Here is a 120815-nt window from a genome sequence, read left to right on the forward strand (position 1 = left end):
AACTGTCCATTTTGACACTTGTTCATTAGTTTTCTCTCAATGGAAGCATTCTCCTTCGTTCAGCTGTTGTAGCAATTTTATATTTCACAAAGTCTCCTTACAAGACCCTGCTGAACATTTTTGCTGGTTTTGGAAAACCAGATAATATGACAGCCCAAAGTATTTCACAGCTCCATTAGAGCAACTTGCCACTTGTTCCAGTGCACGTGCAAAAAAGGAAAGCTTCAACCTGACCCCTTGCAAGTTCTTTTTTTTTTTTTTAAATCAGAATCAATTACTTCTGTAGATCAAGACTTAATGGTCATGACTATTAATCCAAGTCATGCTTCCCTTTGCTAACCTGAAGCAAGCTAGTCACACCTGACCTGACCGATTTAGATGTGCCTTTCCTTTCAAGAGCTCGAGTACCTGCTTGTGCATGCATGAGTAATCAAGGACGCGTGGATGTGGTGTATCCTAACAGTCATCACAAGTCAGAGAAAATGTTGGCATCTTAAGTTAACTCTTGGCATTTTTTCTGTTATTCCAGACACGGAGCCGAGAGATTTTTGCCCAAAGACTGAAAAGAAGGAAGATGCCTTTTGTGACAAGTACCTGCTGCGCTCCTGGGGTGCTCGTCTGGAACCTTTCCAGAAAGAAGTTAGCTCTCTGCAAATGCTCCCTTAGTAATGCCCTCCATACCGAGAGCCACTGCCTACCGCGAGTTCTTTTTTGTCAAGAGGAGAGAACTGAAGGGATGGTGAAGGCAAAGCAAAGCACGAGCACTGCGTGGCCGTGATGCTGCCCAGAGTGGCTCTTGACAATCTACTGGCCATTTATTTGTTTTGGGATGACATTATAGGAGAAAGAATTTATTACTTCGACAGTATTCTTAGTTGCGGTAGGAGGTGTGCAAAGACATTTTGGGAGAAACTGCTTTCCCCACAGAGCTCCCAAATATAAATAGATAGGACACATAAATGTTAGGAAAAAAGGTTTAATACAAAAATTTTTTTTTTTTTTTCCTTTGGCTTAGGTAGTTGAGATACACAGAAATTAGAGTGATTTGTTTCAGACATGCAAAGTGTGTGAAAACTTGGACCTCAGCACGGATTTTCTGCCACAGTAGCACAGGACCATCTTTCTGTGACTGCCAGTTGGCGCTGGTAGTGATGTCAGGGATCCCCTCTGGCTTCAGAGAGAGCACACCAGTATGCAGGGGAGGAATGTTTGGCTCATTAGATTTTGTACAGAGTTAGTATAGCTGACACAATTCATCTCCATTAACCAGCAACCCGATATGTCCCCAAAACCTGCTTAGGAGTGCCAGTAAAGGATAAGAAGAATTGGAAGAGCAAAAAGAATGGGAAAATCAAGAAGTGATAAATGTATCTGCCTTCCTGAGCATTCAGTCCCATTCTTCGTGTACAGTGTATTTAGTAGGTATGTTCTTACAATAATGGCCACCCCACAGGAAGCAGGCATATTTTTGAGGAATTGCAATGATATGGCCATTATTACAGAACGTTTTTTTATCAAAGCACCCTCCTTACGGCTGTTTTATCAGGACAGCTCAGTATTTTCCTGAGACAACCTGTAACTATTCAGAAGTCAGTATTTCCAAATTCCCATTCTGAAAGAGAAAAAAAAAAAAAAAGATATAAAGGAGAGAAATGTGTCAAAATTTTAAATGCAAACCATGAAGAGGACAGCATGTCTTTGTAAGTTTAAGGCACTATTAATACCAATTAAACCAAAGGTTTTGCTTCTTAGTGTCCTAAGCAGCAAAGGTGAGTTGCTGACAATGATGACAATGCTAGCTCTGAATTTTCTTGTTTATCCTTAGCAGAGAAATGTTCAAATTAAAATCCTACGTATAAATGTCAGTCAGATTTGGGAACATTTTCCGAACTCCCCGACTGGGACGGTGCCTTGTCAGATAACTGTCCTGGTCTCAGAAGGAGGAGGATTACCTGCTAGGCAGCCAGGCTCCTCAGGTCAATTCCTTGCCCATGCCTGGAGCGCTGTATTGTGTTATCGCAGCTCACTGCAGAATTCTGTGCACAATATGCAAGCCCAGATTCACACTATGTGTGTTGTCTCTGTAATACTGACAGAGAATTAGTAGAATTCTGTAAGAAAAATAGTTAAATGGAGCTATTGTGAATCCCAGCAGAAGTCTGATAAATGAAAAGGCACAGTTCTGTAACTGTTACATGCTGGATTCTGAGAAAGGGATTACCAATATATTAATCAAATTAAAAATGGATAAATTTTATGTATCTGCAGTTATCCCCAACTGGTGAGCACATGCAGACAGCAGCCTGAGGGAGAGAGAGGGACATACAGTTTTAATTACTTTTTTGCTTATGCCTCCAATAGTGGAAGAAAATCCTCTTCTCTGTCTATACCCTGTCTGCCTGTGTTCTACACTTGTGGTGTCAAAATATTTGTTTATATATTTAAGATTAGTGAAAGGATCGACTAAGGAGAGTCCCTTGGTTCCTAGCACTGACGTGAATCACAAAGGATGTTACCAGCTGTCATAACAGGTGTTCCCTGTATTTGTGTTTTTCAGGTGAGCTAGGAATGTTTTACAGTAAACCTTTTTTAAGTGCGTTCCTGCACGGCTGCTGAGAGTGCCTTATCTTGCAGTACTCAGCTCAAAGGTTGTGTTACGTTGTCCCAAATAAGCTCCGTGTGTTCTAGGACACACTTCCTGCTCAGCAGCCTTCATGGAATGCAACTGTGAATGGTAGAGCTGTAGTTGCATATTAGGTTTCCAGTATCCAAGTATTCTTTTTATATCATTCAGAACTCCATCTCCTGCAAAATATTTCGGGAACATCCTTGTAAAACTTCCTTCAGCTCATTATTGACTGTAAAGAGTACTGGAATGGTTTATTCATGATTACAGTGGATGGCTGGGTGCAGCTGTCATCCTACAAAAAGATCACCCTGGTAACACCAATCAACAAGCAGAGTAAGATGATCCAAATATAACCGAAACCTTCTAAATGTTGTCTTTCAAGTGAAATACAGAGGCACAACTTCATCGCAAACTTTGCCTGATGATGTGGGATCTGTGAAATGTATCACAGACGTTGTTATTCAGTGCTGAAAAGCCATTGCTTTTCGGTTTTCTTTACATAGTGGAATCCGAGAAAGGGCCTACATGATAAGGGAGCTGTGAGAATAAGTAATTAAAATAAGTAATTAGTTCAGCATCATTTGGGAAAAGTCATTGGGAAAAGAGAATCACCATGCCAAATAACAAACATTGGATCCTTCTTGCTGTCTTCAGCTGACACTGAACAATGACCAGCGCCAAAATTTATATCAGAATTTATTATAGCAGTAGGGGGAACTTCTGGATAGGAAGCCAGTTTATCCCTACAATCGCATACAGTGCCTATGCTGCAAAGCCATGCAACTGATACCACAGTTCAGCTCTGAGATCAGCACAAAAGTAGGTTTGCACTTGTCTCATCCCTCGTAACCGTAGCCGAGGACAGGGCAGAAAATGTATTCTGGGCAAGAGCCAGCGCAAAAATGCAGCTGATATTCCGTGATGTCATCTGGAAATCAACTCATAGGGAAAGGGATAGAGAGGTTTGAAGCAAGACCACTACACACCTTACCTGAGAATGATGTATGCCTGTAGATCATGACTGCAGTATTTGCATTCAGCTGATCCATATTATTGTTTACAATTCCTTCTAATATAGTCACATATAGACAAGCAATACAGCATTAGATAACAGAACGAAACACGGAGAACAATATTGGGAGGACTTGTCTTTTCAACACCATACATAGAGTGGTGACACCACAGTCACGGAAAAGTGGTGAAACAGTAGATCACCCCTCAGTACATTTTCTCTGACTCATTTCCTTAAAATCAAACCTGACAGAGATAGGACCAACACTATGTGTTAATGGTTTCCACTTACAGTCTACTGCACTCAATGCTTTGCAGGTTTTGCAGCACCGAATGGGCACGTAGCTTAATTGTAAAACAAAGCTGAATTCATTGTTACCATATGTATATCCCCTAAAACAGAGAGCTAGTTGGATACTTTTCACAGTTCTTAAAACAAAAATTAATTCGGATCTGTCCGTTTTTATTGTTTCTTTATTTCCATGGATACACAATGATCTTGTGTAATGCTTAATGTACATGTAATACATACTCTGAAACAGGTACTTTTCAAGTTTTATTTTAACTTGCTGTCAAAATATTTTCAGAAAAAATAGCTTCTGCCCACAAACCTCACAGGGCTTTGTGTCCTGAATCCCTGCAAATTCATGTCCACATCTAGGAGGGTTTTTAACTTCTGTATGCAACCAGGAAAGCTCACTGTCGTGTTACCTTAGTATGAAATGTGATCGATTCATTGCTCTTTTCTGCTTTGTCTTAGTAACTGCATATGAGCATACTTTGTATTGCAGCAGTACACAGATGGTATTACACAGATTAATACATGTTGTTAATCTTTCACATAATGTTATGAAATTAAGTTACTGAATAGCTCCATGTTTACAGTAAAAGCACGTTTGAATGCACAATTATTTTTATCAACTCCTTTAACAGTATAAAAAAAGCGCTTTAAATTCAACATGAATGTGGTGTTCTGCTGTCTTTCTATTACTTTTGTAAATAGAACAGATCAGTCTTTGAAGGCACTGACAGTAGCCTTTTCTAATGATATCCAACAGAACTGGCTATAAATATATATATAAAGATTGTGTCTTCTATGTATGGAGGTATATCAGTCTCTACAGAAATTGCCTGAATAATTTAATGCAGTATGACCTAATTTCAATATTCTTCTCCAGTTTTTATTCATTCAGTTTCTAATTTTGATAGACTACACTCTTGCTATATTAGTAGTGCCAAGAATCTGTAGAAAATTGAGTGGCAGCATTAAAAATGAAAATGGTGTGCTGCTTTACATATATATATATTCTTAAAATAGCGATTGGGCAAATTCTGCTTGCCTCCAGCTCGCCAGTTCTGTCAGTAGCACCATAGGTGTCATTGCATAAGGGAAGGAGGGCTGGAAGACAAGAGACTATGTGGAAATTCTTTCTTCATGACTGAACTGAGGAGATCTGATACACAGATACTCCCCTATCCCTGTAAATCATTGGCAGGCATACAAGAAGGTCAGTGAACTACTGCTGTATTTATACCGAAAACCAGTTCTTGGAGAGAATTGCTTGGAGTTACTTCTTTCCCTGACCATGTATCTTATGAGTTGTGGCCAGTTTATGCTGAATATTGGCTTTTACCCTAAAGACAATACAAAATGTGTCAAGGTAGCATGTATCAGATTGCTGACATTAAATTGTACAATAAACTACTTGAATTACTTTTCAGTTTTTCACTTTGCCTCTACAGAAAAGAGAGTCACATTTTCTAGTATCTTACTAAGTTGTCAGACAAGCATGCTACTGAATGTAGCGTTTGACCCCCGGCAGATCCTGTAAGGAGGATGTAGGAATCTTCATCATTAAGTATTTTATAAAACAGAAAACACTTAAGCACATTTGGAACTTCTGGAGTTCACCTGTAAGTTGCGTAAGGCTTCTTAGCTTTTTCCTCCAATCGAAAGGAATGACACACACACAGATATTCCACCATTGTGGATATAAGATTATACAAGATTATGACTCTATAATGTCAATTTATCACAGTGCTGCAAGTACTGCTACCAAGGACGAATACAAATCATGAAAAACATCTGTAAGTCCCTATAAGCAATTTGTCAGAATACTTTAAAGTACATGTATAATAAATGAAGAACACATGTTTCATAGGAACCAAATGAAACTAGAGCTGTACCGAATGCTTTGCCAGAGACTTGAACAGCTGTGGACATCACCTCTCTCTCCCTCTATCCAGCTTTAAAAGGCATTGTTTTCTTTTTAGCTTGACAGGTGATGTTTACAATACCGTCACTCTTCCTGAAAGACAGATTGCCCAAAATATCTCTGTAGACATTTCCATCTCCTTAAATGCTGTCTTTTGATTTTCATTTTAGATATTTGGCACTTTCTGCTAAATTACAAAGGGTCCTCACTGCACCATCCTTGCCAGCTTCTAAAAAGATATCAAACACCTACCATCATTTACTTTGAAAAGTATCAGGTGACATGCTGTATAGCATTTTCTGTCTGGTAGCTACAGTTAAGAGATGGAAAGTTTTGTTCATTTAGTATTCTGTTCAGAGTGTGTGCACAAACACACCCCCACACATACATCTTTCAAGGTTCTAAAGAGGTTTGTCTGACTTCCCTGAGCTTGATGCCTCAACAAGGCTATGGATTTCTTCTGTCTAAAGAGAATATAAGATGTCAACTCCAGACCCTCTTCGCTATTGTGTTTTGCATCTCAGGTTAAGGTCAAAGCTTTAGTATTATTCAGAATGATACATTTCTTTACACAGAGAAAAACTTAGCAATCAATCAACCCTTCCCCCCAATAATATAATTGAATACTGTCACTTCCATGTAAAACCAGGGCACCCTGTTTAATTATCTCTCTAGTCTTCCTACCCTACCAGGTTTTGCTTTGCTTCTCAGATAAGAGCTTCCTGCTTCTCTCATTCCTGTTTCAGATCTATTTCCAGTAACGGTAATCACTGGGAGTGGAAGATGTTTTCTTTTATTAAATCTCCAAATGTTAGTTCCCATACTTTTCAGTGTCTACAGTGATTTGCCAAACCTGAGGAAGGAGCAACAACTTTTTTACGTGACAACTCTGTGTTATAGAATATATTGTTATTAAATTTTGAGTAACCTTTCAAAATACTGAACAATGTTATATTCAAGAAATGTGATTGAATTATAAACATTCTATTACTCAAGTCAATCTAACATGTGTTGTAATATATCATAAATTCATAGTTTTACTTTGTTTTATCTGCTTGAAAAAGTAGCAGGAATGTAAAATACTTTCTTCAGCACTGAACATATGCAATCACCATTGTATATTTAAAAAAACAACCCGCTGATTATAAGATGGCTTAAATAGCCCCAAGTGTCCCTGAAGAGCTACTGTGTGCTGTGTAAAAGCTGAATAATCCTCCCTATGTCAGAAGGTGACTCTTCAGCTGTTCAGGATCACGAGCTGATATGCTACCACTCGTAAAAAAAGATTCAAAACACAAGAACATACAGTTAGGTAAAGATCACTGTGATAGTATTGGAATTAATCTGCAAGAGCTGACAACATTGAAACCAATCTAGCAAGAATGATTCAAGGAACTGTAGCTTTTACTTAAAAGCAACACACAAAGAACACAGCAAATTCACACCAAAATAAGTTCAATGGGAATATGAAATTTTTACATCATATTTGGCTCATTCTTCTTCTTTTACAAAGGTAACTGGAGAAAAGGAGTATGTTCAAACACACTTTCTATTTAAATACATACTGAATGCAGTATTCATATAACACCAGAAGTGTAGTCTGTGCAAAAGTACTCCTAATCATTATTGCTCAGTGAGCTGCATAAAATACTTGAACATATTTATGAAGGCACATTGATAGAAGAGAAGATATTTCAATCATCTGTGTGTATTTTAATCATCAAAATAGGGGAATTCACTTTGGCCCCTGTGCTTAGAAAAATATGACTTTGACTTTCAAAATCTCATTATCTTTAATATTTAGTCTGAGTATTTACATGGTTGTTTCTTCCCATTCAAGCTCCACATCACCTACGAAAGAAACAGATATATTACATTAATCTACCTCGTAAACAAATAGTAACTAACAGCAGATAACTGTTTTGGCTGAACTTAAAAGGTCTCGCAGGGAAAAAAGTGGAAAGAAAGCTTGAGCAATGACTATTACTATGAAGGAGACTGAAAAGCAGCAAAATGCTAGAAATTTACACTTCTGAAGCAAAAAAACGCATGTCAAAGTATTTTTTTTTCTTAGTCAGACAAGTCAATGCACCTGCTATGAAAAAATAATTTTGAGACAATCTGCATCTCCTTACCTTCCATGGCATCCAGAGAGTCCATCTTTTGCAGTGCTGAATAATTTACAAAACATATGGGCTGACTACTTCCCTTGCTTGTCAACAGATCCAATACACATTGATGCAAAAATATATATTGTGCCTGTAAGATGTGAATTTAAAGATGTTTGATTAGAAGAAAAATGTAATTCTAAACCCAAAAAACTTTTAATTTTTTTATATAACATCTAGATGTTCTTAAAGTAACTGCAGTTTAGCTCAGCAATCACAGTACTTCGATGACCATATCATATATGCCCAATCTGATTTCATTCATTATGAGGCATAATGCATTAAAATTTGTCAAAACATGTTAATCCTTATGCCCAGTAAGATATATGAAATTAAACTAATCATAACTGAGACTAATAGGGTGTTCCACAATTTTCTGTAAAGATTTGTTCTGTGAAAAGACATTTGATTACTTTTTGCCACCAGATTCAGACTGAAGAAACTGAACCACAGAAATGTTATATTTAGATAAGGAAATTTTCCTCTTTCTAGCATAGAGAAAACCAGCAGGGTGCACTCAAATGCAAAAGTTCAAGTAAATCTAAATCTACATGTTCTAGGAGCATGCACCATTGCTAAAGGCAAAAACCCATATTATTTTTAGTGATACTTCTTGAACTGTAGCATCACTTTTAGCAGACTATAATGCAGAGAGTGGGCAACTGAAGTTAGTTTGACACTTCCAAGGACTCTGGGTAATGATTGCTGAAAAGAGAAAACCAAAATAAGGCAATGTAAGAATGAAATAAAGAATGAAAGAAAAGAATGAAAACAGATAGAAAGAAAATTAATGGATTAAGCATATCTTCACATAGGAGAAGTACTGTGCATGCAGATGCAGAAAATGAGCCAGATCACAGTATCACAATTTGTTCAGATTGGAAGAGACCTCTTGAGATCACGAAGTGCCACCCCCCACTGCTCAAGCTGGGTCAGCTAAAGCACATTACCCAGGACCTTGTCCAGATGGGTTTTTAGTATCTCCGCAGATGGAGATGACCAAAATAACTTCAACTCCCTTGACTTTTGCACAGTTAAATACATTAGTGTAATTTTTCTGCTCAGTAATTGCTATTTTGTTTCAGAACTGCCATCGATTTTCAATTCAAGTGTCTCAGATTTATAAGAGAAATTTGCTTACGTGGATATGTTTTAGGTCACAGCTCCAGAGCCATGGGTAATTAAAACAGACTTTCACAGGCCCCTGAAGTACACAGTACCATTACACTTTTCAATAGCGTGCTTACTGAAGCAATAGCATGGCATTACTTCAAACTAGCCTTTCTACTTGACTTGGCAAGATGATAAACTTTAACAGATCCACTGGACAAATATGGATGTCTAGAATGAAGGTCTTAAGTTTCAGTGGAGTTTAGATTGGTTACTCCAATTCAGAAGGCAGACTCTGAAAGCTCCATAATCTCTTGCACTCATACAGCTACTTGTGAGCATGCAGCAATGAACATCTTTCTGGGTTTGCCAGGGAGAGTGAAGCAGGATACCTGGGGAATGTATGCGTGACAAGTTATTTTCCCAGTTAGAATTAATGACATTCTTAATTATCTGAAAGCCTTTTTATGATTGGAAGTGGGAGAAAGAATAAAAAAGTTCACTAAAGAGTAGGTTATGCGCTTTACACGTAGTCGAGGGGCAGGCCTTGGTAATGTACAGGCCACCAGGCAGAGTACCAGGATTTTGAAATTATATCCACATTAGGGAATTAAACAGTGTCTGGGTACATCACCAGCTGGTGGAACCTGATCATCCAAACTACATCAAATTGTTTGGATAGTCCGTCACATAGTTTCGATCCACATGAACCAGCACTATCTCAAATAATTTCCAGGTGTGTTTCAGGAGTTACTGCAGACTATGGGTTGTTCCCTAGAGAGATCTTGTGAAGAGAGTGGTAACTGCAGAGGTGTTTAATTGCACAGATGTGGGCCATTCTGTGCCTATGGGCTAACAGTAACAGGGAGTTGGCAAAAGGAAAACTATTTTGAAGCTATAATCAAGCAAAAACCAGGTCTGAGAACAACCAGTTTTTATTTATTTTACTCATAGATCTTACAGACAGTTTGACTGAGGGACCTCTAAACTGAGTTCTGGGAAGGAATTGCTCCTCTCTTTATATCTTCTGCGCTGATCACATAAAAACTGAACCATAGACTACTAAACAGTGTTTTATAACAGAACTGTCAGAATAGCTTGACTACTGAATTCGCCATAAAAATTTACAAGATTTGGTTCCCGTGGGGTAAGTTTTGTTGCTGATCTGCCTTTTGCAGTCTTGCAAACATGAGCTAGAAACGAGCCGGACAGAGAACAACCTGTCTCAGGATTTTGCATGTAGCATATAGATCAATACTTGATCTGTTTGGAAATCAGAACTATGAGACCATCATCTTCTATTGCATTTTGGCATATCTTTTCTTAGCCTTTTCCAAAATATGCAAATGAAGATGCACATTTTAAAAACATACACTGATCTTATCAAATGTGTCACTGTTTTAAGATTTTATTTTGGGGGTGGTCCCATTAAATTGTCTTCCAGCCTCCGCCTTATTTTCAGACGATTCTCCTTCTAGCCAAAAGTGTAGAACAACAACCAAAAAAAAGGTGTTCCCAGAATTCATCATCACAGGAAAGTCCTGGCAATTGTTTAGCTGCATCAAGACTCCAAAAGGAGAAAATGAAAGCAATTGGTAATCAGACAGCACCTTACAAGAAACAGCATGACAGAGTATCACCAGAAGGTCTCAAAAAATCTACTGAAGTGCAGTTGCTGAAGAGAGGTTAACTGCTCTTAGTATATTCTAACATGATATAGAACAGCAGAATTGCATTCCTAATGGAACAAGTCTCCTTACATTAAAATCAGTTTAAATCCATCAGTCATGTGGAAGTTTGTCCTGAAACTGCTCACCCATACTGAGAAGTTGGTAAGTCATGCTGGAGGCTCAAAGGCTTCAGGCAGCAGCCTTGGGTTAGACCTCGCCTGCAGGAGGCTTATGCCAGAAGCCTTATGCAAATACAGCTGGATTTCCATTCCACCGGGCGTTCAGGATCAGCTTTAAATTCTGCTATTACTCCTTTACACATACCCAGATCTCCAGATACAGCAGAGGTCTTCCTTACCAGCAGGTCGGTCATCACTAACTTACATCCATACACAATAAGTCTGCCAGAAATGCACTTTTTTAAACCCAAACCCCACCATTGCCTTGATTTTGCAAACTCTGAAGTCTGTGCTTAATTCTATCATATGTGTTATTTTATTTGAAGCAATTTAAAAAGAATCAAGGAATCATTAATGAGGTCAAAGGTAAAGTTAAAAGTTTGGAGGACTATGCTACATATACATACACAAAAAAATAGTTAAGTAGTAAATAAAGTCAAATTAAGTAGTGAATGAGCAAATTCATTTTCTATTTAACAACTGTTCTTCACCCAAAACTTGAAATGAACTTTCTCAAAGTCTGAGAAATTATGATTCAAGTTCTAAAAACTAAATATCTCAGCACTCTTTCAGCACTTGTCAAGACTTTGCTGGCCAAATATACTGAAATAGATACAAACCATACACATTTGCACAATGCTTGAAATCCAAATAGAAGCACAATTTGGTTGAAAATGTATTTGACGGCTGATTGTTATGAGCCTTCTAGTCTTGTTTTGAAGGAGATCAGATGATTAACTTTTTAACAACAGGAGAACAAATAGATAAATATGTAAATCTTACCAGATTCTGTACCATACACATTCTTTCACTTCTTAACTCAGCTACAAGTCCATAGATATCCACAAAATCATGGTCATCTACATGTTGGGTTAAATGGTCAAGTGCAATATAAACACCTGTTCTTCCAACACCAGCACTGCAAACATAATACACAAGATAAAATAAAGTTTTTATGTTAATTTTTTAGTATAAAATATTTTCTTAGAATATTCTGGTTAAATTAAGTTTATTGTGAAAAGAAAACTTCAGAAAAAATTTAATCTTTTTCAGTAGTTACTTTTCTCTGTGTGTGTGTGTCTCCTTGCTGATTGGGATCAAGTGAAATCTGGATTTGAGCCATGTTGTGATCTTGATTTTACAAGGGGTTGCATCGGACAAATGAGATATATCTAAACCAAGCCTGTATAAGTGGAAAAATGGTCCTACAGCTCTTCTGTGAATTTTCTAGAGCTCATTAATTCAAAGAAAAAAAATCACAAGATTTTGTGAAATCATACCTGCATTCTGTGATGCTTTTGGTATTTGAGACAAAACAACATGGGATCTAGCAAAACATCTAAAAGAAAATACTTTTAAAAGGAGGATGAGTGTGCAAGACACGCTGGTAGCTAGTGTTGTTTTATTTAAAGGTTTGAAAATGAACAGGATTTTCTCAAAATCACTATCAGACTTCCCTGCCATCGGTGTAATAAATGCAGGGTATATCATTGCAGATAATCAGGAAATGTATAGCAAAACTTTCTTCAACCTGCAAGATCTAACGAGCAGAAAGTAATGAATGAGTTTTCTGGATATGAGAGCACATAATGCTGCTTTATAACCATCAGGAATTTGAGCACAGGTGGAGTATCTGGCCCATGGTGGCCCCTTTACGTATCTGTGTTGTGAAAAGGGGACAGGATTCGTTGCAGAGGGGCCCCAGAGAATATAAGTGTCCTCAAAATGTGAAGACCGTGTAGTTCTCTCCTGTAATAGTCTCTGGCCCCTGCAGCAGAGGGAAATGTCAAACTGTCAATGATAACGATATCAAATAAACCGAGGCTTTATCACCCATTGTGGTGGCACCTGTAGGACACCGAGGACAAGTAAAAAGAACTGCCATGCATGATGAACTGGACAGTTAGGGAAGAGATTTGTGGCACCAAACTCAGCTTTTCCTTCCACATATTTCCAGACTCGCACTGAGTGAGAATGAGACAAAGAATCAATTGCAGACCTCTGAGTTCAGATCGCTATTTTGGAGTGTGCCCACTCATTCAGTGGGAACACTGACCTGCATATGAAATGCAGACACACTCACCACTTTCCTGAAGACTTAGCCTTCCCCACACACTTACTCTTTGAAATAGCAGTTTAAGGGTGTTGAGTATGAAATCAATGGGAACTATGACAGCTGAACACCTCTAACCACCAGACCATTTATTTAAGAGCCTAAATATAGATTTTAGCTGCTTACAGGCATCCAGCCTTGAAATCTGGCATATGCAAACCCTTATTCCTATTTGTCATTCTCTGTGGCTCCCAAACAGTTTCCTCCTTTTGCTAAGTGACACGTACATTTTAAATACAGTTTTTAATACTTATTTCTTTAAAAAAGCTATAATTATAATAGAAGTAATTAAAACTAACATGTCATTTACTATTCCTCTTCTTATGATAAAGCGGAAAATTGAGATAAATCCAGCAGTACCTTATGGTATTTGTTGAATTAACTGTTTCACTGGCATCACCTCAATGGGATTTCCATGAATGGAAGAACAGACACCCTTTGGCATTTTGCCTCCTAGAAAGGACTAAGGAGCACTGCTAGACAAACCTTCACTGCTGTCTGTACTAGAACCATACCTGTGCACTCAGTTTTCATTGTTCTTCTGGCAACTTCCCTGAGCTTTAATATGCACCTGAAATTCTAAGATACTAAATGATGATTTGGTGAATATGCTTACCTGCAGTGAACCACCATTGGTGTATTATCATGTGCTCGACTTGCACGGATAAGTTTTACAAAATGGATAATTGGTGCAGTAGTTTCGGGGACTCCATGTTCTGGCCAAGAAGTAAAGTTACACTGCCGCACCATCATGCAGTCTCCATGCTGAAAAATATAAAATAAGGCAGTTTTCACAGAAGAAATGTGACAGAAGATCCAGTAAGCTACATGTAACCTTCTCAGCAATTTCATGTAAAGAAGAAAGTCAGAATAGCATAATAATTGTAAGATGTACTTGTATCAATGGATAATTTGTTGTGCACAGATCTTATGGCAAGTTTTTGAGAGATGACACCAAGTCCATTTTTCAGGAAGTATTAATGACTTCAGCAGTCACTCTCCATTTGACTTCAGTCACTGTATCAATGTAATTTATGTAGACTACAGGTTGAAGTTTCTTTAGCACATTTACAAGTTTAGTGAACTGGTTCAACAATTTGTTTAGGAAAAAGCAACCATTCTACGACTGATCTTACAAACACACATACATTGGTAAACACAGATATATTTTCTAAGTGTTTGATGCCCTCTCAGTCAGAGCAGCAGCAATAGTAACTCAAAGAAAAGAGCAGGTTATGATCTGATATCTAAATGAACTATGAAGGATGCAAGAATAAAAGCACAGGATCATGCCAAAGGCCTGTCTAAACCAATATCCTGTTTCCAACAGTAGTCAAGGAAAAATCTTAGGGAAAATTATAAAACATGACAACAATGTATCTATAGTTCCACAGAACATCCTTTCCATTCTTAATAGTTTGTGACTTGTGAACTGCCTCAGTGAGAGGTGGTATCTCGATATTTAATAGTACTTGTCAGAATTTTCTTCTACTAATTTATTCAGATTTTATGAAGCCCTGTAAGTTTTTAGCACTCACAATATCTTACAGTAAGGAGTACCACAGTTTAATCAACTGTGGTGTAATGAACCAGTTCTTTTTTTTTTTTTTTTAACTTTTTTTGAACCAACCACTCACTCTTTTCAGATTGCAAGAAACACTGAACAACTGTGAACAATTATGTGTGGCAACTACTTTGGGTCTGTATTCTTTAAATTGATCATCATAAAACCAAAAGAGAAGTGACTGTGGATGCAATATGGCAATAATTGTGAATGATTTGCCTCACATATGCTTTTCACCTTCACTGGAAGATCATCAAGAAGCCATCCATTTGTGAATGGAAGATGAAGTACAATCTTAAAGCCAGCAATATGGCACATTTAATGACATGCTTATAAAGGACATAGCTTCTTGTGCAGAGTAGTTCAGCTATAGTAAATGGATCACTTAGTCATTTTGGGTTATGTTGTCTTTTCAGCCTCACCCTGGTTAACACAGGTGACTTCGCATTTTACTTGCATGCATTTTTACTGTAAATAGTCTCTTTTCCAGTCTTGTTTACTCATTTGTCTTCTCTCACTCGCTTTAAAATGTTCAATTGTCCTGTACTATGCGCACAACACATCCTTATGGGGTGACCACTGAGACAATCCCCTAACTGCTATGTTCCTTTTGTCACATGCACGTGCCACGGGATGGTAACGCACGTATTTGGATAGCTGAGTTCAGGTCCTAGCATCTGGCTGCACTACATACAACACAGGTCAATGTTGGGAGTGCAAAAGAAAGCTGACTTCATCTTGGGTCATTATGCCCAGATTGCTTTCTGAGCCTACCTGCTGGTTTGACTTAATGCTGGGTGCTAATTTTTCCAAAGAGTGGAAACTATAGTTGCGGACCATGACAAAGATGAACATCTATGCTGTACCCCCCACCCCCTTCCCAGCACAAAGAGTGGGAGTAATACTGATGATTCTCATTTATATTGGGTGAATCTCCTGGGGGTGGAGGCCACTACGGCTGGTGGTACAATGCAAAACAGCTGCGCTGCACCAGAGAATCTTGCCCTTTAATCTGAGAGGGATACATTCAAAGGGATTTGTCTGATCCCAGAATGGTTAGGATTACTCCTTTCTAGAAGAGACAACTGAGGTGTCCAAATAGAAACTTCACCTCCCACAAGACCAGAGGTTCAGTAACCTTGATAGGCCCTTCATGGCATGTTGGACAAATATCTGAGCTCTTTGTGACAGAAACTGGAGAAAATCCTCAGGAAAAAAAAAAAAACCAGGAATGAAAACAAAATGCAGGAAAACCAGGCAGGGCAGTGCATTAAAAATGGTGGGATGGAGCACATCTGATGTTCTTTGAGGTGTTGGATGGGTTTTATTCAATCAGCTTCCAGTTCTGGCTTACCCTTTCAATTTTTAGGTCTCTGATGGTCCAGTCTATCTGAATATCTTCCATCAATTTAGTAATCACTATATCCCCAAACACAGTCACTGGTTTATTATCTTCTGGCCAGTACTGATGACATCTTATCTGCAGTGAGATGATTACTAATTAACAATGATCATATTATAATCTTGACAGAAACTACATATAGAATTTCCAATTATATCAAATGCTGTTAGTTGGTACACTGATAACTTACCCGTCCTTTTTCAAAACATTGTGTAAGCATCACAAGTGTTTTTGCTCTCGTCTCCCACACCATTCTCCAGAAATCACCCACTGTTCCTGGTAATGGTCCCTGAGTTGCAATAAATTCATTTGGACATAAATAACCCTAAGAAAAAGAAAATATTTAATACATAATGGTTAGAAGGGAAAAAAAGAGTTTGCATGTGACTCATAGTTGTGCCTGTAGCTACCATGCCTAAGGCTAAAACCTTGTCAGACATACTAAACGAATTGGCTAATCATTGCATGGCAGATGGCCTTGGAAACCTAAGGAAGTAATGACATTTTTTTCCACCATGTAGATCAGTTATGAACCAATGCTCTAATAAAGTTTGGGAAATGACATCCTAATAGAAATGCATTTAGCAGAGGAATTACAGGGACATCAGGTCAGTAATTCCCATGTAAAAATATCTAAGCCTTCATATTAGCCTTACTGCAGATCCAGCCAGAGCCCACCAAGAACTGTGTCAGGAGGTGGCCAACAAAGGAGAATTAAATAGTGCTAAGGAGCAGTGGAGCCAGAGAAACTAAAGAGCTGTCTGAGAGCTAGTGCAAGCTATACACCACACTGACGACCTCGTCCTTCCAGGGATCATCAGGGATCTGCTGTAACTCAGGGATGGAGCTTACTCAAACAAATCACCTCTGATAAAAGGTCTTTGAGAAACCTACTGTAGGGATTGACTTTTACTTTAGTGTTGGCTTCTCCTGTTTAGTTCATTTATAAATTGATGTAAACTTGGGGAGAAGAAAGTTTGTTGAAAAAAATCTGTGTAAATGCTGTCAGGGCATGGGTTCTCATGGATCTGTTTCCTCAAAGAAACTAAGCATACCCTACAGGAACTCCTATGTACTACAGAAAGTCTAAAATAACAATAGCAATAATAGCAATAAATTTATGCTGTAGAGCTAGCAGTCTATAATATCACAGAGTTCTGCTTATTGCTCAAAACAACTGACACAGTGGTTTATAGCACCACTGAAGCTCCTTGTTGGAATTATAGCCCTATAATTCACAGCTGCCTGTTACTTACTCCATCTATAATATACAGAACAGGTGGCAGTGAGAAACTATGTTAATCCTTCCTAGTTTAAGAGTGAGGTGAGAAACTAGAGTTCAGGGATGCAAAGCTCACAGTTCAGTTACTGACTTTTTCTTGTTTAACCAATGAAAATAAAAGTAGCAGCCAAGTTCCCATTTGTTAAAACTATATACAACACCTCTCTTTCCCTCTCTTTGCATGTATGCATATGTATATACACCTAGATAAATAGGTACATAAATACACACATGCACAGATGTTGTGTATTTACAGCTATATGCACTTATATATTTACAGATCCATGAATATGGAAAGTGAGAGGATACAAAGGGCAAAGATTTAGCCCTGAGAAATGGTAACATTACGGTTGTCTCTTCACTGATGAACGGTGACCTAAAGCGAGATGCCTGTATGCAGTAAAGACATGCAAAATCTCAGCAGGGAACACTCTCTGCAGCTGGCTTTTGCTGTAGCTTTTTGGAAGTTGCTGTTAGTGTTCCCTGCCTAAGCCTTGGCACGTCACTTAGTGACAGGCAGGGTAAAGCCTAGGCCATGCTCCAAGCTGTCTGGTCTCCTTCTCAGCGTATAGTCCCAGCGTCAAGTAACAACGTGGCATGGCTCTTCCTGTCTGCTAACTGTCAGAGTTAGGACATTCCATATAAAGGGGATAAATAGCTTTTGCTAATGAGAGAGGAAGACGCTCTCAGCTCTGTTGCTTATTCTCTGTGAATGTCTCTTAGTTACCTGGAAATAACTACTTCTACTTGCTGTTGTGTCATCTGTTTAGACTACGGTCCTCATGTCTTGCTATGTGTTTGAATAGAGCTTAGTGTAAATCAAGTCTTGACCTCATGTGAGACCACCAGCCACTGCTACAACAAATTAAATGCATAATTATAAGTCACACTTTCAGCTTCAACAGGACAAAAATGAGATACAAATATAGATGAGGAATTTACTGAGAACACAATTAGAAAATGGAAGGTCTAGGAAGAAAGCTGAGGATGAGAAATAGAATATTAGTTTCTTCTTCAAGAAGCCTATTTGCATTTTCCTCCATCATAACTTTCACAAAATAATAAAGGGCATACTAATCCCTCTCACCAAAATTATTAACCATTTCTATGAAACTTTTCAGTTACCTTTACATTGTCCTGTTCATATACAATAGCTCCAGCACCTGAACTAAGAGACCAAACAATGCCTGCCTAAAAAATTGACCTCAGTGGGAATTTCACTATTGTTTTTAATGATAATGGTATGAGACAATTTATAGAAAGTAATTTGCTGGACACAGTTTTGATTGTTACTGAAAATCATTGCTTAGCAATGGAAATGGGATAACTTATATTTTTAACCAGTCATGTTCAATGCCACAGGAGTCACTTGAACAATGCCATGGCAACAGTAGCTGTAGTGAATGAAAGAAAAATCAGAATCCTGTTCTTCTTGCAAGTTATTTTTTTACTCTCTTGTCTACCACAAAATAAATATACTAAAAATGTGAGAGACTTTCTACTTACAGACACGTAGCTGGCATTAATGTAGTCAGATCCAGGAATACCAGCATCAGGCATCAGCTTTACTCTGTTGTTATTATCTATTATGGAAATAAAGTCTAGTTAACTAAAAGATTTGTTCAAAAGCCATAGATGCATGTAACAAGTGTTTCCGGAGTGCTAAGAAGTAAAAAATACTGTTATTGTTGCTAATCTAAAAATACTTGACATAGTAGAACACTAATTACAAAGGGAATTTAACCAATTTCCATTACTGTATGGTCATCCTCTAACGTTCCAGACATATTTTAATATAATACTTTTTAATTAGGATGGTGAACATGCCAAAACCTCCAATTTGATGTATGTATGGGAGGATCCTCTGCCTGAAGGTAGCCCGTGTACTTTAAGCCATGCTGTTCTAGCACAGACAACCTCCGTGTGAATCAGACAGCAGGGTCAGGGGGCTGACAGTCTTTCCTATATACTTGCTGCCCAGGTCATAGATTTGAGCCAGATGCTGGCACTTTTACATACTTCTCTTACATAAGGTAAGTTCATTATTACAGAAAAAAAACCCAGTGATTGAGGGTTTCTGATTTGGGCCCATGGTATGTATGCAGAAATGACAAAAACCAGGAAAGATGTCATACGTGAATAAGTAAATGCTGAAACCAAACATTCCAAATTTTGATGTTTGGTCCTCAACTTAGGAAGAAAAATTAGAATACAAAGTTAAAGATTTATGAAACTTATCTGTTTATATTTCATTGCGTGTCATGAATATAAATGTTTAGTGACTGTAACTTAGAGTATGTCTTGAACAAGGCAGTAGATAGCAGGAACAGCTGCTCTGAAAAGTTAATAGCACAGAATGTAGCATTATTAACCAAGGAATGCCATGCTCCCCATCTCACATCACAGCTAATGCCTAAAATAATAATGACATTTCTTGTCTTATTAACTGAAAAATGAAGCAGTGTTGAGTACAGAGAGACAGACTGCTGTCTCCTGTGATAAAATCTAGCCTTGGCTTATAAGTTATCATACAGTCACTCTGATCTTCTGTGGAACCTTTGCAGCACATGTACACATATCCACAAGAAAGCATACCCAGGCTCCTGAGGTAGCTGAATGCACAAACATGTGGATTTTATACGTTTAAAAAAATTACTTCTCACTAAAGGGAAAAAAATGAGGAAGAATGTTAAAGAGTTTGCTACATGGCTTGAATTACAAAGCTAAGAAACTACTGAGGCTACAGTTTCTTGCACCTGCATATTAAAGCTTGTGAGAGCAAGTTGAAAGCTACTTGCAAATAAAACTGTCTTTAAAAAAACACAATGAAAAGACAGATTACTTGACAGAAAATTATTTCATAATGTGGACATGATTGTACCGCCATTTCAAAGGCAGATCAAACAAAAATACAGTTGCATTCCAAATATATGCTGCACTGTTGAAGGTAGAGAGCAAAATGGAGGAGTTGATCGGTAAACACACATACATGGCTTTATGTTTGGGAAACGATTCTTAGACCTGTTCCAAGGCAGATCAGCATCAGTTGAAGCAAGGTCTTCAAGAAACTTGGGAAGTTCCTGTAGAGGAATAAATGTTTGTTAGCAAACCTTTGCGTTTCACCTTCAGTGAATATAAAAAATGACACAATCATCCAGTAAGAGGAAGAATTCTTTAGTTCTGCAACAGAGTGCAGAACAGCTGGAAGCATTCCACCTCACTGTCAATCCCAGTTACACCAGCAACGGTAGATGCAGCACTGCAGACAAGGCTGTCAAGTTGAACAATTAAAGCTTACATGAACTTTCACCTTTACAAGTCTCGATAAAGTCAGCCTATCACCTTTTGTAGTTCTTTTCTGTCTTTTCATGAAGTCACATGCTTGGTTACCATGCCCTACTGGCTCAGCCTTACTCTTGAATAATGCCTCTTCCTGACTCCTGTAGCTTGGGAGAGTTCTTGCCACAGCATGAGAACTGATGAGAATTTAATTAAGTTGAGACAACTGGCAATTAGCTATTGTTCACAGGACTGTTTGTGAGAGGGGTGGGAAGAGTTATTTTGGGTTGTACTGCAGTTTCATAACTGGTCATTAGTGCTATTACTGAAGGGCAGAGATGGATAAATCATTCATATTGAGGAACTTATTTGATGGGGGTGTTTGTGTACATAAATAGGTATAATTTCCAAAGCTGAGTAAAAGAGTGGAGAGAAATTCATAACTTGTTAATGGAGAACATGTATTAATGTGATGATCTTGTGATGACAAGAGAATAGAAAACTCAGAAACCCCAGGATTTAGCCAGAATTTCTCAGTTAATAAATACATTAACTGTAATAGATTTTCCCTTTTTTTGACAAATGTTATATGCAAGTCTATTTCAACATCTAGCTAAGATACAAATGAAGAGATCTACCTATTGCCACTTGTGCTGAGTAATCCCTTCAAATTTGTCTTTTAACAGTCACTCTCTACATGGGCTACTTTTCAAGTGCTCTTTTGCCCCGGTATTTGAGACAGTTTGTATTCTATAAATAAAATGTAATGGGCAACTATTAGCAAATTAATAAATGAATAAATGAAAGATGTAATGAAAAATGAAAAAAATGAGTGTTTTTTTATTCCAGTGTTTTTATTTCATTGCTAATTCCAATATTTTGTTAGCCTTATTTGATGGGTTCAGATATTAAGAATAATTTAATATGAGCATTAGCAGAATGGGATAATTTAAAAACTGATGTAATAAACCAAGTCAATAATTCATCTAATCTGATATCCTATTTTGTACAATGGATAATGTCTGACATATAAAAGAGAGCGTAAACCCCTTGAACAGTATTATATGAAATATTATCCCATGAAAAATTTGTTTCTTTCACCATCTGACAAAAATCCTATGGCCTGAAGCATGAGGACTACTTCATTTCTTGAATTTCTATAATTATATCCTTGATAATATAACTGCAATTGCTTCTGAACAGGAGGGGAAAGATGCTTTCACAATGAAAGTAAAGGAGTTTCAGACAAGGGACATGACTTCTCTTCCTAGCTCTGACACATATTTCCTTGCAGAAAGAATTAGGGGAAGAATTGCAGAGAACAACTAGATGCTCATCTCCCTTTGAAAATTAACAAGGGACTAGATGCCATCCGTGCCCTTCAAAATCTCTCTAAATATCTATGTTTCCTAGGATGAAAATTCAATAATTATGCCCCTTCTAAAAAGAAAGTTTCTGACTTAAAATCACCTTTTAAAGAATGGCTGACTTTACATTTATATCTGTATGTTAAAGAATTAAAAAACATAATTAACAGACATGAGGTAAATACAAACCTAAATAGACTGTAACATGCTGTAGAAAAATATCTTTAAAGGCACACGTTATTTTAAAACCTTGTTTTTGAATCAACCTCTGCCATACTCAAGGCACGCTTCTTTTACCTGTTCGGTTTGTTCTGCCTTTTGTCTCAATCCTTTAGAGAAGTAAAGCCCCAATCCTATAACAACCTAGAAGAAGATCCCTGCTCCAGACACAGTAGATTCACTTCTGTGCATTCCTGTCAGGAGTTGACAAGAACAGTAAAACACAGCTAAGGTGGAGATGTTAAAACTCCTCTCATTCAGAAAGCTGAAACTCTCCCACAAAATTTCTGTCATTGAATTTTGCATGAAGGAAGAACATAGATGAAATGCCTACGGCATTTTGCAGGTGTTATGGTCCATAGGATCCCACATCATGTGCATGTTGTGAACTTTAACTTGCCTCATTTGCCTCACTCCTCTGAGTTTTAGCTTGCCAGTTAACTAGTATAGAAGTAGCACTGTTGTACAGTACTTTGTAGCAGAGAGGAAATAGAGAAGCAGATTATGTTATTTTTGTAACGATGTTTCCTTATCTGAGCAAGTGCTCAAAAACCTCATACCAATTCCCTGCATCAGTATGGATTTCAGTCTAAATTATTGTTTTCAGAATTGGGGAAAGTCTATTTGGATTCCCAGATTCAATAACAATTTGTCACAGAAACCATATTTCTTTGCAGACTCAAAAAACTTTGAAATAATTAATTTGCACTTTGTTTACTGTAGTACTTTTATGGTAATGTGGTGACATTCAGAGGTATATCACTTTTTTATTCATGAACAGAACTTACCGTAAAACACTTATAGAAGTATTTCTGTTTCAGTAATTTGCCAGTTACTAGAAAAACTTGATTTCCCAAAGGAATTGGGAGATTCTTGAATCATCTGGAAAGCTGGAAGTTTGAATACCAGCTAGGTGGTGCCCACCATCAGTTACTGTGGCTCCCTATGGTTTCTTTAAACTTGTCTTTTCTGACAACACATGGATCTAGATCCATTCCGAGGTCCAGATTCTCTTCTCATCATGTTTACACACAGGTCACGTTCACATGTGGACCGAGATTGAACCCTGGAGATCTCCAGGGACAGCAGCGTGGTCATTCCAGCAAATCAGATGAGACCAGGAATGTCCCTGGATTCCAAGACTAAGTGAAATGGAAAGAGCCACATTTATGCTAGAAAACTCCAAAACAGGTTTGTTGTCTACAAACTGCCGATTGTAAATGATCCTTAGACTACTTTACCTACCAAAACATATCTTGGAATTGTCCAGGAAGACTGCTAGCTGAAACAGTCCAAATTCAAGGCAGGGAATATACTAACAGTTTATTAGTGTAAATTATCATATTCTCACGTCCCGTTCCTGGTATACTTGAATTTACTGGTACAGAGACAGCCAGAGAGCCCAAGCAAGCTCAGCACCATGCTTTTAGTTATGTGCTTCAGATATAATGGTCCATGGGTTTATATCCTGAGCTCACCTCTCCTACACACATTGTAGGAGCCTTGAGTCATTTATGTGAAACTAAAATAATGAATGTGGATGAAAACAATGCAGGTCATGAGGTCTGCTTGTTTGTCGTGTGCATTGCCTGTTTCTGTGCATTGTCATTTCTGACGTCATTTCAAGCACATTGTCAATCCCATTATTCATCTGATAAAACAGATGCTACAGGTACACTCTCAGTCAGGGACTGGACCTACCCTGCAATTCTGCCTGCCCTTGGACAAGACATCTGGGAAGATATCACTACAGTCTGAAACATGGAAGCTGAAGCTCAGAGAGAAAAAATATGGAAGCCTAAATGACATATAAAACTGTTTATTATAAGTTGACTATATAGTTTACTTGAATGAGGCCTCAGCTACTTGTACTTCTCTAAATTTGAAATGGATTGCCAAGATTTTGATTTGATAAAACACTGTTGTTTAAGTTTTAAGGCATTACAGTGCTGTAAGGCTTACCCAATGTGGGTCACACCTAAAGAAAGTAATATTAGAAACTTTCCAGTGATGAACGTTAATATGTGAAAATGTTATTGCTAGTAAAACTTTTCATCTGTTCAGTCATGCGTAATATAACTATAATCACTCTTGTTCAAGTGAAATAACACTTCTGCTCTTGGAAAAAAAGTTCTCCTTACTTTATTGCTCAGAGAATTTTATGGTGCTTTTTATTATTAAATCCAGACCAATTTTACCTAAGGAGCATAACAAAAAAGCTGTAGGAAATACCATTAATCTTTTCACACTTTTGATGGTTTTCCCTCAGAGACTGAAATATTATAATCTAGCAGAAGAAAAGCCAATTGTTGAGTCTTCATTTTTGTTAATCCAACTGGTAAGCAATTCATGGTAAATCTATAAATCCAAAATAATAAAGTCACTGGAGACTGACAAATTGTTTTTGTGAGGGCAAATGACTGTATGTGTTAAAAATGATGGTGATAAAAATTCTGAAATAATGAGAAGATATTGTTGAGAAAAAAAAATATGATAGCCGTAAAAATGTTACTTAATGAAAATACTAAAAACTTTGAGATTTAAATTTGAAAGTATATATGCATTATATGTAATGTATATTTTGAAAGCTGGTCTCTTTTCAGAAAGGAAGACAGGCTTGCTGTATTCATCTACTCATATAAGGAGATGGAAGCTATTCACATGGAGGCTGTTCTCAAGAGCATGACAAGTATGACCTATTATTTGTAGAGGAAAAAAAGCAAAGTACCATGCACAAGCTTTTTACTTCCTGCACTGAAACCTATGAAAGAAAAACATTTCTGAGTTCCATGGCAGTATGACTGGGGCCTGAACATTTCACAGAATAAATGTCAGCTGTTTTTTGGGGTCATCATCACTCAGGAAAATGAACTTACTTAACGCAGTTAAATATACCTGTATATATGTTACAAAACTCTTTCTAAATAAACTGTTCTCAGGTAAACTACATATGCATCACTACATATGTAAAAACATAAATATTATGGTGTTCTTGCAAAGACTGGAGCCTAAAGAAGATCATCTTTTGCTGACACTTAGGTGAATAATTCTGATCAGGTTGCAGTGTAGACTGCAGAATCCAAATCAGTGTAATATTACTTTCTAAACAATCAACCTGGTAATTGGGTATTGATTATCAAGGCCAGAGTCCTTCACGGCCTTGCCTGCTTAAAATGGACATGAAATGTGACACATGAAACGACTGAAGGTCTTGCGATGTTGTGACAACTGCTAGCAACATACCGAAAATTCTTCCTGAAACTTTAGGTTGTTGTTTGTGCAAAGCTCTTCAACATGTTGTAGGAAGGATTTCTTGCTTATTGGCCTGAAAGTAATGACAGAAGAATTAGAAACCTATAGGGAATTTCTTTGTCATCCTTGTTATTCTTATTTAACTGCAGTTTATTAATAAACAAAGTTTTTCAGTTCAATAGAAACTGATACTTATAGGCAGAAAATTATAAATTGCTTACAGCGTGCTTATTTGTTTTGTTTTCAGTCACTTAAAATAGAAGGATTTTCTCCCTTTGTTGTTCCCTCTCACCAAATTTTTAATGTTGCTAATGTTAACAGTACTGTAGGGTAGGATTGTTTTTATAGGTAACAGCATTCCAAGGCGAGGTTTTGACATTAATGGAAATTTGTAAAGTTATCATTGCATTCTAAAGTACATAATACTTCTTTGTCGCACAGAAAACATTTTATACATTGCAAGGTTTTAGACATATAAAATATTGCAGTGACCTCATTCTCATAATGACATGGTTTTTAAACCCCGAGGAGTTTAAATATCCCTGTATTACTTCCCAAGCTAAAACACAGACATGCAGGCTTCACCCCAGAGAGAGAGAAAGCATTTCTCCAGTTACCATGCAATTAGTCATGCTTTTATGATTTATACGCAGCTTGGAGTTTTTTTTCTAATAAACATAGAGGAGGGAACCACACATTGAGACTCACCGATGACCACAATATAAAAAACTTTAATCAACTTACTTGATGGATTTTCTATAACTAAGTAACCTGCAACAGAGATTTTTGTTAAATGTAGCAAGCTGAGAGTTAACCAATATTGTGCATATTAATGGATTTTAGATTAAATACTCGAGTAACTAAAGAACCAGATTTATTTCTGTCATGGATTCAAGTACTATTATATGTCAGATATCTTGGGTGATTGTCTTGCTTAGTTTTTATCTCAGGTATTGGCAGATATGGATATGGATATGGTAGTTACACTTTCTATCATTCTCTTCAGATCATTTTACAGTGCTCTGGGCTCATATGGCCCTGGAAAATCCATACTTCCAGCACACAACTTCATATACATTGACAAGCTTCATTTTGTACTATGTACTCAATATCATTCTTTTAAGGGCCATTTCAGAGCATGAGGATAGGATTCATCTGACTGAATACAGACAGCTATTTCTGAGCTAGTCAGTCTAGATTCCTTTTATAATCAATGAAGAGAAATAGGTGTGATTTAATCTCATTTTAAGCAGATATCTAAAGTAACTGACAGATGAACCATGCTATTGGTATACCTCTACAGAAACCAAACAGCTATGTCTGTTTTTCTGAAGATTTTAAAAATGAGTGCGTGTTTTCATGCTCATTTTCACATGTTCACTGCTCTTTCTGGTGCATGGTGATTTTAAAAACTGTGCTACATATTAAATCTTTAACTTGATCCCCCAGCAGGTTTCATGAAGATGTTACATGAGCATCTATACTCAGGGGACTTTCAGATGGCCTTGAAACTTGGTCTTCATCATCGCCTCTGAACCCATTTTAAGAATGTCTCAGCATTATGGATTTAGAAGCCAAAATTTGGGCACTCAGACTCACAAAGCTTGTCTAGAAGACCAAGCCAAAAATTTTGAAGTAGTGCATTTTAAAAGATAAGTTGCCCTTTCAAAAAAGCTCTAAGTATACCTTTTATGTGTCTGTCTCTCCAAAAATCATACATTCTTATCTACAAATATTACAAAAACTATTCTATAATACAAATACAAATATCTACTGCTGCCATAATTTTAGCAGAAAAGACAACAATTTGCTTTAAAAATACTTTGGTTTATGAAGTTATTCTTAAATATTTAAATTTTAAATTAGATTAAAAAAATGAGATTAATACAATTGTTGAATCATTTATTATTAAGCATCAGAGAAGTTAATTTCAAAGCTACTAAAGATTGTGGTACATAATTTGTTATGACAGTTCTCTTCAAACAAAGCAAACTGGCTGTGAAAGCCTTGGGTTAATCTCACAGGAGTAAAAAGAAGTATAAGAATTCACAGAAAAAGGCTCAAACTCAGAGTGCTTACTAGGACAACTGAAGGAGGGCTTTAGAATGAAAAAGAAGACAATAAGACAACAAAACATGCAACTCTATTTATTCAGAATGTTTAGACATCTAGCTAGTGCTTATTGTATCACTTATGTTGTTTGCATTATGTGGCAGATGAAACTACCTTCTGGTAATATTGGCAACATTATAGAGCTAAAGTTTCCTGAAGAAAAAGCATTCTTAATAGCTGTGCCAATGTACTGCACACTAATATATTTGTCTTTGAGCAGAAAGTAAACATTTTTTAGGCCCTTTTTCAGGACAAAATTATAAGCGGTCTCTGCAAAGAAATTACTCATTTTTTCTTTGAATTCACCTGTCTTCACCATAGAACAACAGGAAAAAAGCCATCTCCCAGCTGACATCCCAGTAATTTTTTGAATACTGTTGGCTTTCCTCCTCTCGAATTGATAGCATTTAGGGGCTTACCGCACCTAATTTGCAGTAAGCAAATGCAGTTTGGTCATCAGGGAATAAAAATTACATCTATGCTGTACATAAGCAACCTGGGTATGTCATTTAGTACTTCAGTGCTGAAGGTACATGGATGCAACAGCAAAGAACATAGGAGACAAGCAGCACCGTTAACACTACCTTACTCAACAATGTTTCCTTCTTTTACTTTCACTCAAAGCAGGGAAGGAAAGCACTGAAATAGCTCAGGAAATGAACTAAACAGTGTTACATATGTTGCTTTCTAGTTCATTATTAATATTAATAACAGGTGATTTTTTTAAGGCATAATCATATATTATCTGTCACAAGCAGTAAACATTTTTAAAGTAAGACATCTACAGATTGACACTTTAAGCTACCTGTGGGCATTTAAGTGAAGAACTTGATTTTTAGAACTACTGAACTCTCACACTTGTGTTGGTAGCAAGTGCACATTGGAGTGGCTTGGCAGCTCAGAAAATAAGACGATTTAATTGAAATGCTTATATGAGAATTAATGTCTAACTTGAAGACTGTGGCAAATATGTTGGGTTTGTTGTGTAAGAATCTTCAGAAGGGATGAATTTTGTATGCTCGCTAAAGACTTACAGCTATGCTCAGTTCCAGCATCCTAAGGCTTCAAAAATTAGTATTTTTTCCAAGCCTCTTAACTTGGAATATGTAATAATAATCTTAGAGTATTTCATCAATGAACAAATACTTGTCTACCTGTTCTCCACGTTTCCCAGTCTTTTGTATTAAACATAAGAATATAGATATCGCTAGATCTTCCTGAGCACAATTTAGAATCAAACCATGAAGTTGCAAATTTCCCTATTTCAGCTGGACAATTCCAGATTCCCACTTGTCTGACTTTGAAACTAGGAAAGAAAAACATTCTCTAAGATGAAGAATGCTTTATTGCCTTAAATCTGATTTTCTTTTAAAACAGTGTATTGTTTCATGTGTGGGATTTTTTTGAAGTCTATCAAAAATCTGAATCCCACTCAGATTACTTATGATAGAGCTAGAAAGAAGCCATTTATTTGTGTTGGCAGCGGTAACTGAAGACCATATTGTCACACAGACTCGGCTTTCTCTCTGGGTCAATCATCTGAAATCCACAGGGAATTAAAACTTCGTCCAAATAGAAAAAACCAGAAATGAGTATGTAGGCAAAAGGCTTAACTCATAAGCACCATTGACACTTCCTAGGACCAACGGAGGAACTAATTTTTAGCAAGTTAATTGAAAGCAATATGGAGCTTAACCCTTCCTAAATATTAAAGGCCTAAGGAAAGAGAACACATGGCCATTTCTTCCATTGTACCAGGACATGTACATTCATAAACCCTGCACTCCTGGGATACAAAGCTCAGGAAGCCTATTTTTGATAGTTGATTACTAAAGAGAAACTTGTTGAAGGAAAAGGCAAGGCAGGAACCACGCCTATCCCCACCCAAAGGAAAAAGAAACAGGCTGGTCTAGAGAAAGTAATGGCTGTGCAGAAGTGTTACCTCAAATATAGACACCTACTGAATGCACAATATATAGCAAAGGTGAGATCAGACAATAATTTTATATACAATACTTTTCCATAAAGAGTTCTAGTTACCTGGTATTTGCAAGGGTTACGGTGTCTGTAATTCAGAACTATTTCTTCTGAATCTCTGCCCCATTTGCTTGACAAGCTGTCTCACACAGCATGAAACAAAAGCCTCAAAGCACCCACCACAAGGTGCAACTTCTCAAGGAAAGTTTTTAAGAAACGAGGACCTACATGGCTCTATCCTTGCTGCAGAAACCACTGCAAAAGTAGGGTGCCAGAGAAGTTGTCTCCTGTTAGAAGTAGGGTGTCCAGAGAGGTTGTGGCTGCCCCATCCCTGGCAGTGTTCCAGGCCAGGCTGGATGGGGCTTTGAGCAACCTGGTCTAGTGGAAGGTGTCCCTGCCCATGGCAGGGGGGTGGAACTAGATGATCTTTAAGGTTCCTTCCAACCCAAACCATTCTATCATTCTATGATTCCTAGCTGAGCACCTGAAACAGGGAAGGTTACTTGTCTCTCGCCAAACCTGGTGCACCCTGAAAATTTAGTGACAGAATCTATTCACAGGAGATGAACGTCTGCTTTGAAAAGTGACTTGCCAAACCCTATGGACATGTTACAAAAAGGAAGTGATGAGAGGACCCAGTATATGTATATTCAGTGTGCTTAATGAACCAATGAATAATCCAGTTTAGACTGATGGGCTATATATGTTTTAAACAAGGGTTGGTTTTTTCTGTTATTGCCTGTCTCATACCATCTCCACCATCACGGAGATCAACGTATGTCCCAAAACTTTCAAAGTCAGCATTTTGGCTTCATAAAGTGGATCTCATTTTCCACTGAATTCAATAGGACTTAATTCCCTGCATCCCCTCTGAAACTACATCCCATTAACTAATTGTCTAACAAAGACTTACTGAGAGATGGTATATGTACTAGCTGGTATTAGTAATTTTCAGAAACTCGAGTTTTTCAAGTAAATTTTTTTCTGGTGACCATTATGTTAAAAAATTATTACTGGGAACTGGGATTTGCCATGAATTTCCTGATTTGAAAAAAATGCTGACCCTCCCAAAAGTTTCAAAATTGGCAAAATGGGATACTTGGCACTTTTAGATTTGATGGTTTTTCTACTTAAACATCCCTCTGTAATGCAAAATAATTAATATTAAAAAGTTATAGAAATGTGTGAAATAAAATGTTTTAACTTATACTGAACATTTGCTAAGTTTTGGTTCATTAAATTTTTCAAGCTTTTCAATTTTTGGTCTGCTAAGAATGATAAAAAATATTTCCAGTCATATTCTTGCAGAACAGAAAATCCTTTTTCTATTTCTTTTTATTTCCATGTGATACCAGCTGCAAAAATTTTCTGAGAATATGAGCCAAGATCATAGGCCACGATCCACTAAGTATGAGAGACTGTTTGAAGAGACAATGTATGAGAGACAGTCAAGAAGGATCTCATGGAGTAGGCTAGAGTATCTTGATTCCGTGGATGAACCGTGTCAGCTGCAGGTCCATGCTTTTACTGATTTATAGTAGCTAACATGATAAATAATATATTGGCTGAGAAATGACAAAACACCTGGTTTCCAAAGCATCTCCTTCAAATGAGCACTGAATGGGATTAGTAGGTACAGAAAAAAATCTGTACTGCTCTTTTATCACCTAAGATTTTCACACAAACTCCCCATCACTCTTTCAGGGTAGAAAGTGTACTTAGTTGGACCAGATTTCAGCTGATTTACCAGTATCCAAGAAATAAAAACAAACCAAACTGGAAAAGGAGTCTGTCCATCTATGTTTTCCTCATAAAATTACAAGATGCCATGAACTGAAACCAGCATTCTGCAACACAGCAAGCTTTGCAAACACAACTGAGATGGCTGACTAAATGCAGCCAACGCATGGCAGTAGGTTATGCAGATGCAGTGATGCACAGTCCCATTCCAAATGCATGGTAAGTTTGTGAAGGTTACACTGTAGTCATCAACATGTAATACAATAATTTAACATGCTAACGTGTCACTGCTTTAACCACAAATCATGAGAATGATAAGGACAACACAAGAACTGGGACTGTGGTTGACTTCTACATAGCTATTCCCCAAAGGCAACAGGTACTAAAGTTCTTCCGTGGTGTAACTGTGGAAGTCTGAAAACAGGCAGCAAAAATATTTTAGACATTAGGCTCTGCAGTAAGCTGCCTTGGTGCATGCTGCCATGCTTCTGCCAGGTTCTTGATATAACTCATCATTACCAGGAAGGATGTATCTATATGAAAGACAGCATTAGAGACACCTAAAATGTCTCTTTTGGTTATTGACATTACTAGAACAGAACCTTACACATATTGAAACATTCTTTAAAGCTTAAAAAAAAAGCTGTAATAAATTAAAAAATTTTGAGCAGATAAAGGATATCCTGCCCCTCATTACTATATGTATGTTATCTAGTAGGGTCCCACAGTACATTTACTGACTTCCAGTTGAAAAGTTGGCATGAATACTGTCCTGTGGAAGTCTGAGTGCCTGCACTTCAAACTTCAACAATTTGTTGTAATGTCCAACAAAGGACCTGGGCAAGGAGCCTGCTGTAGCTTCAGTGTCACTACTGTTTGAAAAATAATAATCCAAAATTTAACAGCTGCATCATGTACCTTACAAGAATGGCAGAAGAAGAGAGTCTTTGCTTTTGGCCATTAAAGGAATGGGGAAGGAGAAAAGAGAAAAATACAGATGGAAGGACATGACAAATTGCAAACCAAAATGTGAGACTGACTCATTAAAATAAGGGTGATGTAACTAAAACTGCTGAAGCACTGTTCAGTAAAGGCCTTGCTGTGCATAAATCACGTAATGAAGAGCACATAAGTATGAAATATTATAGTTTGCAATTACCCTGTAGAGTTTGAGACTGTACAAATCTAAACTACACATGATTTAGACAGAAAAGTGGCAGAATAATACTCTGCAAACTGATAAAGGATTTGACTGCATGGATGTATTGCTGAGATTGTAGTGGCATAGTACAAAACAGCTGCAGTATAAGTGAGTAGAACAAGTAGTTGAGAAAAAAAGAGAACTTCTCTTAAGTACATACATTCTCGCTGCCGAAGGAAAGAAACAGCATGTTTCTTATGTCACATTTGCACTACATTTCTTTCAACAATAGGTTGTATATATCAGTGCTATATTGTTATAATGTGTCATAATTTCCATGTAAAAATTTCCCTCATTTATTTCAATATAGTTGTGGAACTGTTGAACCTTAACATTAGGGACTAAAAATAAACATGATTTCATAATGACAAATACCACTGTTTGTCACTAGTATAGCTGCAAAGATTGACGTTTCATTTTGATTAACTATATCATTCAATATAGTATGGTAGCACACAGGTTAAGAGAACAGAATGGAAAACACACCATGTTGCTTCAATAATACAAAAACTTACTGGATGACAAATATCTCCTTGCGTCTAAAGAAAAATGAAGAGTATCTGAAAGTAAAATCCATTAACACTTTAGTATAAAAACAAAATCAGTACCATTCTTAATCAGCTAACTCTTTGGAAACAAGGCCATTTTGAAGATCCATCAAGATCATTTATACCAGTCACAGTTATCACAGTGCATTGGCAATGGTTCTGTCTTCAGAGAATGTTTTCCGCTGTTATTAGCAGGTACTAAACGATGCTATCTGAATGACACATGCCCCACACACAACATACCACATCCATTAGGTCAATAATTTCCAGATGATTCATAGTATGTTTTCTCATCTGTTACAAGCAGCCATTCCTGTGTGCACTATTTTAAACAGGTTTGTACATGCAATCGACTTACTCTGTACCACACACAGAGACATATACACACTCAAACAAAACAGGTCAACAGCTACAACCTTTCATCTTCCAGCTATTCCTAGTCTGCAACAGTAGGATGCCTGACTGCTAGGGGAAGACTATTTTAGGCTTCTCATCTTTAAGGAGACTGCCTACCACAGTGTTTCATCTGTGACACAGCAGGGTAAATACAGGCAGGTAAAGAATGTTCACCAAATATTTCTAACTCAGTTGGATGTCATGTATTATTGAGAATCATCATTGTATTTATTCAGTGAATAATATCCATATTTCTGGCAGTCCGAAAGGGCAGCTTTCCTTCTGATAAATATCTGTGACAAGATTCTTTGTCCAATAGAAAATATGAATAGCCCAGAATTGCTGCATACACCTTAAAGGAATAGATGTCAGGATAGCCAGTGTGCTGAGCTCCATGGAAACCCAGATGTTATGCAAATCCCTTTGTGAAAAGAATGCTTTCTAAATGTCAATTAAACAATGACAGATTTGTTCTTGAATTAGTTTACCAGGACTTCTGGGAGTTTGACTCTTTCAAAATGCTTATGTAGGTTTGCAGTCTACACTAAACACTAAGCCATCAAAAAACCTCAGAAATTCTGCATGTTTAAAAATATGTAGCCCTTTTTTTGCTAACACAATTAAACAGTGATTTGCACTTAGATCTTTATCTTGTTGTAAAAAGAGCTGAAGATTAAGTGATTTTCTAAAAGCTAGTGAGAAGTGTCTTGAGGATAGAGGTCGTCCTTTGAAAGAGGATCTCAGTGACCTGTGTAAATAAGAACACCACAAACACTTCCAAACAAGCAAAGGTCAGAAAGGGGTCATGGCTACAGCCCCTTTGGACTACTGTTTTGCCTAAGGAGTACGCTTACCGTGTAAATCTCTCATCCTTCAGCTCCAAGTCTGCCACTGTGATCAACTGATCCAGTTTGAACTTAGTATCAATAATTTCAGCATCTCGTGGGGAGTATGTGCCTCCCTCTTTTTGCTTTTGCCGAATTCTAAACAGAAAATAATAGTGAAAAATAAACATGCAAAAGATTTAAGGACAGATACGTCAATACTTTGATTAGACAGGCTGAAACTGAAAAATGGGTGCTGGGAATCCTTCCTTGGCCTTTATTCTGCTCTCCCTTCCAACAGTGTAATTTAGTAAAATCCAGCAGTTACATGGTCTAAAATTCATACCGAAAGAATCTAGCCTACGTATTCTCTTAGTTTTCCTACATAAATTCTTTGGATGCCTGAATGATGCAGCTGAGGAAGAACAGAAATTCTGGTGAATGAGCAAACTAACATCACGTATGCCTTATGCAGTCTGCTTCTTTACATGGACATTTTGTTCACAATTTGAATTAGAAGTCGATTTCTCTTTCACATGTGAGACTTCAATGTATTTAACTGATAAATTTATTAGTAAGACAGAAAAGAGTATTTAGAGTATTTACTTCATATGAAGCTGTCAATAGGGTTAGCCATCATGCTAAGTTTAGCCAGGTGATACTCTGATCTGTATCATCAAGTCAATAGAGAAGTGGCTCTGAAAGGGTAAGATAGGCTACTGCTCTGATTTACCCTCTGGAGAAGTTGGTTTTTCTCCTTCATCTATGGAGGTTACCCTCACTAGACTAAAGCCTTTGTGAGTCCCTCGCTAAGTTCCTACGTAAACGAAAAAAAAAAAAAAAAGAAAATGCAATACATTTTGAAATGACAGATTGGCTCCATTTATAGGACTGTTTCAAATTTTCTTTAAAATATTTTTGAGTGCTTGCAAACATGGTATGGCAAGGATACATAAATCTCACCTTGCAAAAGCATATACTGCAGCCACCAAAAGAACAACTGAAAGTATACACAAAGTAACAGCAAGGATAACTTCTACAGATCTGCCTGACAGTCCTTCACCTGCAAAAGAAAGGGGAAATCTAATATTTCATAGATTCATTACAATTTTTACATTTCTGACAGGGTGAAATCAGGCAGTGATGAGAGACAGACACTCTTCTCTCTGTACAACTGCATCCGTTTTGTGTCAGTCGAAGAGCTGCTCAGGAAAGAAAAATATAAGAAAACCAGAAACAATTTATGTAAAGGTTCCTAAGCATTGCTGATCTATGGAATACATAATGCTAATAGTATATGTCTACAACTATACGTGCAGCCATCCCCTAGTGCTTTTCAGTTTTACCTGCTAAACAGGTTAAGGTAGGTCTACACTGCAGTTAACATCAGTCTGAACACCAGCCTGAGCTAAGCGCCTGCGTCAGTCTCTGTGCAGCCAAGAACAGACACACTGCTCTAACAGCTAGGAGTAATCAAACTCCAGAAGCGGAGAAGGAAGAGGCACAACTCTAAAGCCAAGAGGCTGCAGCTGTCATTCACAGGCACAAAAAAAAAAAAGGTGCTTTTTTGGAGACGCTTTCCTCAGGGTGCTGAAGGAACCCACCTAGTGATCGGATCTGAACTTTCTGGATTAATCTACCTCACTGACCATTAACTCATTCTCTTTATTTACGTGGGAACTGGTGATATTGTTAAGAATAACCACCAGCAAGTCAGAAGTAATCATAAAGGCCTCTATGATAAAAAGGTAAAAGTGCTGGTATTCTAATCAGTCCTTCCAGATGAGAATGAAGGCTCACACACAGACTGATAAACAGTTCAGATTAGTAGTTTCTAGACCTCTTTTTGAACAATTTGGTGCTAAATTTCTAAGACTCATTTAATTTCCCACCCTTCCTGGTAATCCTGTCCCTATCTCTAAAACCTCAGCCTCTTTTTTTCCTTAGGCACAGAGTGAAAATAAGAAAAGCAAGGGATTACTACTGCTGGTATTGTTCACCTATACTGACATTCAGCTCCACTTGCTGATCCAATGTAGAAAACCTAGCTCCTGTCCCGCCTCCAGGAAGGACAGAAAAATGTACTGCTTCCTGCCATATGAAACTGAGATTTCCCACTCAAGAGACAACGTCCTCCCAAGGACACACTGGGAAAAACTGAAATCCTGGCTTTGTTTCTCTCAAAAGACTCTGATCTTTGGATTAGAGAGTATATCGCAGATGATCTGGACTGCATGTACATTGGAGAGCATGATTAAAATTCAAAATTATCTTGATTTAGCTGAAGAAATCATCTTAAAACAGTAGGATGCAATTTTGCAAGATCAAGTGCATGGTTCTACACATAGGCAAGAATAATCAGCTACAATAATACAGCATAGTAAACAGTAGGTTAGGTAGAAATATATCAGAAGGAAGTGTGAGATTATTGTAGACCGAAACCAACATGAATAAGCAATATCATGCCTGTATAAAACTATAGACAACAGAATTAAGTATAGTTTACAAAACACCTGAAATAATTCTCCCACTGTATTAGTGAAGTCTCAGATGCAACGCTGGACACTCCAAGGTAAGAACAATTTAGGCCAGGGAAAGACAATAGAAAAGAAAAGCAAGTATATAAAAAAATGTTGCAAGGAGAAAAGGAATGAAAAAGTCCGTGCCACTCACTGATCTCTGTGATAAGGCACAAATGTTAGTAATGTGGAAGAAGAACAGAAGAATCTCCAGAGGAACCTCTACAATAGTTCTATCTATTTTGCACTAAACAGTGAAGTCAATGTTAAACCTTAGGGATAACATCAGTCCAAACGTTGCCGATGTTAAACAAAACAGTGCTGGCAGAATACCCATCAAGAATTAAAAAAAATACATTTTGTCCTACTTTGCAAGAGGGAAGGACCATGCACATCTGTAGAGCTAATCATGGGCAAGGGAAAGGAGATAAAACAGAAGACATCATGTTGTATAACTCTGAGGTGCTGCAACTCAACACTTGATAACAAGCCACAATAACAGAATATCATAAAGTAGGTTTCTATGCAAAAGGCAGTGTCAGGAAACCCCATTTTGATTATTTCCTGTCTCATCATCTTTGTATTTCACATGGAAAAAGTCTACACTTACACAGGACTACCAGCTGCCCCAGGATGATTTGCTGAACTAGCTATCAGAGTTTATGAAAAGGTTATAAGCTGCCTTGATGTATTAGAAGTTTAAACAGTATTTGTCACCACATCTTAATTATCTCATGGAAAAATCCTGACCTTTCATTGTAGTATGGATGTTACTTTTGCACAGTCAGTCATGGGTTATGAGGAAGAAACTCTACTTCTCCAGCTCAAGAGTTGTGGTACTCCAAGTATGGTTGAGTGGGAGCACCATATTAAAATGTATCCTTTACTATGATTAAAAAATCATTATTGCAGCCTTGTATTCCAATAATTTCTGCTTCAGTGTTCCTCCCTAGCAAAATTCCTACTGTTTAACGAGAACATCTGACATCTGTCACAGCGTACTCTCTCATAGGTTTTCCAAGTTTTTTTCTGCTTCAAATATATTTAACATGCAGTATTAAATTGCATAGATACAAGGTTAGCTTTCTGGTTTTCCAGTCTATAAGTAGACTTAGAAACCAAAATAATGTAGGGTTCTTTGAACTGTCATGAATACCTCTGCCAAAATTCAAATTAGTGTTTTATCTACTAAAATTGAAGTGTAATGTCAGGCAGCATAAATTTCTTCTGAAAAAATGCTGTTGTTACAAGTGGAATAGAAGCTAGGTCACGGAGATGCCTAACAGCTACTAACCTTTCTGGTGTGCATTCTGGGTTATACTTCTAGAGCAAGTCTGAAGTTCATATAACCAAAGCATGTTCTATAAGGAAACACTTGGGCAAGGTTCCTCAGTTTATGTGTCTCAAGAGAAAATGTGTCTGAAAAAATCTAACTTCCTTTATTCACTTAAGATGACATTGGTAATGGCATTGCCAGTGCTGTATCTTCAAGGCCACTCAACTGCAGCACCTGCATCACTTCTGAATATCAATTTGATGTTGATTTCACACTTGTAAGAAAGCATAGAAGGAACTTTTAATTATCTGTCCCACTTGAGTTTTGTTTCTTGTTGGATAGGCTCTGAAATTCAGAAGTTAAGGCCAGAGAAGAATTTGCTGTAGTGCCAATTTTAAAAGCAGTGCTTGATGTTAATTAAACTTTAGTACAGAAGGCACTGGATGGGCATGAGGAGCCATGGATATCTGAGGAATTTAACAGGTCTAATTTTTTTTCCTATTACATTTTAGTCAGCATACAAACAGATCTTTCTTCTTTATGAACTACACCAAAGGAGAATGTGTCACAAGTTTTCAGTAACAATATAGAAGAGAATGAATTACACTATCTGTCTGCCAATAAAACATGGTTTCTTTAACCATTGCAGACTTTTCTATTAGAAAGGAGAAAGTTGCCCAGAGGACTGGATACAGTTGGACTCACTTCCAGTAGGCTTGTTTTCCCTGATTGGACACACTGTCTTTCCCTTACTGGGCAAACTATTTGCTTCTTTGGGTTAGAACTTTTAAACCCAGAACATATAAAGACAAGTTTTGTGTTGCACTTTCCAAAACATTCAGGGCTAGAGAAATAGTGCCAGATCCATTCAGAATATTCAGGTAGTGAATTAGCATTTCAGGGTCTTCAGTATCAGATCATGTAACAAATTTCTAACATGGATTAGATGAACAAGGGAGCTCGTATCACAGAAGATGAATGCCAAATGAAAAATATGTGCCCACTAAAATTCTTCTGGGTACTCATCCAGTTGTCTTGGGATCCCTTTTCAGAAAGTCAGGGCTAATGCTTAGCTAAGTAAGTTTTGGTTTACCAATATATTAAAAGAACTTACAGATCTTATTGCGATCTGCTATGAGAGTCTTCATTCCCAATTTTGGGGGTAGATCAATACCGCCATGGAGGAATTTATGCTGGATTTGAGACCCCATAACAGCTGGCCTGGTAGCCAGCGATGTCAGAACCAGATGGATTCTATTAGACAATATTAATTTATTAATTAATATGTAGCTCTGTCTGTATCTAAAGGATGAAGGGCTGAAGGGTCATGTCCTCAGATGAGCTGCCACTAGAAGGAATAATCTGCAGCCAAGAGGTTTCCTACACTAGGCTCACTGGAATAGAGTCATAGAATCATAGAATCGTTTAGGTTGGAAAAGACCTTTAAGATCATTGAGTCCAACCGTTAATCTAACACTGCCAAGTCCACCACTAAACCATGTCCCTAAGGGCCACGTCTACATGTCTTTGAAATACCTCCAGGGATGGTGACTCAACCGCTTCCCTGGGCAGCCTGGTCCAATGCCTGACAAAACTTTTAGTGAAGAAATTTTTCCTAATATCCAATCTAAACCTCCCCTGGTGCAACTTGAGGCCATTTCCTCTTGTCCTATTGCTTGTTACTTGGGAAAAGAGACCGACCCCCACCTGGCTCCAACCCCCTTTCAGGTAGCTGTAGAGAGCGATAAGGTCTGCCCTCAGCCTCCTTTTCTCCAGGTTAAATGATCCCAGTTCCCTCAGCTGCTCCTCATCAGACTTGTGCTCTAGACCCTTCACCAGCTTCGTTGCCCTTCTTTGGACACGCTCCAGCACCTCAATGTCCTTCTTGTAGTGAGGGGCCCAAAACTGAACACATATTTGAGGTGCGGCCTCACCAATGCCGAGTACAGGGGGACGATCACTTCCCTGCTCCTGCTGGCCACACGATTTCTGATACAGGCCAGGATGCCGTTGGACTTCTTGGCCACCCGGGCACACTGCTGGCTCATATTCAGCCGGCTGTTGACCAACACCCCCAGGTCCTTTTCTGCTGGGCAGCTTTCCAGCCACTCTTCCCCAAGCCTGTAGCGCTGCGTGGGGTTGTTGTGACCCAAGTGCAGGACCCGGCACTCGGCCTTGTTGAATCTCATACAGTTGGCCTCAGCCCATCGATCCAGCCTGTCCAGATCCCTCTGTAGAGCCTCCCTACCCTCAAGCAGATCAATACTCCCACCCAACTTCGTGTCCTCTGCAAACTTTCTGAGGATGCACTCGATCCCCTCGTCCAGATCATTGATAAAGATATTGAACAGAACTGGCCCCAGTACTGAGCCCTGGGGAACACCACTTGTGACTGGCTGCCAACTGGATTTAACTCCATTCACCACAACCCTTTGGGCCCAGACATCCAGCCGTTTTTTTTTACGCAGCAAAGAGTATGCAATACTAGCTCTACATCCAACACAGAGGGAAACTGCACAAACAGTATAGCTCTGGCAGTTCACCAAGCAAGATGAGTTATCCTGGCAAAATGGTATTTTTATTGGTATAACTGAATCTCTGCTAATGAACTTTGTCAATACTGCTTCTTCATTTAATAGTTCAGGCTAAGATAAGACCTCTTGACAACCTCCAAAGGACACATTTTGGGAATGGATATGTTTCCTCAGCCATTCTTAAGCTAGGTCCAACAAAAAGAGAGATTATTTACTTCAGGGAAACCACTGTACTAAAAAGAAACATGGAATTGTCTAGATATTCTTTGGAAATAGAGAAATATTTTAGTAAATGACGATCTCCTTACCTAATGTTTTGACAGGGTCAGAATAGTCAGAATCTGTAAACTGTCCTTTAACATTAGTTGCTCTGAACTTAAATCTGTGAAATAAGACCAAGAAATCTAATGAAATACAAGTTTATGTGCATTTTCTTAAATATTATTTCACTTAGAAACTAAAACCTCTTTTTCAGTTTCAGTATAATATAAGCTGGAATCATTATTCATCTGCTAAAGTGACGCTATGACAGACATCAAGGACTCAGTGTCAATATCTTAAATGTATGATCAAACTATATGAATTACTTATCTTGAATTTGGGCTTCTTTAATTTAAGAACTCAGTAAGCATCTTTTGTTACCTGAAACATTTAAAAAAAATTTGTCTCCCATATTTATGCTCAGCCAAAAACTTTAAAATTAGAGACACATGAGGATCATTTCAATCTCCACCTTTTCATAATTGAACTACACATTTTGTGTTTTTGTATAAATGTATATTTCACTTAAATCTTTCTCTTGGACAAACATAGAGACAAATGTACTTACAGGTACTGTTTTCTTGGTTTCAGTGGGCCATTACATATTTTGTCATGACTGCCTGGTATCATACATGTAGTATCAGCACCTATGACGTATATCTCTTCTTTGCCACTCAGATCTTCTTTTCCTTCTATACATGGTGGGTTCGGAAAGCCTTCATTTGTAAAATACGGCCTCGGTCTGTTGAAGTAGGCATCATACCACTTAGTAACATTCCCATCATGCTGAGCTATTGTCAAGAAAAGAAATAGACATAATTTACATTCTAACCAGACTGTAATTAAAGAAGTTAAATAGGAAATTAAATTTTTTAAGAGCTTAGCATGCTATCAGTGCCATTTACACAACTAAGTCTATAACTGTATTTGCACTTGAACCCAAATTTCCCTATTATCCACACTATATTTTGTTAACCCAGAGTAAGTCAACTGAATCACAACTAGATAATTTCAGGGGCAGTCTTGCACATGAGCTCTGCCTGTAGAGGATATCACTTGTGCAAGCCACGTGACTTTGAAACTGAGCATGGCTAGCAAAAACAGTAAAAAGTGTTTACTCTAAAGACAGTAAAGGCTGTTTAATAAATGAAATTACTAGATTTCAATAAGTGGACAGCACCCAGCAACTCAGGAGAAAAATCATAAAAAAGTTGCTTAACATGGTATTTGTATATCTATCAGTTCAAGAGAATCTTCACAGAAATAGCTATGAAGTAATTGTAGGATTAGTGCTAAAATGCAAAATTCAGAAAAAGGTGAGAGACTTAATATGAACTCACTTAGTGTGAATGCTTTACTTCTATACTTTGAAAGCAAGCAAAACAAGGGAATTAAATACCTGGAATTTGTCCTGCTTAGGTAAAGTAAGCCTGACCATATGATGTCCTATCATGAAACTCCCACTCACATTGGTAGGCAATTACTCAGAAGAGCATCATGGCACTGTTCATATGAGTAAATATTCATCAGTCCATACAAGGGAATACACATTCTAACCCACAGTCTACAGAAGGGATTTATATAAATCCCTCTGCCCCCGTTATGAAATGGAAATATCAACTGCACATGACTGCATTCTTTTACAGGCAACACTAATAGCAACAGAATAATAACCTTGCAAAAAAAAGTTTCAGTTTTATTTACCTTTCGCAAATGCCAAATGTATTTTTTTTCAAGGAAATAGGAAATAAAGAAATATAAAGACAACAATAGGGCCAGAATAATATTGGTGACTTCAAACAGCATGGATGACTTCGTCCACATGTGTTCCCAAAATCCAATACCCAGCCCACAGGTATTGTGAAAGGTACTTTGCTCTCAGTACTGTTGCCACAGCTAAAGTGACTTTGTTAGCTGTTTTCTAACATGAAACTACTGAGACCCAAGAAAAGAAATAGAAGAGAAAAGACAAACAGCCTGAAAATAAAGAAATAAAAAAACCTGAAAACGATTTTCAAGAGAACTTATAAAATTCTACCTCCGGCTTCCACAACAAGAACTTGTATCTTCTTGATAGGGCCATGATCATCACTGTAGTAACATATCGGCATTCTGATGGTAATTGTTGTAGCTGTGACGAGTAATGCCCCATTGGTATCATAAACTGGTGCTGGTTTCTTTTTAGGCCGTGGTGGTTCTGTTTTTAAACAAAGGTATAAAACAGAGTTTTGTTTTAAAATGCTTTCACTACAAGTACTTTGTTCAGGCACATAGCTGTGTTATGCAAGACAAATCTTCAGTATATTTTTAGGGACAAGTTAATGTTGTACTTAATGCCTTAAGCCTCTAAAAGCTGTATTCTGATAAATGCCTCTGCATATCAGTTTTCAATTAAAGGAGAAAACAATAAAAAGACTGGGTCTTAGTTTTTCAATGACTTTCAGTCAATGACTCTATTTATTTCCACAACTGTGATTCTGTGTACTTAGCTATACCTCTGTGATCCAAGCTGTTCACTGATGGTAACTAAAATACTGAAGTTGGTATGATTACTTCACCGAGTCTGCACATGTTTTACAGTATCATTCAGATAGGAATAGCAAATGACCAGTGATATGCAGTGAAACTGAGCACTGCAATTCAAGGCTATCAGTTATGTGTTCCTGTTCCTACATTATGTGGCCTCTAAATAATAGACAAAGGCACACAGCTGTGTACTTACAGGTAGAAGAGCAATTTCTTCAGCATTTATAGAGATTTCAGCTAAAGGGTACTTTATGAGACATACCTTTGATATCCATGGTTATTTTCAATTGAATTTTTGGCCCTGCTCCAGCACCATTAATTGCATACACCTTAAAAAAACAAACACTTTTTTTAATGAGTATTTGTATTAGCTTCACATTGGCCAAATCTGGATATATTTGAAGCAACAATGAATGCTGAAACACTCCTTTTGTCATTCACACTTTGGTATAACTTACTTCATATTTCTTTACAATCCTAAGTACAGTAACACTTCATCACTTGTAATGTAGCTCTTACAAAAAGGAGAAAAACAAGCCCACTTAAACAGTTATGCCGCCTCCTCTTATGTGCTAGTCTCTGATTATTTGAAAGGACTTCACACACATACTTCTAGCCAGCTCCCCTTGCAGAACTGGACCTTTCATCTGTGCCAAATAAGCAATGCAAGTAGTGGAATTAAGAGAGAGATTTAGTCTCGTACCTGTGATGATGTGTCAGAGGCTGCTTTGCTAGCACATGAACCGGTGGTCCAGAGTACAAAGCCAACCACCAGTGATGTGTCCTGCTCCCACTCACTCCACCCTCTTCATTGCTCCCCTCATTCCTCAGACTTGTCTCTCTTCACACCCCAGCTAACATTCTCGGCATGAAAATCTCATTTTCAGCCAAGGTTTTTGTTCCCTATTCAGACTAATCTCTCACTCATATCAAAGAAAAAAATAAAAGAAAAAGTGTTGGTTCTTACGCTGACATTATAGGTATGTCCTCCTTTTAGCCCTTCTATCATGGCAGTAACTGACTGATCTGTTTTATCAATGACACTAAGGTTGTGGATCCGGATGGCAGCTGGGTCATCTTCATTGTAAACCATAGCTTGATACACCTGAATATTTCCATTTGGTTCAGATGGCGGCACAAATGTTACTTGGAATTTTGTTACTTCGTCTGGTATCTTCTGAAACGTTATGTTGTTAGGTGGGTCTTCAGGCACTGAAATAAATATTTCAATGATACATTTAATCAGTTTACTACTATTACTATTAGAGTAAAACCTGAAAAATTAGAAATTATATTTTTGCATATCAGTGTTATTTCATTGGTATTTTCTGTTTTTATTAAAAACACCACATATACTTATTCATATGTAAATATCATAAAGGCAATAAGAAGTTAAATATTTAGTGAAATCCTATTCTTAATGATACCATTTAACGCTACAAATATTAAAAATAACGATTCGATAACCCTCAGTAGTCTCTACTCAGAAAAGTTTCTTCTGATTTTCTACTCAGAAAGCCTGAAGGCATCATTATACCTTGAAATACATCCGGGTAAACAAATCCTTGCATGGATTGACAAGCAAGAAGCAAGTGTTAGTCTTGAGTATCCCTTTCTGAAAGCTCTCTGTCAACAGCAAGCTCCTTCCCAACATATAAACAAACCACCACGCTCCTAAGAGTCTCTGCTTATCACAGCTAACTCTTCAGGAAAAAACTTTCCACTAGCCGATGCCCAGACACAAACACAACAAGCATTTTTCCCAAAGACAGTTTTTTGTCAAATGCTCATTCCAGTAGCTTATTCTCAAGACAGCAAAGGTATAAATAATTTTCCCAATGTCCCTGTTTGAAAGAAAAGGCTGTAACATTCTTTCCAGGCAGCTAAATATTTATTGCTTTACCTGAGCAGACAAGTATGTAGCGTGACCTCTAAATAGTGAAATCAAACAACTGAAGGTAAACACATTCCCTCAGCCAAGGATTTAAATGTAGTTGTCCTACCTTCCAGGTTTTTTACACCAGCCAACAAACGCTTACTCAGGCTTCTCTGGAGTAAGTCTGTGTAAACTGGTCCTAACTCAGCCATATGCTAGACTGTACAAACCAGATGAGACAAGATGAGATAGAAAAAATAACTGTTCCTCTCTAAGATTACAGCACCTCCTGATGTATCACATTTTACATAAGAGAAAGGGCTACCAGAAAATACAGCTCACAGGACAGACCCAGCTACCACTTAATTTAATCTTCATTCATTTTTCCACAGTAAAAGACTGTATCAGCCTCCAAGGATGTAAACAGGTCATGAAATTAAAAGGCATTAGATATATATATCTATATATACACACCCCCATACCATACCATACCATACCATACCATACCATACCATACCATACCATACCATACCATTAGGGGCATTGGATTTTCATACATGAAAGGAAAGATAAATGATAAATACAATCACTGTGTAGTATGTCTAAATCTGAAATTAACCTGACTGTATAGCTAAAAGAGCTGACCTGCATCTAACCTCACTAGGGATAAGGCAATTGTAGTTTATACACAGTTGATAATTAGTTTGAATGAAACAAAACTTCAATATCTTTTCAGAAAATATTTTTTTGTTGTTTCATTTGTTTGTTTGTTCACATATCCTTAGTGAACAATTAAAAACAAACAAAGATAGTAGACCGAGCATAACAAGGAACTATGTATATAAAGCTAGGACTATATCTTCGTCATGTACATCTGTTTATATTTTCCTAAGCAAATGCTATCTACTTTTCTGTACCGTAGCCTCTCGGTGTCATGAGGCCCTTACACAGTTCCTCACTCTCATCTCTCAGTTTTATTTCTCTGAGTAACTTAATAGCATCAGCAACGTTTGTCATCTCAGTATCCACCTCATTCTCCAGATTGTTTTGAATCTGTGGAACAGCTGACTCAAGCACAGATCCCTGTGGGCCTTCACTAGCAACCTCCTTCCACTGAGAATACACAGATCATCTCCTCAAGTCAGTACAGGTACCATTTATAAATGGTAGGATTCGCTTCACTTAATTTTTATACGTTTAAATTTTGCATCAAGACCAAGGATGCTGTAGAGAGTTTTCAATAGTCTCTTAAGGGAAACAGGCACCTCCACAGAGGGCAGCCATCCCTTCCTGAAACAGGTATCTTATATATACATGCTAATATAGATAGGACTTCTCTTCATTGACGACAGAAGTAATCCAGATGGCTGTATTCCATACATCTGTATTTTACAGGAAGCAAGTTAAGATCTCTGCATTACTAAGGTAAACCTTAGTATTTATTATCACCATCACTTTTTCTGTCGACTGCCACCTTTTTAAATATTAAAGAAAAAATATTGTGAGCACAAATCTGCATTAAAAGTGCACCATGTGTTCAAAACTCTTTTTTTTTTTTTGTCAGGTGTAAGAAAAACTGCAAAGTTTGATCCATATAAAGTAGAGAAAAATACAAACCTGCTTCAAAAGTGGAGACAATTACTGGAGAACTAGCCTTGCCTTCAAGGAGTGCAGCATTAACGTCCCCCGTAAAGGCAATGATTACTACAGAATACCTTGTAAATGCTTTTAAATCACAAATTTCTAAGACTTTACCCTCATTATTTGTCTTCAGAAATTGAGCTTTATAATTGTCATTATCTACCTGTAAAATAATAATAATAAAAGAAAAATTATTATGAGACTTGAAACAGCCAAAATCAAGACATTATTATTTGAACACCTTATTTAACTTTTATCTTTCCACTTTTCTAACCATTTACATAAAAGGGTTCACAAGAAGTCTCTAGCTACCAAGACTAGAAAGCTGCACAGGGGAGTACGCTCCCTTCTCACCCATGTGTTGCCTCCTTAGCACTTCATGTAGTATGGGATTAAGGAAATGGACTGTTTGCTTCGTGCTATCTTCCACCAAGCAAACATGAACCAATTGGTAGACACTGGTCCAAGGGAGTTGTAGTGACTTGAAATGGGAATCGAACTAGGCAAAGATCCAGAAGATGAGCAGCTCTATATAGCAGAAAATTGTTTGGAATACAAAAACAAAAAGAAAATTGGGCAGCAATATATAATGTTGATATGACTGCAGAAAGTGCAGTTCCTCTTGGGATATATTAATAGAAGCACTACTTGTAAGACAGTGGGGAGGAAGTAATTCCCTCACTAAAAAAGCTGGAAAGCAGAAATAATTGGGGTTCAATCTAGAAAAGGGAGGATGATTGAAGGCAGTAATAACTTCAAAATATAAAAAAGGATGATACTGAATTGAAGATAATCCATTGTTTCTAGTTCATGAAAACACAAAGAGAAATTTTATGTGCAGCAAAAAAAGATTAGAATTAAAAATGACAAAACCTGCAATGATATACCTAAATATGTAAATAAAACTACGCCTATAAGTTTAGTTAAAAACTAGAACAATGTATTGAGGGGTGCTGAGCAACTTTCAGCACTGGACATTTTTAAGAACAGGATAATGAGTCATTTGTGAGGAGGGCTTTAGGTACGCTTGTTTCTGCGTTAGAGCAGGATATGGACTGGATTACATCTCGGGATCCCTATCATCCCTACATCTCAAATAATCTGTAGTTCTATAGAAAAATCTACAGTGTTGGGCTTTATATCCAATTAATCACTTCTAATGTTAGCTTAAAAAAGGAGAAAAAGGAAAAAATGAGAGCTTTTCTAGTGTTTGATCAAATATCATTTGCAAAATTCTTTTTATGTCTATTCCCGCTACTTCAGTTAATGATGTTTTCATTATTGTTTCTTCAGTGTGTAATTTGAAAAGAGGATTAGGTAGCTGTACAGTAGTTTTCCCACTGGATGAAATCTGTATTAAATGCAGCTGCTAAAACATTAGAATAGTTCAAGCATACCTTTTATTTGACAGATATGCATCTATCCCCACTGAGAATTAACCTGAACTAAACTTTCTGATGGACTAAACAGACATTCATTTCCTGGGATGGTCATCAAGAGCTGAAACAGTTTTTCCTATCTGGCTATCAAAAGTCTGCCATATAAATATTTATACAAGAGCTAAAATACAATCACAGCACTACATCATTAAATGTATTTCTATTCTTCCTTAAGTTTAATGGTTCAGTTCCATCTTCCTTACTTATTGTCAGTAATACTTTATTCAGGACTACTAATTATAGTAGGCAGCAAGACAAACTAAAATATGACTTGAAGGAATAATAATGAGGGAGTACTTTTCAGTTTTTTCTGATCTGTAAAACTGCAAGGAACATCCTAGCAATTTAAACAGAACCCATTCACTAATGAATACTAATTATTATCTTTTAAGAATAAAGATGTCACAGAGTAGAAATCTGAAATTATTCGGTTCTGCGAGCCTATTTTTTTCAATCCTTAAAAATACTCAGTTGAGAATTAAAATGAGTAAATTTATACATACAGGAAGTTTGTGGAATTTGGAGTCTTCATAAAAAATTTCCCACTGGGACAATAAAATATATACTCAAATTTTCACTGAAAAAGATTGTGACAGCTTTATTGGCCTTTAAGAAGGAATAGATTTGTCTACTAAGATGATTATCTATAGAACTGGCACCTGTAGTTACTGATCATTAGACAGATGACATCTAATTACAAGGAATTCCTAAATATAAAGCTAGATATCTGAAATATATTTGAAAAAAACCCACCACTTTGTAAAAACACCACCAAAGCCCTCCAAACTGAACATTTAAAACAGGTTTTTAAGTTCCTTCCGAATGCTGGCAGGCTCACATGAAACATTCCATACTTCATCTTACTTTAGGAATTTTGCTGTAACTTATATTGATAAGGTATTTATAACATTTTCATAGTGTAGAATCAGATGACATCCTGTTTATAATTTAGGACATATCAGACAGAGGAGAAATTGTTTAAATACAAATTGATTAAATATTACACACAAAAAATCAAGCTTTGAAAATTGAATTTGGAAGTTTTATCAAAAGCATGAAAGTAATTTTTTCTGTTGATGTACTATAATGCTGTTTAGTCAAAAGTGACAGGAACTTTTCACAACGAAAAAGTCTTCTCTAACTTCAGCAAAGGAGAAATAAAAATTGTTACCTAGTTTCTAGCGACCTACCCAACAGGCCAAGGAACCATTCCTTCCCTATTAGCATTCCCCTTGTTATTGTACATTCTTCATCCTGTCATGCTACTGCTGTGGTAAGTGTGTTCAGAACTGAACAGATTGCAGTCTACATATTGAACAATGAAGTTAGAAGAAAAGAAAATAGCAGGACTACACATTACTCTCTTGTAACTTTACTGAGGAGCTTAAAAATATTGGGTACTTTTTTACTGATCTCTTTAGAAATTTTGATTGCACAAATATCTCAGCATTAATGTTTTATCATACCTGTAAATCTTATGAACAACTCAGAAACATTGAAAATATACACATAATAGTCTTACTTTCTTCTCAGAAAATTGAAAGAACTTTCTATTTAAAACCTTTAAATAGTTTGAAGTGGTCTTTAATTTCTTCCCCTATTTATCTAACAGACTGATTCAGGATTTTTGAAGCTGCAAACAGCAAGTTTTCCTGGGTAAACTGCTTCCCATTTTCACTGATAGCCCTGCCTGTATAATTTCTGGAAGAACAGGGAACCTATACCCTACTTAAAACTACTCATGTGCTCAAACTTAGAAAGTTTCATATCTTGCCACAGGGCAGGAAATGAGGTTTATTAATGGTTGTTTTAAGGAGTATTGTAAGGGGAGTAGGGGATGAAAAGAGAAAGGCCACTAGAGCTTTTCTCTTATGTCAGCTTTTTTTTTTTGCTTATAAAGATCAAGGAGAAAGAAGTGTTATTACTGTGCTACCAAAATACAGCTAATCTGATGGACAGAGGACCAAGTGGAAAGTGGGAAACCTAGTTTGATTTTAAAGTTCGCCCTCTGATGCGGTGTAACTTTGTACAAGTCACTTCCTTTTGCTAGGCTTTCCACTTGGCTTTGTAAAATCATGACAATGAACTTTTCCTTCCTTTGAAGAAAAAAAAATCATTATTATTTTTACTGGTAAACAGCATCAGTATTGTTAGAAAGAGGTACACCTCCACAAAGCTCAGCTACTGTTTTCCTGTATACATTTATAGCTGCACCTTTTTTTCTCCAAGACCTCTTATTAGCACACATTTTTTAATACCACATAATTAATTTATCTCCCATTAAGAAATTTATAAATGTACAACTAATTCTTAAGTGAAGTTTATGTGGAAATAGACACAGTCATATTGGTTTTCAATCTAGTTTATGTCTGTCCTATAATTTCTGTAAGAACATCTGTATTTATATCACCAAACATCTGTATAACTACCAACAATAAAACAGAGTTGCCTTACTGAGGTAATGTCTATGAGGTAGCATGTTGGTCCGGTGATGATGACAGGTTCACTCCAGCTGATATTAATACTGTGAGGAGATGTAGCTAAAACAGTCACATTTTCTGGAGGAGAATCTGGAGCTGTAGAAAAAGATATGTATGTGAGTCAAGGCCAAAGAAGTTCACAACAAATAACCCAGTAATTTTAGTGGCCAGTAGAGATTATTTTTCAATTTGAAAATAAAACTTTTTTCACACATTTACCATTATACACTGCTTAAATAATTATAACATTTTTTCTTTCTCATATATAAAGCATACAATGTGATTTAGAAACACATCTTTCATTGCAATTACTGCAAGTTTTCTACAGTCTGAACTGGCTACAACTTCATCTTAAATTGAAATTATAGGGTTTTTTAATTACAAGTTATTTATATTTATTTTGCATGACAAGCAAAATATATACAACTATTTAGACAAATAGACAAGCATCATATATTCATTTACATCGAATGAATCATTCAAAGAACAAGAAATTGTGAAAACACAAGGTCTTCTGCATGCTAGAAAAAATTTCCAGAAATGTTGGAAAGTACTAGTATGAATAATTTTATACAGAAAAAAAATATTTTCTAGGTTTCATTTCAACTTATTCTTAACATGTTGAGAAACTCTGGAAAACACACACACAAAAGCAATAGGAATTGTAAGCGGGCAAGAATGTTCACATTAAGAAATGGGATTTTCCTAAAATTGCCTTTTGTCAAGGTGATATGTGAATTAACCTAGTTATTTCTTATTCATGAATAAGAAATTAATGAAATCATAATAACAGCACAGCAGTTCTCAGTAAGTGGTATTACTTTTTCATAATGACCGTGGTAAATTTCAGGAAAATAGAATTTGGAATAGAAGAGACAACAGATTTGTAGATAAGGCCAGAACTTGGCTCCATGGTGCCTTTTTTGGGGAGTCTACTACAAAAAAAAGACAACCGTGGTGATATGTATCAATGAACAGCCTGTTACAGAAGCAACAACAGATTTGTATGTATTTCCAGGACTTTTTTTTTGTGCCTTTTTTTTTAATCTACCAGAAAAAAAAATACAGCTATGATTAACACATATCTGTGAACAGTCTGTTATAAAAAATGATAAAAGTAATCATATTTATCCTAATGAGAAGATGCAGTCTAGTTTCTCAAACATGATTAATGCATGAATATGTATTTTTTTCACCATTAATCATTAGGTAAGAGGGCTTAATGAGGAAAATTGGAGTGTATACAAGGCTACTTAGTTTTTTAAGTAGAAAACAGGTCAGGAAAAGGAAAAATAGCATGGAAGGAAGTATATGTAGCTATTGAACTTATGTGTGAAAAATTAAGGAAGAGAAATCATAAAATTTTGCACTGTGAAGGTGAAAATTTTCCACCATGGTTGCAGAATAAAACAGGAAGATTTGGGAGTTGATAAGGTGCTATCAGGAGTTTAGGGTGTTGGATATAGGAGGTAGATTGCTGTGCTGGGATTAGCAGGAATATATTAGACTTTGTAGACAGGATCAAATTCAGCCATTGGAAGCAGTCCCCAAAAATACTGAATAGCATGGAACAACTGAATGAAGAGTGTAACTGAATGAACTATGAAAACACATGAGGGAGGGGTGGTGAAAGAGGAGACTGCTCAGAGAAGGCTGGCTGTCGAGTGGGGAGCTAGAACAGATAAAACAAAATAGAAGGGCAAGCACGTTCCCTAAAAACTACAATTAGCACAAATTAAGCTTATTTTGCAGGTAATGTGTCAGACTTGTTGCTCAAACAGTGTCTTTTAGTGTAAACAATGCTTTCAGTAACTATGGCAGTGGTATTACCTTTATCGTCAGCCGAAATTTCTGAAAAATGGTATAAAATGATATCTATAGCTTCACGAGCCTTAGTCTGCAAACCAACCAAGTTTCCAAAGACAATTTTCCATTACTTTTTTATAGCATTAATGGAGCGTTTAATCTCTCAATATTTTTTTGCAGAAGCCACTTTAGGTTTATGCATTAGACAATGATGGTGTGAAATAATTTTAAAGCATAATCTAATCAACAAATTATCCAACCTGAAGTTATTTATATGGATAATTCCCACATGCAGTTTATATTTGGTACATTTTTAGATCTTTGCAAGAAAATTATAATTGAGTATGCTGTATTTAAGATACTTATCTAAAATACATCTAAGTGTTAATACCGGGTTTATTTTCATCATGAAAAGTACAATATCGGTCATTAACTGAATGACACTGAAATATAGGAATATTTTCTGAAAAAACCTGTGTAATTAGAAAGAAAACTAGAAAATGAAATGTGTCTAATGTGTCTCATGTCTACAAAAACCATCTTTTTAAAAACTGTGTTTGCTTCAGTGGGTAACTGCCACTTTCTGATTTAGGTTTGTTTGTGAAATGAACCTACTCAATACGAGGCCATGATATCACTATACCCTTTCTCTTATAAATCACAGCAATTTACTCAGTAGAAATGACCTAGTCTTATTCTCTCATTCCCCCATAATCCAATCACTTCCTCTCATAAGCACTTTTCTCCTGGTTTTCACAATAATGCATTTTCTGTAACTAATAACCATCATTTCCTGATTATCATGCTTCTATCCTTGCACAGGAATGTGGGTCTTATGGAGGTCAGGGTCATCTTTCCCATCCATCTGTGTCCTGATGCTCAGGCAGCAGTTAAGTGAAGCTGGAAGATAAGTCTGGATAGCCCATCATTTAGCATAATCCTCAAAAAGAAGACTGAATACTCCAGTTTTCTAACAGAAATTTGTGCTTGCCAGTTTGGTTAAGACTTCTTCTGTTTCCCAACAAAAATTAAGTGTGAGGTTCAGTTATATTCATTTTATAATCACCTAGGTTACTTTTACCTATATTTAAACATTTATATCTTACATTAGGCCATATTTACTTTCCAATGTTTAGTTCTGAGACAATGAAAGGAACAAAGAAGAACAAGTTCTCTCAGGCAAAACCTGCCAGAAGAAAGGGCATACAACAAGAGATAAAAATCTCATTGCTTTTCACCACACAGAAACATTTCTTTAAGTATACCAAGCAACTGGGTATCAGCAGGGATTAAGAAAGAAGGTGCTGAAAAGAGAAGCATAAACCTCTGCCCCATGCATCTATGTCCTAGCCTTCATGGGACATTTGAACATCTGGGGTTTTCCTTTGTATCTCAGTATATCCTGGCATTAGGAGACTTGGCAGTTTACCAAAAAGCATTGCATTGTGTAACTGTACGAGATCCAAACTGAGGTCACTGATCTCACTGCCGTTCATTTTCCACCTAACACTGACCCTCCAAAATGATTTTTCTCTTAGAAAGCACAAGTTTGGCCAACGTTATTTTCCTTATAAATGTAAAAATGAAACTTGAGGTAAGTGCAGGTGTGAGGGAACAAAGTTTCCCTAGCTATGGAAAACATTTCTTGCCCTTTCCCTTACTGTGACACAACACTGTGATCTTCTGTACTGGTAACTATATAAATCTAGGTTATGTTGAAAATATTTCATCTTGCAGAGTAGATTTGGCTCTTGGGTAATCCATCAGCTAAGTAATAACAGTGCCATCAAACTACTTTATGAGACAGTAAGACAATTCCTGTGAGGATAATCTGCAAGACAGAAGGCTGAATTGTTTATCTGTGTGATGTGAGAATTGGACTGTACTGAACAACCTATAACATTTTCCATGGAGTAACACTATAACCACCTTCCGTACAAAACACAGCCATTATTTTTTTGTTTGAAACTTGCAAACAAGTTAAAGAATCTTAAAAAGATTTCCTGTAGCCTTAGATTTACCTTCATAATGAACAACTGAAATAAATAGCTAAGATCTTCACCTTAGTCACTGAATATTCAGAATTACTAGGCTTTTCTGCTTTAGCACAACAGTCAAATCCTCAGCACTTGTAGAGAGTATTTAGGGTTTCTGTTATGTAATTTTTGCTGTTACTGAAGTTTCATCTCTTTATATTCTGGGAAATGAGTCTAACAGTTTTGAGCTTAAAAGCCGTAACATCCTGAATATGAGTATAATAAATGTAGTAATTTCTTTAGGCTTGGGAGAACCACAAACTTCTGAGAACCCAATTATTGCTGAAGAAAAGTCATTTTACTATTGTTTCACAACCAAGGTAACGTTCCCTTTGGCAGAAGCAATGTCTTACAGAGGCATTTCTTGAAAATCAGAAACAGTGGCTAACTTCTGCCCTCAAATCTGCAAACACAACTCCCATTGATTTTATGGGCTAAGTACTCAGGGTATTTTACATAGCAGCTAAGCACCCTTAAGCCCTAACAGACCATGTATATTGGCTGTGTACCAGCAGGCTAATCCAGAGGATGCTTGGCCCTGTCCACGAGGGAGAGGAGAGGGGGATCGACACCTGTTCTCTGGATACACTCCGCAAGGCTGCCCAGAGCGCCGGCTCAGTTTTTTGAGCATCCTGAATTTCTCTTCCCTCCTACAGGCAGTACCCTTTGCAAGAGAAAAAAAGGAACTGATGGGTTTTAGTCTGTTTAACAATATTTCTAAAGACTAGTCTGTGGAAAGTATGAGGTCAGGTAGCCAGAGACCTGCCCTTGCTAAAGATCAACCGCTGCTCAGGGAGGCTCCTGGCGCTGCTGAAGCACACCGGAGCTGCCAGCTGGCTACCCAGCCGTGACAGGTCACCTTCCTCTTTTCTTCCTCCTCAGCTGATTGCCATTACCCCAGGAAAAACACCAGCACGCAGCCATGGTATCTGGAGTAGTGCCCATGCTTCCGTGACTCCCCAGCGGCGTGTTTTATAAGCAGCTCATCTCCTGATGTGTCACTGATGTAGCTCACAGGAAATTTGTTGCTGCCCACTTCCCTCACCACAGACACAGGCCAGCAGCCCCAGACGCTTGGGCTGGAAGAACTGGTGGAACTGTTTTAACTTCTACCCCACCACCATTTGTTAAACTAGCTAATACAGCACACAGAGGACCTGTTGCTGAGAAGAATACTGTATTGGTATGGAAAGGGTTTGTGCAGTCTAATCAGATTTTTATACTTTTAACTACCGTCTCCTCAGTGCGACTGATGGGAAACTAGTTCTCTCTTAAAGCAAATTATCACTGTCCAGAGAGGAAATCATAAAGGGGATCCTAACTTTATGTAATTACATGTGTTTTCATTATCTGCCTGTCTGCCCAGTTTAAATCTCTAACTTTCCTAAACTCAGCAACAATTTTTTGAAGAGAAGTATTTACATATGTCAGCAGCTGAGATCTATCCATCTAATAGTAAGAAATCACCCCAGAGCTGCTAGCTCAAGAGTTGCACAACTTCTGTTAGCTATTTTCTGCTCCATCTGGGGTTAAATGTTTGGGGTTTTGGTTTTTTTTTTTTTCACTTTCATTTAAAATATTCCATTGATTTACAGGCATAGCATCCCCACAAGAACGGCTGGACAAAGAAAGTAAATGCACATGAGAACGACTCTGCAGCTGATTCCAGTACTTCTCAATCCAAAGGACTGCTTCTGTGCTTTATGTGAAAAATGGGCTGTTGTGATTTCACTATCACGGTGTCCAAATCTCTTTGCCCCTTGGGGCTTAGAATTTCTCTATTGCAATTTCTCATCTGCAAATGAAGACAACAATATTTCCTTATCTAGGAGAAAAAACTGTGAGGTATTTAAGGATAGATGGATGTATTGCTGTACAGAGAGTGCACAGATACTGTGAGGAACATTATAGAAAAGCCTCCTGAATTCACATCACATGATTGCAAAAACATGAATGGAACAAAATAAGTATGTGGACCATTGAACAGTCCTTGGCACACAGCTGTTTAAGTCCTTCGTATCTCTATTACGATTACTTTGGAAGGGGAAAGGAGTGAAAGAGCTGTGATTTAGGCAGGCCACTCATGGTGGTTCTCAATTGTTTTACACAGGCCAGAGGCCGGACCTCAGATGTGCTCTGACCTAGGCTGGCTGCAGACTGGGAGGGAAGGTCATATGTCCCCATGACAACTGCCTAAATAATTTATGTTTCACGTCCCCTTCTCTCAAATATCTTGTGATGACTTATCTGTTACAACTAACTCTTCTCTCACTTGGAAACCGAAATCCTCAGCTGAGACATGACAGTTCTATGTGTCATGGCAGTCCTGCAGGTGTTACATGGCTACTCTGATTTGTAATCTCTTTAGGGGGATATGCTGTTAGAAAGAAATCTTAATTCCTCTGAAACTATTGCTTAAATTCTATTGCCAGGAACATACAACAGAATTTCAGGAAACTGTTACGATGTTAGTGAACAGACTTTTAGTCAAGGAATTAAAAAAAAGACTACTTTTCATTGACACACCCCACATATGAAAATGTATTGAAAATGGCATATGAACCCAAAATAGTCAAAATTCAGATTTATCAATTCTAGACGTGGAGTAGGGCTGAGAAATGAAATTGCTGTTGGGTAAGCAGTAACTAGAAGTAGAGCATACAAGAGGCATTAAAATCTGATGCAGTGTCAAGTATGCATACATACCACATGATTTATATCATGATATTACGTATGTGAAGAGTTGCAATAAACTCTTACTAACTTTACCAATATTGTAGGTCTATGAAGAAATAACTTCTACCAAGTGTGGCTTATTCAGGTGAACATCACACTGTTTTAGCATTATGACACATGGCAGACATCTTTACTTACAGCCAGGAAGTGTTTGTGTAGAAATCCAAGGTGAAGAACTGCCATAACCAACGTTCGTACTGGCAGCAACTGCAAATCTGTACCATCTGTATTTTTTCAGTCCATACACTGTCTCTTCTAGCCAGTCATCCACTACATTTTCATATAAATACTGATGCATCTCATATTCAATACATTCCTTAGATTCCCAGTCACTGCAGCGGATGGACTGTAGCTGTGTTGTAATCTTGTAGTTTTGAAAGTAGCCAAGGATAGATTTCGGTGATCTCCAATTCAGGGTCACACTTGTTGATTGCACATTGGAAAAACCAATATCCCTGGGAGCACTAGGAACTACAAATTAAAACACTTGTAAGATATCTTCATTTGAATGAAAAGTGATTGCAACTATAACCCTTTTATCCAGTGTTGAAAAAATATCTTAATAAGCATGTCTAAAGACCAAGATTCAATTTCATATGGTTAATAGGGAGTAATTCCACTGGTGTAAATCACAGTGTACATATATAGCTGGCATACGTTTACTGTAGCTTTTGAAAGAAAGAAAACTACTTTTAGGTGTGGCAGGGGCAGGGGCAGCTTTGAGAGGTGTGACATTGCTGTTGCTACATTTGGGGCTATGTCTCAACCGAGGGAGGGAATATCAAGCAAAGTTATTTTTGGCCTACCCATAGCATCTTTTACTGCTGTTGCTAACTGGGATTCCTCACCTCTCACTTAGAAATACTTATTTGTCTCCCTCTCTCTTGGTAACATATGAAATCCTCAAGCAACACCTCAAGGTTTTATAAATGTCCTGTTTCACCTTCTGAATGGAAAGTATCAATGCATGCAAACAACAAACTAAATTAACAGGAAAAGCTAAATAATACGGCAATACAAAGCAAAAAAAGAAACTTCCCATAAACTTTCCTCCCATGTATTTATATACATAAGTATACGTGGGTATACACAGGTTATATTCATGTGCATGGAGACAGAAGTAGTGAATGTATGTACATACATACACATACACATATGCACACACATTTATCTATATCTATATTAAGCCAACAGTGTACTCCCAGCTCTCACACACTGGATGCAACATATGGTTTTGTGCTATATCACATAGTCATACAGTAAGCTAATATTATCTCTAAGACTCTGTAAGATAATCCTAATACTCTCTGTGGCAAAAACTGTGCAGAGAAATCAGCTCGGAAATCATTTTGTGCACTTAGCTTTAAAGAGTGCTTTAGAGTCTTTGGGGTAAGAAGTATCACTGGTAAAAGAAAAACACGATACATCCTCAAAATGAAACTGAAGAAGCCCCAAGGCTTACATAAAGAATAAAAGGATCCCAAACCAACGTTTCTGTGGAAGAAAGATAAAACTCTCAATTTTTTTTCAGCCTTGTGGGAATATCCGATCTCTGCTTTCATCTGCAACAATTTGTTTATAGAAATCATCACAATATAACAAGCTGAAGCTTCACCACTGAATATGAATATTTAACAAGAAATGTAAATTCTGAGTCAAACCAAGTCGTGATGATGAAAATGCTGAGAAATTCAAATCCCTTCAAATAAGCCCAAAGCAGGTGGAGCCTGCAGGAGAGGAGCCAAGGCACAGGAACCGTGGGCACTTCCCTGTCCTTCCACTCAGCTCTCACACATGCGTACACAACATCGCAGCATGCAACAGCCCCATGTGCTCCCACCCTGCTACACACTAAACAGAAACAAAACAAGAACAAACTGCCTAAGAAAAAGATTGTTGCTGGAGACAACTTTCATCATCATACTCCATGCTGTCAAAATTGAAACTGTTTTGCTCTGTTGTTCTTAGCGTGAAGAGAAGTACAGGAAGTAGTAAATAAAAACAAAGCAGGCAGTAACATTCTTGCTTGATCACAGTTTTGGAGATGTAATATTCAGTTTGTCCACTTTCAAAAAAATAAACATTGCAATATTTTCATAATAGCTCTATAAACTGTATTTGGTACTAGTGTAAATTACAAGAAAGGGCTTAGTTTGACCATTAGTTAATGGAAAGTAAAGGCAGAGAAATGTTCAATGGTTACTATAAAAAAAAAAAATCTGTATTTTTCCTTAAAAAATCCTCTACTCTATTGTAATATAAGCTATTAATATCTAAGATACTGCAAAGAATATGAATCTTACACACTCAATTATGACAATGATAAAATGTGGGATAGAATGGATAAAACTGTTTGAGTGAAAAAAAAGTTACCACCCAGTCTCACTCTGAACTTGAATTAAAGTATTTTTAAGACTCAATACTACATATACCAGGAATTAAAAAATTAAGAGTTAGCAATTCCAAAGACATATGGACAGATAAAAATTAAAAGAATTTAAGGAAATTAAACTCTCCTCCTTCTCACTCAGAGGGAACTACTCTTTTTTTTTTATAAGGAATATGACCTCACCTTCCCAGGCACACGACTCCAGGAACTCTTGCTACGATGGCAACAGCCAGCATCGGCAGGTTTGGAATAAAAGTGTGAAAGTATGCAACGTGGAGATGGAAACAACTCGCTCTAATGCCTCTTAGTCTACCATTACTAACTTCCATCTGCTGAAAAGTGATTATTGGACTATACTCCAGTTTAAATGAAAGACTGGATCAAATACTGAAACAGGGGCTTGGAATAAAGTAGATAGTAACTGGTTGCTTGCTGGGTGCCAAGAGGAAGGTGGGAATATATACCTTCACTTGCTCAAATGTGCAGCTGGTAGAGCCATGGCTGGCACAACTGCAGCCTCTGCACCTAAAACGAGGCAGGTTAAAGAGGCTAGTCACAGGCTGGAAGAGCAGTGCCCATGTTCTAGCCAGCATGGTGGGCTTTCCTTCTCAAGGAGGCTACCCTGTTCCCCCAGTTTCAACATGGATGATGACATCAAAAAGAATTGAGAGCTAGCAATGTTGCAGTAAAGATGGAAAAGACGCTTGGCAGTTTCACAGAACTGGAAATTATATCAGGAAAAATAACAGTGGCTCTGATTTGTGGGCTCTCGCACAGACTATCAAAAGTCTAATAAAGCCAGCCTCCATGAGCTCTCCTTGTATTTTGTGGAAAGAGACAAACTCCCAGAGAGCGGGGGAAAGAATGGAAGGCAGAAAAATGACATTTCTCTTTCCATCTGTCCTTTTTCCCACTGGCTACAGAGGGAGGCCATAGACATTACCCTCACAAGGCAGAAGATATTATCTGTGATTATCCCTGTGGGTAACACTACATGAAAACCACCATTTTGAAAGGTAAACTTGCAGGTATCATGATAACAGACAGATTAGACAAGCACTTCTTTCATACAAAAGCTTTTATTGCTATTTTATGTCATCATTTTTCCAGTTTACTAAGACCCATATAAACAAAATATTTGTAACCCAGAAAAGAAAGTGTCAGTTGGCAAAAGACACAGGAAATTTTTCTGCCAGTGCCTAAACGGAACTTAAAATGGAATCAGACCCTTAAATATTAGTCAGTTTAAAATCTAGTCCATTTTATCTCATTGCCTACATAGACAAATCAAATATAAATGTAACCTCTTATTAGAGCAAATGAAACGATGTGATCTGAATCCGGAGGAAATGAAAGTGGTTTGCTCCAAGGGCCACAGTGAGGAGCAGTGACACCCAGTGGCACAGTGTCTCTTGCACTTGATGATTGTGTTCAATGAGACAATTTCAAGACAACTATGCTATTGGGTTACAGATACAAAGAGGATTACAATTACTCTAGCATGGAGAATCAGATTTCCATTCCTCAAGAATGACTAAAATTCCCCCAACTTTTTCTGTCCACAGATGGTACTGATTTGAACAAACCATTCCATGCTTCCTAGAGTAATCACGCAGCTTGTTTAAATTTTCTAAACATGACTCAACTATGATGAAGTGATCACTGTTCACACTAAAAACAATTAAAGCAAAAAATTGCATCTTTGTCAATTATTCTTTCAGATTAAATTGGAACTGTAACAAAGACTTATGTATCTGCTCTTATACACTGCTGCTTTGATATGTGCCTAACAGGAACTTTATTATTATTCCTGCAGAAAGATGCACTTAAAGAAAAGGCATGAAAAAGGCTGTGTTTGTAGTAGTGTAGGACACTAATTGTCTAGGACTGTGCTCTGATTAGCTAGCTGGCATTCTAGTGCTAATCCCATATTTAAATTTCCCTGGAATCACGGGTAGGGCCCCTTAAGTCTCATCACAACATATCTGACAGTCTTTCCCTATTGAATTATATTGCTTTTGCTATCATTCAACTAGTTTTGGGAGTAGAGAGTTTTTCAAAGTCTGAAAATTTTGGTGCAATGTACTCTATCGTTTTCCATTTAATAGCTTTTAATTCAGCTTCTGAAAGCCAGCCAGGGAGCTGGCAGAGAGGCTGGCCGTGAAATGCTGGTGAATTCAGTTTCTGGACTGGAGGATGAATGAGGTATTTTCAGGTTCATCCACCATTGTTCCCATGATGGCCAAACTCCAACAAAAAGTGCCTGAAGCCAGATCCACATGGGATTTTAAGCTCCTAAAACCTATTTACGTGCCTGAACTCCCACTGAAGTTGACAGGAAGCTAAGCACCTAAATAGAAGTTACTTTCACAGATCTTGGCCCCGGTTCCCTACGCTCGTCTGGCTGCAATGCTAATCAGCCCTTCCAAAGCTGGTGGACTGCTCTGAGATTAAGTTTTTATTTGAGAACCTAAATGAAAGGAAATGCCTGGTAGAAAAAGCATCAGGACTGTGCAAAGACTCTGATCAAGTTGAACTGGGCCAGTGGAACTGGTTTAATCCAACAGAAATACTGGGTAGAAAAAAATCTTATTCACAATGCAAAGATAACCTAAGGGCAGCAAAGGACACACACACAAAAATCTACTGAGAAAAAAGAGAAGTTACGGCTTTCTGTAAAGACTTCTGTGAAAAGCAATGACTACAGCTGCACGGGCCGGGAACAGAAGACGGTAATATGATACGGCATAGTTCCTAACGAAGTTAATAAAAAAAAGTCTGCCTACAGAACAGCTGCTTGTAGCTGGAGTTTGGATTAAAAGAACAGCGGCAGCCTAGAAGTCTGTTGGGTGGTATTAAGAGCATCAATAGGAGGAAAGTGAAGAACAAAGTAGAACAGATAGCAGTGGGCACACAACAAAAAGTCTTCAGAAGATGGAGGTATCTGAAAAGAAAAGTAATATTCTGTATTGATTATCTCTATTAATTTTTGAAAGATTACTCACCCAAAGGAGTTCCCTGGGTTAAGCTGATAACCCTGATCATACTAAATACTACTCTAGTATAGACTGCTAACTTCAGGGGGACTCATCATGATATAAAGTCCTGCTCAGTATGAATAAGGACATCACAAATAGGTCCCAAATGATTTTACAAACATAAAAATGTAAAAAACTGTAGACTATTTTTCCCATGACTTGGGACTGATACTATCAGACATGCTTTAAAGGAAATTGCACAGTTGAGAACATGTCTTAAAAAAGCCTCTCTGGACCGTGTTTCTCAGTCCTTAGGACATTAGAAAACTCAGTCTCTAACTGTGGGATCTAAGCACTGAAAAATCAAATCGTACAAATCTAGGAAGAAATGCACATCTTTAAACTAAGCTTAGAAAAGTAGTGAAAAGCTGTCAGTACGTGAGTCTTAAATTAAATTAGAATGCTCAGCTTTCCAACAAACTGGACCACTGTCTACTTCTCAGTAAACAATGTATTTGACCTGTAAATACTTTCAATGTCAGATTAGTATGTATATGTCACCACCATTTCTTATACATTAATGCAAACTTGACCTAGTCCTTAAAAAAAAAAATTCCTTCATCCTACACTATATGATTTTTCCATTTTTATCTACCTGCTTATAAAAATAACATCAATACAATTTAATTGGCAGCAACCAAGTGATCACTACATTTGTCTAGTGAAGATTTGCCTTCAACATCAAAGCCATTAACTTACATTTGGACACAGCAACTAATCAGAAAATCTAAAACATTTTCCACATTACATAAAGAAAATTAAAGTCTGGGGGAAAAAAAATCAATTTTGGTCACCTTGGAAAGAATTGTTTCAAAGGTTCTTAGTAATGCAGTTTTTGGATGCTATTACTTTAATACAGTTTGGAAATATGAACTTGCAGCACTGATTGAACATGTGAAACACGCTGCTCGTATCTGTAGTAGTGACAGGGGACACCCAAGCTCTTCCATTTCCAATGCTGTGGCTCTGCAGTAGGTTGATTCCTCTGGATAACCAGGCCAACACACTGCACTGCACATCATGCTTGGGGCCCTAAGGACCACTTTAGGGTACAGGCTTAAATATTTCTTCCAGTGCATTACAGTCATCTGTAGTTCTCTTCAGAAGTTAATGAGGAAATTCATGTAACTCCAACTCAGAGCTGCCATGTCCTAAGAAAAGGATTACTGTGAAGGAAACAGAGCATTTCCTCGGATATGAAGAAGGCTTTAAGCCCCTGCTACATTTTGTGCTCCTTGCAGGCCTGGATGAAAAACAGGGCCACAATTTCCAATGGGCACCTCCATCCTGGAGATACAAACCAGAATCTTTAAAGGTTCCCCTGTGCAGAGAGTAAAGACATTTTGTGCACAGGTAATAACAGATGATGTTAATTTGCCACCTCCACACCAAAAGACCTAAGAAACTTTCCCATTACCAATCCTTTTAGGCACTACTCTCCTTCATGCACAAGGCATACTTCTGTGTATAGCTACAAGTCATTATTGGCCAGCAAAATCGAGCACAGATTAAATTAAAAAATGCTTCTTGGACAAATTTCTAGCTATATTTCTTTTGAAATTAAGTTATGACTTAATCTCTGTTTAGTAGAAAACAAATGGTGAGGACTGTCACCACAGTACAATGGGGGCCTCAACCTGTTCCAGGACTCTGTGTTCAGTTATAATAGTCAGCAAGACTAGCAGTAAGGAGGGAAAAATTACTCTGCATGTCTTAATACTATAATCAATATGATTAATATTTTCAGAGAAGAAGTCTATCAAGAAAAATTTAAATTAAAAAAATTGAAAGCAGCAGCAGTTTTCTTTTTATTATTCACGCTTTGAACACCCCAAGTGGCTTTTTAATTGTTTTATTTTAATTCTTAACTGAATGACTATTATACTTGTCCCAGACTTGTGAGTTAACTGAATCTTCACAGCTTTAGTGTGCCTTTTGGAGATGTTTCCTACCATTTTATGGCTCTTCCTCCCTTCTAAAAACTCACTCAACCTTAATGAAATTTCATTTTAATATGTGCATTTTCTTGAAAATAATCCAAGGATAGCTATTCAGTCATAAAATCCTAACTCATTTATGCATGTGTACGTGCTATATTATCTTTCATATCCTTTACAATATATTTAGTCACAAAGTAATACTACCACTACAAAGCTGACAGTTTTTATAACATACTGCAGCCTGGCCGAGGTGGTTTACCGTGACAACGGATCTAGATTAGACATAAAACACTACTAATCTCATAAATTTAATCTTCATGATTCATGTTTAATTGTACCCAGATATGAACAAATTTACCTCAAAGAAAGGCAAATAATCTTGCTAAGAATGTAAAGGTCAAACACTATGCAGTGAGACACTGAGCCAAATTCAATTTTACTTTATGTCAGAAATAAATGCATTGTCAGTGACTCAGTGCTGGCTACATATTCTGTGACTAATCTTAGACCACCATAAATAAGAAGCTGACAACAGCTATAAAACTGTTTCCATTCCCATCCATGAATCTCCAATTCCTAGTACCCAGTCACCACAAAACAATTCATGCAAACACACAGTTAAGGAAATGTCCTAATAATAACTAGTTTGTTGTAAATATGACTAAGCAACAACATGTAAGCCAATGCTAAAACAGCAAGAAAGGGTCTGCACAGTGTATGTGGCAAAAAAATACATGTATTGTAGTATAAATCCTTTACTTCGGAAAACTCCCAGTGATAAGACACATAAGCCACGTGTTGTTACAAAATAATATCTGTTTTTTTTCCTCTTGCTCGTACAACTCTGTGTAACACAGACCACAACAGACTAGCAGTCTGTCTCTCAAGGCCAGGCTTAATACCACATCCACAGCTTCTCCAGGCTTTCCTCAAGCACTAATTAATAGCCAACCCCAAATTTCTCAGAAATCCGAACAATTAACTTTCCCAGGTGCCAGGCTTCTTTAACACTACTAGAAGCCTTTCCACCATCCTCCAAGAAGTGAGGTACCTGGGAAGCCTCCTGTTCTCCTCTATACCAGAGGGCAACATACCTCCTACAAGACCTTCAGGTTTTGGACAAGTCCAGTTTTAACTGGTCATCAGCCCACCTGTCTGCATACTCATTCCCAGTTTCTGTCTTGCTCGAGCTCTGAGTCAGGGTTGGCTGTTCAGCAGCCCCGATTTAAAAGAAAGAGTGGAGAGTTACACACCCAGTTGAGAAGTGTACTTAGGTGCACGATTGCGTGCATCCACATTCAGCACAGCAGTTAAGCTCACTACAGTATTTCTAGCCGACGTTGTAAGATATGAGTATGCTCATCTCCAATATTTAAACAATGCTTCCTTCAGAAGTGGATTTTGAAGCCTGCTGATGGACAGGAGTTTCTGAGCAAACAAGAAGGTGGATGACCCAGGCAGAAGTCTTAAATCTTCCTAAAGGAGCCAGACAGAAGTGGACCAGCAGGGATCAGAAAATGGCAGAATTTGTAGGGGAGCTGTTGTTGATGAGGAAGTCAGTTCAGAGAGAACATTTTTACCAGAAACAGGTATGAATGTGCCACCTCATTGTTCAAATAGGGGATGTGGCCAGGCTTTAGTGGGATGGACTGTATTACGAGGAGGGGCAGTCATCAAAGTACAACCCTCGCTACTTTCACATTGTTGGCCCCATTACGCCAGCAAGGGGCTGCTCTGCTTGTCCTCGTTTGGAGCTTAGCCATTTGATCTGGAACCAAAGCAGCAGTAGCTCAGCTGACGATACAGATGTGGTCTAGATTCATTCAGACATGCACATCTGCAAGTCTAATTTTAAGAAGTGTGGAAATCAATGCTCAGAGCAGGGCATTAGGGCTTTGTGAATAGGAGAGATCCAAAGGCTGAACCTAAAGAGGAGCATGCTGGTGAGGAAGCTACCATCATGAAGTCTAAGTGTCAGGATAAGTCTGTTCTCCAAGTATAGATGTCTGATTCAAGTCTGCATAGTAGATCTCCCCCCTCCACTTGTCATCCAGAACCTAAACCCTGTTGCTGACACAGACTTTTGTGTTTATCATTTGACAGAACTGAGTGAAACTCACTCTTTGAGTTGAAATATATACAAGAATGAGAGCCACAACTCATCTTTTAAGTTATTTGATAACCAAAGCTAGGTTTGGTTTCTAAGAATCAGGTGATACAGTCGTGCTCCCCCTTCCCACCCCCATTTTTCCTAACGATCCAGCTGTTCCAAATCAGAGAGCTCCTCAAGTCCACTGCATGAACTTACGTCACTGAAGAGGGAAAAAAAAAAAAAAGGAACTAAATGCAGTAATCGTTCCTGTAACTCAGTAGGAAGGTGAAGTCTTTTTCTGACTTTTGTACTAAACTATCACTGAAGAAGAAAAAACAAGAGAAATAATCCCAAGAGTAGAAATCATCCCTAACTGGGGATGAGAACTGAAACAGGCGTTTTCTTCCTGGATTGGGAGTTGGGCTCCTCTCCACTTCCAGTTTAGAAGCTAGGCACATAGCTATTTACACAGAAGCAACACTGTATTTTGCACAGAATTTCGTCTCTGAGTTTCAGATGCCAAATGAAAGCACAGCCAGGATTAGGTGAAGTGATAAGTGTGCATGGAGAGAGAAAGGAAGACAGACTTTGGGTGACAATTTTCTACTCCAATGTCAAAAAACCTGCCTACATTCTTCTTTGGATTTAGCTCACAATTTTCTTTCTTGCTAAAAAATCCTGTTCATCAAGAGTTATGACAAAGTCTGCTTGAAGAAGTTAAATTCTTCTCAGTTGCACAAATTCTCAAGAGCTTTATTGTCAATCAATTAAGTCATAGTATTGGCTGCTGGTAGAAACAAAGCAACAAAAATTTTGCTCCCCCAAATTTTTTCAGACTTACAGTATCAAATATGCTAAAGGCACTAGGAACAAAGCAGAGATTATAAGACAAAAAAAAAAAAAAGTGATCAGAAATTAATAAATTAATCATGCAAACTCAACACAGAAAAAGGCACTCTCTATGTGCTTTTTTAAGTGGCAACAAATTCTCATCACCAAGTGTATTCTAAAACAGGAGAAAGAGGAAGCCCTGTTTCTCCTCATCCACTATTAGCAAGAAATTTAAACAACAGAAGGATTTAATTGTCTGAATTGAAGCAGGTATTTCAGGCCTGCTTGTTTCATAGTCATCATTTAAATTAAACAAAAGAATTAACTTGAATAATTTGTTACCTTTTTCTGGAAGCGTACTGGCATTGCATATCTGTTCTTCACCATCACCAGCAGATGTTGCAGCTTTTATTTTAAATTGATAAGTAATATTGGAAAGCAGATTTCTAAAAGTATGCAGTGTATCATAAGATGAAAAACTTGTAGAATTTCCTTCAACTGTTATGATGTAATGAGTAATTACACCGTTGGATGAAGCAGGAGGATCCCACTGCACTAGGATTGATTGCCAACTCCTTGCAATACAATGAACATTCTGGACAGCATCTGGTACTTAAAAGATACACATGCATGAAAGATTAACATTCCCACACATTTAAAATGGTAATCACAGAACAATATAGTCAGAGAAGCAGACACAAAGTTATAGCAAGGGTCAAACATTCCAGTGGCAGACAAATTGATAAAAGAAACACATTGAGAGAACAAAAATATGTCTTCATCCTCATTAGATGGTTCATTTCCAACTACTATGAACATGACTGATGCTAGTACTTGAAACAGAAGAGGCCATTTATTTGGCTTTTTCCTAGTTGTGTGCTCCAATTTTATTTTCACATCTGCTCATATTTTCCCCATGTTTTTTTAATCGAAGTATAGTAAAACATACACAATAGAATGAAACCCATATACATACTCCACAACAGTATCAACAGCAGAAGTTCCTTATTTATCTGTTAGCTTGCTTTCTTTTAGGCACTTTATCATATCTCTCTGTCCTTTCAGAAAAGGCACGACAGAAGTCCTTGGGCAGGTTTCAGAGCTGTCATATCAATGCTATTACCTTACTGTTCCCCATCTCCTTGCTGGTTCCAGCAGGAGAAATTTTTTTAAATTCTCATTAAAAAATTAATTAAAGGTAACAAATATTATACTCATGCTGCAAATAGAGCAGTTATCTGTGAACAATTGATTAAATAGAAGAATGAATTTAAGTATCTCAGAAAAGGCTAAATTGCTGGCTGTACCAGCTAAGAGAAAATAATACATAGTGAAGGGTGCCCCAACCTACTTCCTCTATTGAAACATGTCCAGGAATCCATAAAATAGTGAAAAGACTGTCAGGGAGGTACCAGGAATAGAGGGCAACATGTTCATTATCACTGCACAGAGGTAAATGAATCTCTTTAAAATTATTAATTTTCTTTTCAGAGTTCAAAGAAAAATCTGGCTTTAAAAAGCAGCCTCTGCAGAAGAAAGAAGATTAACTAGCACTTATAATAAAGACTAGAGACAGAATCCTTAGATGAACTCAGTGAGGAACTGATCCAGCAATTGCCCAAAATATGGGTTGGAGGGAAAGGAAACAATGCTGCAAGTAGCCAAGCATAAAATCTGAGAAAAAGCTGTAAAATGACTAGACCATGTTCCCGTGGGCAATGTCTCTCCAGCAATTCTGAAGAAAGTACCATGAGTATGGAATGTCAGTGATGAAATGAGACAACTGATGGATGACCATGGCTCTCAGGCAGGACAACCTCCAGCTGCAGGGATCCAACCGCCAACCTGAACCAGTTCAGCAATGGTCTAGATTTCTCATGGTGTTGTAACTGCTGGGTACAATCAACAGCATAATTTTTCCCAGAACCCCTGTTTTATCCACTCTGGAAAGAATATTTCACTGGAAGTGTGGTCTTGAAAAACTGTAGTCACCATATGGGATCTTTTGATACTTCGTCTGCTCCCTTTGCTGTCAGTATAAAGGAACCTGGGAGTTCAGACACAGCCCCCTAACCCATGCTAGTCCCCTGGCACTGACAGCCCTTATAAAGTACAAGAGCCTGGGGATTGCTCTGACCTTGCAAAGGAACTACAGTTTTGCACAAAGGCCAGTTTCACAAACTCACAGAGATCCTGGGCTGCCTTTAGTGAATGTTGAATATTCACTTTCACGTGATAAAATTTTTCATTTTGAAACAACCTGCAACTTCAAAAGATATGTAGAAGGCACAAGACAAAACTGCACATAATTAATTCATTAAACCAGCTATATTGCTTAGTCCTCCCCAGTTGTCAGGAAGAATAAGATCTAACAAATTAGGATATTTAATTAGTGGCTAGCTTCCCTTCTTAAAATAAATTATAAAAAATGTTAAAAATTTGTATTTGTTTAATACGATTTCCAGTTCATTTGCCAATCTTTTGTCCAGCTGCTTTCGATACTGCTAAAGTTTCAGTTATTTTCACAGGGATCTGAATTATCACTTTGATCTGCAAAGACTGATATCTATCTAATTTTCCTCCCTTTATCTGTGATGCTATTAAAAGATTTATAGTAGCCATATAAGCCTCTCATTTCAGATGAGGACATTTCTAATTCTACACTTCCGACATCAAACTTCAAACCCAGCCTATCCGGTACAATAGGAATGTGAATCGGCGTTACACAGGCAGAAGACAATGAGATAGTGTTACATTACCTTTTCTTCAGAGAGAAGAGGAAGACTGTTGTTCAGCCATACAAGGAAAATATATATATAAACAGAACAGCAGCTTAGAAAAAGTCACGTCTAACCTGATTCCATCGTTGTAAACTGGACAGCATTACTGAACTGATTGCCATTCCCAAGCTTGGTAAATGCAGAGACGCTGATAAAATAGGGGCTGAATGGTTCTAATCCAACAAGCTTTGCCTCATGGTTTGAACCTGAAATGTTCTTAAGGAAGGAAAAATTATTAGTATGCAATTAATCTGTGTAAACATTGTGGGCCTCACCTTGAACCCACTGAAATGACCAGAAGATTTAGAGCCATAGTCTTGCCTCTTCTACTCTGAGTAGCTTTCAGTCAAAGTAGTCCCTGAGCTCAACAAAAAAGAATGCAGGGTCAAATTCTTCCTTTCCCTTCTCCTCTCCCTCTTTCACTGTGGCTTGTGAGGAAGATATGCCAAAGGATGGTATCATAATTACCATAGCATTGTTAGAACAGATTAACTCCACATATGCCTTTTTTTACCAATGCTGAAAACTTTTGTCACCTCCAAACTGCCACATCAACCCCCTCTCACTTTCTGCTTCCTTACTACACCTCTGCTGTGGGAGAGGTCATGGGTCATAGCTTTTCATTTCTTTTACTTTACCTGAGCCAGACACACAGACTGATGAAGAGCTTTGAAAAAAGCTAAAAAACCACAGTTCAGTTCCTGGTAAGCTGTTTTTCACACAGCATGCAAGGCCTATTTTGTGCAAATGTTGAGAGGACTATAATAGCAGCAGGGAAGAGCTGAATTGCAGCAAGAAAACCTGGTGAACATCTTGTGGGATCCAAGTTATCAGAGAATTATGGTGCCTAACTACAGTATTTCTATATAAATTGCTCTGCCTGTCTTGCTGCCACAACCTAAATCTGATTTCTTGCCCATATAACATTACAAAACGTGACGAAACGTAGGGCATGGCAGACGCATTCAAGTGCTCCAGCCAGTGCCTGTATTCTAATCGGGTTTGAGTCTGCCTCAGATGGACAGTGGAGAATAATCCTTGGTGGTCTCCATGAGAACCCAAAAAATGTGTTTCCAAAGGCAGCTGGCTGTAGAAACCACCGTTCCTCTTCTGCATGTGCACTGTGCTCCCCCTCTTGCAAGGACTATGGAAGAAACTGGGGTGATGCCAGCACTTCATCCCACAATGGGGAACACCAGCAGACTGCATAAGCGTAGCAGGCCACCTCACGGGGACTGATTTCCACAGTGCACGTGCTTAACAACAGCACAAGCAGTTTCCTTGCGTGCCAAGTCTCTGCAATAAGAACTGTATTGCTGAGGGAGTTGGAGTAATGAAGCTCCGCACACTGCCACGCATACCTTACACTGCATGTCTTAAACGCATGTCTCACTGCAGCAATGTCTTTTCCCCGCAGCTTTTACAAGTGTCTCGGGTGAACAGAACTCACTATGTAGTTTCTAAGCCTGAGATGCAATCCTGGCCTCAGCTTGCTGCCTTTACAATTCATGGCACATTTCTTGATGCCATCCAAGCAACCAGATTTAAGCAGATATAAATGCCTTGATCAATTTTTGTATATAATTTTATAGCATCTATTTCACTTAAGATTTATTCAGTTATTCTTATTTTGCGAAAATAAAAAGATGCAAACCTCTAAACAGTTTTTAACCATTTTTCAAGATGACTAGGAGTTTCTGTCATTCTTTCTGAATCTTGAAAGCGTGCAGATACTAAATAGCTAAACAAAGGTAGCCACAAGGTAAAACAAGTAACTTCTGGCATTTACTAACATCAAACTTACACGGAAATATGAACTAAAGATTAATAAAACTCATCATTAATGAAATATTAGAAGCTCAAAGCAAATTAAAATCTAACAATTTTTTTCTATCTAATTTTAAAAATTGAATTACAGGCGTGGTGGAAGGTTAAGTAAACTGTCTTAATAGGAATTTAGAGGAGCTTCATAATTCTAGGAGCATAACAGATGTTTGAAGTATTTGTCACATATTTTGTTCCTAAAGCATGAAAAAAGTATTTAAAAAAATTAAACACTGTTATATCATTTATATACTTTATTATAACATTTTAATTACAATGATACTTGATATTTTATAATTTATAATTATAAACATACCTGATAAAATAGTTTTTCGGTGTTGTTTTGGTAAATCTTAAAATTATACCTCATAATAACACCATTTGGCTGGGGACTTGGGTCCCATTTTAGCCACACAGAATCTGCAGTGTAGTTGGTAATGGTCAAATTCTGGGGTGGAGCTAGTGGCACTGCAAAAGAGAAATGCTATTGAGTTTCAAATTACAAATAATCCAGGCAAAACCAAACCAAACACTTTGGAGAAGAAGGAGAACTTATGTACTTTTGCTACCATTTGTATCTGAACTCAACAAAACAGTACTTCATTGCTATTTTAATCTTTTTCTTTCTCTTTGGCATGAAACAAATTCCATTAATCTGAAATACATGTTTAGTCAGCAAGGGATCTTGTTAGAGATCTAACAAATCTACTCATCACTTAAACATCCCCCTTGTCAGAACTAAGGCATTTAACAAAAGTCCTATTACATATATTACTGGAATGTGATATACTTCACTTCCCACAACATATATTGAGCGCAACTCAACATATATTTACAAGATATGCCATTTACCATGCAGGTGAGAGGAGGTCCCTGTAAAGAAGACCTGTGTGAATGTGTCAGAAACATTTCCATATTTTATCATTTTTCAATTACGTGGGGAGACGAAGAGAAAGGTATTGTTGTTTGCTTCAAAATCCCTGACACTTGGCAAACTGTAACACATTCCAAAGGCAAAAGACATTTCTCCTTAGATTATTTCTCTAATCCTATGCAGAATGCGACCTCCTCTTGCACGCAGTGGCGTGAGGAGAACGCAGAAAAGACTTCCCTTGTAGTGTTTCCTTCTTCTGAAAGCTCTTCACACACAGACCAATGGAAAATGAATCCTTCATCTCAACTCTCTCCGGGTCTGATGTTCAGATGGATGCAGTAACATAGGACCAATATTTCAAAGTTGGTTACGATTGGATTTGCTTACCTGACTCATCTGTGTAGAACTGAAGCACGGCAGATGGACCAGGTCCTTTTATTGTTCTTGCAGCTGCATAAATGCTGTATAATGTGAATGGTAGAAGGTCTTCCAAGATGATAAAATTATTGGTAGTAGAGAATGAGTTATTCCTTTCTGGCCCAAGTAAATTTAAATCATAACTTATTATAATACCACTTGGCTTAACAGGAGGGTCCCATGAAAGCATAACTGAGGTAGTTGAGAGATTTGAAAATGTTTTGATTATAGGTGCTGATTCTGGAACTAAATGAAGAAATAAGAAAGAGAAAAACAAGGATAACCTCAGAAAAATATGAGTTACAATGAAAAATGTCTTTTAGCTATCAGTTAAAGTTGTGCTCTGAGGGGAAAATTCTATTTCATAGTCTCAACACAGAAATGTGTAGCAGTTCTTTGTGTCATTGTATAACAAAAAAGCTTTAAATAACATGGGAAAAATAAACAATAATCTTTTTTTCTTTTAAAAAGCTATTTGGTTTTTTCCTACATTTCCTTAGGAATGAATAAAATATACTTATCTTACCATCTTCATCAGTTCTTATATGCAGACTTAGAGTATGCAGTTCAGAAGATCCTTTATCAGTGGCTGGTGTGATTTTCAGAATGTAATCAGTATATTTCTCCAGATTGTCAAAAACTATGCTTGTGTTGTAAGTAAGGAAAGACAGTATCTTATGGGTTCCCAGTTGCAATAAACTTAGAGAAACATGAAAGAAGACTAAGCCATTTGGCTGGGATGGTGGAAGCCAGCTTACATTTACAGAAGATGAGGAAATGTTTTGATAGACCAGATTTTCAACAAAACCATCTGGGACTACGAAAGACAATAAGCAAAAAACAAATGCACGGATTACAGTAATAAAGCATCCAAAACCAAAACAGACATAAATGCTCAAAGTATGATTAGTCTGTAAATCTCACTTGTAATATTTGGTACAACTTTTACAAATTATTTATGTTTCACTATTGAAAGCAAAATGTTTTGAAGGCATATATGAATAATCATCTATATTAAATTTGTTTAACAAAAGAGTCTTAATGGTGGTTTAAGACAATATTTTTATTGCTCATATCCAAAGCAGCAGCTTGTGAACTATGTTCTTAGTATTATAAAGCAAAGACTCAGATCAAAATGTCTTCCTTGCAAAGAAAAATACTGCAGTATTGAAAACAGTACTTACTGGATTTTTTTTTAACTTTGCCATCATAATTTTAAAGTTAGAGAATATATAATAAATGGAAGCACTGATATACACTGAGCATTAAAAAAGTTATTAACTTACTATCCTGATCTGTATATACGTCTATTATTTCACTGGTTTTGTTTCCATCTCCAAAAGCTGTGCTTGCAGTTAACCATAGAGTATAATGGCTGTATTTTGCCAAGTCATCCAGAACTGCAGACTGGGACATACTGACATCACTGTCGTTACCATAACTTGTGAAATTCTAAAGGACAAAAAAAAAGTGTTGCCATTAAAAATGTTTTTAATTCATTGATTCCTCTTTCTAGTTTCCCATGTAGCCATTACCACCACCACCAGCTGTGATTCACCATAATGTTCAGGAGACATAAACCTACACTTTGACTCCTAACGAGTCCTGATTTTTACTGAAATACTCAAGTAATTTATTATTTGATGTCTATTGTTGCTCCTGGTATATATATACAGAGTATATAATTGACAACTCTTGTTGTCTGTAGTTGTTCGATGCCAGATCACCTTTTTTTAAAACACATTGTCTGTAACATTGTAATGTGTTCATCCATATTGCATCAAGAAAACAACAAAAAAAGTATCATCTGCTAATTGCTCATAGATTACATGATCACACATGTGACTGTCTTGCTTGATCTGCATGAAGCAAATCAAAGGACTTCTCTCACTTTATTCTATTATTATGGGAGTAGATCTTACAGAATATTGACTGATTTTGAATTTAAAACTTCCAGTGGCAGAGATCTCACCGCAACACTTGATAAACTGTTCCTTTTGTTAGTTGTCCTTTCCACTAAAAATATGCCATTATTTCTAATGCGATTGTCTATACTCAGTGGATTGCATTAAATGGAAGGAACAGACAGAATTTCTTTTCTTTGTGCAGTTACTTGCTAACAAAAGGACTCCACCAGAACCCACTTTCTTTTGAACCATATAAAAAAATCCACTAAAACTGTGACTGTAGCAATAGGTTAGTGCTCTAGATAAGCCACTCTGAGGAGGCTGTTCCTGTTTGGAATAAACCATTTTGGAAACTGAAAAGAAAAAAATATAAATCAGATTATTTATGTAAGGTCAGCTCTACTACATAACTGAATGTGTCAAATCACCCACTGCTTTACAGGAACTTGACTTAGATGATCCAAAGCAGTTTGGTTCACTATTTAAAAACTGTTGAGAGGTTATGTACCCCATAAGCATATTCAGCTCCAGCACTGGGTAGGAAGTCAAAGCTTTGCTCCTGATTCGAAGAGTCGGTATCATTCCTCTCTGGCAGCCACGTTTGCCCCATTGAGCAGACTTCTCAAAACCAAAGAAGTCCTCCTAATTTTTCTGCATAGCAACGTTTTCATGGTGAGGTAGATTTTGCCCAACCCCCTCATGCATTGCCTAGTACACATTCCAGTTATTTGGCTTACCCACTATTTTCAGTGTTACATCTTATTCACACCCTCCACCTCCTTAAAATCAAAGCTAGCTTTAAATTAAATGCTTTCCTAAAAAAGAGAGGCTGTGATAGCAGACTTACTAAAACAGGAGGAAGGTGGCTGTAATTGTTGCATATTTATATTCAGAAATACCACTTATCAACACAGACATACTAAAACCACATACTAAAAAATGGGTTATATTTCTCTTGAGGAAAATTCCTACTGAAGAAGTCACTGTGATACACTCTACCAAACAGTTGAGTCAGTACTGTGCAAACTGATAGTTCAGTATGCAATCTTGATGTCTGTCACCAATACATATCAATTTATATATCTAATATAACACTTCACCAATATTTTTGTACAGGCAAAATTATTCTGTTTCTGCAGAAGACAATAGGTGACACTCTCATTCATTTCCCTGAGATTTTTATACCAATATCTGAAGACCTAGTATTGCCTATAGTCACTACTGCTCACGTAACATAAATAAACAGTTTGTTTGGCAATGAAAATGTAAGCCTTTGTTTTGAATGCAGAACAGAAGCTGTACAAATTGGTAGTATAAATTTCTATATGCACTCCTATTAACAGACTTAAAGCACACTGTTAGGTTTGTCTGAAAGATTAGGTTAAGTCAACATCAGTTAAAATACTAAGAAATTCCACCTTAATATATGACTTTCTTCTAAATGTAGATGGAAGCTCACACTATCTTCACCTAACTGAAAAAGGCTCGGAAGACCTTTGGTTTACACTTGGGTAGGGTAAAATACAGGAAAGAGAGGATCGAATTCTAAGGTGTTTAATTAAACTTTCTGATGCTCAAGCACAGTATCACAGAAAATACCTTCTGACCCAGAAGCATAATTTTACTACCCTCCCATTGTTATTATTATTAGTTATTGTAATTATTAATAATTAGTAATTGATAAGAATATCTAATAATAAGATTAAAAAAACACCTTAAATAATTCTCTGAGTTTTCAAGGTAAAAATGTCAAAGGTACCACACCAAGTTTTGACTCTAGATTTAATGGGAGTTTACTGGTATGAACAGCTGAAAACCCAACTCTTAGTTTAAAAAGCATACCTTTACAATTTAGTCAGCTGTCTGGCAGTTAAGGACTCAGTGAACCAATGTGAACACTATAACAACAGGCTTTTTGGTGGTTCAACAAAACCTGTTTTAAGAGGTAGTCCCCTTACTATGAGGAGTCCAAGGACTGGGGATTACCTTAAACTTCTGATATGACAAAATATTAGAAAAGAATGAACACATAATTAAGAGTAAGGGTGAGCAGGAAGAACTGTGTGGGTACAAAATGAGAAAAGATGAAACTTGTACTAATTGTACCCTGGGGATAAAACACTATAGGAAGTTTTACAATTAACTGTGGCTGCAGATGAAAGCAAACAGCTTAGGATCTTTGGCTACAGCTGAAGAAATTCTTCCTTCTGTCCCTTTCTTCATCCACACATGAAAGAAGTTTTGACATAGCAAAGTATCAGATTATTAAAAGCAGCTAAGTGTAAGCAATACACACAGGCCATGAAAGCATCAGCAGAAAGTAGTATCTTCTACACCTCAGGAAGCGGCAGAAATTTCCAGTTGCATAAAGCTGTAATTAGTTGTATACAGACAACACAGTGCTGCAGTTCTTCACTGTTAACCTTTTCCCCCTGTTCAGTTTCCTTCTTTAGGTTCATTGTATTGCAATGTTGTTTTGAGTTAGAGTATCCCATACATGACTCTGGCAATCAGGTGAGAGCGGTGACCCTGTGAGGGCTAATCCAAGCCATTCCTCAAGGAGCGTAATGTTCCAGTACCAACCCAAGTGAAGATATTTCCTTTTTGTGTGCTGTACCAATCTGAGGTTATCTTTTAAAAAATTTGCATTGTATTTTAGGGAAGTTCCCCTTTTATCCCTATTTTGGTCATACTGGTGAAAGAAAATGTTTGGTTGTTAAATTAATATAGCACATTGCTTGCATCCCTTGGCTGCATCCTGAGGGCAGACCAAGTCGAATTCCACTCTGAACTGTGTCCAGTCATGTGCACTTAGGTTGGCTTTGAAGCACAGGGGTTGGATGATTTGGGGCCTAATGTTCAGTCTCTAGAAGGGTGGTGGGCTTTTTTTCTCTACTTAGCTCCTGGTTCGCCTGTCTGGTTTGGCAGAGCAGGACAGTTGTCACCTGTACTGAAATTGCTACGCTGGAGAACTTTCTCCAAACATAAATTTGTATTTGTAATTAGCACCTTTTCCACTTTCTTGCTAATCAAAACACAAGTATAGAGAGATTGAATGAAAGAGTTTATTCAAGTAAATGATACCTCTTATAGATCAGTATTTAGCAATGAGACAATTACTTCTATAAATTCTTTGTCTTCTTTCCTTGATAAGAATGAGAACGTGGACAGTATGATTGCTTCAAGCACCATGCAAGGCACCGTGGAGCAAAACTTGCAAAGCTGCTATTGCAAACAGTGAAAGCTTGAACTGTAGGAATCCACCAGTGTCACAGAGAAGTGACGTGAACAAGAGGTACACTGCCATGACATCTGTGTAGGAAGTGCCCTTTGCCAGAATATGTGCCATATCTTTATGGCACTGGGGCAGAGTAGTGAATGTAAACCAAAAAGCAGCATTTTCCCTAGACCTATGGCAGCAGAAGTTGAAAGATGAAGCTGAACTTGAACCTAGCCTAGTGCAAGTGATAGTTTCTTCTATTTGGCTACCAGTCATTCCTCCCTCTCTGACACTCTCTTTTACAACCTGTCAGCATCCCCATAGAAACAGCCCACTCATCTACCAAAATCCTCAAATCTAATCTCCATCACTAAATTTTTCCTTCTGCTGCTCTGGTTCTGAATCCTAGGTCTGAGCATCCCGGGCCTTCTGACTGGACAGCCGCAGTGTGATTTTTCATGTAGACCTGTAAAGCAAAGAAATTATACATTATTTTTCTGCCCTATGAAGGTATGTAACTTTTTTTTCTTTTTTAAAGGAAAATGTTTTTCCTGCAAGTTTCTGCATCATGTCAAGGAGCAAACTGCATCCTTTATCTCAGGTCTTTTGTTTTTTTTCCCCCTAAACAAAATGCTTTTCTCTGCAGCTACTAATTCCCTGTTTTTAACATATTCATAATCAGTGCTTTATACTAATTAGGTTTTAATATGCCTGAGGACTTTGAGAATGTGTGAGAAGTGAAAACTTGAGACAACAGAATAACACTAGTTTTAGTATGACTTTTGTTTCTATTTCAGATTATGACAGCATTGGAAGATGTTAATTTGCTTGATATTCTTCAGCCAGGATGTTTTTTCAGGCATCTAGAAGACATGCTTTAAGACTTGGACCTCTGTTATTATGTCCTGACAACGAAACAGATGAAAGACTGGCAGAGAATGACTGCCTATAGCAGTGTGTCTGAGAAGATGAGGTTCCTAGAAATGTGAAAAGATCATCTACTTTTTTAATTCTCCTGTATCATTTCCCAAACTGAAGATATGGTTCAGATAAACATAAGCAGAATGGTGACCTAGATGCAGAGTATTCCAACTAAGGATTATTTCTTTCCAAATGTGTGCAATACAAAACTTACCAACAGACCCTGCAACTACATGGTTATACTTCTAAGTTACAGACAGTTGTAAGCTGTATGTGTGCACACACTCATACAGTTTACAACTGTCTGTATATGTCATGTATATACACTATATATATATATATGTATCAGGCTGGCTTTCACACATGCATTTCTCTGTTGTAAAAAGAGTAATATAAAATATCTGACAGAAACGAGCAAGGGAGAGTTGTTTTTTTCTCCTGTTTGAAATCTGTCCTGCACCCACAGGAATGTCAAGGTACAGAAAAGGAGTGCAATGTAGATACGGTAGTTGCCATGCCAAATAGCGAACAGAAAGGCATGTGAAGAGCAGAGGGAGTTAAGGGGAGCAGACAGCTTAGGACTGGATCATGATTTGAGAGATTAATGGTGATCTCCCATGGCCAGTAAGAGACAGATGCAACAGCAGCTGAAGCCTATCTTCTGATGGCAGAGGGATGGGTTAAAAACCAGAGCTGAAAGGGCAAAAATGGTAGTTTCCACACCTAGAAGTGGAGCTACCGTCAGCGCTTTTCTGTCATCCACCACATAATATGCCAAAGCCACGGTAACTTCCACCCATGCCACCATCCTTTCCTTGCCCAACTACATCACATGATAATGAAACTGGACCCTCACCTTGCTGGGCCAATGTTACTGTGCTCCATCTTCCCTATCTTGCTCCTTCATTTCCAGAATCCTGGGCACATCCAGAGGGATTTTAGCTCTCAGTGTATCAGTTTCACCTTACTCATTCACCTCAAAGTTCCACCTCCCCAAAGGCAGGAATAGCTCAAGTCCATAGTCCTCCTCTAAAATCGCTTGAGCTGTCCAAGATCAGATAAATGTAGACACTCTTCATAGGATGGGCTAGTTCAGGTAATGCACTGGTGTAAAGGTTTCTCCAGGGATTTGTCAGGCTAAGAAAAATGCTGTTGGTATAGCGGCATGTGCAAGCAAGGTCTGAAGCTCTGAAATGTAGCCCTGATTTTAATCTCATCAGAATGTGAATTCATGGCACGGTCCTGCTTGCACCTGAAACTATGCAGACAGAGCCTGGCAACCACACAGCTTCACAGAAGTCAGAGAAGTGTATACACTGAAGTATGTCAGCAACTATTCAGTCACAGGCATTTGTAAAATTTGTGAATATTTTTTTCTAGTTATCATCAAACACATGCATACCTCACACTAGACATATCTTGAGCCTAAAGTTATGCAGTAGAGGTAATTTTTCATGCATAAGTTTCTTCATGAATTTATATTTCTTTCTTTTCTTCCACACGTGTAAAGCTTGTGACCAAAAACCTGTCAAGAAAGCTTATTTCTTCTTATTATATTTCTGTATTGTAATATAGTCTTAGAAAGGACAACAGAAAAACTATATATACAATTAATAAATATGGTGCATAATTAAGGATGAATGTAGCAACAAAAAAACCTACATGGAAATGTGCAGATCACCAAAAAATTATAAATAACAGTTTATTTATCTTTTATGCTTTAACTTAGGAATCTCAATATCTTTGTTTCAATATACTAAACAGTAATTTCCTTTTGAGAGTAACAAAAATATGAAATAATAATGTATTCACTACTTTGACATTATCTTCTTATTTTCAGGACTGTACAAACATGCATTAAAAAGTAAAACTGAAACTGTTACAGAAATTTATTCAAATTGATAGATTAGACTAAAATAAAGAGATTAAGGGTGTGCAATGAACGTAATTGGTCATGTGTCTATCTATACATGTTGTGCATATGTATGTATTAGATGTATGTGTGTATATATACGTACATACATATAAACTTTGTAATATGGAATATTACGCAAAACCTATTTGCTTTAAATGCTTAATGATATGAATATCCAATGAGATGCACAACGCAACACATATGATTACAAGATGTGCGTCTGTCTTTATAAGTTAAAAAACTGCCTTGTGATAAAGGAAATATAAAAAAAATATTGATCACTATAAATTTGATTTAATCTTTAATGAATTATTAGAACACTTTATTGAATTCTACAAAAGAAGAACAGAAAAATAAGCTTACCTGTATGAATATTCCTGAATTATTTTTGAAATAAACTGAGTAGTACAGTATATTTCCATTAGGCTTTTGAGGAGGAGACCAGAATAGCAATATTGATGTGGAAGTAAGGTTTCTGTACACAACATCTTTCGGTGGATCACTTGGTGCTGGAAAAATGTTAAGTTTTAGCATACCTAACGCAAGGTTTTGTACATTTTGGTGCCCAAGAAACATGCACTATAGATTTAACAACATCCTATGTCAAATTAAATGTATTTCTGATTATGGTATAAAAACTGCTTCAGGAAATGATGAAATAAAATAGTAGATGTAAACAATTTTTTAAAATGCTATTTTTTCAGACAAGTTTGTATTTAGCTGCATCTGTAAACAGATACTTTTTGCTTATAGAATTTGTCCTGTACTTAGTGCTTTGAGCACATGGAAAGTCTAATTTGCAGACATGGAAGTTGACTGAATTAGGCCTCTACGCTCCATATACAGTTAATAGTAAAAAAAAGGATTTGTTTCAGAAAACCTAAATTAAAAGCCATGTTCTCTCTTTGCTGATTATAATGAGAATTTAGGCTCCCAACTCAGGCAGGTAAACCAGATACTTAAGCTTGGGCAGTACGATCATCTCTGTGTTTTCATCTTTCCTCAGCCTATTAGACGTGCAGGAAAGACTCTGTAAGTCTTCTTCAATTAGCCTCTCCTCCTATCCGGTAAAGAATAGCAGCAGTGATGTAGGAGACTCAAATTTGGTTCCTTAAGTCAGCTTAAGAGAATTTAAATCTGTATTTCTCGCCATCCAAGTGCTATACACAACATGCAGTAGAGTACTGAACACTATAAGTTATCTTATCTCTGTTGCTTTGGGCTGTTCTAGTTTGTATAAAATACTAAAATATTAATTGAAGGGGGAACTCCAGGATCAGTTCCTAAAAATCCTGCCCTAAAAAGTCAGTTCATGTTTCCATAACAGCTTCAGTAGCAAAGACTGGGAATACCTACAACCTGATGATTTAGACAGTCTTTTGAGGGATGGCTTGGACAGATGCTAATCCTGCCAGTGATTGTGTGTTAGGAAGTCAGTTTATCTATGCAGGATGATTCTGGAATATGCCTGCATACTATACATTTTGGAACAGATCGTAGCAATATAATTCATTGGAAAACCAGAAACGATAATTCAACTGAATGACTTTCAAAGCACAGTATATAGTATGATCATTTATAAAAGTCATCTATCATGTTGGAAGTATAAAATCATTAAAATAGAATAAACAAATCAGTGTACACTTACAGATTTTATTTTCATATTAAAACCATTTCAGACTTGCGAGAGAGACTCTAAAGAGTATTTTCCCTAGCGGAAGTTGTGTCACAGCAAGATAAAGCAAAGAGCTATTAAAGTATATTCTAAAATTAATCTGATTTTTTTCAAAATTTAAAATTAAATTATTTTAATCTTACCTGTCTTGAAGGGAAATGCAAAGTTTTGTTCCGTAAATTAACAGAAATACCCATCATAATTTTACAGAGCCATAGATACACGTACACACACAGACAGACACACATACAAATAGACAGGTAGAATGTCTCTTCTTGACCAGTCAAATGCCACTTGTACTTCAGTAGCTTTATTAACTTCAAAAAGGCTGACAGAAATTTAAGGCTGAATGAAATTAAAAATTCACACTATATATAAGCTTACCTCCTTCTGAAGTTCTGAATGTTATAGTATCACTTTTTATGTTGCCATCTCCAAATCTTGTACTTGCTGTTAGGTAAGCACTATACTCATAGTTTTTTTCCAGGTCTGTGAACTGCAGTGATGTTTCTGTTACATTAACACTCCTTTTTGACATTTTATTCCTAAAGAAAAAGTATTTTATTAATTATATATACACACCATTTCTGTATGTATACAACTGTGACATACAATATAAAATTGAAAAATGCAGTATTGTGGTAAATACAAATACTTTAGGCTTTAAAAAAAGACTGGGATAACTTTTGTCTTTTCTGTTGAAAAGCTCACTTTTGTACTGCTGCATCAAAATAGGGCTCTTAATTTTGCTTTTTTTAAAAAAAAAAAAACACCACAGAAATATATTTGTAAATTACATCAGCAAAGACAACAATTATATGGAATATCAAAGAGGAGCATGTCCATCTAGTAACTGCTATCAAATGGTTATGTGGTACCCTTGGGAAGGACACAGTAGGGCATAACTAAACTGTCTCCCTGGACAGGAATAGCGAAATATAAAAAGATTATAGCAGGGAGCATGCCCTACTGTGACTCTGTGAAATTGGTCAGAAGGCTGAAGTTATAAATGGAATAATAGAAGATGATATGGAACAGGAATTAGCTGGTGCTGAGTTAATTCTGGTGGAATGTAGCAGGGGATCAGAATGGAACTCTAGTCAGGTCAAAACCCGCCTAGAAAGATTGTAAGATGTAACATTAATAAAACGCTGGTATTAGCATAGGTATGAAATGATTATCAGAAAGTAAAATAAGATACAGAAATAACTAACTTGAATTCAAAAAGTCTGTTATTCCTCATTAAATTAATTTAATCTTTGATGAAGAAAACCAGCAGTGAAAAAAGCTAGCTAAAGTTCCATTCCTGCAAAGATTTCTGTATATGTGGGTGCCCTGTGTCTTTAATGGGATTTCATAGAGGGATGATAATTTGACAAGTAAAACTGAGTATCTTGCTCCAGGAGTCACTGTGGACCTCTTAACAAACAAGACAATGACTTCTAATTCTAAAAAAAAAAAAAAAAAAAAGGGAAAGGATGATTCAAAATTATTAGATGGACTGATTTTCATCCTTTGATAAATGAATGAATGTCCCATTAGCAAATATCACTATCTGATACTCCTGAAATAAAGTTACATTAACAAACAATTAGAAGAGGAAAATGTATGAGAATGAAAAAACTAAATTCTCCCTATCCCTTTCAGATTTTGAGTGGAATGTCTCTTGACATGGGAAATGCTCTTGGTAACAAAGAAAGTTAACAACTTTTACATTTTTTCCAAATTTCTGACATCTTGAATAGTCAGTAAAGAGATACAAAAGGTTGCAGCTGCAGTTATCAAATTCTACACAAAGAAAAGATATCTGTTCTTGGATCTTTGCCCAATATATTCTTAGTATGGAAAAACGTAGCTGGTTATAATTTAAGTAAGAAGAAAATCCACAGCTTAGTGCTGCAAACACTTCTACTCTGAGTAATTGCATTCTTATAACATCTTATTTGCCAAAAAACGTTTCCACAATCAGGCATAGTTAGACAGAAGAGTAAAAGCTTATGGTGTTTCAAGAAAAGTTGATTTTCTATTTAGAAACAACTGAGATTGCAATCCAAACAATAAGGAAACACTGGTCAAAGTGAGCGCAGTCTTCACAGACAGTGAGAGAGAAAGTACCTAGCAGAATGAGCTAAGCCAAGGAATTTTAATGAAGAACAATAATATTAAGTTTTGAATGATATCTTTCAGAAACCCAGACAAAAGAGGTTCTAAGAAATTGCATACTTTCACTTGACTAAGACAGGTACCATATTTTCTTAAAAATCTGTACCTCAAAGTAGATCTAATCAGTAATTATCTCACAAAAATTTGCTGAACAGGATAATGCCAAAAGACAAGAGCTATATACAAGTTCAGCAACTTTGTTAATATGCCTTTGATACTCTAGAATTGCAGACTCAAGGAATATGAGTTTGTAGACTAAAGGCACGCAGAAAGTTGCTTTGCTACCTGCTAGCACCCAAAACCACCTTGTCTTGCGACAAATTCCATGAAAGATAATAACAAAAAAACCATTACAGATACTACCCTTTCTATTCTAGTAGTTGTGGATTCTTGTTCCCAATCCATTAAAGAAAGGTTACCAAATTCTCTGTAACTGTTGCAATATATTTAAGGGAAGGAACATTTATTTAACATCTGTATTAACCTTCTTCTTTCTGCTTTATTGAGAGGCTCTGGGATTAACTATCTCCCCCAAAATATATTGAATACCTCCCAAAAGCAGCAACTATGGCTCAGCAGTTTGCCTTGTCAAATCTCACACTGCAATGCATTTTATGAAATTGTATAGAGAATTCTCTTAAATACTTAAAATTCCCCTCCTTCCCTGCCCCCCCCACCCCAAACCCTCCAAGGAAGGAGTGAAGTTGTGTCCCCTTTGAAGGCAACGGGAGTTTTTCTCCAATGTCCTTGCCTCAAGATGATACCTAATGCCTCTCTAATTTTAGATATGGCACAGTAAGGACAGATAAGACAGAGCAAGGAGCGTATGGAAGGAAAAAGGACAAGGCTTAGTGCAAAAAGTTATGTGGTTGCTTAATTCAAATATTTAGAAAGATGAATCAATTAGCAGTTTTTAAAAAATAATTCTTACTCATTTGTCATAATAACAAAAGCAGTAACCTTTAAGGCAATATAAGGATGAAAAGTTGTATAATCTCAAGTCTTTGAACACAGCCTGTGTCAAAACCATAATCCTTATCATGAAGTAACTGTTTCCTAGCTAGAGGATAGTCTTTAATTTAATGTTTTTTGTGGTTAAAGAGCACCAGACCTTGCCAATACAGTAGAAGTAACAAGACAAGCCAAATTTAACTTTTCTGGAAAGAAGAGCTCACTCCTGTTCACTTTATCAACAACTTAACTAGATGCTATAATTTAAAAAAAATTCAATAGGATCTGAGGCCAAACCCTACCCCAAAACTGTCAAGTAACATTAAAATAATAAATGTAAGCTCAATGGTAGTGTGTTTATAATGACTGCTGATTTGCACATCTGGTTCACATCTCATAAGGTGCATGTTAGCATTTGCTTCCTGCACCTTAGTAGTGGCCATAAAATGGTACAGCATAAATGCAATATATTAAAAGCAATCAATAACAAAATCTTTTCACTACCAGCAGAAGTTACACATAGATCTTTGAAGAGATGCCACATCACTAGACCAAACTATGTTATCCAGAGAATAGGATAGAAGCTGCAAGTTTTTAAGTGACAAAACTCCTTTTTAAAGGTGAAAAAAGATCCCAGGAGGGATGACAGAGAAAAAAAATAGGGAAAAAGAAAGGATAGATAGGAAAAAATAAAGCACATTAAGTGAAAAATATCTGCTAAAAAATACTCATTTGCTATGAATATAATAAATACAAAATATAACAGTAGACATAACTGATAGCACATACAAAGACTCTTAACATTGGTCTTACACACTTTCTACAGAAGGAAGAAATATTTCTCTATTTTAAATCTCCTTGACAATTTAGCATAGGCTTGTGCCCTGCCTTACAATAGGCCTAATCAGAATATAATGAAAATAGTCACCATTCTCTAATTTAAATTTAAATTCATTTAACATAACATAACCTTTAGAAAAATGTGGAAAATGGTTACAAAATATTTAATACCCCAATTTTCAGCTACTACATTATATCTGAACTTGTATATACAAAAGGCTAGTATTTTAAGTGCTGGATGAATATTCATTCTCCAAAAACGTGTAATCAACACATTGTGTAAGAAAAACCTAACATTCCTGATAGGTTACAGATTAATATTTGTCCTCAGAACTACTTCCAGAAAATCTTACCAGACATAAACTGTGTAATAGAGGATAATTCCGTTTGGCTCCAGCGGAGGTTTCCATGACAACTTCACAGTGACACCCGACAACTGTTTTACGGAGAGGGATTCTGGAGGAGAACTCGGAGCTATAAAATGAGAGAACAGGACACAACATCTTGTTAAACAGCTAAGATCGATGAGATACGCAGCATCCTTAAATAGGTTTTTAATTATTTGTGATGGAAAGTGAACTTTGTACTACACCGGTGCAGTATCCATCAACTAATGTTAAAGTGCAGCTTCTTTTCCTTTTTCTGACAGATGATAAAAGAAGATTTTGCATGGTGGTGTTAGAACATCTGTTTCTGTGATTCAATGGAAAAAGTACTTCATGAGAAAACAGAGCAACGGGTAGGTCACAGTGATTCACCTACTGTCCAAGTACATTGCTGTAATTTTTTTTTTTTCCCCTTCTTATAAAAGCAAGATCTTTATAGGTATGAACACATGTAAAATATAGCAAAATAGTTCTCCTGAGGAAAAAGAGGTGCTGTAAAGAATGATACAAAGCACAAAAAGGTGGAAAAATGGATAAGCATGGCATTGAGAGATGATAAAAATATGGGATACTAGGCAGCGGTAAAATCTATGCACTCCATCAAATAAGGACCACATTCATACATTTAACATGTCACAAGGGCAAATATAAAGATAGGCATTGACTGAGACCCTTAAAATTCATTTTAAGATGAACTCTACATGACACCATGTCACAACTGTGTAGGGAAACAACGTAAGTAAATGAAAATGCTAGACCATGTTTGATTTCATTCTACAGTTCATATAAATATTGCTGAGGAAAAATATACCCCTGTATGCATAAGTGACACTGTTTGTATTAGCATGTTATTGAGAAGTAAATATTTTTCTTCATCTTGATTCACGGATATATGTCTCACTATGAAGTAATATTAGAATTACTTTTGTTTTTCTCAAATTAAACCAAAGAGCATCATGCACTAAAAATTCAGGTCATAGCTGTAGTCATGCATGAAAATTGAGAATTTGAGCATAGCTATTAGCAAATCTATGAAACATTTGGTCTGAACCTTGGAACACTGTGTTCCTGTGAATAAAGAACATGTGGTGTATTATAAATATTGTTGTTTTTCAGTTGTTGTTCCTTCTTTCACTACCTCAAAAGTTGGCATAAAGGTTTTAGAACTCTGTACGTTTCAGAAAAAAAAATATTTTTCATGAACAAAGGTTCACTGAATTCAGTGAATGTCTGTATTTACTAGCGAAAAATGGTGACAGCTGTATTTAGTGTTTTACTTGTTATATTATCCTCAGTGGCTATATAATAAAAGATCTGTCATACTGTGAATGTCATGTCTTTTTGGCATGTGTAGTTCATTCTACAGTTCTTATTCAGAGGATATTTTTTGCTGAAGAATAGAATCTACATTGCTCTAAATAAAAATACTCTATGCAAAAGATGGATTTATCCAAATTAGCTGTTCCCAGTGTGCTCCAGCAACATTACTCTTGAGCAAAGGTTTATTACTGACAGTATGAATGTAAGCCCAACATCATCTTGGAGATTTGCAAAGATCCGTTATCATCAAAACCTGGATCTTAGGCAAGTCAGTGCTCCCTAAAACATGAAAAAAGACTTAATTTGAGAAAGGCTGGTGGGATGTTTGTGTCAATGCTGCTTTAGTCTAGGTTTCCAGAGACTTCCTCCCTACGCGATGGAGAGGGACAGACACAGGCTCCTCCAAAATGTGAGTGACAGCACCTAAGTTAAGATTCTGCTTTGAATTTTTTTCAGAATTCCCCCTCCAGAAACTATAGAGGGGACCAATGATAATTTCCCACAACTAAATTGGGTACTGAAAGTACAAATACCATTTTGCGGTTCCTCTGCTGATATGTGACTTACTGTACCAATTAGCAGGGGATGCAATAACTGTGTTCTACCCTCAGCCTACAGTGCAGAACACTCCCCTGCTCAATTTGGAAGTGCAGTACTACAGATGATGGACTTTGAGCATTTTCATAGTATTAATAATTCTACATATATATATGTGTATCTGTACATGCATCTCTTTAGAAGAATCAAAAAATTTCCAAATGAACCAGAAATGTCCCTGGACCATTCAAGCTGTCTTTTGGTGGTTTTCCCTTTCTCCAACTCTCACATATCTGCAGAACCAAACACAATATTTAATTCTACCATGTGGTGTATTAGATTAAAATAATACTAGTAAATTAAGAGTCTTCAAATTCATAAGATATTGGTAAGACCAAATGTCCATGCACAGCAATCATGTCATTTCACATAGCTTGTACTGGTAAATATATTAAGTAACAGATATATAGATAGATAGATAAGAGAGACAGACAGACAGATGAGTATGTTTGTGTGTAGATAGATACAGATATCAATACAGAGATATAATTGCAAAAAAAGTATATAAAACCTACACATATCTGTAAGATTAATTTAAGACTACAGGCAGACAATGATACATTGCAACTTCTGACTTACCATCTTCATCAGTCAGTATATGCAGAGGTGAACTACGAAGGCCCTCCCCCATTGTGGTACTAGCAGACACTTCTACAGTATATTCTGTATATTTCATTAAATCTACATAAAGAAGAAGAATTCAATAAACCAACCATTCACTGGGCTAAATTAGGTTTTTTAATGGACCATAAGTATTTTGAACTGCTGAATAAGCCTATCACTTACACAGATCTGTGTCTTTAGAGACTGAAATAAGCATTAGGAAAACTTGAACACAAAGTATTCTGCATGAACAAACGAATGGGCAAAGCCCTAATTACCAGTTTATACTTCATATTCCTAGAATGCTTTACAGTTTGTCCTTAGCTGCACTCTGAAAATTTACTGGTTAAGGTACTGAGCTCCCAGCATTAACTGCTGTGTCATACCTCAGTAACAACGACAGAACATAGAAAAAGATGCAAAGGTGAGTGGAAAGGGAAGTATTTATTTTTATCCAGAATAAGATCAGAAAGATATGTAGGTGACTTGAGTGTTTACTTTGTTACGGCGATATATATATGCAAAGAAATCTACTGAAGTTCCTTGTACTTTAAACATCTAAAATACAATATAATAATAAACATCTAAAATACAATAAAAACCAGATATATGTTAGACTCTATACCATTCGTGGCCTGTTCTGCCACATTACGGCAGGACACAACAGGCTATTTCTCAGGACAGGTAGCATATAACTTTATATAAGGACAAGAAGGATCATGTCCAACCAGTGAACTAATTGATTTGCATCAGTCTGTTGATCCCTTCTCAGAACAATTTACATTTGCCATAAGTTCCCAATCATTATATACTGGCCTGTAATACGTAGCGTCAGAAGAGTAGTGTTTATGACTCTTTGCTCGGTTCCATTAGTCCTCTTGAGATATATTGTGTAAGTCTGTATGATTCCATTGGGAATGGATGGTGGATAAAATGATAGTTCAATTTCCATGGATGAGATGTTCCTATAGGTTATGTTTTCTGGTGCAGAATCAGGAACTAGAAGACAAAATTCAGAGTCATAGAAGATTTCAGTCAGTTTCATTTAAACTTGTTTAAATTAAACACATTATAAACACTTGGATTTTTATCCTATTTTTTGTATAAAATAAATTTTAAAAGAGGCTGAATTGGAAGACCAAAACCACATGACAGACACATGCTGTAACAACAAGGTACAGGTAATTTTAAAAAAAAAAAAAAAAAAAAAAAAAAGATGGAAATCATCTTAACATGCCAGATGAAAAAATCTGGAGCATGACACTAAACTTCCTTCTGTTAGAAGGTTTTTGTGTGCATGTGGCTGTCTGTCACCAAACAGATACACAAGTATGTTTTCCATTATCCAAAACTGGACTGATAGCATAATATATGTTACTCCAGAAAATCATAATCATACAACAGGAAAATTTTCCCAAAAGGTCAAGTAAGGCAGGGACATGTTTTTAGGATGTCCTAAACATTCTTATAACTGTACTGACATTTGATGAAACCCTGCATTCAAAAAACCAAATAATTTCTGCTTAAGCAATATCCAGAAAGGGGATAAGTGCCATGAGAGGCAGTGAAATCAGCCCACAATTCAGCCTAATTTCATGGCAGAACGGTAACAGAGAACTCCCAAGAGCTCTTCAAACACACCAGCCTATTAATCGGTTGTGTTCACTCAAAATGCTCTATTCTCCAGATCCTCCCTTGGTTTTATTCTTCTCATCTCAGACAGTGTTTTTGCAGCTTCTCATCTCTATCACAGGCAGCTGGAATTCAAATTTTTGTTCTGAGTGTCAGGGGAGTTAGTCACTGAGAAAGAACTGCCTTAAAATACAACTTAGACAAAAGATAGATGTCTGTTAAAGAGAGCAATAAAAAAGGTTATATCTAAGGACATTGTATCAGTTGGGCAGGTGCCTACATACCTATGGTATCTGACCAAAAAAAAATCCTCAAATGTAGCACAGTGTCTTGACAGAGCTAGTTTGGTGCTTCTGTTATGACTACTGTTTCATGTAGTCTACAAACTAGGTGTTTGTGTCCCTGTTCCTTAAGAGCTTGACTTGTTAGGCAGGCCTAGACCACAACTACTTCACACAGGGAAAATAAAAGTTCATTTCAGAAACAAGGAGGAGAAGGAGCTCATAGTGATTCCACTGTGTCTTAACAATAACTGAGCCAAAGCATCTCCCTGCCCCTTCTGAGAGACATCAGTACGTGCATGTCTTTCCTTACTGAGAAAAATGTGATAAACAGAGCATACTTAGTTCCAGGGCTACCTCTAGGTATAGATAAAGTAGGTACTTGTCTGAGGTAGCAAACTGGTGAAGACGGCAAAAGGCCCCCAAAAAAGGATGATCATCATACCAGTGCTACCTGGATATGGCTGAGTCCTAAAGGAAACTAAGCTTCATATCTGTCTCCCCAGCCACCTTTCATTCCTGAGTCTACAGCTTAACCCAAACATCTATTCCTCCATACAAATCATTATCTTCAGTTTTTTTCTCCAATGCCTCTCCTGTTTAGCTCCATTGAAAATTTAATGACCCCCTGTCAATATTTTATACTCCTTTCCCTACCCTGTCCTACCTTACAGCTACTTATTTATTTCAATTCTTTTCCTATGCCTTGTTATACCTCTTTAATGTTCATCCTTCCCAGTCCTCACTTCTAAATTTACTTTCCTTTCTTGGAAAAACTGCATCTACTCTAATCGTCTGTGATTTTGTTTTATCTGTACCTTCTCCAAAATATTTCTAGTAACATAAACAACTTTGCCTGCTACAAAAGAGCACTTATCTGTGAATTCTGATATTTTTTTTTAACCATTAGAGTTGAATTCTTATAAAATTTCAGTTCATAACTTGAATTCCAAATTGCACTCACTTTTTGAAACCCCACCTTTCCTACAAAAAATTATTTTCCTGCAAGGCACAAGGAATCTTCAAGGACAAATAGTAAAATATATGAAGCCCATCAGGCATAAAACTTCACTTTTTTCTGTACTTCTTAATCTTCCTTACTATTTCCTTATTTTTGCTTTGTATATAAAAGAGAAAACAGGGTTCAAACATACTGCTTTGCAAAGCAAACACATACTTTTAAAATTAATTAAACTGATCTCCGGGGCATCAAAGGTCACTATAAAGCAGTTGACTGTGGAAAATTTACATTTTTTAAAAAAACTATATACTCACCAGTTTCAGAAGTTCTCACCAGAAGTGGGAAAGATGACTGATTCCCATGGCCAAGTCTGGTGAATGCCCTTACAGAGATGTTGTAGAGAGTATATGGCTTCATTTTGCTTAGTGACATACTTGTAGATGAGGCATTTTTAATAAATAAATCATTGGAATCACTGTACAGAACTTCATAGCGAGTTATGAGACCATTAGGCTGCTCAGGTGGTAACCATCTCAGATTTATTTCTGTTGCAGTTACATTTATTAACTCTACATTTTGGGGTGGGGAGTCTGGTTCTGCAATACAGAAATCAAAGAGAAAAAAAACCCTCTGAGACTTTCAATTAATTGAATATAGGACCGATCTCATAAACCTATTGGATCATAACATTTAAATTAGCTAACTGTACCAAAAGGGCTACAGTCAGTCAGTCACTCACTCGCTCACTCACTCTCCTTCTCAAAGCCTTACCACTTTTTATCTTAGTTAATTTCAGCATGTCTTCTGTTCCATTCATAAAACCGGGCATCTTTTTGCATCCCAGACACTTCAGCTTTTCTGGAGTTTCTTTTCTCATCCACTTATAAATCTATCCAAAACTGCATTTATTAAGAAAAAAATCTCTTCTGTCTACTGCTTTCATGCAGACTGATCCTTCAAATCCTCTCACTGTCTTCCTCAAATTCAGGTTCTTTAAATTTAGCTGAATGTCATCTTCTTACTGCTTTCTTCTTAAATAGCCACCCATCTTATTTCACTCAACCAAGCATTGAACCAAGAAAGGGACTGTATGCACTGTAACTAAATTCCCTTTAGTTTACTGATACACCTGCTAATTGATGACCATGAAGACCCCAGTGTAAATCTTGCATGTACTGGTGTGAAGGTCATGCACCAAAACAAGTCCAGCTCCAGGGCAGTGTGTTGGCTAAATCTACTGGCAACATGAGTGCATGTGACTCTAGTGAGCTAATAACGCATGGAAGTGTTGAAGGAGTGTGGGCTGCACTTATGAATAAAACCAGCTCTGAACGTCAACCCTGATTCCTCCAAAGGCTTCATCACTTCACCCCCGAAATAACCTGCCTGTAAAGTTTTAGAAAAATGTACTAAGAACCCAGGATTATGTGATTCAGTTTGTGTACAAATACCTATATCCAGATATTTCAGAGTTTATCATGAATTCTTTTGTCCTAAAGGTCTCACAAACCACTTTCATTCCTGATTTCTGAGCCCATGAATGAAAAGTATTAACTGTAACAGACCACTACTCTGGATGACAAGACTGCCCACATGGATATTTCCCATGTGAAGAAGCTTAATTTTAAATTGAAATGCATTTTGCAATTTATCTGGCATGGTAAAATATTTAAATGCAACAGCCTAGTATCTTCTATCGTAACATAAGTTATCTAAGATAGATGTAGTGAATCTTTTATTTGGAGGTATTTCTCTTTTCAAGAGTCAAACTAGTTGTCACTCCTAGCTTGTCTAAAGTTAGGAGACATGAATCTCAACCTGAATTACCTCAGGAAAACTAAAGAACAAGAAGATGACAAGAGTAATTACATATAGCCTTATGAAAAGGCAGGAATTATTGGTGGTCTTCTCAATAGTTTCCTCAAGACTTGCATGCATCTCTTACCAATGGATCAACACTTGGACTGCAACTCTACTCTGAACAAATTTCTGTAATGCTCAAAGGCAAGGAATTGTAAACTTTCAGAGAAAAAGATATTTAGATAGGTAGTTTTCTGTTCTTGTGATATGCCTTTCCCCTGCAAAAAACTAACAGCATAGAAGCATGCAACCTTTAAAAAAATTTACAAGCACTTAAAATGTCACTGTTTAATTTGAGATTTTGGTTGATTATTCAAATCATCTAAGCTTCATAAATCACCATGATTTTTAATCCTGTAATCCTTTGCTCTCTTTTATTCTCACTTAATTATTTTTCCTGTATTGTAGCATATTTGGCAATGAGAGAGATAAATGACAACTGGACAATTACCTTCTTTATTACTTTGGTAAAAACTGGGAATAACTTTGCTGAAACCAGTGAAAATATAAACCTGATACAAATGAGAAAAGCTTAAGGTTTAATACTCATGACTCTGCTCTGTAAATCAGATTCCCGTGTTCTCTTTGCAGAGGCCAATGGCAACTCCAGCTACTGCCCCTGTGCCTTCATGGGTGGAGACTGCCTTGCAAGCAAGAAAGCAAGATCCAGAAATCTTCATAAAGTAGTATTATACCCTACATTAAAACTATTGATCAGTCTTAAAATGAATAAAGCCACAAACCTGTACAAAAACAACTGCATATAATACCATGCAGTGTAAAAAACCCTCACTTTATCAGCAGCTCTGCTTATAGACAGCAATATGGCCTCTGAATTGTTGAAAGCTGCCATTTACAGATGCTTCAAAACCAACCTAATTTCCATATGATAACATAAAAAAAAGGATAAGCTGTAGTCCCAAAGATAATTGATTATGGTTTAATGGTTTAGATGGGGTCTAGGGACACACTGTTTTCAGTGAAGGAACCTCAGCTCTGCAGCTTTCTTCCCATTTGTCTGTCAGAGTTGAGATTAGTTGATTGCTGGTCATGCTGCAGCTTTCATGCTTATTTCTAGCACTTACACAAAAATGGGCTGAATGCAGTCACTGACTGATAGAAGACTAATAATTTCAACAAACATTGATTTTATTCATACACTTTCTTCCCCTCCTTATGTATGTGCCCAGTCTTCTGAACAAGTGCAAACTTAAATACAGAAATCAAATCATTATTGCAAACAATGTATTTACCATCTTCAGGGGTTCTCACGAAAACATCATTCTCTTCAGACAAAGCACTTTCTCCAATTGTCGTAGAGGCTGCAACTCTCATTTTATAATTTGTGTACTTTTTTAAACCTAAAAAGATTAAGTAAAAAAATCTTGACTGTTGACTTCTTAAACATATTTTTTTCCTTATAGCTACTTATGCAACTATAAAAATGGCTACTGTTCTAAGAGTTTTTGATACACAGTTGTTACCTAAAAGGCAGAATATGTATAATACCATTCATTTGGGGAGACCCGAATAAGCACTTAGTCAAATCAACAGATTTTGACATAAGTCAATCAGCTTCAACTCTGTAAATAGCTTTAAGAATTTATTTGTCAAGACAAAAGATGTGTATCTGTACATCCAAATATACGTTTTTATTCTATATGCATTACTCTGTGTCGTGGTTTAACCCCAGCCAGCAACTAAGAACCATGCAGCCACTTGCTCACTCCCCCCCCACACGTAGTGGGATGGGGGACACAACTGAGGAAAAAAAAGTAAAACTCATGGGCTGAGATAAAGACAGTTTAATAGGACAGAAAGGAAGAAAATAATAACAACAATAACAACAAGAATAATTTAAAAATTACAGTAATAGTAATAAAAGAATTGGATATACAAAACAAGTGATGCACAATGAATCACAATTGCTCAGCACTCACCCATCAATACCCAGTTAGTTCCCAAGCAGCAATCTGCACCCCCCAACCCTGACCAACTCCCCCCAGTTTATATACTGGGTATGACGTCATATGGTATGGAATACCCCATTGGCCAGTTTGGGTCAGCTGTCCTGGCTGTGTCCCCTCCCAGCTCCTTGTGCCCCTCCAGCCTTCTTGCTGGCTGGGCATGAGAAGCTGAAAAAATCCTTGACTTAGTCTAAACACTAGCTAGCAACAACTGAAAACATCAGTGTGTTATCAACATTATTCTCATACTAAACCCAAAACATAACACTATACCAGCTACTAGAAAGAAAATTAACTCTATTGCAGCCAAAAGCAGGACACTGATTAGCATAAATAAATGCCTGAAACCCCATGAGGAATGCATTTTCTTCAATTACTATCAAAATTATCACCTTAAAAGAAGAAAATCATTATTAAAGTCAGACAAATACTGTGAAAACAATTCAAGTCTGAAAAAGAATTGACAATTTAGGAATATTTTCCTATGTGGAAGGAAGAGGCTAAGGAAAAAATTCCAAGGAGAAATCCATTTCACAAATTACTACTCAGTACATTTCACAAATTACTACTTGGCGCATTTCACAAATTACTGCTTGTCTTACCTAGTCCTCTTCTCCCATCTCACATTCCCTACGCACCCCTCCACAGTAGACAAGTCTGTCAGTAGTGTCCCAACCTTTCACATGCGGCTGTGGGGGGTGTGTGTGTGTGTGTGTGGACGTGTGTGGATGGGGGACATCTGGTCCAGCTACCTGATGAATGGCTACATTACATAAAGTTGGAAAAAATAATTTTCTGTAATGTATTTGCAATATTTTTTTTTTAATCAAATGACAATGTACCTGTCATAAGTAAGCTGTTGTTTGAAGTTGTTGTGTGGAATGCTTGTTTTGTATCCAGTTCCATAGCATAAACAGTATAATGAATGATCTTCCCATTGGGATTTGCTGGAGGATCCCAATACAGCAAAACAGAGGAGGAGCTAATATTCTTGTAATATATATTTTGTACTGAGCTTGGAACTGAAATGAAAACAGAAAAATATAAGTAAGTAAATGAATGATAAAACAGCATTTAAAATGTTCAGTGAAAGAAGTCATGTATGCTAACTTTGATAGTATCAGACTTACAACATTTTACCTTGTTCATGTGTCCTGACTGTAAGAACGGATGGTGGTCCTTCTCCAACAGCAGTGAAAGCAGACACACTGATTGTGTAGTCTGTGAAAGGTGCAAGGCCCTTTATAACATAGGACAGTTCTTCAGCCAAAATGTTAATGGTATACTGATTATCTGTGATTAAATGGAGAGAAATAATTACTTACTCGTAAACTCATTTTTTTCTTTTGCATTCTAAACTCACTTTGACACAGTGACCTGGAACTATTTTATTGCAAAAGAATAAACTTCCTAGGCAATTACAAAAATATAAAGAAAAGTTTACACTCCACCTCCTAACTCAATCAAGGAGAGGCTATTATAAGTCCATTTTCATGTGTACAATAGATAGATTGGCTCGATGAAAGAATGAATGGGCAAGAACTGAAACCATGAGGTTTATACTGACAGTTATCTCCAAAAAATTTTGAGAGAAATCCCCTAGGAACTAGGAAAAGGCATATTTGTATATGGCCTAGTATCTCCAGTGACTTCAGAACCATGGATCATAGGTTGGTGGAGCTTTTAGTTTTGTTTTAATTTTTTTTTTTTAATTGAGAAAGACAGATTCCCTCTTCCTTGCCCTCCCAATGGTGCTATAATAACTGTACTTGAATTGTCTGCCCTCACAGATCCTTTCACACTGGTATTTTTAGCAGAAGAGTTGTGGCCAGCAGACTGAAGAAGTCATACATGCCCACAAAAAGTTTTTGGTGCATCTGCAATAAAGTTCAGTCAGCTGCAATCCAACTATGCTAGTCAAAATCACATTATAAAGCAGCCATTATGCCACTGCAACATGAAAAAGTGTGGGTGCTTCACATATCTAAGTATAAGGCTCAGAGTTTTTGCAAGACCAGCATTAAAATGAAGGCATCTAAAAATCAGCAGACCCTGTTGAAAATTTGGCTGTCAACAGCTTTAACTACTATAATAATTACTATAAAATAATACTTGTGTGCTAGATTACAAGAGATGCTGTCTGATACCTAGCATCTCAATACCTCAACCTGAATGAGGCTGTAAAAAGAAGATTCACATTTAAAGCACTGTACGTTTTCTCTGTATGACGAAGAAGATTCTTCAGGATTAATAAAGTACAGAAAAGATCCACTGTAGTTTAGACTAATGGATTGAATTCTCATTTTAGATACTGGTGTACATGGAGGAATTTGGTGACTTTAATAAAAAAATAAAAACTTGACTTTCTCCCCACAGTTCAAAACTCACTGTAAAAATCTAGAGTGGTATTTTAAGTTCCTGCCTGTCAACTGAGGCCTGCTTAATGATTTGTAAATATCCATACTTGGTAAAGAAACACTGGTCCATTGATAATACAGAACAAGTGTACACACTAATGACATCACCATGTCATGGGGTCATCTCCACCTGTTTGTCACCCATATAGCAAATTTGTAACTTTTTGACCTATTTACCTTCACTGACATTTGAAAACCTATTAGTCAAAAGGCTTAGAGAAATCAAGGTCTCTGAAGGGCTTGGAGATATGTTAATCCCTGACAATCACACCTGCTTTGGCAACTGTAATAACTGATTGTCTATGCAGCTTGGCTGATGGCTTTCTGGTGCTCCTTTCACTAGGAAGAAGGTCAGCTGGGTGACAAGGGGCTAGTTCCTGCCTGTGTGGCATTCCCATTTGCTTCAGAAGGTTATTTGGTAGTAAAAAAATCCGACTCCAGCAAATGACCCATTCATAATTTGCTTGAACCATGTGCTAAAGATCATATCTGGGACAGTGATGGGGGTCCTTCAGAACAAAGGAGCAAGTAGATAAATACCCTAAAATATCTTACCCAAAGCAGAATGCAATTTTGCAGCTCCATTTATAGCAGGTAAATCATCACCAGATACACTTGTAAATATTACTGGGGAAGCTGTCTGAATGCTGGAAAACATTTCAGCTGAACCTTCATATAATTCATTGGCTGTTTCCACTGAATTCCAAGTGGGAGAAGGTTTGATGTTTTCATTTATCATATATGGTTCCAAAGAATCAATCAAATACTAAAAATCAGAAATGTAAAAATAAATCACAAACCTCGTCATCACTAAATTATTTAATTAAATTCATATATAATATAGAAATAGTGTTTGTATATTTGTGCACATATATCTACACACACACTATATAAATGTTGGCATACAAACATTATCTTTCATTACAACAATAATTAACTTTGCACAATACAATATTTCTCATGAAAAAGCTCAGCTGCCAGTAACCTGCAACCCTTTATTAATTTTTATTTTTTAAACACCACATTCTTTTTTTTAATTTCTTAAAATATGTTTTTTATAGTAAAGTGGCAATTTTAGAGCAAGGCCTTTAACTTTAATGCTATATCCTTGGAGTTACATTGAATAGACATATGTTTGAGCCTGGGAGATTCCATTTATACTAAGCATGTTCTGAAATGGGGTTGCAGGCACTGAAAACAAGAGGGCTTCAGATACCCCTACTAGGCCCTGAAGAAGAGGAATAACATGTTGACTAGATCACTGAGAGGGAATAAGGGGAGAAAGAGAAAAACAGAAGCTAATGAAATAAAGGGGAGAGGGAAAATAAGGGAGTATATATGTGAAAAGGGAGAGTGAAAGGGAGATAAGTGATACAGAGGTCCATAGGACAGAAGGGGCAAAAGACAAATGTTGGAAAGGGCTGGCAGTAGATGTAAGGGGAGCAAGAACTACAAAGAGAGGAACAACAAAAGCAGAAGAGAAAAGACAGAGAGGCTAGAGCATAGGTACAAAATAGTGTGTAAGCACTAGAGCATTATGCCCCTTCAGAATCTGGGACCGAATCCAGGACTCTAGTGTCTTTAAATTGTTCTGCTGTCATCTGTGAACACTCCCCACTCACACATATGGCCCACTTCACTGCCAGAAAGAGATGCTTTTACAGTGATGTAACTAATACACATTAGGTCTCTCCCTACAGACTCTGGGTGGAGAGAGGGCAAAGCAGCTTTTTAACTGCTTCAACTAGGGGGGATTAAGCACAGGCAGAGATACAGCATCAATCTCACCTAAGTACCAACAGGTAAAAGCTATACATGCCTCCTCCTCACCAACATTTCATAGCAAAATAGTAACCCACGTGGAAATACTTTTTGCTTCTGAGGCTTTTCCACATATAAGACAACAGTTTTTTATTGCTACTAGTTATTGACTACCGTTAGTGCTGTGGATCTGCCAGTTCAAATCCTGTAGATGGTCTAAGCTTGGGTCATGGGGTTCTAAATAAAGTAATGTTTATTATGATTTGGTTTAGTTTTTAATTATAAAATTACATTCAATGAACTATAATAAAGCAGCAATGATGCTACACTAAGAACTCAAAAATTAGGAAATCCCATCATTAAAACATGTTTGTGCAGACAATGTTCATTTCTTCTGTGTCTGTACTACGATACAATCTTTAATTATAGTTATATACTTTCATTTTCCAAGGAAGCTTGCCTGTTTTAATGAATGAATCCTTATCCTCTTTTTTTTTTCCTATACTCCTTATTTAATGTTTGGCTCCAGGGCTCTATTTAATGTATACCATTCAACTTGAAAGCAAATTCCTTCATTGAGCTCTACATCAAAAACTTAGATTCTGTGTCAGATCAGAGAAAGACATCATTGTCTAAAAAAAGTTATTATGCAAACTTTTGGCACCTATGTTCAAAATTCAGACCAAAAAGCCCTACCTCAGAAAGCACTCAATCCTGAGCTGAATGTTTGCTAGGGCTCTACAGTTCTGTGCTGCATGCTCAGAGCTGCCCCACCTATGCATGTAGAGCATATCACCACCCAAAATCCAGAAGCTAGACTGACTGACAGCGTAAGACCTGTAAAAGATTTGATCCGGTAGATGTGCACAGATATCCTTAGTATACAACCATAGCATGGAGTTCAGCATGTAGTATCAGACATGCAAATTCAAGGATACAAATGGGAGCAGAAAGTATAACTTAACGAGCCTTGGGAGACTTCTGTTGAATTCACTTCTCTGTAGGATTCATACCCATATCTTCTAGGAGTTTGCCTGAGTGCACCTAAATCTGTACTCTTATTGTTAGGTCACCCTATGCTCCAAAGACCTCAAGGGCTAGAAAGGATAAGACTGTGGGCTACAGCTTCCTGCCTTCAGTAGCTAAGACAGTCTGGATCATTCTGCCAGAATTATTTATTGTTCTCATGTTGTGGAAACAGCATTATTGGAATCTCTTTAAAACCCAGCCAGAGAAAGAGGGTGGGGTGAGGAAGGTGGCTTTTAAAAGCTTTGACATGTCATCTGTGGTGGCTAATTCCATATTCCCTACCTATCAGATAAGGCAGAGAAGCAAATTTAATCTAGCAAAGAAATACATATTAAAAAAAAACTGAATACCTTATTTTTTCCTTCAAGAATAGTGTTTTCCAGAGTCACCTCTGTTTCCTGCACATGTACTTTAACTCTGTACTGGGTAATGATTCCATTTGGTTGTCGTGGCTTCCTCCAAACAATTTTTATACATGTGGCTTCCACTTCTGCCAGATGTAAATCTGATACAGCACCTGGGACTAAATATTCAAGAAGAAACTTGTTTTAATTAAACATCTGTAATTATTACAAGCTTTTTCAGCACTGTGTGCAAAGTACAATAGGCATTTAATCAAAGTTCACAACCTTATCTTTTGAGTTGCTCCTGTGCAGGTACAGAGTTACTTCACATGTTTTCTTAGCAAAAAAGTTACAGTTCTAAAAATATGCACACAGCTTTTTGATATATATGACATATGTATGAATATGGTCAGATCCTAAGATGATGTAAATCAGGATAGTTCCACTGAAGTCAGTGACTGGAAGCAAGCAGACCTTTGCTTAAGTATATTGAAAATGAAAGCTTAATTCTCAATTCATCTAAAACATACAAGAATGAAGTAAAAAGCTGAAAGCAAAATAATGAATGTGATACGTCTTGTTCATTTCCCTTTTATAACAGGTTTTGGTTCGATTTCTTCTTTAACTATGCAGTAATAATGATACTGTACTTTATGCAGGACTGCCAGAGATCAGATACATTTATATTCAGTAGAATGATATTCAGATTTTATATGAAAAATAATTGTGTCCTAATATACCTTAGAAAAAGACAAACTTGAAATTACTTGCATAATGAAGATTTGTAGATTTGACATTAAAATGCGACATTCTATGTCACTCTCAGAAAAAAAACCAAACCCAAACCACCGAAATCCCCTTTGGCTTCTGACAGTGAGTTTAGACAAGAGGTGAGCATGACTGCACTGAGGCAGGCCATCTCTGGAAATTGTCTCTGAGAGCACAAAAGCAGATACTCCAGGAAAGAACATGATAAATAAGGATAGGTGTTCCTCCTGCTGTTACACCTTGATGGCAAGCATTGCAGCAATCACTGATTAAGATATTTTATAAATCTGTGCTGTGTGGCATAAATGTAACACAAATAACCATCTTGAAACTGCCTGCCTATTACACACCGATTCTCAATTTTTTCTGGTTGCATCCTCAGATGCAGACCAATAATCCTGCACAATCTCACACACATGCAAGATAAAACCGCATTTCTATATAGCAAAGGACTCTCACCTGGTGAGTCAACTACGGGGAGCCAAAACTCCCAAACGACAGGGTAGATGCCTCAGGGGCAGAACCAACCACTTGACTGGCCCAGGACAAGATCTCGATGTTGGGTCTGCCTCAGAGCTATGGACTCTGGTAAAGGTGGCTCCATTAGAGACTGGTATGGGGCGTTAGATTTGGTGAAAATTAGTCAAACGAGGTTTAATAAGAAACATTGGGGCTGAACAAACTAGCCGTGGGGAATCCTGCGCTGTTCTTTCTTTTCCACTTGCTGCCATCTAACGGGTAAGGGCAGGACCTGCAACTTAATTACCGTATCTAAAAATACTACTTTCATTCAGGCAGAAACCATGTTTCTTTCACAATCTATGAAGGCTTCTGATAGCAAGTAAATTTAGTGACAGTGTAGGAACTCGACAAAAATGGAGAAATAAATCGACATAATAATTTTTCAGCTAATTTCTTTCATTAGCTTTTTATCGCTCTCTTTCAACACTCTCAAAACACACCCATTATTTATTTTGCAAAGTACCTAAAAGGCTCTGCAGGGAAAACTGAAACCAGTTACCATGTACAGCCCATTTATTTCACTTCTCTATGCTTACTTACCATCTGCAGGAGTGAAAACTGTAAGGTTAGTCTTTGGCCCCACCCCAGCACTTGTCTCAGCACCGACGTACACGTCATATGTTGTAAACGGCACAAGGTTACTAAATACAAACTTATGATCTTTTGTGCTGTTTTCCAGAATATGACCTGGAATGAAAAATAAAGAGATTCTAGCTCAAAAATAAAAACAGTCCACAGCTACTTTCCAGGATGATGGATGATGAAAAGACAAATTTTTTTGTGAAAAATCTCATTTGGCATCAACTTCATTGGAAATAATACTGAATGTCTGGGGAAAAAACAAACAAACAAACAAACAAACAAACAAGCCACCTCAAGAAGGTACGGGTTTCAAGAGGAAGGGATTTTGTTTATAAACTAATTTCTATTGCTTTTCCTGTGTGGTCCCATAAAAACATTAGTACGCAGCTCATTAACTTTTTACTTAACTACAGGCAGCTATATAATGTCTTTATATATACATGTCTGAGTTAAAAGAATCACAAAAACATCAAAACAGACTCATACAGTTGATTGCATACTACACAGGAATGAAAATCATCCAGAAATCTTTAACAGAAAGAGAAAAGAGTAAAAAAACAGAGAATGATTTAGATATATAAGCACCCTAATTCAGCTGCAAGCCTAGCTTGTCATCTCTCTGAAAGAGTGAGGAAAGTTGGTTTCTTCTACTCTTAAGAATATCTAATATGAATTTAATTGCGCATTCTTCCTCATGATGGACAGACTTTCCCTTAAAAGTAATCTAAAAAATATTTAAAAGTCTAATAGTAATAAGGATACATAGAACTGCTTTCAAATATTCATTCTTGATTGGCAGGGACACTAAGAATGCAAGTGTAAGGAAATAATCACAAAAAAAAAAAAAAAAAAAAAAAGAAATAGAAACATCAATTCAGACTTACCAGATGGTCCATACAGCTCAACTCTGTAACTAAACTTTCCTGTTGCTATGGTTGGTGGGTCCCACATCACTGAGAAAGACTTTGCTGTAATGTTGCTCTTGGCAAAATTTTGTGGTGGATCTTCTGGAACTTAAACAATATTGGAAAAAGTCTTTGAACATAAAATAATTTATATTAGGATTTCCAAGAACCACATAACAGACAATTCATTTTAAACATAAACATTAAATATTCTGAGGGGAAGCTACATTAAAAGCACTTCTCATTAAAATGACATATTTATTTCATTTCTTTTTTAAGGTATCAAGAGAGCTGGTAGCATGCAAATAATCCTTAAAAGACATGGGTGGCAGGGATTCTACCAAGTTCAGCATGGACTTGATCATGATATAGATTACATACAGAAAATGCTCAAATATGATTGTGATGCTCAGCAATACAGAGCTCACATCGGGTGTGGGTTTTTTTCTTGAACAGATTCTTTGTTCATATAGACAACACTTCATCTTAAAGATTTCTGACAGCACTAATGATACACATTACTATCCAAAAAGGTAAACCTGGAACCAACTAAGCTTGCAAAAACATTGCATACTTGAGTAACATTCTATTTTCCTGAAACGATTCACATAAATTAAATGAATCCAATACTCAAGTGATTATGGAATCTGAGTCCTTTCCAAAGCATACCTTACTGCATTGATAAGTTAATGAGAGATTACTACTGAGATTAAAATCTGAATCCAAAGACAACTAAAGGAGGTGGAATTTTTTACATCCATATAGAGTAAAAACAAACTTGATTTTCAAAAATGCTGCATATGCAAGTAAACTTATGGGAACTGCTTGATATAAATTTCTACAAAAATCAGGTCTCGATATGTCATGTGTGAGATTTATGCCAATATGGAGATATAGACTGATCCTATAAACAAATATGCAATTTAACTAACATACTACTTTTTAAAAGTACTATCGTCTTTTGTAAAAACTAATGTACAAATGAAATAAATAAAAAATCCTGTCATTCCTAAAAGATATGCTATAGATTGGTCAGTAGTGACTACTTAATCATTCTTAGTATGCAAATTGCATCAGCTACAATTGCACATAATTCTGAAGTATCATCTTAAGAGTCCACTTTTTTTTTCCCAAGGTTTAAATCTTTTTCTCTTTGTAGAAGTATCCTCTTGACAGCTACCTGAACAAAGAAAATATTTGCATGCTGAGTTTTCAAAAAATATTTATAATGAAAATTTTAAAATACTTTAAAGAAGTAGCCTCTTTTTCAAAAATCAAATAAAGAAAAATATCATCTTTGTCAGCAACACAGGAGAGCTTCAGGACGGCTCAGAAAATTCTGGTTGGAGGGGACAGAAATAATTTTTAGCATTTTAAAATGGAACATCAATGAGCTGTACAGTAGTGACATATATCACCTTCATCTCTGGTGAAATGGGCATGACGACAACTCTGTGTCATGCTCTTGTGTGAGCAGGAAAGTGATATTTGAAATAAATGCACTCTCCATCCTCCCAACTGCTATGACAAACTATAATCCATCAATTCCTCTCCTCAAGCCTCATCTCAGACACTCCAGTGGAGGATTTGGCCATATGAGAAACTCGTAACTTGGAGGGGGTAGCTAGTGTGACGCTAAAGAGATTCTTGTAAGAACCAAGACATTTTGAGAAGGGAAGTGGATTTCAGTAATTACAGAGACTGGATGATGGTGCTTGATACTAGAAGGTGAACCTGTTAGAATAATTGCAAAGCAACACACCTAAATCATGATTTTACTATATAGGCTATACGGATAAATACGAACTTTAGCACGTAGAAACAGCTTTTCCACTGAAGCAAATGAAAGGTAAGAAAATAAAAATAATGAGGCAAAATGTCTATCAACCTGTAATGCCTTCCTAACAATCACCAACCAACTCTACAGCCAGCCTCCAGACAGAGTCCTTGGCACACAGGCATGCAGGACTCAGGGGAACACTTTAACAAACACCTGAATGCTCATAAGGTGAAGATCTAATAGAGGTGGATCCAGAAGCTTGGGCGTACCAGTGTGCTGCTAAGAGGAAGGACTTAGTGAGGCTTGGGCCATGAGTGCTGACTGTGCCTGTGGCCCTGTGCACACCACACCTCCACCCACACCGACCAGTAAGCCAACCTCCCTTTTCCCAGACCATGCTTTAATAGGTCAACCCTGGCTGTACGGGCACCTGGTACGCAAGGACTGAAGATCTCATCTTTCAAACAGCTGACATCTTTCTATGTATTTGGCAGAACTAAACCCCATTGCATAAGCTTTTCATCACTTTCCAGGGTTTTCTTACTACCAGTGTACCTATCCTAGGATGTTAACAGGGTGAAAAATAAACTGGAAATCAGCCCTGAGATCATTAGAACAGACACTACCCAAAACTTCATTAACCCTAGACAGAACAGCAAACTAAGGATATTTAAATTCTAGCAAAGCAATTCAAATGAACAGTGCTAGGAAGGAATTAAATTTCTTTTCATCTGAACACTGCTATGAATTCTGGATGTATGAAAGGGGAACCCAGTAACATCAAACTTTGTCAGGCAAAGGAATGATGTACTAGCAAATGGAAAGCCAGAATAACATTCCTCTAGAACACCTTTTTGCTATGGCTCTATTAATAATGTTGCCCACTACCTAAGTCATTATAAAACTCCTGCTCCTGGACAACCTTCATTTCCAATTCTAACTTCTCAGTGCATTGCAGGTAATCCAAAATCAACTTTCCTAGTGTTTAAAGATTTCTTCAGCACTGAAAAACTTTCTGCAATAGGTCCAGACTGAGGAACCATGGGACAGGAGTTTTCTTTATACTGCTTATGTTTCCACAAAAGCAAAGAAGCTTTAAGTGCATTGCTATGTACACAATACACATACTTTTTGAACGCTATGCCTGACGCCTTTTTCCTTCACCTCTATCTTTAATTCTCCTTCCATTGTGCCATTAATTGCAGTTCTTAAATTATACTCAGTTTTTCATAAAATTTGATCTGTCCTGAGCATACTTTGGTATCTTTGACTTTTAATAATAACTGAACTCCAGCTCACTGTACATTATCAGATACATCAATAGTTATATACACTTTCAGTTGATTCGATCAGGTAAAATAAAAGTAACCATGTAAATACAAGAGCATGATACAGATCAAGACAGATTTAGACTGAAGTATCTTGCAACATTAACTTCAAACTGATATTTTGAAGTTTTCATATAAATCTGAGAACTTTATTTTCATTTGAAAGCAGTATATACCTGATTCTGGTGTCCGGACAATTGCACTGTCAATGTAGCCTGCTTCGGTGGTAACTGCAGAGACTTCAAAAAGATAGGTGGTATATGGCCTGAGGTTAGTTATAACAAAACTAATTGGTTCATTCCAAACAGAGCTCATTTGACTCGGTGCCTCTGTACTTGGTGTAACTGTAGTCCGCGAAGGAATTGTGGACTTGCCAAAAGTAGTTGAAGGAGTGGTAGTACTCCACAAAAATGATTCACTGTTATCCTATAAAGACAAAATATGAAACATGATAAGCTGCATCTATAACCTATAATTGTAAACATATGTAGATAAAAAAAGGCAGACCACCTTTGAAATACAATTACCCTAAAATGGTTCTCCTTTTTATACTTCAATCTCCAAAGTTAGGTTATTAGTTGACATTGCTAGTACATCCTATTAGTGACAGTATTATAGCTTCCTGCCTTATCCCAAAAGATCTCAAATCTGACTGAACAGAAGCAACTCTCTAGGATTCATTTAATTATTCCCAGATTCCATTTTCAGCGTTCAGTCTCTCTTTAAAAAAAAAGTTCCCTAGTGAGGTCCTTCTACATCACGTATCTGTTATATGTAAATATGTGTATATACATATACAGCATACATATATCCATATATCATGGATAAGACCAGACAGGAGCTTCCTAATCCATACTGTCAGGAGAGACCTCTGAAAAAGTGCTAGACATTAGCATAACCAATGCTTATGATTCAGTAGGTGTCAGTGCTGAATTAAATCAGCCTGATGTTGGGAACCTTCACAATGCCTAAGATGATCTTCTAAATAAAATCTGAAACCAAAGTTCTGATAATTTTTGTCATTTAAAACTGCACTTTTCATTAAAGTACTAAGCCTAGCATCCTGGAAAAAAAAAAAAAAAAAAAGGAAAAAAAAGTTAGGCAACTTGACATCTGAGTAATCACAATACTCTGCTCAGAATACAGAGGAAAAGGAGAATAAATACTAGAAAAGAGAATCTTCTTCAAGAAATTCTGAAAGGTATACATTGGTTACAGGTCTGAATCCAATGAATAGTCAAAATTCAGAAACTTTTCAATGAATGCTTATTTTAAGAACAACTCAGACTAGAAATGTTTTTTTAAAAATCACTGCTAATCATGGGTCTTTTTAATTTTATATTAAAAGTACTTAAATAATGTTGAAATGTGATACACAGAATAAAGCACACATTTAAAGTATCAAAAGCATTATCATACTGCATATAAAATTAATATATTAACATTACTATATGTCTGCACTGATCAAAAAATCCCACCAATTCTTGCTTTTTCTACTTCACTGCTGTATAAAACAAAAATTAAAAAATTGAATGCTGAAAAAAAACCTCAAAATTATCTATTTCATTATTTTCTGTTAAAAGGATGCCAAATTGGACCTTTAACACTTTTACTTTGATTAAACTGAGCTTTTCAAGGAAAAGCATTCCATTTAAACTATTTTGAACAGAAAGGGTTTTCTTCAACCATTATATCCTGCCTTGAGCCTAAGTTTGTAAAGTATTTGGGATTGTTCTGAAAAGCAAGCCTCCAAATTTTTTATGCCTCAAAATTAAAATGTAAAATTATATTCTGTGGCTTGAGTCTATTTCTAATTTAAAAGATTTATAGCACTTACATTACATTTTGGTAACCTCCCAGACAGAAGGTCCTCTACTTTAACCAAGACATCTTTCACTACAATTCCAGTTCTTGCATGTTTCACACTAATCTTGAAACTAGTTATCTTTCCGTTTGGTTGCCGAGGGAGAAACCAGATCAGATTTACAGCTGAATAATTTAAGGCTTCAACTGTGAGATTCACTACTTTACCTGGAGCTTGAAAACAAAACAAACAAAAGCAGTGAGACATACTTTTCTTCTCAGCACTGGAAAAAACAAATACCCATTTCTTTTTTGTAATGTCATTTCTAGCTTCCAAACTCTGAAGCAAATAAATAACAACCATTCACAAACACATGTAAAGTAGCTGATATGCAACCAGCTGTCTTCCAATCTAGTTTAAGTGAGAAACATGATTATTTCAGTCTCATAGTAATATAGTAATTGGTTTGGTCAACTTAAAAATATTCTTCCTAGAAGCAACACATCTACTGTGACAGAAGTAGCAAATTTTTGCCTATTTTTGTTTGTTTAATGGCATATGATGGCACTGGGTGTTTTATTTCACTTTACCTGTGTCATCTTTTCAGTTGGATATAGATTTTTGGTAGCTTTAAATAGCTCAGTTTAATTTGAATATTCACTATTACTGCAGAAATAGTGTTTGTATCAGTGACAGTTTCCAGGGCCTTTTGTCAGAGCATGTGTATTAATCACAGCACAAAGGAATGGGATGCAGCATCTAAACGAGACTTTACATGCTATCTGAACTTTCCTGTGAAGTAGAGCACTGTGGCTTTCTCTTAGTCCTGTCTGCACGGCACGGTCAGCAGCAGGTTCCTGCAATAGCTAGCCTTAGTACTAAGGAGAAAAGGGTTATGCTGCCTTAAAAATATACAACTGTCCACAATTACAGAACTTCCACAGGTGAATTGAGACAGCTCCTCCAAGCCTCTTATTTAGTTTTTGCTTAGGCCCTGCTGAATCTTTTGCAGATCTTTCACCTCCTTCCCCCTCCTCCCAGACTACGGCCTTTATATTTAAATAATTATATATTCTGGCTAACTTTCCTGCTTTAAACTGCAGCTCTTCATGTTGATCAAGATGTTGGGCTTTCTTTAACCATCCAAGCAAGAGTTAAAAAAAAAAAAAAAAGTTGAGAAGGTAAAAGTATAAATGTACTATCAGCGACACATTAACTCTCACCTAGAATTTGAAGAAACCTTCCAATTACATTTATAATAAGGGATTTTAGCTTTAATAAAAATGTAAGCAGAAATGCATCAAAAAGTAAAAAGCTAATGTTCTCATATGGAGGAATGCTAGTGTTGTCCTCTGTCAAACATGAGTAAATAAAGCTCATGGAAATATGGTTTTCTACCAGCAATAATGTAGAAAGAATAGCGAAGAATAATGATTTTGCATAGCTCCACCTGGCAAGTCTACTAGTCCTTCTTATATTTGGTTTCATGAGTCATTGCATTATCTCAGAAATCTCATGCAGAGTGATGATTTCCTGCCATCAACTGAGATGTGGCACTCTGCAGTTTGCACAGCTACAGAAACCAACCAGGATTCCTAAACACAGAGGGACAGTCACCGCCACAACAGCACAAATTCTATATTCCACTGAGACTGGATCACCCTAGCGTAACTGGTCTGGTGCCAGCTCTTCAGCCAAGGCACAACTGCTCCTGGAGCACAAGCAAGACTGCAAACACCAAATTAATAAAGATTACGCAAATTCAGACTATATACTTACAATTTTTTAATCTTCAAAACCATCAAGTCAAATTTTCATTTCAGCCATGTACTATTTTTAAATTTTTTTTACTTCAGAATTAAGAAGTAAAAACTTAGTAAAATACATTCTGTGCTGGGCTTCTTAGAAAAGGCACTTGACTCCAGCACTAAACAAATATGGCTTGACATAAGTAGGCAATGCCAGAGCTGATCCCACAACAAAGTCTGTCTCCTAGGACTGCTGCAAGCAACAGCAGATGGGTCCACTTGATAGGTAGCTCTGCTCTCCTGTGACCTTGCTTTCTGGAAGCAGCCTACCTAGAAACTGGCATAGGAAAACCCCAACAGAAAGACTTTGCATATAAGAAACCCCCATGTGTGCACACTCTAAATGCTGTTACTAGCAAATAGGACAAATTGCACCTTTTCCACTGAGTGAAAGACTAAGAAAAGAATTAGGATTTTATTCTAAATGCATCAGAATTTGTTCAAGTATAAAATGTGCCATGGATACTTTATTTGAACAAATTAGAGCAGCTTTAATTAAAATAATTAGCAACTTTATTAAAATTACCACTTTCTGCAGTCTGAAAAAGAAAAGGATCGCTAAATACTCCAACACCAGCACTGTTCTCAGCAGCAACCTACAGGAAAAAAAAAAAGCCACATTGGAGAATCTATAGGATATATAGTTTCAGGGTGTGTGAAAATCTTAAGGATACACAGGGATTCACCTTCTAGCTTTAAACTATATATATACAAATGAACATGCCTTTATAGCTGTATTGTTTAATTTATACTCAACATTTAAATGTGAAAAAATAAAATGGAAAAATTATGAAACTGTGTAACAAATTGAGAAAACCACATGTGAATATCCACACTTCAAAAGTGCCGAGTCCCTGTTTTATGCTAAAGTCAACAGCAGGAATAACATCAGTAACATTCCTTTTCCTTACCACAACTCACTTAAACCAGCTTCCCCATTCCTATTTTACTCGTACTATAACTTAAAAGAGTAAAAGGGAAAATAGGTTCTCTTTTATTTCTTGAACTCCTGAAGGATAGCAAGAGCAGGTCAACCTCCCTCAGAGCAGAAACCCAAGGAAAGCATGTCTTTTGGCAGAAAGAAAACAGCTCAGGAAACTGTGGATACACATTGTGGTGGATGTCCTTCATTGCTCACAATCATAGCAGAGTCTTCCTGCAGAAGGGCAGTACATTGAGACTTTGGTAGAATTTATGGAGATAAACACAACAACAATGCTATTTGCTCTGTAATATACGACTTACTGACAATTCAAATCAGTGATGGGCTATGGCATGCAATACTTACAAAGAAAGAGGAATGAAGTCTGACTCCTTATTTTGAAAAAAAGTGACAGAGACAACAAAAGGAAAAACATGAGCAAAATTCCAGCAGTGGTGGTAAGAGATGTGTGAAAGAAGCAGCGAAGTGAAAATCTCTTCAGCAAGGTTAAAGTTGGCAGAATCATTCCCTCCTGCCAGTGTCAGGTAACAAAGTTATGGCAGTGGTGCTGACGGAGCTGACAGTGCAGACTGTGGGGAAAGTGGGGTGAGAAGGGGCAGATGTGCAAAACTACGTGTGGATCATAGTAGAAGTGGCGACAGCATGCAGGGGATAATGAAGGGCAAAGAAAGTGGAAGGAGCCAGGAGGTCAGAAGAAAAACTATTCTAATCACTTCTCAGGAATAAACTGTGCGTCTTTCAGAAGACTGTATAGCTGTTTCAACAAAAGCATTAAGCTACGGCAGACAAACTACAGCAAAGAAATATGAGGTAACATGGAAGACTTAACCTAGGATGTAAAGGGACATATATGCCTACAACCACTTCCCAAAGCAGTGCATGCTCTTCTTGTTGAAGGAGAACCTGTATCACTGGCCAGCTCCTTCCTAAGCCATACAAACACCCTCTCCCCATGCATGCACACCTCATGACTCCAGCCAGTCCTACCTACTTCTGTGTCACAGAGAGAACGACCTGAAACATCTTTAAGCATTGATGAATTCTACAGTAATTGCAACAGCTGAGGAAATTACCTGGAGATCTTCAGGGGGTTGACGGGCAATCAGAAAATTCTGACAGTATTAAAATTACATTATATAAACCTAAAGGTATGTCCTAACCTCATTTTTTGTTATCTCAACTCAAAGTAGGTATTGTAGAAAGAGTCCAGAAAGGAAAACCAGCATTAAGACAGACATGGAAACTCCTATTTCATATGTGTAGTTTCAAGAGAACTCAAAGTCACTGTGACATAAGTATGCAAAAATTTGCATGGTAAAGGTGTCATCTACACACACCAATTAGCTTTGAAGAGAAATCAGAATTAAATGCTTACACAATGTACTGTTAGCTTCTAGAGATCACTGCCACAAAGAGCCATTAGAGAAAAAATCTTGCAAACACTTAAAAAGGACAAGTTTACTATGCAGATAACAAAGTGCTATCCAAAGTTCAAGTAGCTGCAATTCACATTTGGAAGGACTATTAATTTTTATGCTTTGAAGTATGTTGCCGCTATTATGTAAGTTTAGAAAAAAGTCTTGAGTGCATATTTTTATAAACTTATCAATGATCAGATGTTCAAAATTGTCCATAGCTCTCCAACAGTTAACAAATTATCACTTCTAACTGCTATTTCTTTAAAAATGTTTTTTTCATTAGATGTAAAGAAATTAAGACTGGGCTGTTACAAACAGATTGGAAACCCATATTCAAAGCTTATAAGCTTTGTTGAACTGTACTGTCACATTATTTACCAGAAAGAATTTCACAACAGGACCAAGCCAGGTACCCTGAAACAATAAAGAATGTTCACCCATGCAAAAATCAAGAGCTACTTTTAAATGACACAACAGACTCCAAAAATTAACCAAAGAACCACAAGAAATTGCTCAAGAGAAGGAAAACATGTAATGTTTCTTTTTGGTCACATCTGTGAGGTAGAAAAAGTGTTTCCACCTGAGTCGTTATTGAATCCGTGAGGTTGCTCATGGGTCATGCGGTCAGGGCGCCCACCAAAGCAGTAGGTAACGTAACAACCCTTAGCTTGCCAACAGACTTTTATTCACTCATGAGAAAAGCCATGTGGTCCCTGCTAGACAGAGGTTGTTGGGTCACAAGTCGCTTTTCTGAGTCAAATTCTGCTCTAAGATCAATGTTTCAGGCACCATCAATGGGAAGGATTGCCTCTCATATATATAAACAAAGGGCAAATTATTGCTAAAACAAACGATTTAAAATGTCCCAGAGTTTTCCCAGGGAAGATTCATGTATGGAGCAAAGAATGGAATTTGCAAAACCTTTAATATTGAACCCCACACAAGTGCTACTGAGGTACTTAGAATTGCAAATTGAATTATCTTAATAACTTTTGTCTGAGGAGATTAATCTGCTTAGAGTCTAAGTGATAATACTTTTCTCAAACAGTAGCTGAACTTTTTTTGTGTTTTTTTGTTGTTTTGGTTTTTTTTAAACAGATGACTGGCAGCAGGAGATCAAAGGATAAACATTTCTCCAGCTGTGGATATACTGGCTTTTATCAGTATGGTCATCATGACTAGATTCACAGTGAGCAACTTTCCCCCAATGGCAGACATAACTATATTTTTACTTTCTTACACACATACTTTGTTACACACATACCACCTTTACAAAGAATCACTGCACAGTCCTATTCCTAGTCTGGTCAACTTCAATATTTTTTTATAGCTTTGCGCTATAGGAACATACATGATATGGAAAGAAGCAAATCAAACACATAATTTCATTTCATTCTTGATACTGAAAAGAAGCACGTCTCCAAGGTTCTTATGAAAGAGTAAGACAGGCGAAGAACTGCTTAGCAGATATTGCCAAGAGGACAGCAGTTTATTTCTGTCCACTCTGATCAGGAGTGCCTAATCTCAATGTAAACAAATTCCACATAGAGAAGTCATGAAAATACATGTACTGATTTTGGCAGTAGATATTCACTGTGAATATCTAGGCAATAAAATCTATGGAAAGGGAATGGAAAAGTATGACTTTTTTATTTCAGGAGATAACACCAACTAAAACTCCCAGCCTTAGGGAAACCAGGCTAAGGTGTTTACAGGCTACATCTAAACAGATATTCAGGCAGGAAAACTCCTTCTTAAACTAATTAAGTTTAAAATCAAAGAAAGAAGTATGTACCTACATGCTTTTCTGGATCTGGCTGAGATGATTTAGAAATCTATGTGTAATATCCAAAGGGCACCAGTGATTTGAAAGATTAAATCTCAACGCAGATGAAGAAGGGTTTAGATATTCTTGAAAATTCTACCCTTTGCTTTTTACTTTTTACAACAAATGCCATATGTCAATAAGAATATCAATAGAAGAAACTACATTTTAGTACAATTTTGGCTGGAAATTATTTAAAGTAGATTTAAAAATGACTACTGTAAACATATACCTGGCTAATATATTTTGTTATATGGCAACAGTAATTAGCAAGGTCCTTCAGAAAACACTATATGGAGCTACCATAAACTCACACAATTTACAATAATTCAGAATTCAAAATACTAAAAGGCATTCATGAAGCTTTTACCATAATTTCATAAGTTGTTCCAGGGTTAAGACTGGTAAGAAGAACTTCCAAACTATCTGGCTTTGTTGTGACCTGTGTATAAGCTGTTTGCATCCATGGGCAGACCTCTTTATATTTAACAATATAGGAGAGAATTCTCCCATTTGGATGCAGCGGCGTATTCCATGACAGCAGAATCCCAGCAGAGCCCACTCTTTCACCTGCGAGGAACGCAGGAGGCCCAGGATCTAAACAACAACAACAAAAAACAAACAAAAAAAAATTTTTTTTTTTTTTATATAAATGTATACACACACACACAAACACACACATATAAAACAGCTTTTAATTAAGTTTCCAGATAATGGAGACACCTTCACAGCTTCTATAAAGAAATTAAATCATCTGCCAGCATAAAACAGTAAAACTACTGAAAACTAACGTACTGTTGAATAAAAAGCTTTCTTCCTGGCTAGAGTCCTGTTACAAAAACAATTAAATAAATTTTGGAACACCAGGAACATTCTTCTGTAAGAATGTAAAAAATGTAATGCTCAAGATCTTCATGGACAAAACAGAGTTTAATGCCAATTTAATATTTGAGACATTCTAGCATGCTTAATTTCAGTTCCTTTCCCTAAAACCAATCAAAACCAAACTGCACTCTCTTACAAAACATGTCTGATATGGCTACATTTTTTTGAAATGTCTCCGAAGTCTACCACTATACATATAAAATGGGACATGGATATTTTCAAAAGCTTATAAATTGTTCTCCTTCATGGTTTTTTTTCCTTCTCTCTTTTTTTTTTTTTAAATAGCCAAGCTAATGGATGAATACAATTACAACTCCTACCCAGGGCTGCTTCTTAAAAATATCTGATACAGAAACTCTCATGCTCTCATAGAACACCTCAGTGTATTTTTTTATGGTTAAAGAAGATGAAAAACAAAAAAAAAAAGAATGTTCAAAACTGATTATCATTTCTCAGATACTACTGTGCACATAATAAATACAAAAAAGCATAGTTAAAAAAAATTAACAAAATTTCATCAGTCATTATTAACTCACTTGTCACATTTGTTGTCACTGTTCTACTTGCAGGTGAACTGTAGAGTGAAGAAGAAACTGAAGAAACTGTAACATTGTACGTTGTTCCAGGAATAGTATTAGAAAAATCAGCCTGAAATAGGACATAGATTTATTTAAGTCTTTCACCAAGAATTATGAAAATGAAAAAAAAAACCCCAAACCCAAAAGTTTAAGCATTGCATTACTAAAAGTGATCTGTTAATAAGCTTTTAGAAATACAACAGTATAAAACTATAGTTTACATCTGTTAGCTCCAGTACAGTATTTTGCCATCTTATTTAACTACCCTCCATAAGATTCGTATAACATTCAATATTAAAGAACAACAAAATTAACTATTAATTTTATCACAGAATCACCTATCAGTGTATCTATGAAGTTTTTCTGTATCATCATCATTATCAAAGTAAATATGAAGCATTATAAAATTCCTTTTTGAAATAATAAACACAAAAGCAGCCTGAAAAACTTACAAGTTTTTGATGCTTAAGATAGCCCATCTTTTGAAATAAACATAACAACTTTTTAGCAAGCATTTATGTACAATACCTGTATCTTTGCAGTTCCAATAAAAAACAAAAGCAAAACAACCAGAATAACCATTATTTCTGTTAATATCATTATATTTTCCAGACAGCAGAATCAAAAAGTGCTCCTATTTCTTTTTGATGGCTTAGCAGTGAAATGTTGCCTGCATTAATGATTTAAGCACAGATCTTCCTGGCAAGTACACAATTAATGAGCCTGTATTACTCAATAGCTCTGCTCTTCCTTTGTTAAACTATTCATGAACCCTTGGACGACTGGCTGTATCCTTCCAGCAGACTTAAAAAAAAAAAAAAAAAGTAAATTCACTACCTGTTGTTAGTTACCAAACTCTGGATGCTGAAATTTGCTCTCACCAATTTTTCATTAATACTTTCATATTCATATTTGCATTAAATAGCTAAGGAGTCAAGCTTGAATTCCTCATGAGCACAGTGCATAAAGAAAAGCTGGCCACGCAAGTCATGTAATAAAAACACATACTTGATACTCCCTAACTCCAAGATCTAGGATAACAACAGAACCATGATCAGGAATAAGATCCACATGAAATCTGTCTACATGTCCATACGGTAGTCTCCAATACAGTGAAAAAGAATATGATGAAACATTGAAGAACTTAAGTCCTTCTGGCTTTGCAGGTTCTGAAAGAGAATTGTGGAATATAAGACATTAACTTAAATAGCCCCCTTTACAAATATATTAGTAGTTACAACTGAATATAAAAGCATCCAAGAACAGTTTACCTGCTACTTGAAGGATAATTGCTAATTAGCCTGGATACAGCAGTATATTGTACTATAGTTGCTATACTCCCACTGAGACTTGGTTGATAATCTCCCAGCTATGCTGTGCAGACATTCCCATTCACAGAGAGCAAGCTCAAGTATCTCTGCCCAGTATTCAGTTAACAAAGAATCTCTGCACAGTCCTGGTGTTTCTGCTGTCCTCAACCTTAAAGTTAGCACTACTACTTTCATAACTAGTGCTACTTCACTCTTTTATACTTTCCATGTATTTAGAATCCCAGTAATTCCGTGAAGTCTAGTTAGCTAAGTCCCCAAAATTTAGATGTTTTACTCTTTTTTTTAAAGTCAAGTTTCCACCCACTCCTGTCACACCATCTCACTTTCTTCTGCTTCTAAATGCACATTTAAATCTGTATCATCCACTCTAAGCCTAATAATGAACCAGATTTTAGCTTCTTCAATAGGTCATTAAAACATTATCTACCTATAATATTGTATAATTTATCCACCTGTGCAATCCATAGCCATGTGCATCTATCTCCTTTCTACTTTGGAAATTACACACAGCTAACAGCTTTCCCTAAGCTTATCTCCCAGAGCAAGCCCAGTCAGTGATGCTATTCACCACGTTTCAGATTCACCACTACCCTTGCACTCAGTCCTTTGTCTGCCTTACTAACATGGATCTTCACAATTCAGACTAAATCGTCTAGTACTCCTTATACACTAATATCATACTGTGCAGTCTGAATATGATATCACTGCCATCCTGAAAGAGTTCCACTCCTTTCTTATTTCCTGTAAATCTGCTTACATTATATATCTTTCATGAACTCTTTACACTGACTATCCAAAATTGCAGAATAGTTTCAGATTACTCCAGTTTTGCCATCAAATAATCTATCTGAAATATTAATATATCCAAATATTACCTTTAGATTTTATATTCAGTCTGGATTTGCCTTATATGTATGATATTTAAATTGTTGTTTTATTTGAATACTAACAGAACAACAACAAAAAATATATGTGGAGGTGTGCAAGTGTAACTGAGAGCATAATTTCCTCCTTTTAGTATACTGTCCTAGTTTCAGCTGGGATAGAGTTAACTGTCTTCCTAGTAGCTGGTACGGTGCTATGTTTTGAGTTCAGTATGTGAAGAATGTTGATAACACTGATGTTTTGAGTTGTTGCTAGTAGTGTTTAGACTAATGTCAAGGATTTTTCAGCTTCTCATGCCCAGCCAGCGAGAAAGCTGGAGGGGCACAAGGAGTTGGCACAGGACACAGCCAGGGCACCTGACCCAAACTGGCTAACGGGGTATTCCATACCATGTGACGTCCCATCCAGTATAGGAACTGGGAAGTGGGGGCAGGGAATCGCCGCTCGGGGACTAGCTGGGTGTCGGTCGGCGGGTGGTGAGCAATTGCACTGCGCATCATTTGTACATTCCAATCCTTTCATTATTGCTGTTGTCATTTTATTAGTGTTATCATTATCATTATTCGTTTCTTCTTTTCTGTTCTATTAAACTGTTCTTATCTCAACCCGTGGGTTTTGCTTCTTTTTCCCGATTTTCTCCCCCATCCCACTGGGGGTGGGGGGGGAGTGAGTGAGCAGCTGCGTGGTGCTTAGTTGCTGGCTGGGGTTAAACCACGACATATACTTTTATGAATTTTAAGTCCTACTGCTATCATCAGTACTATTATTTCCATGGATCTCAACTTCCTTTAAAGCTGGATTTTTTGCTCTAGAGGTCTTTTTATACAGACCCATGATTAATCTCTGAGTGTACAATCATCACAATACTGAAGACCTCTCTTTACCTCAGTTGAATTACTTCTGACTCAGCAGTAGAAGAGAGCATAAAAATGTCCTCATGGAAAGAGAAATTTAGTGCCATGAAGCTAATGCTCTTTCGAGTATTAGCCCATGACTAAGAATTACCCTTCCCACTGACGCTGAAAAAAAGCCTCACTTCTACCTTTCTGCAGATTTAACCACATTATCAGGGAACGTATATGTGAGTGTGGTTCACTCGAGCCTCATTGCACCTGCTCTTCTACAGTTC

General features: G+C 36.9%; 1 protein-coding gene across 2 annotated transcripts; it reads right to left on the reverse strand.

Annotated features, from left to right (window-relative positions):
* Positions 1 to 6863: 6863 nt before the first annotated feature.
* PTPRQ (protein tyrosine phosphatase receptor type Q) lies at positions 6864 to 118154 on the reverse strand. Of its 2 annotated transcripts, XM_030003178.2 has the most exons (46): positions 117999 to 118154; positions 117429 to 117540; positions 116378 to 116604; positions 112348 to 112417; positions 110047 to 110246; positions 108386 to 108635; positions 105081 to 105209; positions 104155 to 104301; positions 102331 to 102503; positions 99746 to 99956; positions 97914 to 98066; positions 97616 to 97795; positions 96060 to 96167; positions 93261 to 93542; positions 90889 to 91071; positions 90049 to 90150; positions 87520 to 87640; positions 83597 to 83757; positions 81901 to 82046; positions 74861 to 75026; positions 74101 to 74391; positions 73545 to 73820; positions 72600 to 72751; positions 70534 to 70675; positions 68022 to 68291; positions 57528 to 57860; positions 50786 to 50907; positions 46869 to 47055; positions 44343 to 44587; positions 43638 to 43704; positions 42888 to 43046; positions 41418 to 41640; positions 40897 to 40970; positions 35223 to 35322; positions 34290 to 34418; positions 33007 to 33051; positions 26206 to 26232; positions 25453 to 25534; positions 20334 to 20424; positions 18851 to 18927; positions 16253 to 16387; positions 16015 to 16140; positions 13713 to 13861; positions 11767 to 11902; positions 7992 to 8115; positions 6864 to 7707 (listed from the first exon to the last, which is right to left on the reverse strand). In XM_030003178.2, exons 1-46 carry the CDS (start codon positions 118068 to 118070, stop codon positions 7670 to 7672), a joined length of 6993 nt encoding a protein of 2330 aa, XP_029859038.1. In that variant the 5' UTR covers positions 118071 to 118154; the 3' UTR covers positions 6864 to 7669. The 2 variants fall into 2 exon arrangements, with proteins under 2 accessions (XP_029859038.1, XP_029859039.1); XM_030003179.2 differs by lacking the exon at positions 33007 to 33051.
* Between the last annotated feature and the right edge of the window lie 2661 nt (positions 118155 to 120815).

Source organism: Aquila chrysaetos, chromosome 26 (assembly GCF_900496995.4).
Source record: "Aquila chrysaetos chrysaetos chromosome 26, bAquChr1.4, whole genome shotgun sequence".
Taxonomy (NCBI): domain Eukaryota; kingdom Metazoa; phylum Chordata; class Aves; order Accipitriformes; family Accipitridae; genus Aquila; species Aquila chrysaetos.

Coding starts and splice junctions, on each gene's coding strand:
- PTPRQ (XM_030003178.2), bottom strand. CDS start 118,070: ATGATATTAACAGAAATAATGGTTATTCTGGTTGTTTTGCTTTTGTTT. Junction 110,247..112,347: donor TTTTCAGACTGCAGAAAGTG/GTAATTTTAATA, acceptor TTTGTTTTCAAG/CTCCAGGTAAAGTAGTGAAT. Junction 33,052..34,289: donor AAGGATGAGAGATTTACACG/GTAAGCGTACTC, acceptor TTTTACTTTCAG/ATACTCTTCATTTTTCTTTA.